This window comes from Salmo salar, chromosome ssa09, assembly GCF_905237065.1.
Source record: "Salmo salar chromosome ssa09, Ssal_v3.1, whole genome shotgun sequence".
In the NCBI taxonomy this organism is placed as follows: domain Eukaryota; kingdom Metazoa; phylum Chordata; class Actinopteri; order Salmoniformes; family Salmonidae; genus Salmo; species Salmo salar.
The window spans coordinates 55,354,297-55,498,475 of NC_059450.1; the positions used below are offsets into that span (position 1 = coordinate 55,354,297).

Consider the following 144,179-nt stretch of genomic DNA (forward strand, 5'->3'; position numbering starts at 1 on the left):
ACATCATGTCAGTGATTCTCGCGTTAACACAGGTGTGAGTGTTGACGAGGACAAGGCTGGAGATTACTCTGTCATGCTGATTGAGTTCGAATAACAGACTGGAAGCTTCAAAAGGAGAGTGGTGCTTGGAATCATTGTTCTTCCTCTGACAACCATGGTTACCTGCAAGGAAACACATGCCATCATCCTTGCTTTGCACAAAAAGGGCTTCACAGGCAAGGATATTGCTGCCAGTAAGACTGCACCTAAATCAACCATTTATTGGATCATCAAGAACTTCAAGGAGAGCGGTTCAATTGTTGTGAAGAAGGCTTCAGGGCGCCCAAGAAAGTCCAGCAAGTGCCAGGACTGTCTCCTAAAGTTGATTCAGGTACTGGATCAGGGCACCACCAGTACAGAGCTTGCTCAGGAATGGCAGCAGGCAGGTGTTGAGTGCATCTGCACGCACAGTGAGGCGAAGACTTTTGGAGGATGGCCTGGTGTCAAGAAGGGCAGCAAAGAAGCCACTTTTCTCCAGGAAAAACATCAAGGACAGACTGATATTCTGCAAAAGGTACAGGGATTGGACTGCTGAGGACTGGGGTAAAGTCATTTTCTCTGATGAATCCCCTTTCCGATTGTTTGGGGCATCCGGAAAAAAGCTTGTCTGGAGAAGACAAGGTGAGCGCTACCATCAGTCCTGTGTCATGCCAACAGTAAAGCATCCTGAGACCATTCATGTGTGGGGTTGCTTCTCAGCCAAGGGAGTGGGCTCACTCACAATTTTGCCTAAGAACACGAATAAAGAATGGTACCAACACATCCTCCGAGAGCAACTTCTCCAAACCATCCAGGAACAGTTTGGTGATGAACAATGCCTTTTCCAGCATGATGGAGCACCTTGCCATTTGGCAAAAGTGATAACTAAGTGGCTCGGGGAACAAAACATCGATATTTTGAGTCCATGGCCAGGAAACTCACCAGACCTTAATCCCATTGAGAACTTGTGGACAAACAAAAACCCACAAATTCTGACAAACTCCAAGCATTGATTATGCAAGAATGGGCTGCCATCCGTCAGAATGTGGCCCAGAAGTTAATTAACAGCATGCCAGGGCGGATTGCAGAGGTCTTGAACAAGAAAGGTCAACACTGCAACAATGGACTCTGCATCAACTTCATGTAATTGTCAATAAAAGCCTTTGACACACACTGAAATGCTTGTAATTATACTTCAGTATTCCATAGTGACATCTGACAAAAATATCTAAAGACACTGAAGCAGCAAACTTTGTGGAAATTAATATTTATATTTAATTAATATTCTCAAAACTTTTGGCCACAACTGTAAGTCAATTTGCATGCCAAACAACCCCAGACACTATCAGTAGCCTTGTCAAACTGTGCACTGTGCCCAGCTTTGTGTGCTGACAATCGCAAGTTAGGCGGCCTGTTCCTGATCTTGCACATCTACGCAGCACCTATAGCATTTAAATAATAATTTGGCTTGCGTGATATTAGGCTTTGTCATTGAACTAATAATCTATGTTGTTTGCTAGGTTATTGTTATCTATGCGCTGTAAGCTAGCGGAGACACTACTCTAATCTGCCTATATCTGTGGAACGGGACTTACAATAGATTGTATTTTGATTGTTCAGGTTCACCATTAGCAATAATTTTGGTAATTTTTCTTTGAACAGTAAGTGTATAAGGTATTTTTTTAGATATACAGGGTAAAGTTTATAATTTCATAACGAGGACAGCAGTCAATTTTGCGAGGCGCACTGCATGGCCGAAGCGAGTAGAGACGATCACTCCGTAAAAACCTTCAAACTATCAGGATAAGGTAAAACCCAGATGCAGACCATGTCAAAGTAACAATGTTTATTACAGCAACAGAGATAAAGGTACAGGACGGCAGGCAGGCTCAGGGTCAGGTCAGGGAGAGATCAGAATTCTAGATAGGGTCAAAGGTACAGGACGGCAGACAGGCTCAGGGTCAGGGGCAGGCTGAGTGGTCAGGCGGGCAGGTTAACCTCTTGGGGCTATGTGGGACGCTAGCGTGCCACCCGTGGTGCACCCTATCAACAGCAGGTGCATTTCAAGAGCGGCAAATTTGAAACCAAATAAATGTCAAAATTCAAATTTTTCAAACATACAACTATCTTACACCCTTTGAAAGATAAACATCTCCTTAATCTAACCACGTTGTCCGATTTCAAAAAGGTTTTACGGCGAAAGCATAAAGTTAGATTATGTTAGGAGAGTACATTGACAATAGCTGTGTGTAATGTTTTGTCAATTCAAAGACAGGCGTCACCAAAACCATAAAACCAGCTAAAATGATGCACTAACCTTTTACAATCTCCATCAGATGACACTCCTAGGACATTATGTTAGACAATGCATGCATTTTCAGTTCTATCATATTTATATCCAAAAACAGCGTTTTACTATGGCGTTGATGTTCAGGAAATCGTTTCCCTTCAATAACCGGCAGTCAAGTCAGCACCAGAAATTAAATAATTAAAATTAGAAAACATTGGTAAAATATTATATTGTCATTTAAGGGTCAGGACAGGCAAGGGTCAAATACCAGGAGGGCGAGAAAAAGAGTCTGGGAAAAACAGGAGCTGACAGGACAAACGCTGGTAAGCTTGACAAACAATACAAACTGGCACAGACAAACAGAGAACACAGGTATAAATACACAGGGGGTAATGGGGAAGATGGGTGACACCTGGAGGGGGGTGGAGTTAATCACAAGGACAGGTAAAACAGATCAGGCCGTGACAGTACCCCCCTCTCTAGGATCGCCACCTGGCGTCCTACCTGGGCACATACCTGGTTGACCAGGGTGCTGTCGGTGGAAGTCGGCGATGAGGGCTGGGTCAAGGATGTCTCTAGCGGGGACCCAGCACCTCTCCTCCGGGCCATAACCCTCCCAGTCAACCAGGTACTGGAAACCCCTTCCCTGTGGTCGAACCCTCAGGAGGTGTCTCACCATGTACGCCGGAAGTCCATCGACAACACAAGGAGTAGGGGTGGGCCTGGAAATGGAAGACAAAGGTCTGTGAGACACGGGATTGATACGGGATTGATACGGGACACATGAAAGGTGGCGTGTATACGAAGGGTATGGGGCAACAGAAGACGAATAGCAGAGGGGCTAATGACCTTGGAGATGGGGAAAGGGTCAATAAACCATTGGGACAGTTTGCGAGACTACACTCGGAGGGGCAGATCCCGGGTCTGATGGCGATCCGCTTGTCGTTGATACCTGGAGGTGGTCTTGAGGAGGGCCAACCGGGCTCTCCTCCAGGTACGGCGACAGCGGCAGACAAACATCAGGGCAGAAGGTATGCCAACCTCTTCCTGCTCAGGGACGAGTGGGGGCTGATACCCCAGGTAACACTCAAAGGGAGATAGGCCTGTGGCAGAGCAGAGAAGGGTGTTGCGGGCATATTCGACCCACACAAGATGCTGGCTGTAGGTGGTGGGGTTGGCGGAGACCAGGCAGCACAGGGTGGTCTCGAGGTCCTGGTTGGCTCGCTCCGACTGGCAGTTGGACTGGGGGTGGAACTCGGAGGACAGGCTGGCCGACGACCCAATGAGGTTGCAGAACACCTTCCTGAACTGGGGCGAGAACTGAGGACCCTGGTCAGAGACCATATCCACGGGCAGTCTATGGATCCGGAATACGTGCTGCACCATGGGCTGGGCCGTTTCTTTGGCAGAGGGTAGTTTGGGGAGAGGAATGAAGTGGGCAGCTTTGGAGAACCGATCCACCACGATCAGAATGGCGGTGTTGCCATCAGATGGGGGAAGACCTGTGACAAAGTCCAGGGACTGTGGGGGACAGGCAGAGGTTGGAGGAGACCAGCCGGAGCTTGCCGAGGAGTCTTGATCTGTGCACAAACTGTGCAAGTGGCGACGAATGCGGACACGTCCGGGACCACGGTATCACACAAAGGCCAGGGTCTGACGGGCACCCGGGTGGCAGGCCAGCCTGGAGGAGTGGGCCCACTCCAGGACAGCAGAGTGGACGGTGTCGGGAACAAACATCCGGTTATCAGGGCCCCCTGATAACCAAATGTTTGTTCCTGACACCGTCTGCTCTGCTGGGAACGTTGCGCCTCATGGACCTGCTTCCCTATTCCCCAACTGAGTGCCGTCGCCAGGCATGAGGTGGGAAGGATGGTCTCGGGTTCCGGGGTAGTAGTCTGGGGGCTATAGTGGCAAAACAGTGCATCCGGCTTGACATTCTTGGATCTCAGCCAGTATGAGAGGGAGAAGTTGAACTGTGTGAACAGCAGGGCCCATCTGGCTTGCCTGGAGTTGAGCCGCTTGGCGGTGCGGAGATTCTCCATGTTCTTGTGGTCAGTCCACACGATGAACGGATGTTGCGCCCCCTCCAGGCAGTGCCTCCATTCCTCCAACGCCATTTTCACCGCGAGAAGCCCCCGATTCCCTGCATCGTAGTTCTTTTCCGTGGCATTGAGGTGATGGGAGAAGAAGGTGCAGGGATGTAGCTTGAGGTCAAGGGCAGAACGCTGGGACAGGACATCCCCCACTCCGACGTCCGAAGCATCGGCCTCCACCAACTGATGAGATGGGTACGAATGAACCAGGATGAGAGCTGTGGTGAAGCAATGTTTGAGGTCCCGGAACGCGCAGTCAGCAGACTGGGACCATGTGAACGGAACCTTGGGCGAGGTGAGTGCTGACAGGGGGGAAGCCAGGGTGCTAAAACCCAAGATACAGCGGCGATAGAAATTGGCGAACCCCAGGAAGCATTGCAGCTGCACCCTGGACGTAGGCTGAGGCCAATCCATCACTGTTCTCACCCTTCCGGGATCCATCTGGACACTCCCAGCAGAGATTATGTAACCCAGAAAGGGGATGGTGGAGCGATGGAATTCGCACTTCTCCACCTTCACAAACAGCTGATTCTCCAGAAGGGGTTGAAGGACCTGCCGGACATGGAGCATGTGTTCTTGAGGGGAGTGGGAGAAAATGAGAATGTCATCAATTTAGACAAAGACGAACTGGTTCAATATGTCACGGAGAACATCATTCACCAGAGCCTGGCACAGCAAGGGTGTTGGGGAGGCCAAAGGGCATGACCAGATACTCGTAGTGGCCACTGGCCGTGTTGAAGGTGGTCTTCCACTCGTCCCCCTCTCGTAGGGTGTGGGGGAGGGTGTGGCTCAGTTGGTAGAACATGGTGTTCGCAACGTGTTTGCAACGCCAGGGTTGTGGGTTTGATTCCCATGGGGACCAGTACGGAAAAATGTTTTTATGAAATGTATGCATTCACTACTGTAAGTCGCTCTGGATAAGAGCGTCTGCTAAATGACTAAAATGTAAAATGTATCCGCACCAGGTTGTAGGCGTTCCGTAGATCCAGCTTGGAAAACACAGTGGCCTCCTGGAGCGGCTCAAAGGCCGAGGATATGAGTGGTAGCGGGTAACGGTTCTTAACCGTAATGTTGTTGAGTCCCCGGTAGTCAATGCACGGGCACAGGGTCTTGCCCTTTTTCTCAGCGAAGAAGAAGCCTGTGCCAGCGGGAGAGGAAGAGGGACGGATAAATCCAGCAGTTAGGGAGTCCCCAATGTAGGTATCCATAGCCTTGGTCTCCGGTCCCGACAGAGAGTACAGACATTTTATATTTCCATCATCACAGCATTAGAGTCTATAATAGTGATTTGTTCAAAACATCGCTGTTTCTTTTGCTGTAAATAATAGTTTATTTTATTTATTTTACATTTCAGAAAATAAAGCAATGTTAATTCTCTTCTTAATTTATTTTATTTTTTTCGTAAATAAAAGGGCAGGTCAGGAAGCCTCGGGTCCTCTCGGCAACGAGAACGTCAGGAGCTTCTGGGTTGACTCGGAGGCAAGGTGGGATCCCTGGGTGTGCGAGCAAAATCGAATTTCCTCTCTCTCCGTTGTTCCCGTAGTCGCCCATCGATTCGGATGGTCAAAGCGATGAGGGCAATCGAGATCCGTAGGTAACTCCCAAGCAGTAAGCTCGTCCTTGACCTCCTCCGAGACGCCGTGCAGGAACATATCGAACAGTTCTTCCTGGTTCCAAGCACTCTCTGCTGCCAACGTGCGGAAATCCACCGCATAGTCAGCCACACTGCAGAAGCCCTGCTGAAGCTGGATTAGCCTCCGGGCAGCTTCGTCCCCGGAGAACGGCCATAAAAAACCTTCTTCACCTCTTGTCACGAATTCCTCTAGACTAACGCATATGGCCGGCTGCTATTCCCATACAGCAGTAGCCCAGGTGAGAGCCCTCCCGGACGTCAGCGTGATGAGATGGATCATTCCAAGATAGCCTGAGGGGAAGGAGGAGGGCTGAAGCTCGAAAATGAGGGCACACTGAGCTAGAAACACCCGACAGGTGGCTGGGGGGGGGCAAACGGGGCTCCCGAGAAGGTGGAGTGGCCGATGAGACGGCGCTGCCAGCAGCTGTGTTACTGAGGGGCTATGGGGTTACCACCGTGGTAGGCTGTCTCCCAGACAACCCGCGGAATTGCTCCAGCAAACCGTCCAATGCCTGGTCATGGCATTCAACCAACGTTTGGACCCCCTCCATAAGGCCACGAAGCAGTTCCTCGTGTCTCCCGATGTTGGCTCCTTGGGAGGAGATGGCATTGCGCAGCTGGCCCGGATCTGCTGGGTCAGTCATAGCCAGTTCGTACCATCAGCATAAGGTAAGACCCAGTTGCAGACCGTGTCGAAGTAACACTGTTTATTACAGCAACAGAGGCAAAGGTACAGGACGGCATGCAGGCTCAGGGTCAGGCAGAGAGGTCAGGCGGGTGTGTTCAGGGTCAGGACAGGCAAGGGTCAAAAACCAGGAGGGCGAGAAAAAGATAGGCTGGGAAAACAGGAGCTGACAATCTTGATTGGCTCTATCTCAAACTCTTCCAGAATGTCTGAGATCTCCTTTGCCACTACTTCGCCAGTTTGCGATTTGTACACTGCCCTGGTGTGGAGGACCTTCTGTTTTACACTGCCCTAGCTTGTGTAGTGCACTGTAACAGTGAGATAGTGGTCCTGACAGAGGCTGGTCCACCCATTTGATGTGATGGCCAGCTTTGGCACGTCCTTCAGCTCAGTGATCACATTGGCCTTTTCTACACCATACCAGGTAGGAATTAATGTGCCACTGAGGTAACTCCTGGAGGAAGGGGTATATTTGGGGTTGAGTGCCTTGCTCATCTCCCGACAGTAAAAAAAATTATTGTTTTCATGTGTTGAATTATCATTATTGAATTGTTGTGTTTTGATCTCTATTCTGGATTGGGAATAGTGAAAAAATGCATCATAGATAAATGTGTTAATCCTATTGCAAATTAGAAACGGTTGGTGAGATAAAATGTGCAATATAATGTTTATGTAGCAACAATAAATAGTATTTTCTTAATTTCTCCAGTATCGAAAGCAGAACTGATAACATTGGAGCTTATCGATACTACGGTCTTTCATAATTTATCTCCTACCCTTCACAGTACCAGTCAAAAGTTTGGACACACCTACTCATTCAAGGATTTTTCTTTATTTTTACTATTATTTACATTGTAGAATAATAGTGAAGACATCAAAACTATGAAATAACACATGAAATCATGTAGTGGAATGGTGCAAAGCTTGCCGCCATTGGACTCTGGGCAGTGGAAACGCGTTCTCTAGAGGGATGAATCACATTTCACCAACTGGCAGTCCGATGGACAAATCTGAGTTTGGCGGATGCCAGGAGAACGCTACCTGCCCAAATGCATAGTGCCAAATGTGAAGTTTAGTGGAGGAGGAATAATGATCTGGGGCTGTTTTAGTTCCAGTGAAGGGAATTCTTAATGCTACAGCATACAATTACATTCTAGCTGATTCTGTCCTTTCCTGTTTCAGCATGACAATGCCACCATGCACAAAGCGAGCTCTGTACAGAAATGTTTTGTCGATATCGGTGTGCAAGAGCTTGACTGGCCTGCACAGAGCCCTGACATCAACCCCATTGAACACCTTTGGGATGAATTGGAACTCCATATTAATGCCCATGATTTTTGGAAATAGATGTTCGATGAGCAGGTGTCCACATATTTTTGGTCATGTAGTGTACCTTACTTAGATTAGATTACCACTAGACACTGAAATGTGTCCCCAAGCAGTGATCCATGGGAAATATGGTCATTATAGCATGCGTACGTACAGAGATGAATCATTGGAAGGAAGATAAATCAATTTGCAGAGGGCGTTGCTCTCTAGATTGGTGGTCTGTGTGTGTGTGTGTGTGTGTGTGTGTGTGTGTGTGTGTGTGTGTGTGTGTGTGTGTGTGTGTGTGTGTGTGTGTGTGTGTGTGTGTGTGTGTGTGTGTGTGTGTGTGTGTGTGTGTGTGTGTGCACTCATGTCTGCTTGCATAAGAATCTGGCATGTTAGACAGTGTTGGCTCTTCTCATTTTTATAATTGACTCTAGCTGGAGATTTCCCTACACGATGACAGCGGGAGCAAGGAGAGTGCTAATCAAGTCAATGTAAGTGGAAAAGGGCTGTGACACTTGCTCTACTTTTTCTCTTTCCCTCTCCCTCTTTCTCTATTCCCCTCTCTCTTTCTGTCTGTATCCTCCCTCTCTTTCTCCTCTCCTCTCTCTCCTCTTCCAGTGACATGACAAACCTTTACAGGCCAATCCAGTGCAGAAGGACTTTATTTGTTGCTGGATAAATCAACCCTACACAACTGGGTTAGGAAGTCAAGGGCTTGTCCAATCACACACACATAATAGCATAGTGAGGAGTATTCGCCCACCACGACTGGGTCAGACAGGGCAGCGCCCACACACACAAACAAACACATCAGTCATATGGACACAAACACCCTTCCATCCCCCCCTCTCTCTGCCAGCCTGTCAGAAACCCACAGTAACCAACAGCTTGATCATTAGTATTGCTAAGACTCTCAGCTCTGTCTCTCTCTCTCTCTCTCTCTCTCTCTCTCTTCCTCCCTCTCTCTCTCTGTTTCCTCCTCTCTCTCTGTTTCCTCCCTCTCTCTCTCTGTTTCCTCCCTCTCTGTTTCCTCCCTCTCTCTCTCTGTTTCCTCCCTCTGTTAGAACTATTGCTGTCGGCACCCTCTGTATTTTCACTCCTCTCTCTGCCTCCTTTGTCTCTCCCCCTCTGTGTGTGTGTGTGTGTGTGTGTGTGTGTGTGTGTGTGTGTGTGTGTGTGTGTGTGTGTGTGTGTGTGTGTGTGTGTGTGTGTGTGTGTGTGTGTGTGTGTGTGTGTGTGTGTGTGTGTGTGTGTGTGTGTGTGTTTGTCTATTTACATAAGAATCTGACATGTTAGACGGTGACGGCTTTTCTAATTTTCATAATTGACTCTAGCTGGAGATGTCCCTGCAAGAGGACAGAGCGAGTGAGGAGAGGGCTAATCAAGTCAATGTAAGTAGAAAAGGGCTTTAAATCTCTCTCTGTTCCTCTTTTTCTCTATTCCACTCTATTTCTCTTTCTATCCTCCCTCTTTCTCCTCTTTTCTCCTCTCCTCTCCTTAGATTATTACATGACAGATCATTACAGGCCAATCTTATGCAGTAGGACTTTATTTGTTGCAGGATAAATCACCCAACACAACTGGTTTAGGAAATCAAGGTCCTGTCCCATAACATAGTGGTTCCCAAACAGTGTGCCTTGAGGAATTAGATTAGATTAGATTATTTATATATTTTTACACTCACGTATAAATGTGACCTCTGAAATGCATATGGAATTTGGACTTGCGAGCACTAGTACCAGTCAGATAATACATTAAATGGCACATGGTTACATCTGTATCGTTGTTTCAAGTCCAGTACACGCAGGCTGTTCTTACATTTGCATCATTTGATGGGTGCGCATCACAAGCATTAATTTGGTAAATTACGCTTTGTCTGTAAAAACGTAGCACAGGCAAGTTTAATTAGGCTAAACCAGAGTACACGCATGGTGCCCAAATTTATGACATATGTCGCGCAGCAAGAGTCGAGGGGAGACGAACAGATTCGGTTCAGTCAGTTTAGTCAGTCGTCCTGGTGAGCCCTTCCCAGCTAGCTAATAATGCTTGTGCTAGAAACTTCAGCGAGATTTTGAAAGTTGTCTGAGTAATTTTTATCGGAGTAATTCTTTGTTTTTCAATAATAGTAGTTAACATTCTTTTTTAATGACTACCCCATCTCTGTACCCCACACATACAATTATCTGTAAGGTCCCTCAATTGAGTAGTGAATGTCAAGCACAGATACAACCAAAGACCAGGGAGGTTTTTCAATTGCTCGTAAAGAAGGGCACAGATTGATAGATGTGGTGTAAAAATGTTAAAAAGCAGATGCTGAATATCCCTTTGAGCATGGAAAAGTTATTAATTAGTCTTTGGATGGTGTATCAATATACCCAGTCACTACAAAATGCAGGCGTCCTTCCTTACTCAGTTGATGGAGAAGAAGGGAAACGCTCAGGGATTTGACCATGAGGCCAATGGTTGTGATATGACAGAACTGAGGAGGGATCAACAATGTTGTAGTTACTCCACAAAACTAACCTAAATGATAACCAGATAAAATTTTACAAAACATGCATCCTGTCTGCAACAATGCACTAAAGTAATACTGGAATGAAATGTGGCAGAGAAATGTACTTTTTGTCCTCAATACAAAGCGTTATGTTTGGAGCAAATCCAACACAACATATCACTGAGTACTAGGGGTTTGAGCATTTAAACTTTGAAACAAAGTTGGGATCCTTAACGTTATGAAAGATCCCTACCCGAAAAACAATGTTTTTTTTCTGTGTTTTTTTTTCACTTAATTAAAATCACAGTTCTGTTATGACAAAACATATTATTTTCTGTGTTATAGCCGATAGGCTACAAAGACCTGGGGAAGTTGTGTAATTAAAATAAAACCAGAGGAGGAGGCGAATTTTAGGCTACTTGGGGAATTTATAAGGCATGCAAGACAAGACTTTGCAAGATGCAAATTACCAAAACAAATGAGCATGCTTCTGCCTTCTTCTGCCTCTCTCTTCCTCGTGCTGGCCTGCCTGCCAGGTGTCTCTAATGATGCAAGTGCGTTCAGTCTTTGGTCTGTTGCGTGTAGAATATCCTAGTTTATTCATGGCACCAATGTCTTCGGGCTAGTCTTGCGTGCACAGGGTTGCCTACTCTTCATTTTTGCCTCATATGAAATTACAGTAGGCTACTGGTAACCTGTATTGATTACGCTTTTTAGGCATCATGGAATGTGGCCCCATGCATGTTTGATTGCCTGTCTGTTAGGGTAGGCTACACTACAGTTTTTTTAAATTCCAACATGATGCCGACACGAAACAGACATTTTACTTGACTATAAGGAATGTGGCTTCTGAAGCGGGATTTAAATCATCACTAGGCAACCAGAATTGTCAATCAAATAATATTGAGCTGCTGCGCACAGCTTGCTTGTCTGCTGCCTGTGCGCAGACCACTCTCTCCTAAAAAAGTACTTTAAAGTTTGTTAAATACAGTGACTTACGAAAACATTTAGTTTAAATAAAACACATTGCTACCCTACCATAAAACACTGCATAAAAAACTGTAGCAGCACATCAATCAGTGACGTGTATTGTTGTCAGGGAAAAAATACAGAACATTTTACAACGGAGCAGAATTCTACTGTCTGAAAAGGTACAGACTTGATGTGGCATTTTTTTATTTGTCTGAAAAGTTATCAATTTTCGCTATCGACATGTTACTGTAGCTGTGTTCTATGACTGTAAAGGGTTGTTGTAGATATAACGTAGCGGTCATACATGCGTAATAGGACAATTATTCTGCATTGTAAATTGACTTGGATAAAAAAAATGTGTTTTAATGGAAAAAAAACCCAAAACGATTCATGTCAGTTTAAAAGTTAAGCAAAATGGTTTATTTATCACATCCCTACTGAGTACTACTCTTCATATTTTCAATCATGGTTGTGGCTGCATCATGTTACGGGTATGCTTGTCATCAGCAAGGACTAGGGAGTTTTTTAGGATAAAAACATAATACAACTATAAGCACAGGTAAAATCCTATAGAAGAACTTGTTTTAGTCTGTTTTCCAACAGAAACTGGGAGATGAATTCACCTTTCAGCAGGACAATAACCTAAAACACAAGGTCAAATCTACACTGGATTTGCTTACCGAGACAACATTGATTGCTTCTGAGTGGCCTAGTTACAGTTTTGACTTAAATTGGCTTGAAAATCTATGGCAAGACTTGAAGATTGCTGTCTAGCAATGATCAACAATCAACAGAGCTTGAAGAATTTTTTAAAGAATAAAGGGCAAATATTGTACAATACAGGTGTGCAGCAAAGCTCTTACAAACTTATCCCTGCCAAAGGTGCTTCTACAAAGTATTTACTTAAGGGTGTGAATATTTATGTCAATTTGATATTTCTGTATTTATTTTCAATAAATTAGCAAAAAAAATGTAAAACATGTTTTTACTTTGCCGTTATCGGGTATTGTGTGTAGATGGGTGAGGGAAAAAAAATATTTAATTCATGTAACACCACAAAATGTGGAATAAGTCAAGGGGAATACTTTCTGAAGGCACTGTACATCAGTCACAAACACACATACCCGACCCTCCCTCTGCCAGCCTGTCAGAAGCCCACAGTAAACAAAAGCTTGATCATTAGCATCGCTAACACTCTCAGCTTTCTCTCTCTATCTCTGTTTCCACCCTCTGGTAGAACTATTGCTGTCGGCTCCCTCTCTGAATTATCTTCCTGCATTTGTCTCCCCTCTGATCTTCCACTGCATCTGTCTGATGTGAGTGAGTGTGGTGTGTTTTCAGGTGCTGCTGGGTACTGATTGTGTGTGTATGTATGTGCTGTCAAACAATTAAAATAAATAATCTCATAATTTTCTGTAGTTAATTGTGATTAATAGTAATTTTTGAATTTGTTCAAATTTGACCCTAAAGAAAGTTTTTTCAATTTAAAAAGCAGTGCATTGAGTTACAGGCATACTATGCTGTGATTGTAAGGGACGAAAACACACAAAAATCTGTATCAGATACAAAATGCTTCCAATATTTAAGTAGGCCTGTCTAGTCCCTCAATGTTCTTAAAGTTTAACACTTGCGCACTCACAAATACACATACACTCAAGTACTGTTAAAGCGACAGCCAGGCATTTTAAGTGAGTGTTCTCCCAATTTCAGATTGTATGGTTGACTACAGGAAAAAATAACTGGCTCTACAAAGAACAAAGAGCATTTAAACTTGCCCAACAGTGTTATGAATTCCACAGAAGACAATAACAACAGGTCAGCCCGGTCTGAATGATGTAGGCTAATACAACTATTAGATCTAGCCTAGGCGACTTCAACATGCACTAGTCCACAAGCTATTACAACTAGAATTGGGATAATTGCGATAAATCTTTTGACCTGAGACCTTTAACAAAAACAGTAGCTAAATGGAATGGATGTCCTGTTCTGATTAAAATTGTTGTGGGATGTTAGTTATATAAAGAGGCATTCAGCCAAATGGCATTGTAAATATTATTTTGGTTAGCTAGTGTGCTAACGTTATTATAATTAGCTAGCTATTCTGTACAAATGATCTTGTTGTTGTTATCGAAAGAAATGCCTGGGAATGTGTTTGATTGAACTTTCTGTAAGTCAAACCTGTGAGCAAAGGGGATTTTTCAGACAGACAGCGCTACATAACAGCAGCTGCCACCGAGTGCAGTGTCTGTGAGTTATAGGGTCCATGCGGAAACACGTACACTTAAAAAGGGTCCGTGCGGTGAAAAATGGAGATTCGATTAATGACATCAATAAAATAATTAACGGCATTAACTTTGTGTGTATGTCGAGGTTATTATAGTATAAAAACAACAATTGAAAAATCTATTTAGTAAACTGAAATTACACTAAAACTACTAAAACCATATATTTTTTTCTAATCTTTGGGTAAAAATCACAATAAATTATCAAGGTCACCCCCTCTCCTCGGGAGGGTGACATGTTCGATACCAATATATATATATATATTATATATATATATTTATTGTTGAAACGAGAGGCTGCCTGGATCTTTAATTTAAAGACCCTTGCTCCCTTCGGTCTCAACATAGACTTTGATCTGAAGCCATTCTTGTGATAATTGTGATTTTGCCATTGTAATTGTTTGTTAGATACATTTTAGACTACAAATGCTATGATCGTATGCTATCCATTTGTTTGTCTTTTTGTATGTTCTTTGTATGCCATTTTTTTTAAATATTTGAGTTAACCAATGATATTAGGCCATACTTGGCCATGATTACAAACACCTGTGTGTCTCTTGACACTATATAAATGACTCATCTCGCAGTGTTTGATGATACCCTGATGAAGACAGCTTCGCTGTCGAAACGTTGGTGATTAAATTTTTGCATCTGAGCTCTTAGAGTGTGCGGCTTTCCTTTATTTTCTATTGTTTCTAGGATTGCCATGAAGTTCCCTTTATTATCTGACTCCTGTAGACTCATCGTGTCCTCTTTGTGCAATGTTTTGTGTGGCTGTAATTAGTAGTACTTCTCCTATTGTTTAATTATAGTCCCGATTTTCTTGAACCTGTTTTTTGTGTTCCTTGTTTAGGGCATTACTTCTTACAGCTTTCTGATAGTTGCTCCATGTAATCATTGCTTGTTTGTGCCGCTCAGACCTTGCATGAATTGCAAATCCCCCCTCTTTGTAAGTTGCCTTATTCCAGTTGTTAAAACCCAATTGTGAATCAAATACATTCTCTGAGACTGCAGGCGTAACAAAACACAGAGTCAGATTTTTTTTGAATATTCAAGCCAGGGGTGGATATGGTACCAAGCCGCCTTGAAGCTCCTCCTCCGGTCCCCCATCAGAGTTCTTGGGTATATGTTCATCATTGTCTGCACCGGTGGTTCCTCCCGGGATTTGCTGATATCTGCCAAAGAAAAAAATATATAATTAAAAGTATCTATTTGGGTAATTTTAGATATACCATTGCCATCAGGCAACTTCTGAAATCGATCTGATATCTATATCACAAGCCCAATAGCATGTAAAATAAGAATTAATTTCAATCACAAACCGACTCATTTCTATACACCATATAAACTGACTAATTACAGTGCTTTACAAGTAACCACAGATTTATTCAACATCAAAAACCTGATGGTCCACTGCTTGTGGACGCACGAGGCTCCTCTGTTGGTGTCTCACTCTCAGCTTCTACCTCAGCCTCTCCATCTGTCTCACTTTCCTGCTCTACTATGCCTTCACTCTCAGTCTCTCCAATGGACAAGTCTTCCTGCTCTCTCTGCTCTCTCTTGCTCTCTCCACACCTGAACCATCTGGCTCTGTCTCGCTGTCTGCCTTGACATGATGTCCTTCTTTCTCTTAATTTTGGTGAAAACTAAAGAGCAAAAGCAATGGGGACCACGCTTATTAATTCATTTACTTAAAATAAGTGACTTGCTAGGTAACTACCCTTTATGTCTAACCATTTTCCGTTACAATGCGTTTACGAAGTGTGGTTTAAGTAAAAACACTCAGCACCATGAGTTTGTTGATCATATATTTGATCCTTTTTCATACTGCCACAAAGTAACAAACGGCCAGGTTAAGATAAGCTGATCTAACGTTACACTTCTGTAATACATTTAATACAAATACAACATATGAACAATTTTACTCACCTCTATATTTCCTTCTGTGTGCTTGAACTATAATATTAGTGCGGAATTTCTTACAACTTCTTCACACTGTTGTGTTCCGCAAAGCCGTCCCTCTAGAAAATGTGTGGGTTAAATTAGTGTTCCGCGTTGCCACTGTCTAATAACGGATGTAAAAAAAAAAGAACGATAGCAAAAATGAGTTATGTAAAAATTATTTCATACTCCACATTTAGGGGGGCCACAAGGGGGTCCAAAATTGTTGTCACAGAGGCACTGGCCAGATTCGTCACAGTGTGTGTTTGTGTGTCATCTACCAGTCTAACAGTGTTTTCAACTCCTTTCCTGTAGGAGGCAACAGCGTTAGAAGTGGTGTCCTGCAGTCAGGAGAAGGAGAGTCTGCCCCCGGAGAAGAGTCCCTCCAATCCTGTTCACTCTGAGAGAGAAGCCTTGCTAGTTGGTATGTTCACCTAACAACATTACTATAATGTTATATTAACCTAGTTTTGGAGGAGAAGATTCCCCCAATTCCTGTCCACTCAGAGAAGCCCTGCTACTTGACACATTCACCAAACATTATTGTAACCTTAGTCCGGTAAACTCTGAGGGAGAAGCCCTGCTTGTTGGTACGTTCAGACAACATTACTACAACCTTTTAACAACATTTGTACATACAGAGGAGAACATTCCCCTAGCGCTATCCACTCTAGGAAAAAGACCCTGCTTGTTCATACACTTTTTGTTAATTTAACTGGTTATTTTTAGAGAAACTATCCTCAATCATCAAAGCTGTTTTTTTGTGGAAAGCCTGGTTTTCCTCCCCTGGTTATTCCCAGTTCTCTGGGCTGGTTCACATGTTTTCATTGGCTGGTTTACTGAGGCCTTCAGCACCTCTACTTTCTAATCAGCATAGTTTTATGGCACATTCTCCATTTCAGTGGAGGGTTCTTTCCACAGGAAATGGTTGGTCCTGGATCAAATTGGTTTTACGAAAGTAAGGTCTTGCTGAGATACAAGGGAAAGGAATTGTGGCGTTACGATTAGGCCTATGCCAGATGGCAGGATGCGCACTATTGTGTGGTAGTGGGAGTTACCTGTCCTGTCCCATAGTGGTGTTATTCTAGAATGATCATATATTTGGCATAGTTGGTTAGGTAGTCAATGAGGCACTCCCTCCATGCCGGCCCACTTTGGCTGCTCAGTGAAGTAGATGGCTGCTGAGGATTCTGGGTGTTCTCTCTGTCAGAATCGCTCTAAATTGCATCTTGTTTGAAGATGAAGTGAGCACCGCAGAGAAAAAAGGACATTGGCTCAAAAGTGAACTCATCTTTAACTGCTTTGTCTGTCTATCTAGATGGCAAAATGAATAGCAATGAGATGAACACTTAAAGGAATGTTATATATCGTATATGTGCATCTCTGGGCAATGTATTATCGATTTCCGGGGTCATTTCATGTTTTTATGTGTATCTGACCTATTCGGCGTTCAAGCAGGCAGAAAAACAGCCAGAATGACGCATTTTGTGTGCAAAACATTGTCTTTAAAAAGAAGAGAAAACGGATGACTAAACTCTGATCAAAACAAAGACATAGGGAAGGAAAGAACAGATGCTAGGCCTTTTTCAAGACTTGAAGTTTGATAATAACAAAGCACTTTCTATTGAACTTCCATGTTTCTTGAAGAGTGGCTGAATATCTAGGCTAGGCTATAATTACACATTCAGTTAGAAAATGAAACTGTGGACTTCACCAAATACAAAGTTAGCATTGTCAATTAGCATCAATATGAAATTTAGATAACTAGGCTTTGGAACAGAGCAGCTACTGCTTTCTCCACAAGTCCCTTTACAACTAAACATAAAGTTCTGATTAATTTGCTATTAATGATTTGGACATTTGGAGGCTTTTGGACCCATTCAAAGTATATAGACTGATTTTAAGTTATGCTTTTCTGTATATCATTGGTTCAAGCACAGCCATTAAAACACACTTCTGATCAAAGAGTTGTTCTCCTCCAGTGTCTCACCTGGTGTGTTTGTTTTCTGAGCTGGCTCCTCAGTGGGCTCATGTTATTACACAGGGGTTTAGGACTATCAGTAGTGCATCATCACATCAATTAGCTGATAGCAGATGTTATTGTTGGGATGAGCGAAACCCCTTTGTGTGTGTGAGTGCATGGGGGCGTGAAGCCCCATGCTGCTCTGATCAGAGAAGCTTTAATGTAGAGAGCAGCATCAAAGTCTTCACTTCTCTTAATCTGGACGGTTAAAACACAAGTCTTCCACAGAGCTGGGAGTGTTTTGGGGAAGACAGACACACATGAAGAGAACAGATACATTTTCACTTCAGTCAGACAAGATGAGTTAAGTAGAGTGGTCTCTTGAATGCGAGGTTCTCGCTGGCTTTCATGTTGGACAGATAGGTGAATGAATCAACACTCAAACTTAATGTTGTTAGTTAGTTATAGATTAGCTATACGTTAACGGTCTACAGTTTGATACTTTGGATGGCATGTTCTCATTGGCTTTCATGTTGGACAAATGGGTTAATGAACACAGACTGAATGGAATTATACCATAGTATAACTTTAGAACTATAACTCAAACACTAAAGTAATAGCCTATACTACTGTATGATAAGATGGGTGAATCAATCATTATATATAATGGTTATAGAGTTATAGGTATAGAGTAATGCTATTGCCAGTTTGATTGACACTGTATTGAGGTATCTCTTTCTCCTTCCTCAGGGATCATCTCTACATTCCTCCATGTCCATCCGTTTGGAGCCAGCATCGAGTACATCTGCTCCTATCTACAGCGGCTGAACACCAAGGTACTGCTGGCACACGCTGACACTGACACACACACACTGACACTAACCAGGTTTCCATCCAACCATTTCATGTGGATGAATTTCCTGACACATGAAAAAAGTCACGCCTGGGCTGCAACAGGAAATGCCGGCACAATTGTATAAATGTCAACAGACGATGTGTTAGTTCGACGTCGTGGGATCTTTTTGTGTTGGTAAAATGTATTATGCGAGAAATGGTGAGATATTTTTGTGTTGGTAAAATGTATTATGCGAGAAATGGCAGTGGAAACGCCTTTATGCGCAAATATTGATATGATAACCATCATATGGAAGTAAACTTGGAGTGATGCGATGATATGTTGTGTGGTCCTCCCACTATGACTCGGGAAAGCATGCAGTTTATTAGGCTACAGATGAAATAAGTTATGATGAACTTTAAAGGGTGGTGAATGTGCAAGGGTGTATCAAGGGTCTTATTCTGGTGACATGATGATCAATGCTTGGCCGCCGTTTGAGAAATACAAATGATCTTATCCATAATAATCTTATCATGTAGGTAGCATACACGCTCTGCGAGCTGTTGGCTAGAGCACACGTGCCAAGACCAGAGTGGGCACATTTGCTATATTACATAACAGTTTTTGTGACAAAACCATGAGTAGAGTTGAAAATGCAATGGATATCCACTTAACTTGTGTTTTTTATTCAGTACATGGGAATTTAACCACACAAGTTGTCTTTATGTGCACTACGTCATCAATCACAACCTTTTATACGCAAAAAGTCTGTTTGATGCAAACACATCTCTGGTGGGAAAATGCAAAAAAAGAATATGCTGATTTTTGAACATTTGCAGGAAAATCTAGCTACTGACACACACACAGCATGTCATGATGAGCAGCAGGAGCCATCCTGGCGCACTATTCCAGCACACGCGCGCACAAACACACACATCCATCCTGGCACAACACACACACAGAGCACAAACTTGGAATAAACACCCCTACTGGGCTGTCATACAGTATTGTCCTGATGTATTCCAGGGCCACACGGTGCAGTTGGAGCACCCTGGTGCAGTCAGCCTCCCCCAAATGAAATGTGAATCATCCCCTTGTGACAGCAGAGCCCCATCGTACAGCAAGAGTTTCCTCATACAGCCAGATCCTTCTCCTCAAATTTGATCCCCCTGATGCTGATCCCCAGGTTAGCGTTGGGGTTGAAGCAAAGGCAAGTCCCACTGCCTCCAATCTCTATAGCTACCATAGACATGAATATAGTGTCTGAGTGTAATTTCCCAAGACACTGAGACCTGTTAGATCTGGATCATTCCTGTCTCTCCCTGACAAAGCTGAGCTGTTTCATTTATTCCGACGCTTCGCTTAAACACCCATCTCCACATGTCGGGCTCCTCAGGGGCCTTCCTTGGTTCTCACCTCTGCTGTCGTCTGCAAGAGAGATTCTTTTTCTCTCAACCACATACACTGAGTGTTCAAAACATTCCATGACATAGACCGACCAGGTGAAATGTTTTGATCCGTTATTGATGTCACTTGTTAAATCCACTTCAATCAATGTAGACGAAGGGGAGGAGACCGGTTAAACAAGGATTTTTAATCCTTGAGACATGGATTGTGTATGTGTGCCATTTAGAGGGTGACTGGGCAAGACAAAAGATTTAAGTGCCTTTGAACGGGGTATGGTAGTAGGTGCCAGGAGCACTGGTTTGAGTGTGTCAAGAACTGCAACGCTACTGGGTTTTTCATGCTTAGCAATTTCCTGTGTGTATTCAGAATGGTCCACCACCCAAAGGACATCCAGACAACTTGACACCACTGTGGAAAGCATTGGAGTCAACATGAGCCAGCATCCCTATTGAACCTTCGACACCTTGTAGAATCCATGCCCCAACAAATTTAGGTTGTTCTGAGTTCAAAAGGTGTTCCTAATGTTTTGTACACTCAGTGTATGAATAACATCTCTTTTCGATATATCGTGCCGACCCAAACCTCTATCCGATAACATGGCTGGTGGAAACCCAGAGGGGCATAGTAGCCATGCCTTGCCTAAACCAGGCTGGACAAAAGCATGTTTTGTACACTGTGTATATGACCACTACACTCACTGCCACCGAGGCAAGGAGGCCTTCAGATATAATATAAGGCCACTCTCACTCTACCTCGATGATGAGGCCGTCAGATAAAGGACTATGGGACCACCAGCCCACCTCCACTCTGAGGCCTTTAGACATGACTACTCTTACTGCTACCTCCATGAGGAGGCCCTTGTGAATATATTGTATGACCATTCCCCCCCGCCAACTCATTAAAACCTCTGCGCCTTCACCACACTGACTCATTCCTTCTCTCTCCCTTTGGCTTTTCCACTCTGTCTGAGGATGTTTTTGTTCCCACGCTACCTCTCTGTAACACTACACAACAAGCCCACAGGGCTTTGTCAACAGTACTGGCTGGATTCACCACTAACAACATTACTCTCTACTTATCTACTGTGTTCATGATGCACTGCTACGTTGTTAATGGTGATACACACATATCTACGCTAGTGCTTAATGCATACTGACAGGTTTAACCTTCTGGTTCTTACAAATGTGTTTTTTTCTCTGCATAAAATTATACAGTGCTTCCTGCTGTCATTGTTTTGTGTAATCTCACCTTTTTAAAGTGATGCTATATGCCAATGTGGTGCTATTGCATATGTAGGTGTGGGTTTGTGATGTATAGTGTGTGTGGGTGTGGGTATGGGTGTGGGTGGGTGCGTTTTATTGTTTGTCAATCAGATCTGTTTTTTAGAGATGTGTGGCTCTTTTTGAGCTTGTAGGAGTGTGTGTCATCTGTGTTTGTATTGTGTTTGTACATGTGGTTGTGTGGGAGTGTATTTATCAAATCTGTGTATTTACATTGAGTGTGTCTGTGTGTGTGTTTCAGATAAATACAGGGGAGGTGGATGCTCTACTGGGTCGGCTGCCCTGTACCTTCAAACAGGAGTTGACCGGGGTAGGCGCCAGCCTGGAGAAACGCTGGAAGTTCTGTGGTTTCGAGCGCATCATGATCACATAGAGCATTACGGGGACACGGAGGAGGACATCACAGGGACACAGAAGAAACAGCATTGAGCTCAGGCTGAATTATTAGGACACTGTATTATGGAGACCGGTACTGGTCCCTGAGATGTTGCTCACCGGTCCCTGCGATGGTTAACTGGCCTTGGTTTAGTCAGTTCTTAAGAGCTAGTTATAATGTAAACAGTTTGGTGGTCCCAGGCACAAATAAAGGTTGAGAAAAAATGGCATAGAGCTCTGGCTGTATTATTAGGACACAGAAGTAAAAACATAGAGCTCAGGCTGCAGAGCAGGCTGTGGTACTGAGGAAAAAGCTTCTCTGTATGGGTGACAGAGAGGGTGACTCATCTCCAGGGTGATGGAGATCTCTATAACACCACCAAAGCCACGATGCTTTTTTCTGTGCCCAATTTTGCAAAGCCTCATGGGATAGAACACCACATTGGGAGTCCCAAAGGAGTATCAGTCTGAAGGTGCCAGGGCAGTGGATGTTTCTCCTTCACATGGGCGGACCAGACTATTCCCAGAGCCTCTAATTGGTTAACTCTGCTGTCACTCAGCTAGGAATGCTACCCAAGGAGGTTATCAGGGTCTGCTGAACATTTTCCACCTCCCACCCCTCTGGCCTCTCTCACTCTCTCTTTTTTTGTTCCTTGTTTTTATAATTATATGAATAAAAATCGATATATTTCTTAATTTTCTGTAAATGCTGTTAACAGTTGCATAGATTGATTTGTTTTACTACTCTGTAAATGCTTGGATGATATTTTTAAATAAAAAATAAAAGCAATCTGAAGAATTGAGAATAGAGTTTTATTGAATAGATTTCTTCTCACTGGTGCTTAGGCTATATACCGGTAAGCTGCTTGTATATGCAATGTGTGTAGATGTGGTATGTAGCATGAATGTGAGTAAACTGCTAATCCAAGTCCCCAGCCACATGAGGAACCTTCAGCCTGCCAGCCTCTGGACATGAAGTCTCAGATGTACACACACTCTCTCTCTCTTGCTCGCTCTCTCCTTTTCTCACATACATACACACACAAACTCTCTCTATCACACGCGCACACACACAGAGCAAAACGCAACTGCTACACTCCATTATGCCTGTGGCCAGCCATAACTGGAGAGATGCCTGAGACCGTAAGTGACTTGAGGCCACCTTTTACGATGCTGGTTTTCTTCCCTCTTAGCTCTGCCCAAGGCCAAGGCAAAGCATCATCACACTTACAGAGATACACACTCTTGGGATCATCTTAATGAGGTATACAGACTTAATGAAGGCTGTATCACAACCAGCCGTGATTGGGAGTGCCATAGAGCAGCGCATAATTGGCCCAGCGTCGTCCGGGTTTGACCGGTGTAGGCCGTCATTGTAAATAAGAATTTGTTCTTAACTGGCTTGCCTAGTTAAATACAGGTTAAATAAAACAGTTTTTTTTTTACTAATTATCTAATTATATAGGCAGGTGTGTGTGTGTGTCTGCATGTGTGAGAATATGTGCTTGTCTGGGTGAGCATGCATACTTGTGTGTGTCTATAGAAGCCAGTTTTATAACAAAATAGAGGTTGCCCCTCCAGGTTGAATCCTGGCAGCCAGGACCAGTAGTTCTTCCCAAAAGCCAGCTAGAGCATTCCAAATGAAATTTGTCTGCACGCTCTCTTCCCATGTTTTGCTTGGGGAAACTGTTTATTACACATGATTTGCACTCATCAGCCTCCGCCTTCTCCTAAGGCCTTGTGTATAAAACATTAAGTCCACGAGCTTGTCAGATCACCATCCATCCTACTTGAATTAATAACAGGTATTGAGTTGGTTTTCCCCCTGCAAGACTCCCTTCTATACATATTAATTTGTCTTGGCATGTATTATTAACATGGGTCCAAAAGGGAAGAGCGCAGAGTGGAGTGAACACGCATATGGCAGAACCATAGAGCGGAGTGGAGATGTGTGTACTGTATTATATATGGATCTATATAGTATTCTTCTAATTCCTAGGTATATATGTATTTTTTCTACCCCTTTTTTTCTCCCCAATTTTGTGGTATCCAATTTATAGTAGTTACAGTCTTGTCTCATCGCTGCAACTCCTGAACGTACTCGGGAGAGGCGAAGGTTGAGAGCCATATGTCCTCCAAAACACAACCCAATCAAGCCGCACTGCTTCTTGACACAATGCCCATCCAACCCGGAAGCCAGCCGCACCAATGTGTCAGAGGAAACTTCAGAGGAAGCCCGCCACAGGAGTTGCTAGTGTGCGTTGAGACAAAGATATCCCTTTCGGCCAAACCCTCCCTAACTCGGACGACGCTGGGCCAATTGTGTGCCGCCACATGGGCCTCTGGGTCGCAGCCGGCTGCAACAGAGCCTGGGCTCGAACCCAGAATCTCTGGTGTCACAGCTAGCACTGCGATGCAGTGCCTTAGACCACTGCGCCACCCAGGAGGCCCTCATCCCCAGGTTTTGTGTTACAAAAAAAGAGCATGGTGGTTCTGCAACTGTATTAGTAATGAAGTTGGGCCCACACACACAATTGCTTCAACCTTTTTCAGGTTGGTTAAATGCACATTTATTTCCATGCTTGGAATGGATCATGTTTGCCATTCAGACACAGTGTTAGATACTTTGAGTCAGATTCTCTAATGAACTTTTTCTTTAGAAAGATCTTAGCGTCTGCTGATCCCACAGCTACAGTGAGGGAAAAAGTATTTGATCCCCTGCTGATTTTGTACTTTTGCCCACTGACAAAGAAATGATCAGTCTATCATTTTAATGGTAGGTTTATTTGAACAGTGAGAGACAGAATAACCACAAAAAAATCTAGAAAAACGCATGTCAAAAATATTATAAATTGATTAGCATTTTAATGAGCGAAATAAGTATTGTATGCAGTATGTGCCTATGAACCAGAGTTATACTGTTAGCACTGAGGCGGTGTGCCCTAGCAGGAAGTCCACTGTGTGCAGCTCACCCTGCACTAACATAAATAACCTGAGCATGTCTACCTCTGCTAAGCTTCCCAGTAAAGCAATAAAAACAATAAAGCATCCCAGAAAAGTGCTAAAAATAGCCCACATTAACATAAACTCAGCAAAAAAAAGAAACATCCCTTTTTCAGGACCCTGTCTTTCAAAGATAATTCGTAAAAATCCAAATAAGGTTTAAACACTGTTTCCCATGCTTGTTCAATGAACCATAAATAATTAATGAACAGGCACCTGTGGAACGGTCATTAAGACACTAACAACTTACAGACTGTAGGCAAATATGGTCACAGTTATGAAAACTTGGGACACTAAAGTGGCCTTTCTACTGACTCTGAAAAACACCAAAAGAAAGATGCCCAGGGTCCCTGCTCATCTGCTTGAGCGTGCCTTAGGAGGCACGCTGCCAGGAGGCATAAGGACTGGCATGCTGGCATGCTGCCAGGAGGCATAAGGACTGCAGATGTTGCCAGGGCAATAGATTGCAATGTCCGTACTGTGAGACGCCTAAGACAGCGCTACAGGGAGACAGGACAGACAGCTGATCATCCTCGCAGTGGCAGACCACGTGTAACAACACCTGCACAGGATCGGTACATCCGAACATCACACCTGCGGGACAGGTACAGGATGGCAACAACAACAGCCTGATTTACATCAGCAACGCACAATCCCTCCATCAGTGCTCAGACTGTCCGCAATAGGCTGAGAGAGGCTGGACTGAGGGCTTGTTGGCTTGTTGTAAGGCAGGTCCTTATCTTGTTATGTTCAAACAAATATTTACACATGTTAAGTTTGCTGAAAATAAACACAGTTGACAGTGAGAGGACGTTAATTTTTTTGCTGAGTTTATGTAGCTTAAGAAACAAGGTTCATGAAATAAATAATTTGCTAGTAACAGATGGCATTCATATTCTGACAATCTCTGAAACAAACTTAGATAATACCTTTGATGATACAGTGGTAGCAATATATGGTTATCAGATATACAGAAAACACAAATGCCTGAGGAGAAGGTGTGGCCATTTATATTCAGAACCACATTCCTGTAAAGCTTAGAGAGGATCTCATGTTAAATACTGTTGAAGTAATATGGCTACAGGTTCATCTGCCTCACCTAAAGCCCTTTCTGGTGGGAAGCTGCTATAGACCACCAAATGCTAACAGTCAGTATCTGGATAACGTGTGAAATGCTTGATAATGTATGTGATATCTACAGAGAAGTATATTTTCTGGATGATTTAAATATTAACTGGCTTTCATCAGGCTGCTCACTAAAGAGAAAGCTTCAAACTGTAACTAGTACTTGCAACCTGGTTCAGGTTATCAGTCAACCTACACATGGTAGTTACAAACAGCACAGGAATGAAATCAACATGTATTGATCACAACTTTACTAATGCTGCAGAAATTAACTGGAACGCAGTATCCAAATCAGTTGGATGTGGTGATCACAATATAGTAGCCGTATCTAGGAAAACCAAAGTTCCAAACGCTGGGCCTAATAGAGTGTATAAGAGGTGATTCCTATGTTGTTGATGTAAATACTATTTGTTGATCCGTGGTGTGTAATGAGAACCAACCAGCACTTGAGACATTTATGAAATTGCTTATCCCAGTTACTAATACATATGTACCAAATTAAAAAAATAACTGTAAAAACATTTAAATCCCTGTGGATTGATGAGGAATTGAAAAATGTTATGGTTGAGAGGGATGAGGCTAAAGAAATGGCAAATAAGTCTGGCTGCACAACCGATTGATAAACATACTGCAAATTGAGAAATCATGTGACTAAACTGAATAAAAAGAAGTAGAAACTACACTATGAAACAAAAATAAATGACAAAGAATGATAGTAAAAAGCTTTAGAGCAACTTAAATGAAATCTTGGGCAAAAACGTAAACTCCACTCCATCATTCAGTGAATCAGATGGCTCATTCATTACAAAACCTACAGATTTTTCCAACTACTTAAATTATTTTTTCATTTGCAAGATTAGCAAACTTAGGCATGACATGCCAGCAACAAACGCTGACACTACACATCCAAGTATATCTGACCAAATTATGAAAGACAAGCATTGTAATTTTGAATTCCGTAAAGAGTATGGAAGAGGTGAAACAATTATTGTTGTCTATCAACAATGACAAGTCTGACAACTTGGATGGAAAATTACTGAGGAGAACAGTGGACAATATTGCCACTCTTATTTGCCATCTCTTCAACTTGCTTTTTGAGTAAAGCCAGTTTGTCTATGTATGCTGATGACTCAACACTATACATGGAGTTTCAGAATGGGTAACAAGGAAAAAGTTAGTCCTAAATATTTCAAAAACTGAAAGCATTGTATTTGGGACTAAACCCTAAACCTCAACTAAATCTTGTAATGAATCATGTGGAAATTTAAAAAGTTGAGGTGACTAAACAGCTTGGAGTAACCCTGGATTGTAAACTGTCATGGTCAGAACATATTGATACAACAGTAGCTAAGATGAGAAGTCTGTCCATAATAAACCTTTAGGCACTGCATCTCAGTGCTGAAGGCGTCACCACAGACCCTGGTTCGATTCCAGGCTGCATCACAACTGGCCGTGATTGGGAGTCCCATAGAGCGGTGCACAATTGTCCAAGCGTCGTCCGGGTTAGGGTTTGGCCGGGGTAGGCCATCATTGTAAATAAGAAACTGTTCTTAACTGACTTGCCTGGTTAAATAAAGGTTAAATGAAAATAAATAGTTTTGTTGCACCTGGACTACTGTACAGTAGTGGTCAGGTGCCATAAGGCGGGACTTAGGAAAGTTGCAATTGGCTCAGAACAGGGCAGCACGGCTTGCCCTTAGATGTACACAGAGAGCTAACATTAATAATATGCATGTCAATCTCTCCTGGCTTAAAGTGGAGGAGAGATTGACTTCATCACTGCATGTATTTGTGAGAATGCACCGAGCTTTCTGTTTGAACTACTGGCACACAGCTCAGTCCTCAAATCCAGAACAGACTATGGGAGGAGCACAGTACTACATAGAGCCATGGAACTCCATTCCACATCAAGTAACTCATGCAAGCAGTAAAATTATATTAAAAAATGAGATAAAAACACATCTTATGGGACATCAGGGACTGTGAAGCAACACAAACATAGGCACAGACACATGCATACAAACACACAACATACGCACTACACAAACGTACACATTGATTTTGTCTTGTAGAGTAGGGGCCTGAGGGCACACCTTAATGTGTTGTGAAATCTGTTGTGAATGTATTGTAATGCTGGATGCCAGGAACGGAGTAGCTGCTGCCTTGGCAGCAGCTAATGGGATCCATAATAAATACAAATACAAATACCATACAAAACATACAGGAAGCATAGATTGTTTTGGAACCAAAGCATTAATTTCATTTCTATTTTGCAGGAGCTGAAGTTGCAGGCTCTCAGTGCCCTTTAGACAGAGAGATGCAGACAGACAGGCACTGATCTGTGCATCACTCCACTGGGCTTTCTGCTTCCCCTTCAAACACTATAAAGTATACATTACATGACCGAAAGTATGTGGACAACTGTTCATTGAACATCTCATTCCAAAATCATGGGTATTAATAAGGAGTTGGTCCCCCTTTGCTGCCATAACAGTCTCCACTCTTCTGGGAAGGCTTTCCACTAGATGTTTGAACATTGCTGTGGTGACATGCTTCCATTTAGCCACAAAAGCATTAGTGAGGTCGGGCACTGATGTTGGGCGATTAGTCTGCGTTTCAATTCATCCCAAAGGTGTTCGATAGGGTTGAGGTCAGGGCTCAGTGCAGGCCAGTCAAGTTCTTCCACACCGATCTCAACAAACCATTTCTGTATGGACCTCGCTTTGTGCACGGGGTCATTGTCATGCTGAAACAGGAAAGGGCCTTCCCTCAACTGTTTCCACAAAGTTGGAAGCACAGAATTATGTAGAATTATGTAGCTTTAAGATTTCCCTTCACTGTAACACTGCCCGAACCATGATAAACAGCCCCAGACCATTATTCCTTCTCCACCGTTATTGCTTCTAGACGTTTCCACTTCACAATAACAGCACTTACAGTTGATCGGGGCAGCTCTAGCATGGCAGAAATTTGACGAACTGACTTGTTGGAAAGATGGCATCCTATGACGGTGCCACGTTGAAAGTCACATTCTACTGCCAATGTTTTCTATGGAGATTGCATGACTGTGTGCTCAATTTTATACACCTGTCAGCAACGGTGTGGCTAAATAGCCAATTACACTCATTTGAATTGGTGTCCACATACCTTTGTGTAAATAGTGTATCTGTCATAGCAGGCCAGCCCATTTGACAAATGATGGTGCAGGTGACAGAGGCTTCACTACTTGCCTACAACAGGGTTTCCCAAACTCGGTCCTGGGGCCTCCCCTGGGATCAGGTTTGGTTTTTGCCCTAGCACTACATAGCTGATTCAAATATCCAACTCCTTATCAAGCTTTCATTATTTGAACAAATTTGTCTAGGGCAAAAAACTAAATGTGCACCCAGAGTGGGCCCCAGGACCGAGTTTAGGAAACCCTGTCCTACAACAACAGGCTCCGATGATAATACTGACAGTTTCTATTCTCACTGAAGTTGCAGTGTTCTGTCAAGCCCAATCTCCCTGTAGACTTGATGCCTCTGTGTTAGACAGGAGACATTAATAATTCGTATTTTCAGACTTCAGTGACGTTTTCGGGAACTCCACGCAAAGGAGGTCAACACAGCCGAATTAAGGGATCTATTCAATCAGATCCGCTTTAGCCGACAACGTTAGAGCTGTCAAATCCACAAGCGGTTCCTGGCATTATACCTAAAGCTGACATTTCCATTGGCACTAAGAGAAATCCTGCACCGAGAAATCCCATGCAGCCTTGTTTACAATTTCGAACACTGGAATTTGAGATGTAATCTACACCTCAATTAGGCTGATAGATTTTGTTAAATGATTTTCAATTTGAGTGTAATTATTTCTATATAGTCTACACTTTCTCGTTCTGAACTTCTAAAGCAATTAGGAGGGGTGTGGCTTTGTGAGGATGATCAAGAGCAGCTGCTCACCAATTTGACAGTTCCAACTCAGTTACATCTCCAGCACCGCCAAAACATCAGCTATGCGGGTGTTGGCTTTCACCGGTTATTGCTTTATCTGATTGAATCTAGGCCTAAATCCACTCGCGGTCACCGTCCAATGTGTTTTCCATTTGGTGTTGTCTTCTTATTACCGTACCAGAGAGAGTTCATCATTAATTAAATCCAAGGGGGATTCAAGATTCAAGCAAAAGCTATTCAAGGGTGCCAGCTAGCCTGGGCAGCCACTAGGGGACTTCATGGATCTCTATTATCGTCTGGTCTTGAGGTGCACAGCAGGTAATACACTCCTGTCCCCTGGCGACCGGTGCTTACATAAAACACACTTCCTGATGTTGCACCACACATTCAGTTGGGGGTAAACAACAGACTGCTGCAACCTGATTGGCTGAACATCAGGAAGTAGCATTCCTAGGCATTAACCACTCAAGCGTGGTGGTGGAAAATGGTGTTTAAAAAAGAAAGTATGCATATTTGCCCTGTTTTTTTCCCCACCTTCATGCCATTAAATGTAGTTAAGGAGGAAATTGAAGCCTTTGCTGCCTGAATGTTTTATGTACGAACTGGTCGCCGGGGGACACGAGTGTATTACAGGCTTCGAAAGCTGATGCGCATATTTCCCCTCTTTGGATGATGACTCTACAGAAGGTGATGTTCGGAAGATGTCCTTGAGCAGCTTCCCTCATTCTGCTCGAGTTGTTTTGAATAACAAATACAGGAGCCTTTATCTCAGAGGCTGTGGTGTCAAACAATGAATACCCCAGAGTGTCATAAAAGAGTTTAAATCCCTTTTAAGACATTCAAGTTATGTGTATGATAGGAGTTATTGGATGTGAGACGATAAGGTTATTTTGGGTGATGTGACATGATGCTTGAGATAATTCTAATTACTCCAGTCGTTATGTCACTTCCTCAAGCAATCGAGATCCAGTTAATTATAAACATGGTCTCCCCTGAGTACACGTGTGTGTATGTGTGTGTGTGTGTGTGTGTGTGTGTGTGTGTGTGTGTGTGTGTGTGTGTGTGTGTGTGTGCGCATATTTGTGGTCGCAGCTTATAATCCTATGTGTGTTTAGGGGTGTGAAACTTGAGGGTACTTCAGAAAAGTTGGAAAACTGTTCGAAGAGTATGGATCCATTCTTCCCCGTGACCCCTAACCTGACTTTCCAGGCGTAAAAGAAACGCCTGAGCAGGGTCGGCAGAAACAGAAAGCATCAAATTTTCAGGCTTTGCCTTTTCCCCTAAAAAGCGGATGTATCCGGGGTTTTTTACAACCCGCTGAGGGTGTGTGGCCCATCAAGGCCGCTACACACGGAGTGTTATTTTCTACATAGTTCTACATACTTTAGTGCGGCTCAAATTTTGGAACGGACCGTATACGACTCTCCGTCGGTCTGTTTGTGTAGGGTGTGTAGGGCCCTTAACAAAGCCCATCTGTAAACAACTCGGAGACGGAAGCTGCCAGTGACCCTACTGCACAGAAAATGCTATACAATATAGAATTCAGATAACCCACTGAAAAGCCTTCACATGAGGTAGAGTCAATAACGCCCCCTATAGGCCAGAAACGCATCTACATAACAATATAATATATTCCGCAGTTGTGATGGTGATTTGCTATGGCAGCTGGTACAGTGCCTTCAGAAACTATTCACCCCCCTCCATTTTGTTGTGTTACAGCATGAATTTAAAATGCATTAAATGTCGATTTTTTTTTTTTGGGGTCACTGGCCTACACGCAATACCCCATAATGTCAAAGTGGAATTATGTTTTTCAAAATGTTTACAAAAGAATTTAAAATGAAAAGCTGAAATGACTAGTCAATAAGTATTCAACCCCTTTGTTATGGCAAGCCTAAACAACTTCAGGAGTACACATGTTCTTAAAACCTGTTAGGGCTAGGGGGCAGTATTGACACGGCTGGATAAAAAACATACCCGATTTAATCTGGTTACCACTCCTACCCAGTAACTAGAATGTGCATATACTTATTACATATGGATAGAAAACACCCTAAAGTTTCTAAAACTGTTTGAATGGTGTCTGAGTATAACAGAACTCAAATGGCAGGTCAAAACCTGAGAGATTCCTTTACAGGAAGTGGCCTGTCTGACCATTTCTTGAACTTCTTTTCCATCTCTATCTTTTACTAAGGATCTCTGCTCTAACGTGACACTTCCCACGTCTTCCATAGGCTCTCAGAGCCCGGGAAAAAACAGAATGTCGTCATTCCAGCCCCAGGCTGAAACACATTATCGCCTTTCTCAAGTGGCCGATCAAGGGACTCTGGGCTTATGCGCGTGACCCGACCGCCCCCGCCTTTGTGATTTTTTTCCTCTGTTTGCCGAAAAGGAGATTCCCTGTCGGAATATTATCGCTTTTCTACGAGAAAAATGGCGTAAAAATTGATTTTAAACAGCGGTTGACATGCTTCGAAGTACGGTAATGGAATATTTCGAATTTTGTCACGAATTGCGCCATGCGCGCGACACTGATTTACCATTTCAGATAGTGTCTGGAACGCACGAACAAAACGCCGCTATTCGGATATAACGATGGATTATTTTGGACCAAACCAACATTTGTTATTGAAGTAGCAGTCCTGGGAGTGCATTCTGACGAAGACAACAAAAGGTAATCAAACTTTTATAATAGTAAATATGATTATGGTGAGTGCTAAACTTGCCGGGTGTCTAAATAGCGAGCCCGTGATGCCTGGGCTATGTACTTAGAATATTGCAAAATGTGCTTTCACCAAAAAGCTATTTTAAAATCGGACATATCGAGTGCATAGAGGAGGTCTGTATCTATAATTCTTAAAATAATTGTTATGCTTTTTGTGAACGTTTATCGTGAGTAATTTAGTAAAATGTTAGCGAATTCCCCGGAAGTTTGCGGGGGTATGCTAGTTCTGAACGTCACATGCTAATGTAAAAAGCTGGTTTTTGATATAAATATGAACTTGATTGAACAAAACATGCATGTATTGTATAACATAATGTCCTAGGGTTGTCATCTGATGAAGATCATCAAAGGTGAGTGCTGCATTTAGCTGTCTTCTGGGTTTTGGTGACATTATATGCTGGCTTGAAAAATGGGTGTCTGATTATTTCTGGCTTGGTACTCTGCTGACATAATCTAATGTTTTGCTTTCGTTGTAAAGCCTTTTTGAAATCGGACAGTGTGGTTAGATTAACGAGAGTCTTGTCTTTAAATAGCTGTAAAATAGTCATATGTTTGAGAAATTGAAGTAATAGGATTTTTAAGGTTTTGAAAATCGCGCCACAGGCTTAAAGTGGCTGTTGAGTAGGTGGGACGCAAGCGTCCCACCTAGCCCATAGAGGTTAACCAGTCACATAAGTTGCATGGACTCACTCTGTGTGCAGTAATAGTATTTACCATGATTTTTGAATGACTACCTCATCTCTGTATCCCACACATACAATTGTCTGTAAGGTCCCTCAGTCGAGCAGTGAATTTCAAACACAGATTCAACCACAAAGACCAGGGTTGACCAGGGTTTTCCAATACCTTGCAAAAAAGGTCACCTATTGGTAGATGGGTAAACATTTTAAAAAGGTAGACATTGAATATTACTTGCAGAAGTTATTTGATTTTGATTTATTAGGATACCCATTAGCCGATCCCAATGGTGACAGCTAGTCTTGCTGGGGTCCAACATATATTTAAAAAAAGACAGACAAGACTTTACAATTTACATACATTTAAAAACATGAACATGTAGTGTGCTTGCATGTGCATCTATCAGTTACACATACTGTACATATCAGTGTTTCTTTAGCTGTTTTTTGAAACCAGGTTTGATGTTCACTTGCGCTACATGAGATGGAAGGGAGTTCCATGCACTCATGGCTCTGTGTAATACTGTACATTTCCTTGAATTTGTTCTGGACCTGGGGATTGTGAAAAGACCCCTGGTGGCATGTCTAGTGGGGTCAGTGTGTGTGTCAGTGCTGTGTGTATGTTGACTATGCAAACAATTTGGTTTCTTCTAAAAACATGAAGTGATGCTGTTAGTCTTCCCTCCACTCTTAGCCAAAAGAGACTGGCATGCATAGTATTAATATTAGCACTCTGATTACAATGACGAGCAAGACGTGATGCTCTGTTCTGGGCCAGCTGTAGCTTAACTACGTCTTACTTTGCAGTACTTACTTTGCAGACCATTTGATTGGACATTAACCAATATAAGACAAAACTATAGCCTGCAGGACTTGCATTGTGGAGTGTGGTGTAAAAAAAAGCTCTGTACCAATTCATTTAGTCTCCTCGACTTGTTCAACAGCCACACCATTCATTACCATACTCAGTTGAGGTCTAGAACTTAGGGAATGATTTGTACCAAATACTATGCAGTTTATTACTGACCACCCATTCCAAAACTGACTTTAACTCTTTAAGGGCTTCAGTGACTTCATTAGCTATGGTGGCTGACATACAGTACCAGTCAAAAGTTTTGAAACACCGACTCATTCAAGGGTTTTTCTTTATTTTTACTATTTTCTACATTGTAGAATAATAGTGAAGACATCAAAACTTTGAAATAACACATGGAATCATGTAGTAACCACAAAATTGTTAAACAAATCAAAATATATTTTAGATTCTTCAAAGTAGCCACCCTTTAACTTGATGACAGCGTTGCACACTCTTGACAGACCGAGTGAAGGAAGAGCAATACCTTTTAATCAAACGGGTTTGGCAGCGCTTCGGGCTGCCCCACACACAGAGACAGAACCGACCTGGACACAACATAACACACAGCATAAAATAATGCACTGTTTACACAACTTATGGTAGCCAGGACCACTATCACACTATCACCAATAGCGACAACAACAGTGTCACATCAAAAGTGACAGGCCCACGGTGCTGAAAAGACAGCAACCGTAATACATGTGCATTCCATGGCACTGATTGAGCCAATTTTGGTCAAACATAGACATGGCTGATAGACAGGCAACAGCAGTCACACACAGCATCAAATATAGTTAAAGAGTAAGCAACCCATTCACTCCAGTAGGCCCCGTGAAATCATAATACAAAAGCACAACCATTTCATGTCCAAAATGAAATGAACAAACCAGCTATTACTTCCCATTGCAAATATATTTGATCACGCTCATCACACTACCTGGTGATCTACAGTTTAAAGTTTGAAAGTTCATCTTGAAAAGGGTGATGATAAAAACCAAAAATCAATTACATTGGTTTTTTGCACCCTTTTCACATTACAAACCTGCACAACATCAAATCACCTCCCAAGTTTAGATAAGAAGAATAACCTCATGCAATGCAATGAAAATTATTTTCACCTGAAGTGCTGGTACTGCTTGATCTGTAGCAGCAGCCTGAAGTACGGAATCAGGTGTTGTTGCCAGCCATAGCTTTCCACCAGCCCCGCACCATCCTCCAGTCCAACCAGCTGTGGGATGTTGACCCCTGTCACAGTGCTGTCCTTCACAACACCAGCAATCTCGGACAAAGTGTTCACTCTGGTCTTTCTGAAGCGCTGCTTGATGAGGCTGAAGCACCAGTCTGGGGCAAACTTGGTGTGGCCTGTGATCAGGAAGTGAAGGTCCAGACTGTGGTGGAGCTTGTGCATGGTCCGCCAGGCACAATACCAGAGCACAAACTTCGTCTTGTTTTGGCCACTGCAGTTACCACAATTCAGGTCCACACATGTTTCCCCAACTCCGTAGTTGGTGAAGAAATGGTGCACATAGTTGATGACTACGCTGCTGCCTTTACTTGCTTGGGAGAGCTCTCTTTTTGATGGGAGGCATTAGACCATTCTCCTTGTATGACTGGTGGAGGAGAGTCGGGCGTTTTCTACTGATGCTGAAAGACAAATTCCAGATACAAATATTTTAGCATTATTATACAATAGATGCGAAATGGCATTCTGAGATAACATCCCTACACACACTTCATACACAAAATGTCAGCTAACTAGCCAGCCATTTAACATCAGCTGGCTAGCTAACAGCAAGCTTTAACTAGCAATACAAACTGATTGTCATAGCTACCTAAAGTTAACCAAATAGGTTCAATGTTAGCTAGCTAAAATTAGGCTATAACTAGCAATGTGAAATGGCATTCTGAGAAAACATATCTGACGTTACACACATTTCATACACGTAAATGAATGTTACCTAGCCTCTCTAGGCTAGGCGGGACGAATTCGTCCCACCTACGTAACAGCCACTTGCAGCCTGTGGCGCGATTTTCAAAATCTTAAAAATCCTATTACTTCAATTTCTCAAACATATGACTATTTTACAGCCATTTAAAGATAAGACTCTCGTTAATCTAACCACACTGTCCGATTTCAAAAAGGCTTTACAACGAAAGCAAAACATTAGATTATGTCAGCAGAGTACCAAGCCAGAAATAATCAGACACCCATTTTTCAAGCCAGCATATAATGTCACCAAAACCCAGAAGACAGCTAAATGCAGCACTCACCTTTGATGATCTTCATCAGATGACAACCCTAGGACATTATGTTATACAATACATGCATGTTTTGTTCAATCAAGTTCATATTTATATCAAAAACCAGCTTTTTACATTAGCATGTGACGTTCAGAACTAGCATACCCCCGCAAACTTCCGGGGAATTCGCTAACATTTTACTAAATTACTCACGATAAACGTTCACAAAAAGCATAACAATTATTTTAAGAATTATAGATACAGACCTCCTCTATGCACTCGATATGTCCGATTTTAAAATAGCTTTTGGTGAAAGCACATTTTGCAATATTCTAAGTACATAGCCCAGGCATCACGGGCTCGCTATTTAGACACCCGGCAAGTTTAGCACTCACCATAATCATATTTACTATTATAAAAATGTCATTACCTTTTGTTGTCTTCGTCAGAATGCACACCCAGGACAGCTACTTCAATAACAAATGTTGGTTTGGTCCAAAATAATCCATCGTTATATCCGAATAGCGGCGTTTTGTTCGTGCGTTCCAGACACTATCCGAAATAGTAAAGAAGTGTCACGCGCTTGGCACAATTCCTGACAATAAAATTCAAAGTATTCCATTGCCGTACGTCGAAGCATGTCAACCGCTGTTTAAAATCAATTTTTACGTCATTTTTCTCGTAGAAAAGCGATAATATTCCGACAGGGAATCTCCTTTTCGGCAAACAGAGGAAAAAATCCCAAAGGCGGGGGCGGTCGGGGTCACGCGCATAAGCTAGTGTCTCTTGATCGGCCACTTGAGAAAGGCGATAATGTGTTTCAGCCTGGGGCTGGAATGACGACATTCTGTTTTTTCCCGGGCTCTGAGCGCCTATGGAAGACGTGGGAAGTGTCACGTTAGAGCAGAGATCCTTAGTAAATGATAGAGATGGCAAAGAAGTTCCAGAAATGGTCAGACAGGCCACTTCCTGTAAAGGAATCTCTCAGGTTTTGACCTGCCATTTGAGTTCTGTTATACTCACAGACACCATTCAAACAGTTTTAGAAAATTTAGGGTGTTTTCTATCCATATGTAATAAGTATATGCATATTCTAGTTACTGAGTAGGAGTGGTAACCAGATTAAATCGGGTATGTTTTTTATCCAGCCGTGTCAATGCTGCCCCCTAGCCCTAACAGGCTAGCAAGCCAGCCATCTAACCTCAGCTAATGTTAGCTAGCTGCAAGCTTTAACTTGGGGTCTTTTGTTAGACATGTCAAGTTAATGTTAGCTAGCTAAAAAATGTACTATAATCCCAATCCATAGAGTAACGTAACTAGCAATACAAACCGATTGTCATAGCTAAAGTTAAGCAAATAAGTTAGGTTCAATGTTAACGTTAGCTAGCAAACCAGCCATCTAACCTCAGCTAACTTTAGTTAGCTAACAGCAAGCTTTAACTTGGGGTCTTTTCTTCAGACATGTCACATTAACGTTAGCTAATTAGAATTGGAACTATAATCCCAATCCATAGAATAATGCTACTAGCAATAAAAAACGATTGTCATAGCTAAAGTTAATCAAATAATTTACATTCAATGTTAATCTTAGCTAGCAAGCCAGCCATTGAACTCCAGCTGGCTAGCTAACTAAAACAACTTTCTGACAAAATTAGAAACCTATAATATCTGAAACTCTAGCTAGATTCTTAACCGTATACATGGATGAACGCTTCATGGCAGACTGCAACCCCTTTCATTAAATAAGACATCCTGTGTCATTTCTGTTTAGTTTGCACAACTTGTTTGACCCATTGTGTTCCACTGATTTCAAAACTCGGTCAACTTCTTCTGTGACAACAACACTGTTGGTTGCTGTTTCTTCCCCATCACAGTCATCAGAAGACTACAATGTCTTCTTCAATGAAAATGTTTTTTCATAAATCAGGGATTTCCTCATTGTCTGATTCCTTTTCAGGGTCAGAGAGAGTCAGCATGGCACAATTGTCCTCCAGAAAGTAATCCATCACAACTTTTTCCCACTGACCTTTGTTGATAGCGCCTGATAAATTCAGGGCAGCAATGTTATCGAGAGCAGTTGCAACATATTTGTAGTTCTCCATGGCTAATGTTATATCTTTATAAAAAACTGCAGTAGAAAGGATTATCTACGCATAACAAGCAGCTCATTTTATAGACACAAGATGCTACACCGCAGAACAATCTGAAACTCGTCTTTCAGCATGTCCAGCCCACTCATTATCTCAGCCAATGGCTAGCGGGAAGGTTCCTTACTTTTTCTTTGGCTAAACCAACTAGGTTTTTAATTTAACAACTTTATTCGTATTTACAGATGGCATAAAAGTTTGTCATTAAAGGCACACGAAAGTTCACATGTTCGAGAAGGCATTTCTGCCCAAAAACACATTTTGATAAAAAAATGTTTTACGTTCAAATGGCTCTCCTGTGAAGTCGTGACTTGCGACATATACCTAGTTTCCTGAATCAGGTCACATTTATGCTTGCTCTGGAAATGCGATCCAGAGGCTCCGTACTGAGGGTGTGTCGCAATTGCGGAGCCTCCGGAGGCTTGCAGAGGCTAAATTGAGCTCTGTACCACATTGACCTTCTTTAAGGTTTTATGGCAGACTACAACCTATTTATGTATTGCCGCCACCTATTGTATTGGCTGTTTATCAGCCTACTATTCTGTATTATAAATTCAGTATCTCAGTAGTGATGTGTCTAAGCCGTCGAAGGAGAAAAAAAACCGTTCTACCCATTGCAAGTCAAAATGTGATTGGTTCATTTCCCACTTATCATCAGCATACATGGACACACATGCTTTGTTTAATGCCAGTGGAAAGTCATTGGTAAAAATACAAAAAGAGTAGAGGGCCTAGAGAGCTGGCCTGCGTAACACCACACTTTACATGTTTGACATTAGAGAAGCTTCCCCACAGAGCGATATGCACGATATATACCAAACATTTGGAACACCTTCCTATTATTGAGTAGCACTCCCCCCCTCTTTTGCCCTCAGAACAGCCTCAATTCGTTGGGGCATGGACTCTACAAAGTGTCGAAAGCATTCCACATGGATGCTGGACCATGTTGACTCCAATGCTTCCCACAGTTGTCAAGTTGGCAGGATGACCTTTGGGTGAATGTTGAGCGTGAAAACCCCAGCAGCGTTGCAGTTCTTGACACAAACCGGTGCGCCTGGCATCTACTACCATACCCCATTCAAATGCACTTATATTTTTTGTCTTGCCAATTCACCCTCTGAATGGCACACATACACAATCCATGTCTCAAGGCTTAGAAATCCTTTTTTAACCTGTTAGGGCTAGGGGGCAGTATTGACACGGCCGGATAAAAAACGATTTAATCTGGTTACTACTCCTGCCCTGTAACTAGAATATGCATATAATTATTGGCTTTGGATAGAAAACACCCTAAAGTTTCTAAAACTGTTTGAATGGTGTCTGTGAGTATAACAGAACTCAAATGGCAGGCCAAAACCTGAGAAGATTCCTTGCAGGAAGTGGCCTGTCTGACAAGTTGTGTTTCATCTTGGCTCTTTTTATTGAAGACTGAGGATCTTTGCTCTAACGTGACACTTCCTACGGCTCCCATAGGCTCTCAGAGCCCGGGAAAAAGCTGAACGATATCGAGGCAGGCTCTGGCTGAAACACATTATCACTTTTGGCAAGTGGCCGATCAGAGTACTATGGGCTTAGGCGCGTTCCCGAGTCGACCGAATGCTTTATTTTCTTTCGTCTGTTTACCTAAACGCAGATTCCCGGTCGGAATATTATCACTTTTTTATGAGAAAAATGGCATAAAAATTTATTTTAAACAGTGGTTGACATGCTTCGAAGTACGGTAATGGAATATTTAGAAGTTTTTTGTCACGAATTGCGCCATGCTCGTCACCCTTATTTACCCTTTCGGATAGTGTCTTGAACGCACGAACAAAACGCCGCTGTTTGGATATAACTATGGATTATTTTGAACCAAACCAACATTTGTTATTGAAGTAGAAGCCCTGGCAGTGCATTCTGACGAAGACAGCAAAGGTAATAACATTTTTCTTATAGTAAATCTGACTTTGGTGAGTGCTAAACTTGCTGGGTGTCTAAATAGCTAGCCCTGTGATGCCGGGCTATCTACTGAGAATATTGCAAAATGTGCTTTCACCGAAACGCTATTTTAAAATCGGACATATCGAGTGCATAGAGGAGTTCTGTATCTGTAATTCTTAAAATAATTGTTATGCTTTTTGTGAATGTTTATCGTGAGTAATTTAGTAAATTCACCGGCAGTGTTCGGTGGGAATGCTAGTTACATGCTAGTCACATGCTAATGTAAAAAGCTGGTTTTTGATATAAATATGAACTTGATTGAACAAAACATGCATGTATTGTATAACATAATGTCCTAGGGTTGTCATCTGATGAAGATCATCAAAGGTTAGTGCTGCATTTAGCTGTGGTTTGGGGTTATGTGACATTATATGCTAGCTTGAAAAATGGGTGTCTGATTATTTCTGGCTGGGTACTCTGCTGACATAATCTAATGTTGACATCTAGTTGAAGCCTTAGGAAGTGCTAAATGAATCCTAACTCACTGTGTGTTTCATAGCCAAAGGCTTGAAAGTGATTCCACACATCAGATTTCCACTTCCTGTTAGGATTTGAAAGTTGTAAATTCTTGGCTATCTTCACGAACCCTGGCTAACAAGTTGAATCAGCAATACAAAATTGGGTTTAATTATTTATTTACTAAATAACTAATCACACAGAATTACAAATACACAGAATACAAATGATGTCATACAGAAATCGTCCCGGTGGACGGAACCTGTATGATGGCTGGTTACACAAAGGAAAGGAGGTTGGGCTTGAAGGAAAGAGCGGGAAGATTTAGGAACAAAGAAACAGCAGCTATGCTATCGTAAATACATTATCTTATGCATTCTAAATTACCGCCCATTTGGAAAAGGAAAATGCTATAAATATTTACTCTGAGCTGCGCTTCGGTAGATTGGTCGTAGATGCTGGCCGGGTTGGCCAACAGATCTTCCTGTCCTCGGAAGAATGTCTCTGGTGGTAAATTGGAAACGTGGTGGTATCTTTGTCTGTCTGTTAGACTGGATCCGTCGTCCGTCCTTTCCTAGCCCCCGTCTACAGCGGCCGCTGCTAACTCAACGGCTAGGAAGTATCACTTCTGTAGTGAATAAGCTCAAAGTTCATACCATTCGCCACCAAAGCTCATGCCGAGGTTGGCTTAGTTCTGTACTTGACGTGTGTCCTTCTAACGTAGAGGCTGCAGACCTCATGTACTGGAACATGGTTATCTTTTCGTCAAAGGATTATATAGTGGAGAGAGGGAAGGATGTGTTTCATCGTTTATAACCCCTGTCTCTTCACAGGGGTGGGCCACTGATCAAGCAGGGCACTTTCCTTATGAAAACCCAATTCTCTCATTTGGAAGCTAAAATTACATTTAATCTCCTAACAAACAATTTCAATATCAAACATTTCAATTGCATAACAATTCCATGTTACTCTGATAACTAGAGGGTGTATACTTTCTCAGGTACAGTTTATGTCGTCCTGTCATCAGTCATAATGTCTCAGATGACAACCGAACTGACATCCATACTCATTACGTTCCCAAGCATATTTCCAACTGGTTTTATTAACAAAATACGTGGTACCTTTCCACATTTGTTTGATGTTCCCAGACTCTCTATATTTAACACAGGCTATTCAGGTCCTTCAGTAGATTCAGAGAGGGGAAGAGAGAAAGGTATTTATGGGGGGGGGCTCATAAACCTTACCCACAGGCCAACGTCATGACACTATGTATGATCTCCAATCAGAGACAACGATAGACAGCTGCCTCTTTTTGGGAACCATACTAGGCCAACAAAGAAAAAGAAAACATAGATATACAAAAACTAGAGTACCCACCCTAGTCACATCCTGACCTAACCAAAATATAGAAAATAAACAGGAATCTCTAAGGTCAGGGCGTGACAGTACCACCCTCCCAAAGGTGCGGACTCCGGCCGCAAACCTGAACCTATAGGGGAGGGTCCGGGTGGGCATCTACTCTCGGTGGCAGCTCCGGTTCGGGACGTAGCCCCCGCTCCCTACGCTGATCCCGACGTTTCTGTGGAACTGGACAGTGGATCATCGCCGGAGACTCTGGACCGTGAATCGTTGCTGGAGGAACCAGACCGTGAATCATCGCCGGAGGCTCTGAACTGTGAACCACCGCTGGAGGCTCCGGACTGCAGATCGTCGCCAGAGGCTCCGGACTGCAGACTGCCGCCGGAGACTCTGGACTGGGGGACGTCGCTGGAGGCTCCGGACTGGGGGACGTCGCTGGAGGCTCTGGACTGGGGGATGTCGCTGCAGGCTCTTTGCCATGGATCATCACTACAGGTTCTGGGCCATGGATCATCACTGGAGGCGTTGTGCCATGGATTATCACTGGAGGCTCCGGGCCATGGATTATCACTGGAGGCTTCGTGCCAAATAAACAGGAATCTCTAAAGTCAGGGCGTGACACAGGCAGAGAGTTGTATTGTCAGTTGTCTCTGTGTGTGCATGCAGTTGAGTACAATCGTGTTATTTTTCTTACCCATTAACCTCTTACATCTAGATGTTCCGCTAGCGGAACACCTGCTCCAATATCCAATGATGGGCGGGCGCGAAATACAAATTCCTCTAAAATCCGAAAACTTATTTTTCAAACATATGACTATTTTACAGCATTTTAAAGACAAGACTCTCGTTAATCTAACCACACTGTCCGATATCAAAAAGGCTTTACAGCGAAAGCAAAACATTAGATTATGTCAGCAGAGTACCCAGCCAGAAATAATCAGACTACCCATTTTTCAAGCTAGCATATAATGTCACAAAAAACAAAACCACAGCTAAATGCAGCACTAACCTTTGATGATCTTCATCAGATGACAACCCTAGGACATTATTTTATACAATGCATGCATGTTTTGTTCAATCAAGTTCATATTTATATCAAAAACCAGCTTTTTTACATTAGCATGTGACGTTCAGAACTAGCATACCCCCCGCAAACCTCCGGTGAATTTACTAAATTACTCACGATAAACGTTCACAAAAAACATAATTATTTTAAGAATTATAGATACAGAACTCCTCTATGCACTCGATATGTCCGATTTTAAAATATCTTTTCGGTGAAAGCACATTTTACAATATTCTCAGTAGATAGCCCGGCATCACAGGGCTAGCTATTTAGACACCCACCAAGTTTAGCATTCACCAAAATCAGATTTACTATTAGAAAAGTTTGATTACCTTTCCTGTTCTTCATCAGAATGCACTCCCAGGACTTCTACTTCAATAACAAATGTTGGTTTGGTCCAAAATAATCCATCGTTATATCCAAATCGCGGCGTTTTGTTTGTGCGTTCTAGACACTATCTGAATGGTAAATAAGGGTCGCGCACATGGCACATTTCGTGACAAAAGATTTCTAAATATTTCATTACCGCACTTCGAAGCATGTCAACCGCTGTTTAAAATCAATTTTTATACCATTTTTCTCGTAAAAAAGCGATAATATTCCGACCGGGAATCTGCGTTTCGGTAAACAGAGGAGAAAAAAGAAAGACGGGGGCTCAGAATTACTATTAGAAAAATTGGATTACCTTTGCTGTTCTTCGTCAGAATGCACTCCCAGGACTTCTCCTTCAACAACAAATGTTGTTTTGGTTCCAAATAATCCATAGTTATATCCAAATACCTCCGTTTTGTTTGTGCGTTCAGGTCACTATCCGAAGGGTAACGCGCAAGCGCATTTCGTGACAAAAAATTTCAAAATATTCCATTACCGTACTTAGAAGCATGTCAAACGCTGTTTAAAATCAATTTTTAGGCTTATTTTTCTCCTAAAATAGCGATAATATTCCAACCGGACAACGTTTTATTCATTCAAAGAGAGAAAGAAAAAAATGGCGAAGTCTCGTGAACGCGCATCTCCAGTGTCACTGTCCCCAGGCAGGCCACTTACAAACTCTGCTGCTGTACTTTGCACAGAGACAGGAGACACGTCATTCCGCTTTCTAAAGGCTTTAGAGAGCCAATGGAAGCCTTAGAAAGTGTCATGTGACAGCACAGATGCTGTCATTTCGAGAGGGATGCAACAGAAGGACAACAAATTGTCAGACAGGGCACTTCCTGCATGGAATCTTCTCAGGTTTTGGCCTGCCATATGAGTTCTGTTATACTCACAGACACCATTCAAACAGTTTTAGAAACTTTAGTGTGTTTTCTATCCAAATCTACTAATTATATGCATATTCTCGTTTCTGGGCAAGAGTAGTAACCAGTTTAAATCGGGTACGTTTTTTATCCGGCCGTGAAAATACTGCCCCCTATCCCTAACAGGATAAAGTCCTTCTTTATATCCTAAAAATGTGAGTTTATTTGGCACGTTTGATTCAGAAATCCACCTGTTCCAACTCGCCCAACATGTCTACAAAGGAATCTAAAAAGTTACCTGTATACTTCATCCAAACAATTCAAACAACATTTCTAATCCATCCTCAGGTACCCTAATATGTAAATAATCGATAAAATTTAAGACGGAATATACGGTGTTCAATACCTGAGAAAAAGAACGAGGAGCGCGCCAAAACTCATGTACGCGTGCCAAAAGACTAGAGTCCTTCTGAGGGATACTTCGAAAGAATATGAATACTTCTTCATTTTTCAAAAAACAAGCATGAAACAATTTCTAAAGACTGTTGACATCTAGTGAAAGCCATAGGAACTGCAATCTGGGTCCTAATTATTAGACTTTCCCATAGAAAAGCATTGAAAAGTCCAATGACCTAAAAGAAAAATGTCCTGGATGGATTGTCCTCGGGGTTTCGCATGCCAAACCAGTTCTGTTATATTTACAGACATTATGTTAACAGTTTTAGAAACTTTAGAGTGGTTTCTATCCAATACTACCATACATATGTATATCCTAGCTTCTGGGCCTGAGTAACAGGCAGTTTACATTGGGAACCTCAGTCATCCAAACTTCCGAATACTGCCACCTAGCCTTAAAAGTTAAGCATTCTGGTCAGAAAGGTGGTTCCATCATGTTGACACAAACTCTGAGCTCACTTGATCGTGGCTACTGAGTGGGCACAAGTTTGTATGAAACACAATTCTCATTTAGAAGGCTAAAATCAAATGTCTTTCTTTTCAAAAATAGTTTCATATTTAATCATATTATTTTTAAAACATTTAGATGTAAATCTGATATATACAGTGTGAAAGCTTTAAAAGTTACAATGTTATAACTTCTTTCTGATAATTTTAATAACATCACAAAATATACATTAATTTCCCATATTCCATCTCTCATCATTCCCAACATTCGGATGTTGAAATATATTGTCCCAGTTTCCAATGTTTGATGTTGAAGTTTTTGGTGGCAAGAGTCTCTCGGGAAAAATGCATTTTTACCTTTGTTAAGTCATAAAACCGGCCCAACTCCCCCCTTTGGTGGGAGAGGGGGTCTGGCTATCTGTCAGCCATGTACCGAGCTGATCTGGCACCTTTGATCCTCACCAAGGAGAGAGAGTCATGACAAGGTGCACCTGTGTAATATTCGTGCTGTTTAATCAGCTTCTTGATATGCTATACCTCTCTGATGGATGGATTATCTTGGCAAAGGAGAAATGCTCACCAACAGGGATGTAAACAAATTTGTGGTGAACATTTTTGAGAAATAAGCTTTTTGTACGTATTAAACATTTCTGGGATATTTTATTTCAGCTCATGAAACATGGCACCAACACTTTACATGTTGCGTTTATATTTTTGTTCAGTATAGAATATACAGTATATTACACAGGCTCCGACGCCAGCCGCATGTGGCAGGAGCTACAGTCCATTACGGATTACAATGGAAGACCCAGTCATGATCTGCCCAATGATGCCTCACTACCAGACGAACTCAACGCATTTTATCCATGTTTTGACAAAAACAACACCGAGGGTCCCCGCCGACCCAGGACTCTGGGTGATCTCACTCTCCGAGGCCCATGTGAGTAAGGTTTTTAAATCAGGTGTTCCAGGGCGAGTGTCACGTCCTGACCAGCAGATGGAGCTGTTGTAGTAGTTTTGGGGTCAGGACGTGGCAGTCTTGTGTGTGTGATTGTTCTGTGTTGGTCTTGTGACTCCTGATCAGGAACAGCTGGGGATTGTTGTTCCTGATTGGGAGTCATATATGTAGGAGTATGTTTGTCACTTGGTTTTGTGGGTAGTTGTTTTTGCACTGCGTTGGTGAGCCTGCAAAACTGTTTAGTGTTGTGGTTATCATTTATTGTTTTGTCAAGTGGATGCTTTACTCTTTTTTTGTTAATTAAAATATGAGTATCCACAACTCCGCTGCATTTTGGTCTTCCCTGCAACACAACAAAGGATTTTGTGACAGCGAGTTCTCAAAGCATGCGCAAACATGCGCAAAACAGCTGACAGGCATATTTGCAGTTATTTTCAACTTCTCCTTGTGCCAGTAAGTAATCCCCACACGTCTCAAGCTGACCACCATCATTCCTGTTCCCAAGAACTCTAATGCTACCTGACACATCTGTAATCATGAAATGTTACCCGGGCAGGCCCAGAGAGCAAATCAAGAGCATTTATTGGCCTACCGCTGGCCAGATCACCGTTAGCTCAGATCACCGTGTCTGCACAGTTTCCTCTGGTCATAGACACTAAAAAGAAGCGTCGAACACACAGCAAAGTTGAAACTGTGAGATTTCAAAACTTTTAAAACCATGACCAGAGACAGACTCAATGAATACAGCAAAGAGTTCATGTTTAAGTTGTTATTCAGTACTGTTCAACACTTTATAAACCATGAAATGCGCTTTCTCCCTACTTCCACTCCATCTTAACCACTATTATAAAATATTATGTTACCTTCTAACAGGATGGCAGCACACTCCCCGCCTGGTATAATGAAATTTTGCCACTATGAATTAAAACATGTATCAAATAACAAATAATGCTCCTTTTTAAAAAATATTTTTCTCTAGGTTGCTTAAGAAAGAAGACCAACAAGCTGTGAGTTTGGTCTCAGAAACACCTTAGCAGTCCCTTGCTTGACAATGTTTTGTTTTACTTTCCTGACCTTTGTCAGTACTGGGAAATGTTTTGACCACAAGCTCATCTGGCCAGTCATTTTTTTGCACCTGACTGTCTTTCAATAAGACAACATCTCCCACTTTTACATTAGGCTTTTCTGCTGTCCATTTTCTGCATCTCTGGAGTGTTGTCAGGTACTCCTGTCTCCACCTTTTCCTAAAGGTGTCAGCGAGACACTGGACTTGCTTCCACTGTTTTCCATGATGGTCATTCATGTGGAAATATCCAGAAGGGGCTAAGGTAGCTCTGGAGTGGAGCCCGTCTGAAACAGCATAGCATCTAAGGTACATCTGGCAACCCCAATGAGTCTCTCCCAAGAACCACCCATATGAGATGGGTGTGGGGGATTAAAAATCCAAGTACATCCCTTGTCTGAGAGGTATTTAGTCAGTTCTGAGTCCTTTGTGTCGATTCCCAGTTCCCTGCTGGCACCTATAAAGTTTGTACCTTGATCAGAGCGTAGCACTTTTGCTGAACCACGGAAGGGGAAAAAAACGCCTCAGCGTGTTGATGAAGCTGAATGTTGACATGGATTTGATGAGCTCAATATGGACTGCTCTAGTAGACATACATGTAAAGAGTACTGCCCAGTGCTTGGAGTCTGCACTACCTAACCTCTAGCGCGACAAGTTATGACATTCCATGGTCCAAACGCATCAAGTCCAACGCTGGTGAATAGTGGCTCAGATGTGAATCTGTCTGCAGGCAAGTCAGCCATATTTTGGTCAACTAAACTCCCTCTAACCTTGCGGCAGGCTCCCGATATTCCAGAAGCCTGGTGCTCAAATAGCTCCATCTGAAAAATGACAGCCCTGGTGAGCCACTTGCTCGTGATAATGTCATACCAGCAGAGTGGCGACATGGCCACTCATAAGTGGCTTTAAAATGTTCCCAAACAGATCAATGAATGAATGTAATGAACACGGATTCATCTGTAATGAAGTTTACAATGACAATGTAATTCATGTCTAGATAGGCTGTAGCTTTGCAAAAACAGTTTTTTTTTTGCTCCCACTCCCACCCTTTTGCTGAGGGTGGGAGGCCACTCATAAGCGGCCTCCCACCCTCAGCAACCCATCCTCATCAATCACTGGGTTCAGCTTGAGTGTACTTTGTTTTGGGAACTCTTTTCCTTCTTAAGGCATTTTAATTCCTCTTTGCAGGCTTCATGTTGCACACGGTGAATGATTGTTGTTTGGCTTGTGACAACTCACTTGTAATGCATTGGTTTATTACAGTGAAGCCAGCCTCTGCAGTTGGTGTCGTCCGCACCTTCATGGAAGGATCTGGCAACATGAATGAGTCGCACTGTGGCTCGATTGAGAGCTTTCCAGCTTGAGAACCTCTCAAAGGGATGGGAGCCGAGTTGAGCTCCAGAAACCTTAGTGGAAAAGGCAGTGACGTCTGTTTGAAACTCTGCGTCTGCGTCAGGCCCTACAAAGTCAAAATTGATGGTCTCAGGCTCACCTGAGTTTGCTTGGGCCAGGAAAGGTGGACCTGAGAACCAACTGGGGTGGTGCTTTTAGTATGGGCCTGGTTGCATGGTCTGCTGGATTGCTGTCAGTGTTGACATAACACCACTGGTCTGGATGGGTAGACTTCCTGATGCGAGTTACCCTATTGGCAACATACACATAGAATCTTTCGGTGACATTGTAACCGAGAACTATCTTACTGTCTGTGTAGAACTTGGCCTAATTTACATCAAGGTCTATTTCATCTCCGATCAGTTCATACATCTCAACAGCTAGCACAGCCGCACACAGTACTAGGAGGGGGATAGTGTGGGACGGTCGAGGAGCCAATTTAGATTTGACAAATCCAACATGGCATTGACCTTCCGAGTCAATAACTCTCAGGTAGGCTACAGCTCCTACGGCTACTGTAGAGGCATCCGAGAAGATGTCTACCACTCAAAGAGAGCTGCACAAGGCGACTGGGATGTAGTTCCGCTGAATATACATACACATGTTCCAACTCCATCAAAGATTCCTTCCACATTTTCCATTCCTCTTCTTTTTCTGTGGGAAGGGGGGCATCCCACTCACTCTGATCAGAAGAGAGTTCTCTGATTAAGGCTTTACCTTGCATTGTTATTGGAGCCACGAACCCAAGGGGGTCATAAAGACTATTCACTGTAGACAGGATGCTTCTCAGCGTAAAAGGCTTCTCTTTGTGGGACGCCTGGAATGTGAAGCTGTCTGTTTCCAGGTTCCAAGAAAGTCCCAGGCTCCATTGAAAAGGGGAGAAGTTCCACTCCGAGGTCCAGGTCATTTAAGTCTTTAGCACGGTCCTCCATGGGGAAGGCTTCCATAACGGTTTTGCTATTGGATGCAATCTGGTGTAATTTCATGTTGGACTCCATTAACATTGCTTGTGTTTTTCTCAGAATGTTGGCAGCTTCTTCTGGAGTAGCTACTGATGTCAGCCCATCATCGACATAAAAGTTCCTCACTACAAACTGCTTAGGTTCTGACCCGTGTTACTTCTCAACCTGTAGAGCTGGTTGTCTCATGCAGTACATGGCTACGACTGGTGAGGGACTGTTCCCAATTATATGGTCTATAATCCTGTTCTCAGTTATGTTTCTATGTGGGTTGTTGTCTTCATACCAGAGAAACCTTAAGCAATCTCTGTGATCATCATGTTCACCAAAACATTTGATGCACATCTGTTGTTGCGGAAGCCCATTAGGATGCCCAAGAGTGTGTTGTTTAAGTCTGGACCACTGAGCAGGACGTCGTTCAGTGACACGCCTTGACACTCGGCGCTGGAGTCAAACACCACTCTTATTTGTTCAGGCTTTTGTGGATGGTAAACCACAAATATTGGCAGACACCAGCGCTCTTTGTCTCCCTCTAGTGGTGGAGAAGGTTCGGCTTGGTCGTTATCCAGCATCGTTTGCATGAAGTCAATAAAATTACGTTTCATGTCAGGCTTTTTGTCTAAAGTCCTACGAAGTGATGTGAGATAATTCATGGCCTGCTCCCTGTTATTAGGAAGGCGACGTCTAGTGGGGCAAAAGGGTAGTGGAGCCACCCAGTTGTTTCCATCATCCTGGAAAACCTGTTTGTCCATAATGTCCAAGAAGGCTTTGTCCTCCAGAGATGGTGCTGGTTTATCATCGTCTTGTGTTTTGTCGAACACGGAACATCCCAGGCTGTCTGTGTTCGCTTGAATCTCAAGTGCACTGTAGAGAAAGGGATGTGTTGCTGAGCTATGCTGCTGTAGTTCTCTTTCACCTGGATGATGTTGGGGCAAGGGCTCAGATAGGATGTGCGACCATTATGAAGTATGTTTGTCCTGAACACATTAACACTGGCTGGTAAGTGAGCCATTCCCAGACAGACCTCACCCACAATGACCCACCCGAGGTCGAGTCGCTGTGCATAAGGAGTGTCGTGGGGCCCATTGATTTGCTCTCGTACCTTGTGTACCCTTAAGATGGCTTGTCCTAAAAGCAGGAGAATGGGAGAGTCTGGGTCCACAGCTGGAATTTTGTCTGCCACTGGTTGCAGATGGGGATGATGTTGCGCAATGATGGGGGAGGGAATCTCCATCCTATTGTCTGGCATAATGTCACACTCTATCAAAGTAGGGAGAGTGAGCTTCATGTGTCCGTCTTTAGACCGAGACCTTTCAGTCTTTAGCTCTGTGCTGAGTTGACCCACCACATCGGAAACAAATGACATTCTTTTTGAGATATGATTTGTGCTCATCTAGAGTTTTTTTTACATCTAAACCCACAACACTTTTTAAGAGGATGAGGCTTGTTATGTATTGGGCAGTGATGGTCAGGGCTTTCATCTTTTGTCTTACTGGGTTTGGTATGGTGGTCTGAGGGCTCATATGACACGTCTGTTTTGTGTACAGTCACAGGTGTCTTGCTGCTGTACCTGACAGGTTTCTCACTTTTTCGTAGACATCTGGGTAGTTGAGATGTAGAGGGTGAAACTGGTGCCATTTCTAGTTTTTGCCTGGTTCTTGATGAATCTCAAGAAGAACGAGAATGGTGGGAATGCTACCCGATAGTCCTTGTATTTGGATCCCTGTGCTATCCATTTCTCGTGTAAACTGAATGGAATTTTCTCTACTAAAGGGTTTACCCCCCGAGATGTCTCCAGATAAGCGAGACCTGGAAGGTGTACTTCTACATTAGCACACTCCAGTTCAAGAAGAATGTCACCCAGTTCTCTTAGTTTGTGATTGTCGTTGTTAGACAGTTTTGGAAAATTATACATTTTCTTCAACAGTTGTAACGATGGTCGTCTAAAGGGGACCAAGACGCGGCGTGTGAAGTGCTCATATTCACTTTTATTCAACTCTAAATCAACAAAACAACCGTAAACAGTCCTGTCATGTGCAACATACACAAAACAGGAAACAACCACCCACAAAACACAGGAAAAAACACCCCTACTAAATAGGACCTTCAATTAGAGGCAACGAGGAACAGCTGCCTCCAATTGAAGGTCAACCCAAGAAACTTAAACATAGAAATAGACACACTAGAATAAACATAGAAATATAATAACATAGAACATAAACCAAAAAACCCCGAAACACATAAAACAAACACCCCCTGCCACGCCCTGACCAAACTACAATAACAAATAACCCCCTTTACTGGTCAGGACGTGACAACAGTGCATTCTCGATCACTTCGGGTGTACCATAGCACTCTTCGAGTCATTGCCAGACCATGGTAAGCCCTGCTGTTGTGTTGAGAATATGGACAGATCTAATTCTCTTTGCTTGCTCAGATGACTCTGCCCCTAGCCACTTGGAAATTAGATCTGACTCTTCCCTGGCTGATAGGTTCAAGTCTCTGTTTGCATTGAGAAAATATGCTTTCCATGCCCAATAATTTTCAGGCCAATCATCAAACTTCAGGAGTCCGGGAACTCACCATCACATGGTCCAGGAGGTACTTGGTGAGATCTGATGCCCGGTGTGACTCAGGGAAGCTTTGTGTGGGTGACTGGAAGTGAGATTGTTTCCCATTTCTACCATGCTGCTGTTCATTTATTTTGAACGGAGAGTCTTTACTCATGCCCCGTTGTTTGCTACTTTCTGGATTGTGGCGTGTAGCTGGGTCAACATTAAGCTTGTGTGTCTCTACTTCAAATGGCACTTCAGCAAAGTAGGGCCTAGCATGTTGTTGCACATACTCACAAGTACGTTGGACTGGACTTAAGGGCTGTGTCCCTGTGTCTAGTTCTTTGCGGAGTTCTCTGCGTTGTGATTCTACAGTTTCTTCAAAGGCTGCAACTTCAGCCAAAGCAGCAGCAGCAGCTGCTCTCTCTCAACTTGGAGAACATATACACTTGCATCGAGGTCAGCTTTTTGCTTCAACAAGCTGGTCTCCAGTTCCGCCTTTTGTTTCATCACAGAAGCTTCCTTTTCAGATTAGGAGACTTGAGCACACACTGCGTCCTCCTTGGCATGTGCTTTGATGGCTGCAGAACTCGCCGTTGAGGATCTGCTTGACTGTTTTGATGACCTTGATCTTGTAGACTGAGACTTGGTCCCAATGTGCTGAAGAGGCTCCTCCGTCTCTTACTCGCTCTTCTTTCTGTCGAACACTTGGCTCTGGTTGCTGCATCGTAGACTGCTGGTCTTCCCTAGGATCAGAGGCTTTGTTGGCTGATGAACGTAGAATCATAACCATGTGCGATTATTCTTGTGCTTGAGCACGCCGTGATTATGTTTTTTCACTATTCTGCCCTGGAATTGCGTTCCCATGCAAAACTAGACAGATGGCTAACAACTGAGTCTTCAATAAAACTCCCAAGGCATGACATTTCTTGAACGAATATATTGAAAACATTTGTTGTGAAACTGCAAAATACATAAAATAATATACTTTAGTATTCAATTCACATTGACTGTATAGCTGTACATTATACAGTTCAAGTTGAAGTTGCATTAATACAAAGCAGGTGCCAAGGTACCATGTATCTGGCATCATGCCAAACCAGATAGATCGTTACCATATCAGTAACAACTAGCCAACTACTTTCATTATTCTAATAACGTGCAAACACCTCTGTACAATAACAAAGCATATTACACTAGAAACAGTAACAAAACTATAGTATAGTATGTTTTACAATTCGCTTACATGACGCACGAGCAAACTAATACAGCATACATGGAAGGCAAGGCAATTTGGTTAGTAAATGTAAGCAATTTTCAATATTATCATCACTAGCAATACAGTTGAATTGAACTTACAAACAAATATTTTCCGAGACTGAAGCGTGACAAGAAATAGCTGCACTGAAAGAACTGCACCGTAGCGTTGTTTTTAGCTGCTTGTCTGCTTGCGGAATGACTACTCTACTCTACTTCCTAGTCTTTCTAAATACCAGAAAGTTCCCCTAGGGTGCGATGAACACCATGGAACACAATGAAAGTCAATCTTAACCACCATAATAAAAGTATCTGTTACAACAGGATGGTACCACATGCAGTGATTATGTATTGGGCCTGTAGCCTACTGCACAAATCTCATTGCTACAGAACAGTTTTTAATTAGTTAATGTTTCATATGCTTACGTTTCTTAAGCCATGTTTTTTTTAAATCGGAGCTGTAGATCTTGGCTTGCATTTTGATTCAGAAAGTGATCTTGACTCGTGATTGGAAGTACCATAGGGCGGTGCACAATTGGCCCAGCGTCGTCCGGATTTGGCCGGGGTAGGCCGTCATTGTAAATAAGAATTTGTTCTTAACTGACTTGTATAGATAAATAAAAAAATTAAAAACATATCGAAAGATGATGCAATCTCAATTGCATTCCACACTGCCCTCACCCACCTAAATAAGAGGGATACCTATGTGAGAATACTGTTCATTGACTACAGCTCAAAGTTCAACACCATAGACCCCTCCAAGCTCGTCACCAAGCTTTGAACCCTGGGACTGAACATATCCCTCTGCAATTGGATCCTGGACTTCATGACGGGCCGACCCAAGATCGTGGACAACAGGAAACGGGGGGGGGAGGGGAGCACGCCCACATCCACATCAACGGGGCTGCAGTGGAGCGGGTCGAGAGTTCCTCTGTGTCCAAATCACTAAGGACTTAAAATGGTCCACAAACAGTTGTGAAGAAGGCATACCATTGAGAGCATCTTGACTGGCTGCATCACTGCTTGATATGGCAACTGCCCTGCCCTCAATCGCATTGCACTACAGAGGGTGGTGCAGACTGCCCAGTACATCACTAGGGACAAACTCCCTGCCGTCCAGGATCTCTATATCAGGCGGTGTGAAAGGACGGCCTGGAAAATGTATAAAGATTCTAGCCACCCAAGCCATAGACTGTTATCTCTGTTTGTGGTACCGGAGCAACAAGTCTGACACTAACAGGGCCCTGAACAGCTTCTATCCCCAAGCCATAAGACTGCTAAATGGCTAACAGAATGGCTACACAGACTATTTACCATTCTATTTTATAAAGAACATTGCATTGACTCTAGGCACACTCACACACTCACTCTATGCACCCTCTACACTCGCACACAATCACACTTCATTTGCTCACACGCACATAACAAACACACACATTCATACTGACTCTACACACACACACTCACACATAATCATATACGCTGCTGCTACTCTGTTTATCATATATCCTGATGCCTAGTCACCTTACCCCTATACATATCTACCCTTACCACTCCAGTATCCCTGCACATTGTAAATATGGTATTGGCACTGACCCTGGAACTGACCCAGTATTTAGCTTACTTATTTCTCGTGTTCTTCTTATTTCTATTTCAAGTGTGTTTTTGTTCTACTTTACTTTTTTTTTAATAGTACTACTGATATTGATTACTACATTGTTGGGAAAGAGCAAGCAAGACAGACATTTCCCTGTACTTGTGCACGTGACAATAAAACTTGCAGATCTGCAAATCTCTTGAAATTATTGGGGGAAAAATGTATTGTTAGTATTTTAAATATTAGTTTTATTATTCAAGTGTATCAAGGGGAGCACCCATACTTCCCGTGGCTATGTCTGTGCTTTTCTCACTAAGATTTTGGGCCCTATTCTAAATACTTTACAATGCATCCTTCCTTTCTCACTTCTTTAGTGGTACCTATCCAATGTTATGTCATGACTGGATTAGCCTATGTAGTGAACCCTTGATTTTCACCTATCCAACAGTGTTAACTTCAGTGGTTGCACTGCATGGGCTGGATAGGACAAAGAAACACCTGTGCTGCCTCACAAAACCTATATAGGTAATTGTAAAGCTGTTATGGTTTCTTAACATTGTTCATACTGTAACAACAATGTTTCTCTTGTCCTAAAGAGGCCTTTACAAGCTTGTTAGTACTGAGTGGATCACATCACTGACCAAGGTTAAGCAGCACTTGCAATGCAGAAGAGTTTGACATGCCAACAGGTGTCACTGTAGACTAATTCCGAGGTGAGACATTTACATTTTAGTCATTTAGCAGACACTCTTATCCAGAGCAACTTACACTAGGGAATGCATACATTTCATACATTTTTTTTTTCTTCCATACTGGTCCCCCTTGGGAATCGAACCCACAACCCTGGCGTTGCAAACACCATGCTCTACCAACTGAGCCACACGGCTAGTCATGGGTACATCCTGTTTTGAGTTTCTGCCTATAGGACGGTTGGAGCAAAATGGAGTCGTGGTCAGATTTGCCAAAAGGAGGGCGGAGGAGGGCCTTGTACGCATCGGGGAAGTTAAAGTAACAGTGATCCAGTGTATTGCCCATGCGAGTGCTACAGTCAATGTGTTGATAGAATTTAGGTAGCCTTGTTCTCAAATTAGCTTTGATAAAATCACCAGCTAAAATAAATACAGCCTCAGGATATATGGTTTCCAGTTTACATAGAGTCCAGTGAAGTTCCTTGAGGGCTGTTGTGTTATCTGCTTGGGGTGGGGGGGGGGGAATATACACGGCTGTGACTATAATCGAAGAGAATTCTCTCAGGAGATAATGTGGTCGGCATTTGATTGTAAGGAATTCTAGGTCAGGTGGACAAAAGGACTTGAGTTCATGTATGTTGTAATGATTACACCATGAGTCGTTAATCATGAAGCATACACCCCGCCCTTCTTCCCAGAGAGATGTTTATGTGGGTGTGATGCATGACGAAACCCGGTGGCTGTACCGACTCCGACAACATATCCCGAGAGAGCCATGTTTCCGTGAAACAGAGAATGTTAAAATCTCTGATGTCGCTCTGGAAGGCATCCCTTGTCCTAATTTCGTCCACCTTGTTGTCTAGAAACGGGACATTGGCGAGTAGGGTTGCACATTTTGGGGAATATTCAGAGATGGAAACTTCCCATGGGAATTAACGGGGAATATTTGAAAATGAATATTAATACCATTTAAAATGTTGATGTTTTTTGCACTGGATATATTTACCATATCATATAGAGACAGAAACATAAACCTTTTACCTTATCATAAGTAGACATAATTACAAATGATTAAATCCTTCCAATAAAAAACAATTAAGTTACAAATTGTACTTTAAATGAGTTGACTCCTCTTCACATGGGATGATTTCACTGAACAAAAGGGAATATTGCATGATCCCCAATGATCCATCCCATCTCCCAAAAACGTTTTCAACATATCTGTAAAATGATAGTCTAGAAACTAAAGCTTTGGTTGTCTTCCTCTCAGCCTTCCACGTCTTCTCCCTGGACCTCCTCAATGTCCACCTCTTGAACATCAGACTCTGAGGCCTCATGGAGTCTATTGGCCACCCTGTGGATCTCTCCAAGATCGGTTCATGTTCGTGTCGGCGCTATTTTACGCCGTGTATACTTTCTCCCCTGTGTTTGGGAATATTTCGTTTGATGAGTGAGTGTACATTAAATACGCCACTACCCTGTACTCGCTGCTTCCTGTGCCTCATTCCTTCACCACGACTGCCAATCCGTTACAGCTTTTTACAATTCAAATCATCCATTCTTGCCAGGGGCCGACTGACTACTGATTTGCAAAATATTGCTTTGTGTCCTCCACCCACTCTCCTGCCAGCTGGGTAAACAAAGCCTGTTCCAACATACTGTAGACATCCTTACTACCATCTATTGCCTGGCCATTAGCACTAACTGCAAGAATGCTAATGAACACCCTGGGCACCCGTTTACTTACACACACACACACAGCCTTGCTCATGCCCTTGAGCAAGGCAACTAACCCTAATTGCTCCAGGGTCACCGTTTATTAATTTCAGACCCTGGCTGTGGGCACACTCTCAGACTGTGTCTCAGGGAGAGTTGGGATTTGCAAAAAAAACACATTTCCAAATCCCACATGTGTATAAATACACAGTTGTACATGTGTGAAATAGGACAAATATAAGCACCCGCCAAATTATAATACAATAGTTTATTGAAATAAATGGTGCAAAAGAGATGGATTGCTTAAACCTACAGTATTTCATAACAAATTACTTTTCATAAGGAATCAAAGTGCCTCTAATCAACAACAGAGCTTTTTGCACAATATACCTTATTATTTACAAAGCTTTGGCAATACTTGCACCATTCATGATACAATGCAGGCATGCTTGAAGCCACCATGTTACTTTAGGTTATTATTCTGTCACTGTCCTTCCATGCAAATCACATGCTAACTGTGCACACAACTCAGCTCCCTGGCCTTGGCTGGACTGCTGTCTTGTTTACCTTTATAGCCAAATATACCGTAGCTCGGAGAAACCTAATCTGGCCGCACGTGCTGTCAGAGTTCACCATGTGCCTTTCTTGTCGCAACCATTCACGTTGCTACGGCGACGGAGCAAGCAAGGCTACGGTTGGTTAAGCAGTCATGACGTCAGGTGAATATAGGGAATTCCGTATGCACGAAGTGGAAGAACAGCGGAGTTGAGACCTCATCAGCGAGGTACGGGCGAATTTGTAACAAAACTTGCAAGAAGCGTTATTTGGGACCTGGCTTTAAATTATTTTACAGTTGACGGTATATAAGTGTTGCTTATGTACTTTATCAAGCGTTGCGCAAAAGATAAGTCCATATGTGCACTAAAATAACATTTGATGCAACCTTCGAAAGTTGTATGTATCAAATCCAATGAGCCACACCTCAACCATTATTCATAAACATCAGATTTGAGAGCTGCACCGCAGGGGAACAACTCAAACAGAGACTGCAGACTTTCACATGTAAGTTTCTTACAGCCTGTAATGTAGATGTTGAAAACGTTTTATAATGTTTAACTGGAGATGATTGTGATGGATGGTGATTGTGGTTTGTTAGGATTGAACTGGCTATTTGTTTGCATAGCCTATATAATATAACGGAGAAGCTGTGCTACAATATTAAGTATATAAACTATGGATAAGTCAACTGCTGAAGACAAGAACTACACCCGGCAACAGGAAGTGCGTCACGAGGCTAGGACCAGCCTGCACGCCAACGATAGGATGAGTAAGTTTATACATGCTCATCCTCCCTCTGACAGGCCAGCATTGAGCCGGACCTATCTCTGTCAGAGTATTTAAGGATGAACAAAGGATGTGTCGTTCTCTTCTCTGTCTGCCCTGCGTGGGGTTACAGTGAGACCGTATATACGAACATCATATTTTCCATTTGTACTATCATTCTATTTACTTAAAGATGAATTAAATAATCATTGCAAAACTAAGTTGCATGGTTTGTTTATATCCTAATACCAGATTCGATTGACGCAACCCGACAGGTTGTTAAAAATTATATCCACTTTCAGAAAATTATATCAATACTGTAACGACCCTGGGTTTATATGCGCGGATATCAACTCTGCCGCATGCGCATGTTTTTGCGGCACAATCGATAGCGCGCTGGACTTCGGGCTAGAACATCGAGGGTTTGAGAACTGCTCCCTGCCTATTTCATTACAATACATTATACATTTTTCAGACAAAATAGCTTTTGACCTGCCATTTATTTGGACTTGACATTATCAGCAAACAAAGATGTCAGAATGTAGGGTAAACAAACATTTATGTCTGCTTATTCTCAGGTCACCCTCTTAACCTCCTTTGGTCATTTGAAAGTCATCTTAAATTAATATTAACCAGTTTTGGCCTAATTCCATATCTATTTTGTTGCACTTTTGTCTTTTGTTGAGTTCATACATTTACCCATCCCACAGTTAGCCCTGCAGCAGAAAGTCAGGACTGACCAACCTGGTCTCAGACTTTTCGTATTATTCTGTATGTAAATCCGAGACACCGTTTAGTACGATATGTTAAGTTTCGTATGGTTTCTATTAATTTGTGGATGTCCATCACCCATTACGTATGATGTTACAAGTTATATATTATATGTTACGAATTTCCTAGATGTATGATATGTTATGAATTTTAACAAGGTCGGCTAACGTTAGCTAGCTAACATTGAACCAGGTTGGTTAGCTCCCAGCAAGTTGATCAACTTTAAAAGCAGAATTACTTTCTCATTGTTCCTCAATGCACTGTATGATAATACATTTTGTAGCTCTGAGTCTCTACTTTTGTCCAATGTAAAAAACACAATTTCAAATTTTGATACATAATACCAAATCCAGGTGGTGTCACATATCATACTAATACATTTACTATGTTACGTCTAGTGTATGAGACCAGGCTGAATTGACATACTGTAAGGAAATCATTGATTTCAACAAGTTTGGGCAGTGCAGTCCAGGGGATGTTTCCTTGGCAGGGCCTTTATTTTGGAATTGTTTAGGCTTGGACTTTGCTATAGCACTTGGTTCTGCAAAGTTATCGGCCTGGTGGCCTGGTGACAAACTACACATGATAAAGGTAGAAGTGAATCTTTCTTGTGTATGTGAAGTGAAACATCTCACTTCATTGCAGTTCTCACAATACTGACTCTTGAACAGTGCTAAGTTTTCAGCACATGTATTGTTATCTTTCTGATTTACATGTCAAGCTTAACTTTACCTTGGTTCCCATATCACTGGAACTGACTCTTGCAATGTGCTACTTTGCGTGTGTGTGTGTGTGTGTGTGTGTGTGTGTGTGTGTGTGTGTGTGTCCACCGGTGAGTCAGCAAAACAAAGAGGCTTCTCTAATGGGGCTCAGAGGGAGGTGGTAAGGTAATAGACAGAGATAAACAGACAGTTACATTTAGAGAGTGAACTGAAATTCATGAATTTGAGGACTTCAACTCTAAAGTGCTTGAAACCATTGCACTCAAACTTGTTGTTAGGCCATCAAGTGTCTCTGCACATATAAAAAAAAAAACGTGACTTCAACTGAACAGCAGCAAAACCGAGGCCCTACTTTTTGGCACCCCCCCACCAGGTCCAGCACTCATCAATAACACACCTCACCATTGCAGGACAGAACATCCCTCTCTCCCCCTCAGTTTCCAATCTAGGTGTAAAGCTTGATTCCCCCCTGACTTTTGACAGCCACATAAAACAACTGTGTAAAGCGTCATTCTATCACCTCAAGAACATTGGCAAACTCTGTCCCACCCTCACTCAGTCTGATGCAGAGAAGCTCGTCCATGCCTTTATCTCCTCAAGGCTGGAATACTGCAATGCACTCTTCATCGGGATCCCTGGAAGGAGTCTCCAGAAGCTCCAATACATCCTGAACAGCGCTGCCAGGATCCTGAATGCGAGTTAGGAAACACCATCATATCACCAGGAGCGGAGGACCAACGGAAAGGAGCGGAGGACCAATCTCCGCTCCTTTCAGCTCGACCGCCCCATCCTCTGGAATGCCCTCCCGGACCACCTGAAAGCAGCACAGACTATGGGCTCCTTTAAAATGGGCCTAATGACCTTTCTCGTCAGGAAGGCTTTCTGTTGATAGCTATGCTCCTTGGTGTCCTTGTCCCTTGTAGCGTCAGCTGTGTTCTTTGTGTCAGTTGCCCTGTCTACTTGTCAATTCTTAATAAAAAAAAATATATATTATGAGATTATTCTGTAAAATGAAAAGCGCTTTACAAATGTAATAAATTATTATTATTACCATAATTCAACTCCAACCCTCATTCCCCACAGAAAGGTCCAGTTCGAACACTTTTACATGTCAACTAACCTTTGTGTTTGCCTTTCCCCTCTACAGAAGGGCAGCCATGTTCCCTGATGCCCTAGAGGCAGCTGGCCGGGTGGAAGGCTTGCCCCTGACCTCCCCCGCAACCCCAACCTTACCTGACCCTGATGAAGAGAAAGGCCAAAGGGAGGTGGTGGCGTGGACCAGTCCCAGGCGGAGATCTGGCCGCTACAGTCACAGCCTGCAGATAATGAAGCCCTTCAGGATAACACACAAGTAAGCACCCTCTTTTTAGGGCCTTTACTCAGTCCCTAATCTGAAATACTGCAATGTTGAGACTAAAGAGACAGTGTGCCCTGCTGAGTTGTGAGTGTATAGGTGCAACATTTGCTTTGCGACACAAATGGCACCTTATTCCCTTCATAGTACACTACTTTTGACCAGAGCCCTATTAGTCCTGGTCAAAATTAGTGCACTGTGAAGGGAATAGGATGCCATTTAAGGGAATCGCTAACAGAGGGCACTGCATTTGAATGCAACTTTTTTCCGCTGCTTCCCAAGATTTCTATGAAGTGCCTGCAAACTGCTGTTCAAACAACGGTTGTTCATGATTCATTTTTCCGAGTAGGTGAAGGTTCAGGGCCTCTTTCTTATTTTCTTGCTGTCTCTCTTTCTTGCGCTCTCTGTCTCTCTCTCTCTAACACCCAAATGATGCCTCGATTTTTACTGTCTTTCTCACAGGCACCAGCACCTAGTCGACAATGCTGGCCTCTTCTCCTTCATGACTCTGCACTGGCTCACCCCGCTCGCTCTGAGGGCCCACAAGACGTCCAGCCTCTCCATAGACGATGTATGGGGCCTGTCCTGCCACGAGAGCTCTGAATACAACTGCCACAGGTGAGGCTACTGTCAAACATCAATCCCTAAGCACCCTACTGTCCATTGACTCTACATAGGTTCAACAGGGTTATTGTTTTCCTCTTCAACAAACATTCAAGGAACCCAATGTTTTCCCCTTCAACAAACATTCAATTAATCCCTTTTCCTGTCCCTTTGCAAGTTAAACCAACCAATGTTCAAATAACATTGGACAAACACAGACGGTAGGCCTAGAAAACAGAAGTGCGGTGGAGGTTTACCAGCCAGGTGCATTGTGGGTAATTGCTGAGTGGACCTTTGCAGTTGCCTAATGTGGTATTCCCTTGATTTCCAAGAGTCACCCTCCACGGGGGTTGATTGACTGAATGATGAACATCCTGTCTCCATAGAGATCTGGCGGTAGGGAAGATTGTATTAATAGCCTGGGATTAGGGTGTTTTTAGAGTTAGCAGGGACTAGCTCTGCTCAGTCCTGCCTACAGAGAGAGTGGTTATGTCATTAACCCTCGTCCTCGCCTCGGCCTCCATGTCTCTCTTTGACTGGAAACACAACTTTTATTTGTTAGCTGCCAAAATCACCTCAAGCAATCCTTCCTGCTCATGTCTTGTGTCCTCACCCTTATGGAGGTGAATCTGTTATTATTCATGAGTAGATTGATGGATGGAATGAATGAACAAAAGATGGACATATTAACTGGTGGAGCATTTGTGGCTAATTTTTCACATGACTTCTACATCTTGATCAAAAGCAGAAATTCCTTTCAGCTAGGCGTATAACATGCTATAGGGGAGGGACACATAAGAAGTGTGTCCCTAGCCTGGGGCCAAACGTGCCCCTGAAAACGGCCACATGCATTGTATGTGTGTGCTGCGTCTGAAAAGAAGAGGTAGAGTGGAGGGTTTAACTTCGTGTTTACATGGCTAGAACACTTATGCAACTCCCACAGATAGGGGGACGGGAGAGGAGCCAGAGAGCCCCCTGGGAGAGTTGACAGGTGCTATCAATGAAACACCAGCAGGCTATCCACTAGCTGCATTCAGTCACCACATTTGTTTTCTTAGGCACGTTTTTTGTTAGGCTAGCCGGTATAAAATGTGGCAATTAGGCCTACATCTTGCAGCACTACGTTTAAACATTTTTTGTTGGTATTATTAAGTTAGCGTTTTTGTAGTTTAATAGTTGCTTTATGTGCAATTACACTCCATAGTGCATTACTACTAGACAACTCTTTTCAAAATTACAGACAGTGAACTGGATTTCATTTGCTTGTAGACTCACTATCTTTTGGGGCCTTTTACAGGATTGAAAACTCCAAAAGGCTTCTCTCGAAATTAAACTGCTTGGTGTATAGACCATTGATATCACTTCAAACCAAAAACTCCGAAAGGAGATGTATTATTTATACTAAACTTTGAATGTTTCATTTCCTGCAAAACTCGCTCTGCAGAGACTGCTTAATTGTGTTAATTGTAACTTCTCACTCAGGTTGCAGGTAATGTGAATTAAAGTAGTAATTATCAGCCTGCGGGAGCACGTGCTCGGGTTAATGCACTTTATATCTCTGATACGTTTTTAATAAACCCATTAAGACATAAATTAGATGCGGCAGCTGCTCCTTCTCTCTCTTTTTCAAGCCATTTAGTCATTAAGGCCTTTTCCCTCTTCATGGGGATTTACACGGTGGTAAAAGAGTGCATTAGCACATATTTAGCATGTTGGCGTGTATTGCTCACACTGCAATTATCCTACGCGCCATCCATTCTCACCTCCCATTGGGCTCGTTGCCTGTTGCTGTAATTAAGCTGAACCACAACGTTTAATAATAATGGATTTATTTTATGTAGTGCTTTTCATTAGAAGTAAAATCTTTAAGTCGCTTTAAAATACAAAACAAATTAAGTGAAATGCAGTTCTTTGGCGATGGTTTTCCACATAATGAGTCTAATTTAGTGTGAAATACTGGTTTGAAATGTGCGTTTGTGGAAAGATTATAATTTGTCCTCCAAAAATGCTAATTTCAATCACCAACTTAATATTAGCTGATCTATCACCTCACCTACTTTATGTCTGCGTAGTGCATACTAATTTGGAAAGATATACTGTAGGTCTACCATTGACTTTCTTCATCATGCCTATCTTGGTTTACAGTATGCTTACATGGATTGTTTCAAGAAGCTAATGTAAATGTATTATGATTATGCAGAGTAGGCATAAGTTTTCCGTAACCATTGATACAGGGTCAGGTGTTTTTGTCATCCCTCGAATAGGAAAAGGCTAGGACTGGGTGAAGGCTAATCTGATTCTAGATCTGTGATCAAGAGCAGCTATTGCTGAGTCAGTGGTCTCAAATTTCCTAATCTTAATCTCTTAATATCTCTCTCTCTCACTCTCACGCTCACTCTCACTCTCACTCATACTCTCACTCATACTCTCACTCATACTCTCACTCATACTCTCACTCATACTCTCACCCTACGGTCAGACTGGAGAGCCTGTGGCATGATGAGCTGAAACAGAAGGGGAAAGAAGAGGCATCCCTGTCCCGTGTCTTCTGGAGGTTCTGCCAGACCCGCATGCTGGTTGCCATCTTCGCCCTCCTCATCACCATGGTCACCGGCTTTGTGGGGCCTGTAAATACACTTAAAATCTGCTTTCTTTCTTTATTTTCTGCTGATTCAGCTAACATTGGCAGTCCTCATTCGGCCTGCATGCTGGCTCAGAAACTGGGGATGCGTTCCAAATAATTCCCTATTCCCAATGTAGTGCACTACTTTTGTCCAGGGCCCGTAGGAATTTGGTAAAAAGTAGTGCGCTCTGCAGGGAATAGGGTGCCATTTGGGAAGTACTCTGGGAAGCACTATCCCATTTCACACTAGTCTGAAAGTGTTTATGAAAACATAGCAGAAGATTACAAAGCTTTCGATGGTGAAACCCATATTAATCCTCCAGATTAGCCAGTGTGTACCATGGTCGCACTTTGGCCCAGAAATATGCAGTTATTTTCCAACTGCCCCACTTTGGGCTTAATTTCCCACCTCCTCCTACCTAAAATACCCCAAATTAGCATCGAACGGCAGTGAAACGCAAAAGTGCTGATAGTGCAGTACAATGCGGGCGCTTATTACAGCCATATTAAATTACATTTGTTACGAACCGGCTCTGAGTTCGCAACAAAAGGGAGACAACGTGGAGACAAGGAGTATCAAAATATATATTCATTAACTAAAGTAACTAAATAATTAACAACGGCGTGTGTAATCAGTAATCAGTAGTGTAAGTGAGTGTTTTGCATACCTGAATGTAATAATGCAGGGTGTTGAAAGGTGCCAAAGCAAATAACCAAAAAGCCACAAAACTACACAACAAAGTGTCTGCATGGAGAGAGTTTCCTTAATGACTGTGGAAGAGGTCTATTTATCCTGGGACCCAGCCGGGCCCAGGTGCTTCCCATTTAGCTGACGACCCTTCCAACTCCGCCCACCGGCATCCTAATAAGGAAACAAGAACAAAGAGAGAGAATACGGCAGACAGTGGGAGGGTCGTCACACACCCCCCCCATAAAACCGGGGACCAACAAGGGCCCCGGAACAACGTACCAGCCTCTGCGTCCCAAATTGACACAGGCCTCTGCGTCCCAAATTTATGAGGGGTTACATGTTCACCTTCCACTTGCCCCAGCCAACCTCCTTCTCCCCAGACCTCAGCAACCTTTGTGCACAGGAAGCAACATTTAAGAGGAAAGGCGAACACAAGACCAGGAGGGAACAGACAGGAAAGTTAGAACATGACAAAACCAAACAATGGTCAGTCACATAACACTCAGGAACAGGGCGCACAAGAGACCACATCAGCTACAAACGCAAACAACATCTCCCAACGGTTCATAGTCACTTCTCAACGGTTGTCATTTCCCAACGATTCATAGTCACTAAACTCATCGAATACGAGTACGAGTACAGACCAGAGGGTGTAATAAAGGCAAAAATGTCATGTGCCCTACTCGTCAGTGGCACCTGCCAATAGCACAATAACAGGTCAAATTTGCTCACAAACTTAGCTGCGCCCGACTTGATCAACGCAGTCCTCCCTCCGAGGAAGAGGAAATTAATCTGGCTTAGTGACTCCGTTTACCTTACGGTGGTCCGTTCCATCCGGTTTACTGACCAAGATACAGGGAGAAGCCCAACTGGAGAAAGAAGGCTCTGCTATCTTACTCTCCAGCATGTACCTGACCTCAGCATCCAGACAACGCAGTTTCTCTACAGAAACTCTATAGAACCGCTGACGAATGTGGTCAGCATCTCCAATGTCAATATCATGCTCTATCAAGTTTGTACGTGTAGGTGTCACAGAATACAAACCTGGAATTTTCCGAATCAGACCAACCAGCTCTTTCCGCCCGTCAACAGGTAGCTGAGTAAAAGGGCTATCCAAAATATCCAGTGTCTCTGAATTTTTCAATCTACCCTGCAGTATACAATCATCGGGACCAGGAACATTTGTCCTCATGCACAGACCTAGCATTGAAAGAACCAAGGGAAGTAACGGTATCAGCCAAACGAACAGGTTTACCATCCTCTGTAGACTTTCACTTTCGCATCAGAACATCCTCTTGGAGAAAATAACCATGTGCGACATCTCCCAAGTGTTCCACAGGCACAATTTGGTCACGCAACTCTTCTAATGTGGGGTCAGTCCGTGGCGCATTGATTAGATCGGAGCGGAATACAGATAACGGGATAACAGGGAAAACAGTGATAGACTTCTTTGTGGTATTCTCATTTACCGGAGCAGGGACCAAGTCACCATGGCTCATAGACCGCGTCACTGCACCCGCAGAGAACACCGCTGGGAAACTCTGCGCACTCTCATCAGGAATCCCTACAATTGACGGTTTAGTGGAAACCACTAGAGATGGAAACACGACAGGCCACACACGCTCACCAGCCAAGTTATTCCCAAGGATAACGTCGATACCCTCAATAGGCAACGAAGGACGCACCCCCACAACAACCTCACCTTTCACCAGTCCACAATCCAATATCAGTTCATGCAATGGAACTGACAGATTGTTCAAACCTATTCCCCTAATTAGAACACTATTCCCAGAATCAGTCGCAGCAGAGAAAGGTAACACAGATTCCAACACAAACGATTCCGAGGCACCTGTGTCTCGTAGGATCTTCACTGGCACTAGGTTCTTACTTCCTAACATAGACACAAAACCCTCCGTAATGAAAGGTAAATAGCCTGGGTCAATATGGACTTTCACATGCCCATGGGCCTGAGACAATGTGTCAGGAGTAAACTGATGTGGAACAGACGCAGCTAACGCCGTAGGCCTACACTTAACGTTAACACACGTACTGAATTTACCCCTAGACCTGAGAACCGGACATTCGTTTTTCCAATGACCTGAGCCTTGACAGTAGTGACACTCTTGACCAAAGTCAGTTTTACCACGGGAGTCAGGCTCAACCCTAGTTGAATAAAACTCTGCCCGTGAACCAGAGTATCTCGGTGAGCGAGGCCCAAATCTCTCCGAACGCCCCCACTCACTCCAAGTACGGGGTTCTACAAAAACACTTTTGTGAGTCAAAACATATTCGTCCGCCAAAACCGCAGCTTCAGCGACAGTCTTTACTTTTCGTTCGTTAATATACGTCGCTATATGACCAGGGATTGTGTCCTTAAATTGCTCTAGCATAATCAGATCACACAGCCCTTGAAAAGTCATAACCGCAGAGGCGGAACACCAGCGATTAAACTGTGAAGATAATTTTCGCGCAAACTCAACATGAGTCTGCCTATCATCCCTTTCTAAAGTTCTAAATCGTTGGCGGTAAGCCTCAGGAACCAATTCGTAAATCTGTAACACCGCCATTTTAACCTTATCATAACTGACACTGTCGGCTACACTAAGAGCTGAATATGCTTCCTGCGCTTTACCAGTCAGCACACACTGCAACATCAAAGTTCGGTCAGAATCAGGCCAACTCCTAACGTCAGCAACACGCTCAAACAACGAGAAGAACGTCTCAGGGTCCTTTTCATTAAACTGAGGCAACAACCGTAAATTCCCAACAATGTCAAATGTGTCCGGGGCACGACCAAAAGAGGAACGACCCCTAGGTAAATCTGCGTCACCTTCCCAGAGCAAACTCTCCCCTGAGAGCTTTCCTTCCCTAACCAACTCTAGTCGCTCTTGTTGCAGCTTGATTTTAGCACGCTCCATATCCTGTTTAAATTCCAATTCCTTTTCATATTTTAACCGATCAGCACGCTCCATATCCTGTTTAAATTCCAATTCCTTTTCATATTTTAACCGATCAGCACGCTCCATATCCTGTTTAAATTCCAATTCCTTCTCATATTTTACACGATCATGCTCTAGCTTCTCACAATCGTGCTCTAGCTGTAACAGAAGCAGCTCTTTCTGCTGTTCAAAAAGAAGACTACTAGGACTAACCGATGGAGCGGTAATTGTAACATATCGGGGAGACGGCGAGTCCTCAGCAGAGGCTGCCCCAGTGGTATCTTCAAGAATACCACTCTCCATCAGATTGGCTTTCAATATTAACCTAACATAATTTTTTTTACGTTTATCACTAATTTCAACCTTATAGTGTTCAGCAACCTTCAACAGCTGTTCTTTAGTACATACATCTAACAGTTCCTTTGATGGAAAGCGAATGAACTCGTCTACTTTAGACGCCATAGTAAAAAAAAAAATTCTCACTCAACCCCTCTACTGAGCACACCAGCCCACAAAAAAAATAAAATACAATCACACCGGGCACCACAGAAAAGAGATGAGAAATGGAGCTTCCCCAAAATCTACAATAACTCAACCCTAGTCTTCATGCAGATTTGCGGTGGGTAATTATGCACTGTTGCCCGCTGGCAAGGAAGTAACCCCCCAGCATGCTGGTAGATTTCACCAAGCCACGGATGTGCCCCCGAGACAACTGCTCAGTCCACAGACACCACACAAAAATAACAAACATTAACAATGCCCAACATATTCCAAAATGAAACACGTTGCTAAGCCTATCAGGGGAAAAAGGTTATAGCCCCGGGTAGTAAGTTTCACTACCCTATCCAAATCTCCCACCAAGGTACACAGCTGATTGTACTCACCTCCTCAGACCAACGTCCCAACAGCAAGTAGAACAAGCGTTTCCAGGCTAGGCAGGGGCCTGGAAACTAACCAATGTATTCTCTCCAACACAGCACACAAACCAAACAAACAAAGGCAACCAATACTAAGCACCAAACTCAAACTAACAAACAAAGCACCTCAATTTAACATACCTCCACGTTTTCTCCCAAACACAAGTTCAAGATCTCGGATGAGCCCCCACTTGTTACGAACCGGCTCTGAGTTCGCAACAAAAGGGAGACAACGTGGAGACAAGGAGTATCAAAATATATATTTATTAACTAAAGTAACTAAATAATTAACAATGGCGTGTGTAATCAGTAATCAGTAGTGTAAGTGAGTGTTTTGCATACCTGAATGTAATAATGCAGGGTGTTGAAAGGTGCCAAAGCAAATAACCAAAAAGCCACAAAACTACACAACCAAAATCAACAAAGTGTCTGCATGGAGAGAGTTTCCTTAATGACTGTGGAAGAGGTCTATTTATCCTGGGACCCAGCCGGGCCCAGGTGCTTCCCATTTAGCTGACGACCCTTCCAACTCCGCCCACCGGCATCCTAATAAGGAAACAAGAACAAAGAGAGAGAATACGGCAGACAGTGGGAGGGTCGTCACACATTTCAGATGAAAGCAATTAAGTTTTGAGTTCCCCAAATGCGATATTATTGAGTGGCTGTATTGTTTCCACCAGCTCTAGCTGTTTATTTGAATGTCATGCTAGGGCTACGTGTGGCGTGATACGTGCTAGCAGCTTTCCTCATCCCCTAATAGCGTTAACTGGATTTACTAGTTACACAATGACTCGTTTGTCTCACATTTCTGTCTGGGTGCTATGTAGGCCTACTGTATAGATTTATTTGGCATAGATTGGACTATACTACGCACTGGTAATCTTACTGTCAATATTTTAGACTGTGCCTATCTTTTCCATTCAGTCATAATAAAGTCTCCAGTTCACTCAACCTCTGTCCTCCAACATTTTTGTCTTCTGCCTCAAAATGCTAACTCTTTTGCTCACTCTTTCTCTCATCCACCCTCTCCTCCTCCTTTCTTACCTCCCCCCTTTCCCACCTTCACCGGTATTCCCATTCCCAGGCACTCCTGGTCCATGCCCTGCTGGAGTATTCTCAGAGTGTGGAGGGCTGGCTTCCCTACAGCCTCTCCCTGGTGGCGGGGATCTTCTTGATGGAGCTGATGCGCTCCTGGTCCCTGGCACTCATGTGGGCCGTCAATTACTGCACCGCCGCTCCCCTCTAAGGTGCAGCGCTCACATTCGCCTTTCACAAGATCCTCTGCCTTCGCAGCACCAAAGACATCAGTGCCGGAGGGGTGAGTGTTTTTTAGCCTGGTCCCAGATCCCAGATCAGTTTGGCTGTATAGCCAACTTCTCGGTTCATTGTCATGCCTGGTCCCAAACAGATCTGGGAACAGGGTATTTGTGTGATGGCGGACCAAATCAAGATGGCGCCGACAGATGGTCACCTCGCTTCAAGTCCTTAGGAATCTATGCAGTAATTAATTTTTTTATATATTAATACGACGTTCCCGAATCGTATCCTTTGTTCGGACCTCTACCCTGGACATTGGGACTAATCCCAGAGGCCGACCGAAAACAACATTTTAAGTCATTTAGCAGATGCTCTTATCCAGAGCGACTTACAGTAGTGAATGCATACATTTCATTAATTTTTTCCATACTGGTCCAACGTTGTCGTCGCAGGAGAGGCAGACCATCTACCACTTCCGAGCATATTACTCGCCAATGTCCAGTCTCTAGACAACAAGGTGGACGAAATTACGGCACGAGTTGCCTTCCAGAGAGACATCAGAGATTGTAACATTCTCTGTTTCATGGAAACATGGCTCGCTCGGGATATGTTGTCAGAGTCGATGCAGCCACCGGGTTTCTTCATGCGTCGCGCTGACAGAAACAAACATCTCTCTGGTAAGAAGAAGGGCGGGGGTGTATGCCTCATGATTTGCGACTCATGGTGTAATCATAACAACATACAGGAACTTAAAATAGCTTTACGGAGAAAGCACATTTTTACATATTCTGAGTACATAGCTCAGCCATCACGGCGAGCTATTCAGACACCCGCCAAGTTCAGGGCAACCTAAACTCAGAATTAGTATTAGAAATATTCTCTTACCTTTGCTGATCTTTGTCAGAATGCACTCCCAGGACTGCTACTTCCACAAGAAATGATGTTTTTGTTCGAAATAATCCATATATATGTACAAATACCGCCGTTTTGTTTGTGCGTACAGATCACTTATCCAAAGGCATAATACGCGAGCGTGAAACGAGAGACAAAAAGTCAAAATGTTCCATTACCGTACTTAGAAGCATGTCAAACGCTGTTTAAAATCAATCTTTATGGTATTTTTTACGTAAAATTGTGATAATATTCCAACCGCACAATAGCATATTCATTCAAGAAGAAAAAGAAGGACCGAGCATACGCTCACGGGACCGAGCATATCCAATCCCTTTGTTGCCAGGCAGACCACTCAGAAACTGAGCTCCTATTATCTGCCCAGTGACAGGAAAATGCTCAAACCACTTTCTGAAGGCTTTTGACAGCCAATGGAAGCCTTAGGAAGTGCAACGTCCCCCACAGACAATGTAGTTTCGATAGAGAATCAAAAGAAGAACTACAATTCTCAGACTTTCCACTTCCTGCTTGGAATTTTCTCAGGTTTTTGCGTGCCATATGAGTTCTGTTATACTCACAGACATCATTCAAACAGTTTTAGAAACTTCAGAGTGTTTTCTATCCAAATCCGCTAATACTATGCATATTCTAGTTTCTGGGCCAGAGTAGTAACCTGTTTAAATTGGGTACGTTTTTCATCCGGCCGTGAAAATACTGCACCCTAGCCCAGACAGGTTAAGTCCTTTTGTTCACCTGACCTAGAATTCCTTACAATCAAATGCCGACTGCATTATCTCCCAAGATAATTCTCTTCGATTATAGTCACAGCCGTGTATATCCCTCCCCAAGCAGATACCTCGACGGCCCTGAAAGAACTTCACTGGACTCTATGTAAACTGGAGACCATATATCCTGAGGCTGCATTTTTTGTAGCTGGGGATTTTAACAAAGCCAATTTGAGAACAAGGCCACGTAAATTCTACCAGCACGTTGATTGTAGTACCCGATCAAGCAAAACACTGGACCACTGCTACTCTAACTTCCGCAATGCATACAAGGCCCTCCCCCGTCCTCTCTTTGGCAAATATGACCATGACTCCATCTTGTTGCTCCCCTCCTATAGGCAGAAACTAAAACAGGAAGCGCCTGTGCTTAGTTCTATCCAACGCTGGTCTGACCAATCGAATTCCACGCTTCAAGATTGCTTCGATCACGTGGACTGGGATATGTTCCGGGTAGCTTCAGACAATAACACGACGTATACGCTGACTCAGTGAGTGAGTTTATTAGGAAGTGCATTGGAGATGTTGTACCCACTGTGACTATAAAAACCTTCCCTAACCAGAAACCGTGGATTGATGGCAGAACCACAGAATTTAATCATGGCAAAGTGACTGGAAACATGACCGAATACAAACAGTGTAGTTATTCCCTTCGCAAGGCAATCAAACAAGCAAAGCGTCAGTATAGAGACAAAGTAGAGTCGCAATTCAATGGCTCAAACACGAGACGTATGTGGCATGGTCTACAGACAATCACGGATTACAAAAAGAAAACCAGCTCCATCGCGGACCTAGACCCACTCCAATTTGCTTAGCGCCCCAACAGGTCCACAGAAGATGCAATCGCCATTACACTGCACAATGCCCTATCCCATCTGGACAAGAGGAATACCTATGTAAGAATGCTGTTCATTGACTCAGCATTCAACACCATAGTACCCTCCAAACTCATCATTAAGCTTGAGACCCTGGGTCTCGACCCCACCCTGTGCAACTGGGTCCTGGACTTTCTGAGGGGCCGCCCCAAGGTGGGGAAGGTAGGAAACAACATCTCCACCCCGCTGATTCTGAACACTGGGGCCCCACAAGGGTGCGTTCTAAGCCCTCTCCTGTACTCCCTGTTCACCCATGACTGCGTGGTCATGCACGCCTCTAACTCAATCATCAAGTTTGCAGACGACACCACAGCGGTAGGCTTGATTACCAACAACGAAGAGACAGCCTACAGGGAGGAGGTGAGGGCCCTCGGAGTGTGGTGTCAGAAAAATAACATCTCACTTAACGTCAACAAAACAAAGGAGATGATCGTGGACTTCAGGAAACAGCAGAGGGAGCACCCCCCTATCCACATCGACGGGACAGTAGTGGAGAAGGTGGAAAGTTTTAAGTTCCTTGGCGTACAAACCACGGACAAACTGGTAATTGGTCCACCCACATAGACAGCCTGGTGAAGAAGGCGCAACAGTGCCTCTTCAACCTCCGGATGTTGAAGAAATTTGGCTTGTCACCTAAAACCCTCATTAACTTTTACAGATGCACAATCGAGAGCATCCCATCGGGCTGTATCATCGCCTGGTATGGCAACTGTCACTCCCTCAACTGCAAGGCTCTCCAGAGGGTAGTGTGGTCTGCACAACGCATCACCGGGGGCAAACCACCTGCCCTCCAGGACACCTACAGCACCCGATGTCACAGGAAGGCCAAAAAGATAATCAAGGACAACCCACCTGAGCCACTGCCTGTTCACCCCGCTGTCATCCAGAAGGGGAGGTCAGTACAGGTGCATCAAAGCTGAGACCGTGAGACTGAAAAACAGCTTCTATCTCAAGGCCATCAGACTGTCCCCTCTCTCCACTGGGATTCTCTGCCTCTAACCCTATTACAGGGGCTGAGTCACTGGCTTACTGGTGTTCTTCCATGCCGTCCATGGGAGGGGTGCGTCACATGAGTAGGTTGAGTCACTGACGTGGTCTTCCTGTCTGGGTTGGCGCCCCCCCCTTGAGTTGTGCCGTGGCGGAGATCTTTGTGGGCTATACTCGGCCTTGTCTTAGGACGGTAAGTTGGTGGTTGGAGAGATCCCTCTAGTGGTGTGGGGGCTGTGCTTTGGCAAAGTGGGCGGGGTTATATCCTGCCTGTTTGGCCCTGTCCGGGGGTATCATCGGATGGGGCCACAGTGTCTTCTGATCCCTCCTGTCTCAGCCTCCAATATTTATGCTGCAGTAGTTTGTGTCGGGGGGCTAGGGTCAGTCTGTTACATCTGGAGTATTTCTTTTGTCTTATCCGGTGTCCTGTGTGAATTTAAATATGCTCTCTCTAATTCTCTCTTTCTCTCTTTCTTTCTTTCTCTCGGAGGACCTGAGCCCTAGGACCATGCCTCAGGACTACCTGGCATGATGACTCCTTGCTGTCCCCAGTCCACCTGGCCGTGCTGCTGCTCCAGTTTCAACTGTTCTGCCTGCGGCTATGGAACCCTGACCTGTTCACCGGACGTGCTTGTTGCACCCTCGACAACTACTATGATTATTATTATTTGACCATGCTGGTCATTTATGAACATTTTAATATCTTGACCGTGTTCTGTTATAATATCCACCCGGCACAGCCAGAAGAGGACTGGCCACCCCTCATAGCCTGGTTCCTCTCTAGGTTTCTTCCTAGGTTTTGGCCTTTCTAGGGAGTTTTTCCTAGGGAGTTTTTCCTAGCCACCGTGCTTCTTTCACATGCATTGCTTGCTGTTTGGGGTTTTAGGCTGGGTTTCTGTACAGCACTTTGAGATATCAGCTGATGTACGAAGGGCTATATAAATACATTTGATTTGATTTGTCAAACAGCCATCACTAACATAGAGAGGCTGCTGCCAACATACAGACTCGTATCACTGGCCACTTTATTAAATTGATTTAATAATGGTATCACTAGTCACTTTAAATAATGCCACTTTAATGTTTACTTATCCTACATTACTCTTCTCATATGTAACTACTGTATTTTATACCATCTATTGCATCTTGCCTGTACCGCACGGCCATCGCGCAACCATATATTTATATGTACATATTCTTATTCCATCCCCTTACATTAGTGTGTATAAGGTAGTCGTTGTGAATTTGATTACTTGTTAGATATTACTGCACTGTCGGAACAAGAAGCACAAGCATTTCGCTACACTCACATTAACATCTGCTAACCATGTGTATGTGACCAATAAAATTTGATTTGATTGATTTGACCCCACAGACAATGCCTTCAGTTCTGAAAGTGAAATGCACTTGCACTTCTAGTGGTTAAATTGCAGGTGTGTCTCAGATAACAAATAGTTTCATTGTATCAGTTTCATGAAACAAAAGTAAAAAAAACTTCTGCACTCTTGCAAAGTATAATTTTGAATTGTGCCAACGTCTCAGCCTTTTGTCTTTTTTCAAAGCCATGCACTACTATTGAAATAGTTTGGGTTCAAATCAAATGTCAGCTTATTCTCATTGCAGCATTTCCACTTTCTGTGAGTTAATTTAGTTCTCTTCTTTGACTGACTATGTCTTTGTCAAGTAAATGGTCTGTTTCAATGTGTTCTCCTATTATTCTGCGTCAATGTCCCTCCCTACAGCTGATCAACATCTGCTCCAGCGATGGCCAGCGGGTATACGAGGCAGTCTCAGTAGGCTGTCTGCTAGCCGGGGGTCCACTTGTGGGTATCCTTGGTCTGTCATACACCGCTTACTTCCTGGGACCCACTGCACTGGTTGGATCAGCCATCTTCATCTTCTTCTACCCTACTATGGTAGGAAGTTATCCACATGCTAACAAAGGAATGCACACCCTATGAAAGTACTGACTAATAAAATAAATCTGAACTGATATTGAAAGGAAAGTTACACACACCACTCTCCTCTGACACTGGTTATTTAACTCAGAGGCATCTTAGTGCTACCTTAGCTTCATACAGTTGTAGCTTATGTATAAGGTTCAGTTACTGAAAATATTGTCCACTGAAAAGGTAAACACCATTATTTTGCCAGCAGTTACCCCAGAAATGTTACTTGGAGCATGATTACTCTGAAATTCTCACACTCAGCACTTAGTAATTCATGAATTGTCTTTCCTGTTTATGGTATTAGTCATAAACATATTTTCCAATAACTGTAAAAACTCAAGTGAAAGTTCTTCACTTCAGACTGTTATTCTTTACAACACAACCTGTTTGTTCCCCTTAACTTTCCAAAACTACTCCCCCAAAACTCTCCTCGTGCCAGTCTGCCAATCTCCTGTTGACTTTATTGTTGGCCCTCTTAGAAATTCATGAGCTTCAGTCTGAAGACTGCCTGTTGGGGGCCTTTGTATTGATGTGGAAGCTGTTTATAGTCTGTTCCCTGCAGTAACCCTGCCGTACAGCTGATTCCCATGTGGCTCTGGTCAAAAGTAGTGCACTAGGGAATAGGGTGCTATTTGGGATATCGACTGTGTCTGCTTTCATTTCCCCCAACTGTCACTCAAATTTTCCTCTGTTCCTTCTTCATTCCATCCATGAAAGATGCTGGCGTCGTGTCTCACAGCGTATTTCCTTAAGAAGTGTGTGGTAGTGACTGACCGGCGCGTGAGGCTCACGAACAAGATCCTAGTCTGTATCAAGTTCATCAAGATGTACTGCTGGGAAAACGCATTCGCTCAGAACATCCACAGAGAATGACTGGTTGCACATGCACGCACACACACACACACACACACACACACACACACACACACACACACACACACAGAAATTCCACAAATTAACTTTTAACAAGGCACACCTGTTAATTGAAATGCATTCCAGGTGACTACCTCATGAAAGTGGTTGAGAGAATGCCAAGAGTGTGCAAAGCTGTCATCGTGGCAAAGGGTGACTACTTTGAAGTATACCAAATATAAAATATATTTTGATTTGTTTAACACTTTTTTGGTTACTACATGATTCCATTTGTGTTATTTCATAGTTTTGATGTCTTCACTATTATTCTGCAATGTAGAAAATACTAAAAATAAAGAAAAACCCTTGAATGAGTAGATGTGTCCAAACTTTACTGTACATTTGGGAGATGTACACATACATGAACACAAGAAGGGCAAGACGGGCACTTGACTTGGACAGCTGCAAATGGACCACAATTTTAAAAGCACATTTTATACCATTTATGGCTGCGAGGCCCAACTTGTCTCTTTTATTTCTATCCATGTCTGTAAGTGTGTCTCTAATGTTTTTTGAGGATGAATACAAAATGTACAGTGCCACACTAAGTTCCTGAAAGACTGTAGTGGTAATACAAGATGAGCTCACTGTCTTCTTTCTGTTCTCTCTCTCTCTCTTGTTCAGAGGAGAGGGGGATATTGGAGAGGGCTGGTTATGTTCAGAGCCTCACAGTGAGCATGGCTCCCATAGTCGTGGTGATTCCCAGTATCTGCACATTCACTCTACACATGGCCTTGGGTTATGACCTCACTGCAGCCCAGGTAAGCCCCTCTGTCAATAGCTTTTAAAGAATAAAGTGCTTTTTCAGGAACTGAGTGCTCTTTTCATAGCCTTGAATAGCTACCGGTAGCGTTTGTTGATGTTTGTATAAAATTCATAGAATGCTCCCAGTAGCTTTTAAAGAGGAGGAATTTCACTAAATTAACTATACTGGACCCCTCCTCCCTCTGTTGCTCCTTTCAGGCCTTCACCGTTGTCGCAGTCTTCAACTCAATGACCTTTGCCCTCAAGGTCACGCCCTTGGCTGTACAAGCTTTATCAGTGGGTTCTGTGGCAGTCAACCGATTTCAGGTAGAAAAAAGACAGACGAGATCGTTGTACAAAAATTGGGAATGATTGTCGCACTAAGTCAGCTAGCGTTCAGTCAGCATGGACTGTTGTCAGCACTTCAAAATGGACATATTAATTAATCAGCTCCTCATGCAAATATTCAATGTCCATCTGTGTCCATCTATCATATCTGTGTCAACAGAGACTCTTTTTGATGGAGGACCAAGAGGTTGTGATGGCCAAAACGGACAACCCTATGAATTCCGTGGAGTTCCGTGATGCCACGTTGGCTTGGGAGAAGGCCAAAGCTCCTGCTAAAGTCATCACTGTCCACAAGAAGAAAAGAGGCGGGATGCGACGTGTGCTGCGCAAGGAGAAACTGAGCCTGTATATCATTGCAGAGAAGGTGAAGGGGAACAACGAGAGTCCCAACGGACAAAATCTCCTCACCCACATGGAACAGGAGAGCCCCCAGAGCACCATCTCCTCCACCCAGAGCTCCACCATCCGCCCGCCACTGCACAAGACCCTGCATCGCATCGATCTGTGCGTCAAGAAGGTAAACGGCTCATTTACAAATATACACATGCACAAACACACTCTAAAGCATCGAGTCACTGGCACTGGACAGATAAATGGATTTAGCCTGCAGGCACTTTCAAATATAGTAGTTCAACTCATGAAAAAAAGAGAACGGCTGAAAGAATAGACAGTTAGAGGGAGTCAAGGTTGTACCACAACTTTGCACTTCTTTCCTTTGAAATGGACTGAGTGCATTTCAAGTACAAATCCAAACTATTACATCACTGGTATCATTCTAATCTACAGGGGACGCTGGTAGGAATCTGGAGGTGTCGGGAATGGAAAGAGCTCGCTTCTGTCTGCTCTACTGGGACAGGTGAGGATCTAGATCATTGGCCTTCAAATATCACCATCTTACTGGGGGTTTCCCCTACAAACCAGACTTGAAAGCATTTGAGGTATGTTTGATTAAGCCTGAAATTCACACTTTTGGGACTATTCCATTGGTTCCATTGTATTGGGCAAATGAAGTCAAATGCTGCTCAAGAATTTCCCTCTGGTGAAAGTATTTGCCTTTTGGCCCAGGTCAGCTTTACCTCTAGTATGTATTAACATGAGTCTTATCCCTGGTGTTCAACAGATGACCTTGCTGGAGGGCAACCTGGCGGCCAGTGGCGGCTTTGCCTATGTCGCTCAACAGGCCTGGATCCAGGCCTGGATCCTCAAAGATCCTGTTTGGAAAAGAATATGATGAAGACAAGTAAGATTGATTGATTGATTTTGTGTATTTAAAATCAACAACTCATTTTCTGTAGTCCATGACCAAACCACATTTGGATGTCATAGTTTGATAGTTTCACATTGACAAGGGCCAAAGACATTTCTAACTCAGGCTTACTCATTTCTCTCGACAATGACTGTGTTTCCCTCTCATGTTAACTCATGTCCTTGGCTGTGTTTCCTTATTAGGTATAATTCTGTGCTCGATGCCTGCTGCCTGATCCCTGATCTGACAGAGCTGCCCTATGGGGATATGACTGAGGTATGTATCAGACCTCTATTACATCTCTCTGTTGGATATCCTCTCAATATGAACTATGGCCACACTGTACAATACATTGACCTTACAGTATACCAAAGTAGCAGAAAGTGGAATAACTATGTACAAGGCTAGTAAGTAGTACATGCGTTTATAGATGGAATGTTTTGGGGTGCACTGTAGTATTTTATGAGAAAACACAAGTGTTATGTAACTATCTTTATGTCCTTATCTGTTCTGGCCTATGATGCCCATGTATTGAGAAATAATCCTTGATACATTTTGTCAACATTGTCTCAATGTTCTCACTCTAGATAGGGGAGAGGGGTGCCAACCTGAGTGGCGGGCAGCGCCAGCAGGTAAGCCTGGCACGTGCCCTGTACAGCGAGCGACCCATCCTACTCCTAGATGATCCTCTCAGTGCCGTGGACGCCCACGTGGGCTCTCAGCTCTTCCACAACGCCATCCGCACAGTGTCCAAGGGCAAGACCATCATCTTTGTCACACATCAGCTTCAGGTAAAATGAGCTTCTGATCATCTGAATGATGTGAGATACAGAATGATTTGCAGCAAATAAGTGACTTGTGTAATATGGCGACATGATCGGAAATGGTTTTCTTACTCCTGTATAATGCATTTATGATCTGAAAGGGCTTTCTTAGCTAGTCTCTTTTGTATATCTTTGGGATGCTTAATCTGAAAGGACTACTAGTGAAAGGAAATGAGAAAAACCCAATCTAGACTTTGCATTTTCCTATGTAGATACAGTAGCTCAGTGATCATTGTGCAACTTGAGCTTTCACACAAATCTCTCATTGACATTTATGTATTATGGCTAAGTTAAGGATCACAAGAATTTGGCCCGAATAGAGAAAGCTGAGGAAAGGGAGCCATATAGAAATATAGAGGAGCATACTATATCCCAGGATTCTGCAACAGGAGAATCACATATATCACTGGTGTTGACTCTCTCTCAGTACCTGGCAGAGTGTGACGACGTGATTCTGATGAAGGAAGGGCAGATTGCAGAGCATGGCACCCAGCTCATGGGAAGAGACCGTTACTACGCCACCCTCTTAAACAGTGTACAGCAGAAGGTAATGCCAACCCCGCAGCGCACCTCCAACTAGCCTGGTCACATATCTGTTTGTGCTGTTTTACTAACAGATCTGTGACTAGGCTAGTCTTGCCAACTTCTATGGTCATTGTCATGCATTGGCATGAGTTGGCAAGACAGCACAAACTGTAGCTCAGTTGGTAGAGCATGGTGCTTGAAATGCCAGGGTTGTGGGTTCGATTCCCACGGGGGGGCCAGTATGTAAAAATTTTATAAAAATGTATGCACTCTACTGTAAGTCGCTCTGGATAAGAGCGTCTGCTAAATGACTAAAATGTAAAAATGTCTGATCTGGGACCAGGCAAGTCCAGCTCTCCTTTATGTAAAAACACCTTTGTCATCCCTCTTTACACAATGACATCGTACATCCATCCTGCATAATTCATGAGACAGGAGAAGCCAAGCGGGTGGCTGGGAAATGTTAGCTCATACAAGGCCTTTCATTATTTATGCGTGCATTGATTTACCGGTGTTGCACCGCTAAAGACCCTGTCACCGAATCTGTTTAAATTACTTACTGGCCATTGTTATGGCTTCGCTGTGATTTGTGGGGTCTTATGCTGTAGCTCTCTCTGGCTTTCTTTCCTAGAACCTGGTGAAAAATAACCTGAAAAATAAGGAGAAGGAGGGAGAGGAAAAGGTTGAGTCCACCGCAACTGTCGCTAAAGTCGCCAGACCTCCGATGGAGAAAAAGAAAGGTGAGACTCGGCCGCTATGGATAGAATGTGTTAATGTGTTCCCTCCAAAACAGTTGGCTTGAAATAAGGAAATGACTCACATGGGTCTCTTTTTTTATTCCTTTCTTTTTCTTTCTTTCTTTCTTTCTTTCTTTCTTTCTTTCTTTCTTTCTTTCTTTCTTTCTTTCTTTCTTTCTTACCTCCCTCCCTTCCTTCTTTCCTTCTTCCCTCCTTCCCTCCTTCCTTCTTCCCTCCTTCCTTCTTCCCTCCTTCCCTCCCTTCTGCCCTTCTTTCCTTCTCTTTACTCTCCAGACCAGCTCATGAAAAGGAGGAGAATGGCTCTGGCGCAATGGCCTGGGATGTGTACAAGGCCAAAGCAGCTGGAGGCCCTTGTGCCTTCATTATCAACCTCTTCCTCTTCACCACCGGCTGCATCTCCTTCAGTAACTGGTGGCTGAGCTACTGGATCCACCAGGGCAGCGGGGTGAGTTTTATTTTTTTTATTTCGTATTTTTTTGCACTGGATCCAAATGATCATCCACTGGATTCAAATGATGATCCACTCGATCAAAATGATGGCCTTACACACAACTAGGATCAGATTACCATACCCCCAATCCTTATTAGAAACATTAGAATTAAAAAAAAGTGGCAAAGGGCAACTTCTGCCTACCTTGAGAGGGATGTCGCAGTATACTGTAGAGGCTTTGTCTACAACAAGAAAAACGACTTCTGCGCATTACTGAGTTGTATTGGGGAAAGTGAGAGCATTAATCTTAACACGTGTAATTAAAAAAGAAACGCGGTAAACATAATTAAAACAAGGGACGAGCCACCAAAAAACAGATGTGCTGCAAAGCTGTCGTCCATGTCAGATTTGAAGAATGCGTTTGGAATAGCGGCATCATTCGAAAGGCTGCTTCTTTCATGGATTCTGTCTTGGATTCAGCACTCAGCTGACTTTGTTTTATTTATCTCATTCATTAGATATAAAGTCTGTTTTTTCCGAGGCGGCCCTGTGTGTGTTTCCTTCATGGGGATTTGTTGCTCCATCTGCTATCAGAACACATCATTAATCCTGGACAACAAAACCAATGAAACGGTGGCAGCGTTGGCAAACGATAGCATGAGGCTCAACCCTCATGTTCAATACTACTTAAGAGTTTATGTGCTGACCATGGGAGCCGCTCTCTTCCTGAAGACAATGAGGGGGCTAGTGTTCGTCAAGGTAAGCATCTTGCTCAAATGTCTTTTAGAGTTATTCTTGTGGATTGTTCTCCCATCTCGATGTCCTGACCATTCATTGGCCTGTCAAAGGAGAGTGCATCACTGGGTGCTTCCCAAATGGCACCCTATTCCCTGTATAGTGCACTACTTTTGACAAGAGCTCATAGGGTACCATTTGGGACGTAATCAGGTTTTCATTGATTTACACTCAGGCCCTTACAAAGGAAAAAGGTGCAAAGTGTTTGTGGTAGAACCTTGACTCCCTCTAATTGTCTTATTCTTTCAGCCGTTTTCATGAGTTGCTCTGCTATAATTTGTGTGTGTGTGTGTGTGTGTGTGTGTGTGTGTGTGTGTGTGTGTGTGTGTGTGTGTGTGTGTGTGTGTGTGTGTGTGTGTGTGTGTGTGTGTGTGTGTGTTTGTGTCCCAGTCCATTTGGATATATGTCCCCTTTTCTTTGCTAAACTTTTCTGACAGCCTATTACAGAGGTCAAGTCCCCACGTAATTGTGTGCCACTAACTTTCCAAAGATGGCTAATCTTTTTTTTTTTTACCCCTAGCTGTGACGTGAATGTGTGGATGTTGGATATTCCATTAATAGATTTACTGTGTTTTTTCCTGCCGAAAGTAATTTCTGTACAATTGGCCAGACGTTTTTCATTGAGTTAACTTAGACTTAGGGTCATAACCTTTCTGTGTCAGCCTGCCAGACATTCATTTATGTATGAGTATTTGACAGATCGGCTGACACAAGAAACATTCCACTTGCTTAACAGCACAGTGACCAGGCCCGGCGCCAGGGGGCAGTTGAAATCGACAATGGGGAAACATTTAGAAAGCTAAGGTAACTGAGCTAAATGACTACCGCCCTGTAGCACTCACTTCCGTCATCATGAAGTGCTTTGAGAGACTAGTCAAGGACCATATCACCTCCACCCTACCTGACCCCCTAGACCCACTCCAATTTGCTTACCGCCCCAATAGGTCCACAGACGACGCACTCGCCATCACACTGCACACTGCCCTAACCCATCTGGACAAGAGGTATAGCTATGTAAGAATGCTGTTCATCGACTACAGCTCAGCATTTAACACCATAGTACCCTCCAAACTCGTCATTAAGCTCAAGACCCTGGGTTTCAACCTCGCCCTGTGCAACTGGGTCCTGGACTTCCTAACGGGCCGCCCCCAGGTGGTGAGGGTAGGTAACAACATCTCCACCCTGCTGATCCTCAACACTGGGTCCCCACAAGGGTGCGTTCTCAGCCCTCTCCTGTACTCCCTGTTCACCCATGACTGCGTGGCTATGCACGCATCCAACTCAATCATCAAGTTTGCAGACGACACTACAGTGGTAGGCTTGATTGCCAACAACGACGAGACGGCGTACAGGGAGGTGGTGAGGGCCCTCGGAGTGTGGTGTCAGGAAAATAACCTTGCACTCAATGTCAACAAAATAAAAGAGATGATCGTGGACTTCAGGAAACAGCAGAGGGAGCAGCCCCCTATCTACATTGACGGGACAGTAGTGGAGAGGGAGGAGAGTTTTAAGTTTCTCTGCGTACACATCACGGACAAACTGAAATGGTCCACCCACACAGACAGCATGGTGAAGAAGGCCTCAGGAGGCTGAAGAAATTAGTCTTGTCACCAAAAACACTCACAAACTTTTACAGATGCACAATCGAGAGCATCCTGTCGGGCTGTATCACTGCCTGGTACGGCAGCTGCTCCGCCCATAACCGGAAGGCTCTCCAGAGGATATTGAGGTCTGCACAACGCATCACCGGGTGAAAACTACCTGCCCTCCAGGACACCTACACCACCCGATGTCACAGGAAGGCCAAAAAGATCATCAAGGACAGCAACCCCACCCGAGCCACTGCCTGTTCACCCCGCTAACATCCAGAAGGCGAGGTCAGTACAGGTGCATCAAAGCTGGAACCAAGAGACTGAAAAACAGCTTCTATCTCAAGGCCATCAGACTGTTAAACAGCCATCACTAACACTGAGTGGCTGCTGCCAACATACTGACTCAACTCAAGCCACTTTAATAATGGGAAAAATGATGTAATCAATTTATCACTTGCCACTTTATATTATTTATATTAGATCATGTTTACATAAGCTACATTATTCATCTCATATGTATATACTGTACGCCATACCATCTACTGCATCGTGCCATCTTGATGAAATTAGATGTATCACTAACCACTTTATATAATGTTTTCATAACTTACATTACTCATCTCATATGTATATTCTGTACTCTATACCATCTACTGCGTCTTGCCATCCTGATGTAATGTATCACTAGCCACCTTAAACAATGCTGCTTTATATGTTTTCATACCCTACAATACTCATCTCATATGTATATACTGTACTCCATACCATCTGTTACATCTTGCCTATGCCGTTCGGCCATCACTCATTTATATATTTGTATGTACATATTCGTATTCATTCCTTTACACTTGTGTGTACAAGGTAGTTGTTGTGGAATTGGTAGATTACTTGTTAGATATTACTGCATGGTCGGAACTAGAAGCACAAGCATTTGGCTACACTTGCATTAACACCTGCTAACCATGTGTATGTGACAAATAAATTTGATTTCATTTGATTTTCCGGGGTTCTTGCATTTTAATTAAATTGAATTGTGCTTATATCATGCTATACCACTGTCACGCCCTGACCTGAGAGAGACGTTTTTCTCTGTTTAGTTAGGTCAGGGTGTGATATGGGGTGGGCATTCTAGGTATTTATATTTCTATGTTTTGGCCAGGTATGGTTTCCAATCAGAGGCAGCTGTCTATCGTTGTCTCTGATTGGGAACCATACTTAGGCAGCCTTTTTTCCACCTGTGTTTTGTGGGTAGTTGTTTTGTGTTTTACCTGACAGAACTGTGCGCTTTCGTTTCCATTGTTTATTATTTTGTTTAAGTGTTCTGAGTAAAAATAAATATCAAGATGAACACGCTGCACCTTGGTCCCCTCATTGCGACGGTCGTTACAACCACAATAAACAAAGTTCAAATGAAGAGACTCCAAGACCATTGAGTGCTTTTGAAGTGACAGGTTGGCGTGAAATCTGTAGGCTAATCTAATTCACCCATTACAAACAGCCTATGTGAATGCAGCCCTACACGCAGCCCTACATGCAGCCCTACACAGCCGTTTTACCAAAATAATGCAAACTAAATGCTGAAAGTAGTAGCCTAGTTGTTCATGCATGCAAACAAAAATACTAATAGCAGTTTGGCTTAGAATACTGCGAATGCGAACAAATGATTGCCAACTGAAGAAAACAGAGGTACCAATTTAAGCCTAGCAAACAAAATATCAGATTGATAAAGGCATGACACAATCTATATTTAGGCTAGTTACATTAACAGTAAACAAACACAGTGAACAAAAGGCGAATGGAGATCCAAATAACCAAAGCATAGCCTGCAGCCTACTATAGTGAGACGTAGCCATGCACTGCTGTCTTACCAAATAAATAGGCCTATAGGACTGCCTCAAACATGTAAAATCATGGCGCTCATGAGTTCAGCAGCATGTTGTGATATGGCACAATACACTTCTGTGGATCAAATTCCACCCACGTAATCAATTAAGCAATGCCAGCCTACCATAAACACGTTTCCAACACGTACAGTTCCACGAAAACCAACTAAGAGAACCATAATGATGAAACGCACCATTGTATAACGCACCATGCAGTTATACCCAGGGGTGTCATTTGGGTCCTTGCATTTGAGTTATATTAAATTATGCTTATCACGATATACTAGAGCTGTTCCGGTGACCGCCACACTGGCAGTCATGAGTCATGACCGCAGTAAAATTCCACGTGATCGTTGAGTCATGGTAATCTCCTGTAATGCACTCTGGACATGCTTTAGTAGTACCCAACTCACTTAGGACCATCAGGTCCTAATGGCCTGGTACTCAGGGCTCTATTGTCCCTCTAACCACTATGACATCAATGCAAATTCAATTCATATGCGCACTCTCTCCGGAATGGGAAAAATATCCTTTCTGTTTTATTCAGTGAAGTTCAATTATATTCTTCTAACTATAAAATTATATAATATAAAATGTAATGGGACTTATAAGTATATCTTGTCAGCTAATTGAACACGCCTACAGGCTATGGCATGGAGCATTGACATCCATGTAGGCCAACTCATATTCTGTTTTTCTGAAATATTTTTTTTCATATCCTAATGTGTCTTTAGACCTGACTAAAATAAATAATGGATTTATTGTGATGTTAATTGCAGTCAACTACCGTGAGACTCGGCAGTCTTGTGTATGACAATAACCGTCTGACAAAATGTCATGACTGCCACAGCTCTACGCTATACCACAATAAGTTCAAATTCCTAGAACATTGAGTGTGAAGTGACATGTAGGCACAAAATTGCTGTTGCGCTCTATCAGTACCATGGACGGTGCCCTATACACTAAAGCAAGGCCACTGAAAACCTGTAGGCCTATAGACTGGCTAAGGATGTCATTTTGCCATCCCATACCCTAGGTTTTTGCTGAAATAATGCCACTGGCTATACCACCAAGATTTGGATACAAACCAACCAGCTCGATTTTCTTACCTTTTCAAAAGAGTTCCAGCCTCCTTGATGCTCTGTGGAACTTCCTGGGTAATCGATCATAACGTTCTCCCTGAAATCTTCTTGTAAGATCCCCCTCAAATGCCAGCTGGATTAGTTGAGCATTCCTCAGGTGTATCATGCTTCTCCTGTCATGACTGAACACGTTTGTCAAAGTGGGAAATATATTCTCGCATGTAGCTGTGTACGCCCCAAAAGTCAATCCATGTAAAATGCGGTCAGCACGGTTGGCATAGTGGAAAAATGCCCAGAGTATCGTTGCAGGATATCAAGTGAAGTCCATTTGTCCCATTGGAGCCGGAGTGGGCGATTTCAGTCTACAAAAACTGCTGAGCGACACTAAACTCAGCTTCCGTCAAATCTGTTTTGTTTCTTTCACCTTTTCCACATCTAGAAAGTCATGGCACTCTGGGTCAAATGCTCACAGGGCCTCCACAAGTTGGCTGTTGTGTTCACTGAATTGTTCTGACATTTCACCAATGTTTGCATCCAAGAACAAGCTAGCTAGCATTAGCAACATAGCATATGTGTCATATGGCTGTTAGTATGTGTACATAGCTGTGTATGCTGGCAACGATTCTCTAATCTCTACTGCTATTATGTTTTGCATTTGTTTCGTCTGGGTGTTTGATAAAGCTTTCCTGAGTGCCGACAATCTGTTTACCAGAGTTATGACTGTTTCGATGTATTTGTTATGTTTATGTTGTGTCTGGCTCCTTGTTGGAACACATCTGTGTTTCTGTCTGACAGTGCACTGTTCGGGCTGCCTCGGTGCTCCACGACAAGCTATTCCACCGCCTCATTCTGAGCCCCATGCGCTTCTTTGACACAACACCTCTGGGCCGCATCCTCACCCGCTTCTCCCGTGACATGGACGAGGGTGAGGCACCCAATGATTTGCCTTGACTTCATACTCAGCGCACTGAGTATGGTCAGGGCGTGACATTACCCCCCGAAGGTGCGAACTCCGGCCGACAAAACCTGAAACCAAATGGGGAGGGTAGGGGGGGATGACTAGTGTCGGCCATGGAGCTGGGTTGAACGCCGCGCCTGGACTGGGCACCGGCGCTGGGGAAGGCTCCGGCCATGGAGCTGGGTTGGACGCCGCGCCCGGACTGGGCACCGGCGCATGGAGCTGGGTTGGACGCCATGCCTGGACTGGGCACCGGCGCAGAGGAAGGCTCCGGCCATGGAGCTGGGTTGGACGCCGTGCCTGGACTGGGCACCGGCGCCGAGGAAGGCTCCGGCCATGGAGCTGGGTTGAAGGCCGCGCCCGGACTGGGCACTCACGCATCTGGCCTCCAGTGCCGCGCCCGGACTGGGCACTCACGCATCTGGCCTCCAGAGCTGGACTGGACACTGTGCCTGGACTAGGCACCGGCACAGAGGAACGCTCCGGCCTTGGAGTGGGACTGGGGAGGCGCACTGGAGGCCTGGTGCGTGGAGCCGGCACAGGTGGCACCGGACTGGTGACACGCACTTCAGGGCGGGTGCGGGGAGCTGGCACAGGTGGAACCGGACTGGTGACACGCACTTCAGGGCAAGTGCGGGGAGCCGGCACAGGACGTACCGGGCTGGGGAGGCACACTGGGGGCCTGGTGCGTGGAGCCGGCACAGGTGGCATCGGATTGGTGACACGCACTTCAGGGCGAGTGCGGGGAGCTGGCACAGGACGTACCGGACTGGGAAGGCGCACTGGAGGCCAGATGCGTGAAGCCGGCACAGACTTCACCAGACTGCTGACAAGCTTTTCAGGTCGAATGTTGAGCAGAACACACTTGACCAACATCTCTCTCATCTCTCTCTCCCAACTTCTCTATCGCCTCCCTGACAGTCTGGCTCTTTAGGGTGTCTACGGGGAGCTGGCACAGATGGCACCGGTCTGATGACCCGCTCTTCCTCTCTCCGCTGCTCCGCCGACCACCCCCCGTGCCCCCCCCAAAACAATCTTGGGTTTTCTGTGGCCACCGTCCCCTTCCTTGGTGTCTCCTTCCAAGGAAGGGTCTCACATCCGGACATGATTTCCTCCCATGTCCAAAACTCCTTAACCTCCATAACACGTTGCTTGGTCCTGCATTGGTGGGATATTCTGTCAAGGTTGTGAGGAGAGAGGCGCAGCATGATTGGAGTTCCACATCTTTATTTTTGTGAAACTTAAACAAACCAAGAAACAAACAATGACCGTGAAGTACCGTAGTGCTACATGCACTCACTCAAAACACTAACACAATATCCCAACAAAGCAGGTGGCACCAATGATCCACTTAAATATGATCTCCAACTAGAGACAATGATATTCAGCTGCCTCTAATTGGGAACCATACAACCCAGCCACATAGAAAATCAGTGACTAGAACACCCCCCTAGTCATGCTCTGACCTAAACACCATAGAGAATAGAGGGCTCTCTATGGTCAGGGCGTGACATAGTTGTTGTTTTCTCTCTCCCTCTCTGTATCTCTTTCTATCTCCCTTTTTCTCTCGATCTCTTTGTCTATCTCTCTCTCCCTCTCCATCCACAGTGGACGTCCGTCTGGCCATGCGTGCTGAGATGCTGCTCCAGAACTTGACCATGGTGCTTTTATGCCTGGCCATGGTGTGCATCATATTCCCCTGGTTCCTGCTCTCCCTCTTGCCCCTGGAAGCTTTCCTCCTCATTGTCAACCGCGTCTCCAGGTCAGGCTCCAACCAATCAATTTAGACGAGCGGGATTATGTTGGCTGTATGTGTGTGAGTGTGCATGCCTACGTGTGTTGATTAAAATATAAGAAGTGTAGAGATGGATTAGGGTTCTGTAGGTCTTTTGGGTAATATACAAAATCAGTGGGAAAAGAATCATGTTTGATTCACAAGATAGAAAAATTGCAGCTTTTGGGGAAACACCCAAACAAAAAGGTCGTTTTTCCCCTGTATGGGTCACATCTAGCGTGATGAAATAAATGCGAAAAAGTAAATGTGATGAAATGGCGTGCAGTCACAACTCAACAACTTCTTTGATTTGATATTCAATATTTGATATTCAACGTGACTCATCTGAATCTCATCAAACCGGTTACCTCGTTTAAAAGCAAACCCAAAAAGCACCCTATTCCCTATATAGTGCACTACCTATGACCAAGGCCCACACTATATAGGGAATAGTGTGCCATTTGGGACACGAATCCTTTGTTGATGTGGTTTACTTTGCCAGTTGGTATCGATAGATGAAGGTACCATCTGCATAAACATGTTTGTGTAGGAAACCTCAGAACAAGGACAAGTGTCATGTTGTTTCATGCTCTGTCCTATTCCTGCACTTTATGAGAAAAAGGGATGATTCATTTATGGACAGATTTGTTATTCACATGTGCAGCCAATCCTATCTATGGACCTAAAAGTAGAACTCCACCTCTCCTTTGTCAATAAACCCCTCTCTCGCGCGTCGTGGTAGTGTGGGTGTGCGGCTCATAAAATCAGAAATGATTCTAGCGGAGCCCAGAAATGGCCCGAGCTGTGCCAGGAAATGGTTGTCCTGGGCAGAATTATACTCTGACTCCCTGTGTCCTCTCATCATATCATAGTCCACTAACCTGTCAGATAACTACACCGTCATTGGAGTTACAGTTGAAGTCGGAGGTTTACATGCACTTCGGTTGGAGTCATTAAAACTCGTTTTTCAACCCCCCCAATTTCAAGGCCTACCTTCAAACTCAGTGCCTCTTTGCTTGACATCATGGGAAAATCAAAAGATATCAGCCAAGACCTCAGAAAAAGAATTGTAGATCTCCACAAGTCTGGTTAATCCTTGGGAGCAATTTCCAAACGCCTGAAGCTACCACGTTCCTCTGTACAAACAATTGTACGCAAGTATAAACACCATGGGACCATGCAGCCGTCATACTGCTCAGGAAGGAGACGCGTTCTGTCTCCTAGAGATGAACGTACTTTGGTGCGTTAAGTGCAAATCAATCCCAGGACAGGAGCAAAGGACCTTGTGAAGATGCTGGAGGAAACAGGAACAAATGTATCTATATCCACAGTAAAACGAGTCCTATATCGACATAACCTGAAAGACTGCTCAGCAAGGAAGAAGCCACTGCTCCAAAACTGCCATACAAAAGCCAGACTATGGTTTGCAACTGCACATGGGACAAAGATCGTACTTTTTGGAGAAATGTCCTCTGGTCTGATGAAACAAAAATAGAACTGTTTGGCCATAATGACCATCATTATGTTTGCAGGGAAAAGGGGGAGGCTTGCAAGCCGAAGAACACCATCCCAACCGGTAAGCACGGGGGTGGCAGCATCATGTTGTGGGGGTGCTTTGCTGCAGGAGGGACTGATGCACTTCACAAAATATATGGCATCATGAGGGGGGACAATTATGTAGATATATTGAAGCAACATCTCAAGACATCAGTCAGGAAGTTAAAGCCTGGTCGCAAATGGGTCTTCCAAATGGACAATGACCCCAAGCATACTCCAAAGTTGTGGAAAAATGGCTTAAGGACAACAAAGTCAAGGTATTGGAGTGGCCATCACAAAGCCTTGACGTCAATGCTATAGAACATTTGTGGGCAGAACTGAAAAAGCGTGTGCGAGCAAGGAGGCCTACAAACCTGACTCAGTTACACCAGCTCTGTCAGGAGGAATGGGCCAAAATTCACCCAACTTATTGTGGGAAGCTTGTGGAAGGCTACCCAAATGTTTGACCCAAGTTAAACAATTTAAAGGCAATGCTACCAAATACTAATTGAGTGTATGTAAACTTCTGACCCACTGGGAATGTGATGAAAGAAATAAAAGCTGAAATAAATCATTCTCTCGACTGTTATTCTGACATTTCACATTCTTAAAATAAAGTGGTGATCCTGACTGACCTAAGAAAGGGCATTTTTACTAGGATTAAATATCAGGAATTGTGAAAAACTGAGTTTAAATGTATTTGGCTAAGGTGTATGTAAACTTCCGACTTCAACTGTATAATGCAGTGTTTCTCAATCCTTTCCTTGATCCCCATCCCTAGATACTTCACAAGGCTGTTGTAGAAAAAAGTGTGTTTTGTGCTCAAACATTGTTGGCTGGGAGTCACAGTGTAGAGATTCGAGAAATGCTGAGTGAATGTACTTTTTTTTACCATCCTTAAAGTGGTGCTCTGTTATGTTTATATGTAATAGACTTGACGTTCCACTTCCTGTTTGTCTGACTAGGGTTCTGATTCGTGAACTGAAGGTCTAAAGAACATCAGCCAATCACCTTTCACCTCGCACATCACCAGCAGTCTCCAGGGGCTGTCCACCACTCACGCCTATGGCAGAGGAGATTACTTTTTGAACAGGTGAGAACAGAATTGGCAAGACAAAAGATTTATGTGCCTTTGAACGGGGTATGGTAGTAGGTGCCAGGCACACCGGTGGGTGTCAAGAACTACGACGCTGCTGGGGTTTTCACAATCAATAGTTTCCTTAGTGTATCAAAAATGTTTCCACCACCAGAAGAACATCCAGCCAACTTGAAACAACTGTAGGAAGAATTGGAGTCAACATGGGCCATCATCCCTGTGGAACACTTTCGACACTTTGTAGAGTCCATGCTCTGACTAATTAAAGCTGTTCTGAGGGCAACTCAATATTAGGAAGGTGTTCCTAATGTTTTGTATACTCAGTGTATAGTGTTCATAGGAAGACATGTCCTTTATCTGTCATTAGAGGTAAACTAATATATAACGTTTAAAGTTAGACACTTAATTTATCTCTCACTAACAGTACACTAATATATAGCGTTGCTAGGAAGACACTTCCTTTGTCTGTCATGGGACGTGTGTTCAAACACTGTTGAGACATTTGTTTTGACAGTTCATTTCCAATGAGCTTAGCCCACCAGAAGTCTACCAAATGGCACAATTAATAATGAGTTAACGTCCCTAAGTAACATTTCCTGGAGTTTGAGTTAAGTAGCATTTAATTTCTGCTGAGCTAATGTGGGTACTGGGCAGCCTCTATCATACAAGTTGGTTAGGGAAGCCAGCCTCCCATTGAAACCCATGTGTGCCAGGCAGGCTTATAGGTGAGGAGAGTAGAAGCCTGGCTAGCACAGCACATATGTCCAGGTTACCAGCCCCTTAAAGGGATACATCGGAATTTTGGCAATGGGGCCCTTTATCTACTCCTCCAAAGTCAGATGAACGCGTGGATACAATTTTTTTGAAGGAATTTCCTCGCAATGATGCTAGTTAGAATTGGCTCGCGAAACTACCTCTAACTTCCTTCATACTAGACACAGAGACATAAAAATGATCTTTGCCAAAATCCCGAAGTATCCCTTTAATGCATGTGTTCTTGGTTCAACATGTTTGGCCTGGCCTCCCTCGACTCTCACCAAGTCCCTTGTTATTGGCCCTTTGACTCTCACCAAGTCTGCTATTTGCCCGTTGACTGACTAAGTCTGTTATTGGTCTGTTGACTTCCACGAAGTCTGTTATTAGTCTGTTGACTGTCACTAACCGTTCTTAGTGGTTTAACGCTGTGTATCTCAGGTACCAGGCTTTACTGGACACCAACCAGGCCTCCCACTACCTGTTTAGCTGTGCTATGCGCTGGCTGGCTGTACGACTGGACCTGATCAGCATGACTCTCATCACCACCGTAGCCCTGCTCATCGTTTTCATGCACAATCAGAACCCCTCCAGCCTACGCAGGCTTGGCTATATTCTACGCCGTGCAGGTACACATACACACGCATGGACGTACACACACGCAAATGCACACACATGTAAACATGCACACACAATGTTAGAGTTTATCTTTGCTATGGTTTAATTATTTTGACTGCCCCTTTAATGGAAAGGTTTTTATGAAGGCTTTTTGATGTCTAATTTATAATTTCACTGTGGGATTACTACAGGCGTGGGAAGGAGCTCCCTCTTAGGGAACTATGAATTGAAATTGATTGAGCTGAATGGAGAAGTATAGCCTTATCAGCATATCTGTCTATAGGGGTCGTAAAGGTTTATGGTTTGTGCTGCTCATTCATTCATAGGGTATCATTGCAAACTGGGATGAACACGAGTGTTGACGTGGGTCTAGGTTGATTAATCATTGACTTATCGCTTCTCTTGCTTTCATCTCTATCTCCCTCTCTGTCTCTCTCCTTCAGCTGACTGGTCTTTTTCAGTTCACTGTGAGGCTGCTGTCAGAGACTGAGGCTCACTTCACATCAGTGGAGAGGATCTATCATTATATAAAGGTAGGTAGGTAGGTAGGTAGGTAGGTAGGTAGGTAGGTAGGTAGGCCTAATGACACCAGGGAGTGCTGCCAACAGTCGGGGGAAGGTTGTTGATTGGCTGAATCGAAAGTACACACATGCTGAGTCTGACACAAACACACGCCTATAGATTTAAGGCAGGACACAAGCACAGATGAAGCAACAACACACACACTTACACAGAGACAGCATACTCGCAAGCAGGCACACACGCACAATACACATTCCTGCGCACGGTGCACCAACACAACATCCCAATAACACAATGACATCCCAGCAGGAAGCAGGTATAGAACCCAGTGTGTGGTCCTTCACACATCACAGCACATGACAGGACCTGTTTCACACCACCCATCAAACCATAAACCTTTTCTTAAAGCGCCAACAAGCTTTTGGAGATCTATAAATATTTTCTGTTAAAAAGGAGGTGGCTTCGCTTCTTGGGATTGGAGCTGCAGAGATCAACACTCAAGCACCAGTGATTTGGTAAATAAAAAAGTGGTCAGATGAAGCAGATGCTAAACTACAGGACTGTTTTGCTAGCACAGACTGGAATATGTTCTGGGATTCTTCCGATGGCATTGAGGAGTACACCACATCAGTCACTGGCCTCATCAATAAGTGCATCGATGACATCGTCCCCACAGTGACTCTACGTACATACCCCAACCAGAAGTCATGGATTACAGGCAACATCCGCACTGAGCTAAAGGGTAGAGCTGCCGCTTTCAAGAAGCGGGACTCTAACCCGGAAGCTTATAAGAAGTCCCACTATGCCCTCCGACGAACCATCAAACAGGCAAAGCGTCAATACAGGACCTAGATTGAATTGTACTACACCGGCTCTGACGCTCAACGGATGTGGCAGAGCTTGGAAAATATTTCAGACTACAAAGGGAAGCACAGCTAAATTACTTCTATGCTCGCTTCGAGGCAAGTAACACTGAAACATGCATGAGAGCATCAGCTGTTCCGGATGACTGTGATCACGCTCTCCGTAGCCGATGTGAGTAAGACCTTTGAACAGGTCAACATTCAGGGCCAGACAGATTACCAGGCTGTGTACACCGAGCATGCGCTGACCAACTGGCAAGTGTCTTCACTGACATTTTCAAACTGTCTCTGACTGAGTCTGTAATACCAACATGTTTCAAGCAGACCACCATAGTCCCTGTGCGCAAGAACACTAAGGCAACCTGCCAAAATGACTACCAACCCGTAGCACTCACGTCTGTATCCATGAAGTGCTTTGAAAGACTGGTTATGGCTCACATCAACACCATTATCCCAGAAACCCTTGACCCACTCCAATTTGCATACCGTCTCAGCAGATCCACAGAAGATGCAATCTCTATTGCACTCCACACTGCCCTTTCCCACCTGGACAAAAGGAACTCCTATGTGAGAATGCTATTAATTGACTACAGCTCAGTGTTCAACACCACAATGCCCTCAAAGCTCATCACTAAGCTAAGGACCCTGGGACTAAACACCTCCCTCTGCAACTGGATCCTGGACTTCCTGACGGGCCGCCCCCAGGTGGTAAGGGTAGGTAACAACACATCCGCCACGCTGATCCTCGACATGGGGGCCCCTCAGTGGTGCGTGCTCAGTTCCCTAATGTACTCCCTGTTCACTCATGACTGCATGGCCAGGCATAACTCCAACACCATCATCAAGTTTGCAGGTTGACACAACAGTGGTAGGCCTGATCACCGACAACGATGAGACAGCCTATAGGGAGGAGGTCAGAGACCTGGCCGTGTGGTGCCAGGACAAAAACCTCTCCCTCAACGTGATCAAGACAAAGGAGATGATTGTGGACTACAGGAAATGGAGGACCGAGCATGCCCCCATTCTCATCGACTGGGCTGTAGTGGAGCAGGTTGAGAGCTTCAAGTTCCTTGGTGTCCACATCACCAACAACTATCATGGTCCAAACACCCTAAGACAGTTGTGAAGAAGGCATGACAAAGCCTATTCCCCCTCAGGAGACTGAAAAGATTTGGCCTGGATTCTCACCTCCTCAAAAGGTTCTACAGCTGCACCGTCAAGAGCATCTTGATTGGTTGCATCACTGCCTGGTATGGCAACTGCTCGGCCTCCGACCGCAAGGCACTACAGAGGGTAGTGTGTACGTCCCAGTACATCACTGGGGCCAAGCTTCCTGCCATCCAGGACCTCTATACCAGGCGGTGTCAGAGGAAGGCCCTAAAAATTGTCAAAGACTCCAGCCACCCTAGTCATAGACTGTTCTCTCTGCTATCGCACGCCAAGTGGTACTGCAGCGCCAAGTCTAGGTCCAAAAGGCTTCTTAACAGCTTCTACCACTGAACAGCTAATCAAAGGGGTCCCCAGACTCCTCTTTTACGCTGCTGATACCCTCTATTTATTATCTATGCATAGTCACTTTAACTCTACCTACATGTACATATTACCTCGACTAACCGGTTCCACCGCACATTGACTCTGTCCTGCTGCCCCTGCATATAGCCTCGCTATTGTTATTTTACTGCTGCTGTTTGATTATTTGTTACTTTTATTTTCTATTTTTTACTGAACACTTGTTTTTCTTAACTTCTTAAAGCATTGTTGGTTAAGGGCTTGTAAGTAAGCATTTCACTGTAAGGTCTACACCTGTTGTATTCGGCGCATGTGACAAATAAAATGTTGTTTGATATTGGATTTAAAGAATTCTGTCAGACCTTGGAGGGCGAGGCACCGAGACAGATCAGTGGGCTATCCTCTCCTGCTCCCTGCTGGCCAGATAAGGGACAGATCTCCTTCCAGGATGTGGAGATGTGTTACCAGGACAACCTGCCACTGGAGCTCAAGAAGCTCTCCTTTAACATCCTGCCAGAGGAGACCATCGGCATTGTGGGTTGCACAGGCTCAGGTACTTACCAGGTACTCAGGTACTCAGGTACTTACCTTTATTCCCATGTATCATTTTACATCAGTAATGTTTCATTTTATAGTCCTATTTCCACTGGTGTTTACCTGGTATTTACTAAGAAATAATGTAATAACGATGGTGTCGAATTGATTGTATTGGTGTTTATTTTTGAATGATTCTCATAGAAACAAAGAAGTAATCATTATCCAGTTAACCACATCAACATGTGAAGATTACAGTTATCATGTATCTGAACTAATCATAGGTATGCTGAGTAGTTCACTCACAACCCTGTTACTATCTATCCAGGGAAGTCCTCACTGGGCGTATCTCTCTTCAGACTGGTGGAGCTGACTGGGGGCTCAATCACCATCGACTGCATCAACATTGCCCAGATAGGATTGGATGACCTGAGAAGCAAGCTGTCAATCATTCCCCAGGAGCCCGTTCTCTTCATTGGCACAATCAGGTATGTATGATTTACCAAAATTTCCCCTAGGTACAGATCTAGGATCAGCTTCCCCTCACCCAATCCTAACCTTAACCATTAGTGGGAAAATGTACTGACCCCAGATCAGTGTCTGATTCTTTATTCTTATTTTGTCTTACAAAATAGGTCCAATCTGGACTCATGGAATCAATACTCAGATGCCCAGATCTGGGATACACATATAACAGGGATGGTAAGTAGGGATAGATGGTCAATGGAAACATAAATAGAGTGATTCAGTTTGACCCCAAATATAATGATAAATGTCTGTTTAAAAATTTAAAGTAGTCTTTGTTTAGTTTTTTTAAGTTTTTTTTATTATTTATTACAAAAAACACAAGGAAGAGGTAACATTAAAGTATTAGAACATGAAGGACAAACAATACAGCATCAAGACACTATCAAACATGTATCAGTCTTTCCACAACAGAGCCATCCTTATGATTGAAGGTGCATGTGCATGATAGTGATATAAAATATATGTCATAGTTTCCTTTTTCATGATCACAACCTTGTAAAACCCGAACCCTCCAAGATCCCCCCACAGTTCCCCAATAGCTGTCCCTCAAGCAATTCAAGAACCCTCCCACAGTCCCCCCTCGGAAGAAAAAAATAATAATAATAAAATGAATTCCATTCCCCACCCCCAAGAACCCCCCAATGCACCAACAACCATGAGAATGAATTCAAGAGAAAAAAAGGAAAAGACAGAAGAAAACAGCAACCAACAATGCAATTTTTTTTTTACAAAATAATAAATTTAAAACAAAGGCCATCAAGGGCAACTGAAATCATAACAGCAATGCCTACTTTATATGTTTGTGTGCATGTCTGGCACTATTACATGTATGTGTGTGTTCTTGTATGTGTTTATTTGAATGAGAGTGTGTGTAAATGCATGTGTACAAACACCTGCACGGCATCAGCCTCAGGCAAACCGGCATTAGTTGTAAAAACACTGCCACTTAGTGTCATTCAAATGTACTTTTATTATGTTTTATTTTGACTTTTTTTCTCCTTTATCTTTTGACCATCATTCTCTCTCTCACACAGCAACTCCACTCCCACTTGTCTCCAATTCCACATACCAACCCTCAGCTTCCCTCAGCCCATCCCATCTATATCTGCTGGCCGCCCACTTTGTGTTTCTACGCAACACATATCTTTCAACTATGCTATGATGTTTAACGTACAATTTCAATCTATCTAATCGAATAGAATCTACAGATTGCGTGTTGAAGATAAATACTTTTACTAAGAGTATTAGTATATTAGTAATTGACTGACCCGGTCTCTCCAGATCTCCTAACAGTACTATTTCTAGGGTTAATTTTAGATCAATGCTATGCATTTTCAGCCATTCCTGAACCTGAGACCAGAAACAGGCTACCTGAGGGCAATACCAAAATAAATGGTCTATTGATTCTGTCTCCTCACAACAAAATCTGCAGAGCTTCGATGATTTTATGCGCCAAATATTCAACATTTTGTTGGTGGCAAGAATTCTATATAATAATTTTAGCTGAAAAGCACAAAGTCTTGAATCTTGCGTTGTTTTATATATCAACTCGTACACCCTGTACCATGGAATCGGTACATCAAAAATCTCTTCCCAACTATTTTGCAATCTGTATGGCACAGTTGTCAACATCCTGGTCCTCAAATGAAACTGGTATACTTTCCTATTTCTGCTATTTTTATTCCTCCGCCAGTTTTGATCCTTTATATTGGGCAGACAGACCAGTTCCCTACCTCCTCCCGATGCCACCCGCCTCCTCCATTTTTGGGGCAATGCTGTAATCAATTGGTTGTACTCTTGGATTGAGCAGACCTTCCCGTACAATTCTGATAACTCCTTGAAGGACATAACTCTACCATTACAATTTACAATATCATTTAAGAACAAAATACCCTTTTCAAACATCTTTCCCATAAATACAGGTATTTTATCAACCAGCACATTTGAGTTCAGCCATAATATTTGTTGTAATATTTGTTCTATCTTTTCAGGGGGATGAAATTAAAATTGTAGCCAGCTCTGCAATGTTTGTTTGAAAAAGACAGATACTTTGAAAAAAGTATCATTTTCAATTAATCGAAAATGAGACATGGCAATCCTAACAAAGGCAAAAAGGCCATTTTTAAACAATGGATGAGCTTTTGTTATTAATCTAGTAGTCTTTATGTTGGCATCATAGTATATATGCATTGCCTTATACATCTTCAGATAAAGTGTTTTTACTGCTGAGAGTAATTGATAACAAATCCTAGACCTGTTTAAGATTAAATATCCCCTCTAGAGATGTTTGAACAGTTGAAAAACGATATCAGTGGATTGTGTTTTGACTCCATTTTGTCTACCATCATATTCAGATCAGCCAACTGCACCATTCCCTCCAGTCTGAGGTGACAGAAAACGGAGCTAACTTCTCAGTAGGAGAGGGACAACTACTGTGTGTGGCAAGAGCACTGCTTAGACACAGCAAGGTAAACGCACGCACACACACTAGTGTCACGTCTCTTTCTCTCCACACCACACACACACACACAGTACAATAGATGAGGGCAGTTAGATTTATTTTATTTTATGTTACCACATAGGAAAGCTTGTGTGCCTCACATCCTACTTTTTGAGGTTGTCACATAAGAACATTGAGAATGTAAGGCAGCAACTTCCCAAAGGCGTAACATTGCCACCACATGGCTTCTATTGTTATTTCACTTTGATTCTGTAGAATGCAGTTGGAAATACAAACAACTGAGGATGACAAGACATAGCATTTAGGGACTAGTCTTAAATTAGTTATAACACTCCTTAAGATTATAATATTTATGTCCATATTCAAAGAACCAACACTGTTTTTCCATTCTTTACAATATTACAACTTCCTTATTCTACCAACCTTAGTGATTGAACCATTTTCTGCAAAGTGTGCTTAAATGTGACATGTGTTGGGGGTTGCCAGATCTTGCTGTTGGACGAGGCGATGGCAGCCATTGACACAGAGACAGGCCTGCTGATTCAGGAGACCATCCATGAGTCATTCAGCAGCTGAACCACGCTGATCATCGCCCATCGCCTCAATACTGTGAGGAACTGTAACAGGATCATGGTGTTGGACCAGGGACAGGTGGGTCTTCTGCACCATAGAAATATACAATGTCTTAAATGGCACCCTATTCCCTATGTAGTGCACTACTTTTGACCAGGGCCTATAGGGTTCTGGTCAAAAGTAGCTCAAATCTATTGAATCATATGAAAGGTGGGCTAATATACTAAACAAAATATTTGATATACTACAGTATACTTAAGGGCACATTTCTGTTGTGAGTCAAAGTACTTGTTGGTCATAAAATACTTTATTTATTTTCTTAATTCCATAACAGATGTTGGAGTTCGACACCCCTGCTGCCCTGCTGGCAGACGTCAACTCCAGATTCCGGGCCATGTTCGAGGCATTTGACGGCAAGCTCAGTAACCCCAGTCAAATGGGTACAAAGGAGCTCTTATAAAACAGGCAATGCAGCAGAGGACCTCACTTGCACAAACTTTGAAGATGAACATCTCAATCTTTCCATGAAGCGAGGAAGATGTTATTTTAAAGGGCAATAGTAGAGGTTCTTACAATTGCTGCTAAATCTAGAGAAGTCTGTTGATATCAAAAATCAATGATGGCTTCATGACAAATATGACAATGTTCCAAAAGATGCATCAAAGATGTGGATCTAAGGAAAGTTGGGAGTGTCATACCTGCTGACCTTTGCTGCTGTGTGGAAAGAGAAAATTTCTCTGAGGCCAAAAAAGCAAGTGCAAACAAAGGGGAACATAGCCATGACACTACAGTGACACTTTAAATTCCATGATAATGTTGCTTCACCCTCTCTCTACAGGGCTATCAATGAGACTCGGAAGATAACATTCTATATGTGTTTTACTGATATAATTAGAAGGAAACCTACAGGTAAGTGCCAAAATAAAGGAAACACTAACTTTAAGTGTCTAGGGCCACCACAAGCCGGCAGAACAGCTTCAGTGCACCTTGGCATAGATTTTAAGTGTTGGAACTCTATCGGAGGGATGCGACACCATGCTTCCTCAAGAAATTCCATCATTTGGAGTTTTGTTGATGGTGGTGGAAAATGCTGTCTCACGCGCCGCACCAGAATCTCCAATAAGTGTTCAATTGCTCGACTTTGCTTTTTTTATGGGTATTTTTATGTTACTTATTACTTTGTTTGCTCTGAATGTTTGTGCAATTTCCTATTACCAACAATTACTTCTGGATCATGAATCAGAAGCTACACACTTCAACCTCCCAGATATGGCTTACTACATTCGCTCCTTTGTTCCCCACACAGCAGGCTTACCTGTTGCTGCTGACCAAGATGACCGAAGGCAATGCCGGTGAGGAAGTAAAGGGCGACTCCAAGGGGTATGCTTCCTCGTTAAGAATTCCTGGTGTAACGAAGTTGAAAACTTCTCGAGCTCCTTTTACCCCGACCTGGAGTTTCCGATGCTAAAATACTGACCCCGCTATATGCTGAGGGAATTCACTTGTGTCATTAACACTGCTGCGTATGTCCTGCCATAAGCAAATACCAAGGCGGTACTCAGCGAACTGTAGAAGAACATTAGCCAGCAAGAATCCTCTCATCCGGGAAGCAGTCTTTATTGTCGCGGGTGATTTTAACCAATTACGTATAAAACAAATATTTTTCTTCTGACATCTTCAACCTGTTCCAGGCCGTAGTCCCCACCTGCTTCAAGGATACCACCATCGTCCCAGTGCCCAAGAAAAACAAAGTGATTTGCCCAAATTACTATCGCCCGTCGCACTCACCCCAGTCAACATAAAGTGCTTTGAGGCTAGTCATGGCCCACATCTTGGCCAGCATGCCAGGCACACTTGACCCACTCCAATTTGCCTACTGCTCCAACAGATCCACAGAAGATGCCATCCAGGACATCTACTTGAAATGGTGCCTGAGGAAGGCTCGCAGCATCATCAAGTACCCCACACACCCCAGCCACTCCCTTACCAGATGATATCAGAGCAACATATCAGAGACAGTTTCTATCTACAGTGCCTTCAGAAAGTATTTATTCCCTTTGACTTATTCCACATTTTGCTGTGTAACAACCTGAATTCCAAATTGATTCAAAATATTTATTTTCTCAGCAATCTACAACAACGACAAAGTGAAAACACGTTTTTAGAAATGTTTGCAAATGTATTGAAAATAAAATACAGCAATATCTCATTTACATATGTATTCACACCTCTTGGTCAATACTTTGTATAAGCACCTTTGGCAGCGATTAGAGCTTTGAGTCTTTCTGGGTAATTCTCTTAAGAGCTTTCCACACCTGGATTGTGCAACATTTTTATATTATTATTTTCAAAATTCTTCAAGCTCTGTCGGATTGGTTGTACACAACCATTTTCAGGCCTTGCCATAGATTTTCAAGTAGATTTAAGTCAAAACTGTTACTCGGTCACTCAGGAACGTTTACTGTCTTCTTGGTAAGCAACTCCAGTGTAGATTTGGCAATGTTTTAGGTTATTGTCCTGCTGAAAGGTGAATAATCTCTCAGTTTCTGGTGGAAAGTGGACTGAACCAGGTTTTCCTTTAGTATTTTCCCTGCTCAGCACCATTCCGTTTCTTTTTTATCCTGAAAAACTCCCCAGTCCTTAACAATTACAAGCATACTCATAACATGATGCAGCCACCACTATGCTTGAAAATATGGGCAGTGGTACTCCGTAATGTATTGGATTTGACCCAAACATAACACTTTGACAAAGAAATTCACTTTTATGTCCTGAACACACATTTTTTTGCAGAATTACTTTACTGCCTTGTTGTAAACAGGATGCATGTGTTGGAATATTTTTATTCTGTACAGGGTTCCTTATTTTCACTCAGTCAATTAGATTAGTATTGTGGAGTAACTATAATGTTGTTGATCCATCCTCAGTTTTCTACTGTAACTGTTTTAAAGTCACCATTGGCCTCATGGTGAAATCCCAGAGCGGTTTCCTTCCTCTCCGGCAACTAAGGAATTAAACCATCCAAAGTGTAATTAATAACTTCACCATGCTTAAAGGGATATTCAATGTCTGCTTTTTGTAACATTATCCCATCTACTAATAGGTCCCCTTCTTTGCGAGGCATTGGAAAACCTCCTTGGTCTTTGTCGTTGAATCGGTTTTTAAATTTCACTGCTTGACTGAGGGACCTTACAATCATCTTTAAGTGTGGGCTACAGAGATCAGGTAGTCATTCAAAAATCATGTTAAACACTATTATTGCACACAGAGTGAGTCCATGCAACCTTTTAAGCACATTTTTACTCCTGAACTTATTTAGGCTTACCATAACAATGGGGTTGAATCCTTATTGACTCAAGACATTTCAGCTTTTCATTTTGTTATTCATTTGTAAACATTTCTAAAAACATTATTCCACTTTGACATTATGGGATGTTGTGTGTAGGCCAGTGACACAAAAAATCTAATGTAATCCATTCAAAATTCTGGCTATAACACAGCAAAACGTGGAAAAAGTCAAGGGGTGTGAATAATTTCTGAAGGCACTGTACAAGCCAACTGCTGCTACCAGACTTTTATTATGATGGCTAGATAATGCAACATTTAAAAACTTTCCCCCGAATCTCCCCTTGCCAAAACACGTGTAAATATTTCACTATAAATTGTGCCTTCCTGTATTATACATATAATAATGCTAAAATGTTTCTTATATTCTACATTTACATTGTTTGTATTTTGATATTTTATTATTTCTTATTTTTTGTTGCATTGTTGAAGGAACCTGAAAGTAAGCATTTAGTTGGACGGTGTATACCAGGGATAGGCAACTCCACTCCTCGGGGGCCTGATTGGTGTCACACTTTTGCCCCAGCCCCAGCTAACACACCTTACACCAATAATCAACTAATCATGATCTTCAGTTTTGAACGCAATTCATTTCAATCAGCTGTGTTTTCTGGGGATGGGGGAAAAGTGACACCACTCTGACCCCCGAGGACTGGAGTTTCCCATCCCTGGTGTACAATGTCTTTGGAAATATTCAGACCCCTTGACTTTTTCCACATTTTGATACATTAGACTTATTCTAAAATGTATTAAATAAATAAAAAATCCTCAGCAATCTACACACAATACCCTATAATAACAAAGCAAAAAAAGAAATACAGTGGGGCAAAAAAGTATTTAGTCAGCCACCAATTGTGCAAGTTCTCCCACTTAAAAAGATGAGAAGCCTGTAATTTTCTTCATAGGTACACTTCAGCTATGACAGACAAAATGCGAGAGAAAAAAATCCAGAAAATCACATTGTAGGATTTTTTTATGAATTTATTTGCAAATTATGGTGGAAAATAAGTATTTGATCAATAACAAAAGTTTATCTCAATACTTTGTTATATACCCTTTGTTGGCAATGACACAGGTCAAAAGTCTTCACAAGATTTTCACACACTGTTGCTGGTATTTTGGCCAATTCCTCTATGCAGATCTCCTCTAGAGCAGTGATGTTTTGGGGCTGTCTCTGGGCAACACGGACTTTCAACTCCCTCCAAAGATTTTCTATGGGGTTGAGATCTGGAGACTGGCTAGGCCACTCCAAGCCCTTGAAATGCTTCTTACGAAGCCACTCCTTCATTGCACGGGCGGTCTGTTTGGGATCATTGTCATGCTGAAAGACCCAGCCACGTTTCATCTTCAATGCCCTTGCTGATGGAAGGAGGTTTTCACTCAAAATCTCACGATACATGGCCCCATTAATTCTTTCCTTTACACGGATCAGTCGTCCTGGTCCCTTTGCAGAAAAACAGCCCCAAAGCATGATGTTATCACCCCCATGCTTCACAGTAGGTATGGTGTTCTTTGGATGCAACTCAGCATTCTTTGTCCTCCAAACACGACGAGTTGAGTTTTTACCAAAAGGTTCTATATTGGTTTCATCTGACCATATGACATTCTCCCAAACCTCTTCTGGATCATCCAAATGCTCTCTAGCAAACTTCAGACGGGCCTGGACATGTACTGGCTTAAGCAGGGGGACACGTCTGGCACTGCAGGATTTGAGTCCCTGGCGGCGTAGTGTGTTACTGATGGTAGGCTTTGTTACTTTGGTCCCAGCTCTCTGCAGGTCATTCACTAGGTCCCCCCGTGTGCTTCTGGGATTTTTGCTCACCATTCTTGTGATCATTTTGACCCCACGGGGTGAGATCTTGCGTGGAGCCCCAGATCGAGGGAGATTATCAGTGGTCTTGTATGTCTTCCATTTCCTAATAATTGCTCCCACAGTTGATTTCTTCAAACCAAGCTGCTTACCTATTGCAGATTCAGTCTTCCCAGCCTGGTGCAGGTCTACAATTTTGTTTCTGGTGTCCTTTAACAGCTCTTTGGTCTTGGCCATAGTGGAGTTTGAAGTGTGACTGTTTGAGGTTGTGGACAGGTGTCTTTTATACTGATAACAAGTTCAAACAGGTGCCATTAATACAGGTAACGAGTGGAGGACAGAGGAGCCTCTTAAAGAAGAAGTTACAGGTCTGTGAGAGCCAGAAATCTTGCTTGTTTGTTGGTGACCAAATACTTATTTTCCACCATAATTTGCAAATAAATTCATTAAAAAAATCCTACAATGTGAAAATTACAGGCCTCTCTCATCTTTTTAAGTGGGAGAACTTGCACAATTGGTGGCTGACTAAATACTTTTTTGCCCCACTGTACCTTATTTTACATAACAATTCAGACCCTTTGGTATGAGACTCGAAATTGAGCTCTGGTGCATCCTGTTTCCATTGGTCATCCTTGAGGTGTTTATACAACTTGATTGGAGTCCACCTGTGGAAAATTCAATTGATTGGACCTGATTTGGGAAAGGCACACACAGGTCTATATAATGTCCCACAGTTGACAGTGCATGTCAGAGCAAAAACCAAGCCATGAGGTCGAAGGAATTGTCCGTAGAGCGCCGAGACAGGATTGTGTCGAGGCACAGATCTGGGGCATCGAAGGTCCCCAAGAACACAGTAGCCTCTATCATTCTTAAATGGAAGAAGTTTAGAACCACCAACACTTCCTGGAGCTGGCTGCCTGGCCAAAATGAGCCATCAGGGGAGAAGGGCTTTGGTCACTCTGACAGAGCTCTAGAGTTCCACTGTGGAGATTGGAGAACCTTCCAGAAGGACAACCATCTCTGCAGATCTCCACCAATTAGGCCTTTATGGTAGAGTGGCCAGACGTAAGCCAGTCCTCAGTAAAAGGCACGACAGCCCGCTTGGATTTTGCCAAAAGGCACCTTAAGGACTCTGACCACGAGAAACAAGATTCTCTGGTCTGATGAAACCAAGATTGAACTCTTTGGCCTGAATGCCAAGCATCACATCTGGAGGAAACCTGGCACTATCCCTACGGTGAAGCATGGTGGTGGCAGCATCATGCTGTGGGGGTGGTTTTCAGCGGCAGGGACTGGGAGACTACTCCTGATCGAGACAAAGTATAGAGAGATCCTTGATGAAAACCTGCTCCAGAGCAAAGGTTCACCTTCCAACAGTGCAACGGCCCTAAGCACAGAGCCAAGGTAACGCAGGAGTGGCTTCGGGACAAGTCTCTGAATGTCCTTGAGTGGCCCAGCCAGAGCCTGGACTTGAACCCGATAGAAAATCTCTGGAGAGATCTGAAAATACCTGTGCAGCAACTCTCCTCATCCAACCTGACAGAGATTGATAGGATCTGCAGAGAAGAGGAGAAACTCCCCAAATACAAGTGTGCCAAGCTTGTAGCATCATACCCAAGAAGACTCAAGGCTGTTATTGCTGCCAAAGGTGATTCAACAAAGTACTGAGTAGATGGTCTGAATACTTATGTAAATATGATCTGTTTTTTATTTTTAATAAATTAGAAAACATTTCTAAAAACCTGTTTTTGCTTTGTCATTATGGGGTATTGTGTGTAGATTGATGAGGTAAACATTTATTTTAAATCAATTTAAGAATAAGGCTGTAATCTAATAAAATGTAGTAAAAGTCAAGGGGTCTGAATACTTTCTGAAGGCACTGTATACCAGAGCTGTGTTCGAATACTCATGCTAACTGCACTAACCATACTATTTGCTACGTGAATTGAGTATATACAGTCGTGGCCAAAAGTTTTGAGAATGACACAAATATTAGTTTTCACAAAGTCTGCTGCCTCAGTGTCTTTAGATATTTTTGTCAGATGTTACTATGGAATACTGAAGTATGATTACAAGCATTTTGTAAGTGTCAAAGGATTTTATTGACAATTACATGAAGTTGATGCAAAGAGTGTTGCAGTGTTGACCCTTCTTTTTCAAGACCTCTGCAATCCGCCCTGGCATGGTGTCAATTAACTTCTGGGCCACATCCTGACTGATGGCAGCCCATTCTTGCATAATCAATGCTTGGAGTTTGTCAGAATTTGTGGGATGTTGTTTGTCCACCTGCCTCTTGAGGATTGACCACAAGTTCTTAATGGGATTAAGGTCTGGGGGGTTTCCTGGCCATGGACCCAAATATCGATGTTTTGTTCCCCAAGCCACTTAATTATCACTTTTGCCTTATGGCAAGGTGCTCAATCATGCTGGAAAAGGCATTGATTGTCACCAAACTGTTCCTGGATGGTTTGGAGAAGTTGCTCTCGGAGGATGTGTTGGTACCATTCTTTATTCATGGCTGTGTTCTTAGGCAAAATAGTGAGTGAGCCCACTCCCTTGCCTGAGAAGCAACCCCATACATGAATGGTCTCAGGATGCTTTACTGTTGGCATGACACAGGACTGATGGTAGCACTCACCTTGTCTACTCTGGACAAGCTTTTTTCCGGATGCCCCAAACAATCGGAAAGGGGATTCATCAAAGAAAATGACTTTACCCCAGTCCTCAGCAGTCGAATCCCTGTACCTTTTTGCAGAATATCAGTCTGTCCCTGATGTTTTTCCTGGAGAAAAGTGGCTTCTTTGCTGCCCTTCTTGACACCAGGCCATCCTCCAAAAGTCTTCGCCTCACTGTGCGTGCAGATGCACTCACACCTGCCTGCTGCCATTCCTGAGCAAGATCTGTACTGGTGGTGCCCCGAAACCGCACCTGAATCAACTTTAGGAGACGGTCCTGGTGCTTGCTGGACTTTCTTGGGTGCCCTGAAGCCTTCTTCACAACAATTGAACCACTCTCCTTGAAGTTCTTGATGATCTGATAAATGGTTGATTTTGGTGCAATCTTACTGGCAGCAATACCCTTGCCTGTGAAGCCCTTTCTTGTGCAAAACAATGATGATGACACGTGTTTCCTTGCAGGTGTCATGACGTTGGCCTGTGGGTAAGGTTTATGACCCCCCCATAAATACCTTTCTCCCTTCCCCTCTCTTTCTGACCCTACTGAAGGACTTGAATAGCCTGTGTTAAATATAGAGAGTCTGGGAACATCAAACAAATGGGGAAAAGGAACCATATTTTGGTAATAAAACCAGTTGGAAATATGCTTGGGAACGTAATGAGTATGGATGTCAGTTCGGTTGTCATCTGAGACATTATGACTGATGACAGGACGACAAACTGTACCTGAGAAAGTATACACCCTCTAGTTATCAGAGTAACATGGAATTGTTATGCAATTGAAATGTTTGATATTGAAATTGTTTGTTAGGAGATTAAATGTAATTTTAGCTTCCAAATGAGAGAATTGGGTTTTCATAAAGAAAGTGCCCTGCTTGATCAGTGGCCCACCCCTGTGAAGAGACAGGGGTTATAAACGATGAAACGCATCCTTCCCCCTCTCCACTATATAAGCCTTTGACGAAAAGATACCCATGGTTCCAGTACGTGAGGTCTGCAGCCTCTACGTTAGAAGGACACACGTCAAGTACAGAACTAAGCCAACCTCGGCGTGAGCTTTGGTGGCGAATGGTATGAACTTTGAGCTTATTCACTACAGAAGTGATACTTCCTAGCCGTTGAGTTAGCAGCGGCCGCTGTAGACGGGGGCTAGGAAAGGACGGACGACGGATCCAGTCTAACAGACAGACAAAGATACCACCACGTATCCAATTTACCACCAGAGACATTCTTCCGAGGACAGGAAGATCTGTTGGCCAACCCGGCCAGCATCTACGACCAATCTACCGAGCGCAGCTCAGGTAAATATTTATTGCATTTTCCTTTTCCAAATGGGCGGTAATTTAGAATGCATAAGATAATGTATTTACGATAGCATAGCTGCTGTTTCTTTGTTCCTAAGTCTTCCCGCTCTTTCATTCAAGCCCAACCCCCTTTCCTTTGTGGAACCAGCTATCATGTATGACATCATTTGTATTCGGTGTATTTGTAATTCTGTGTGATTAGTTGAGGTATTTAGTAAATAAATAATTAAACCCAATTTTGTATTGCTGATTCAACTTGTTAGCCAGGGTTCGTGAAGATAGCCAAGAATTTACAACTTTCATTATGAGACTGAAAATAAAATAATGGTTAATATTGACTGCTATCGATGTAAAAGATTACTAAGTATTTTAAGAGTTTATTCGGAAGATAACGGCTCTATAAACGTTCTTTCGTGGTGCCCCGACTTTCTAGTTAATTAAATTTACATGATTAGCTTAATCAGGTAATATTAATTACAGAGAAAGGATTTTATAGGTTAGCATGTCATATCACTTAATCCGGTGTCGTGTCTTTGGCTATGCCGGATTAAGTGATATGACATGCTAACTTATAAAATGATTTCTCTGTAATTAATATTACCTGATTAAGCTAATCATGTAAATGTAATTAACTAGAAAGTCGGGGCACCACGGAAGAACGTTTATAGAGCTGTTATCTTCCGAATAAACTCTTAAAATACTTTGCAATATTTTACAACGATAGCAGTCAATCTTAACCCTTGTCTTATTTTCAGTCTCATAATGAAAGTTGTAAATTCTTGGCTATCTTCACGAACCCTGGCTAACAAGTTGAATCAGCAACACAACATTGGGTTTAATTATTTATTTACTAAATACCTAACTAATCACACAGAATTACAAATACACAGAATACAATGATGTCATACAGAAAACGTCCTGGTGGACGGAACCTGTATGAAAGCTAGTTACACAAAGGAAAGGGGTTGGGCTTGAATGAAAGAGCGGGAAGATTTAGGAACACAGAAACAGCAGCTATGCTATCGTAAATACATTATCTTATGCATTCTAAATTACCGCCCATTTGGAAAAGGAAAATGCAAGAAATATTTACTCTGAGCTGCGCTTCGGTAGATTGGTCGTAGATGCTGGCCGGGTTGGCCAACAGATCTCCCTGTTTTCGGAAGAATGTCAATGGTGGTCCATTGGATACGTGGTGGTATCTTCGTCTGGTTGTTAGACTGGATCCGTCGTCCGTCCTTTCCTAACCCACGTTAGCAGCGGCCGCTGCTAACTCAACGGCTAGGAAGTAGCACTTCTGTAGTGAATAAGCTCAAAGTTCATACCAGTTCATACCAGAGCTCACGCCGAGGTTGGCTTAGTTCTGTACTTGACATGTGTGTCCTTCTAACGTAGAGGCTGCAGACCTCCCGTACTGGAACTCACTGGTTATCTTTTCGTCAAAGGATTATATAGTGGAGAGGGGGAGGGAGGTTTTTCATCATTTATAACCCCTGTCTCTTCACAGGGTTGGCCACTGATCGAGCAGGGCACTTTCCTTATGAAAACCCAAATCTCTCATTCGGAAGCTAAAATTACATTTCATCTCCTAACAAACATTTTCAATATCAAACATTTCAATTGCATAACAATTCCATGTGACTCTGATAACTAGAGGGTGTATACTTTCTCAGATACAGTTTATGTCTTCCTGTCATCAGTCATAATGTCTCAGATGACAACCGAACTGACATACATACTCATTACGTTCCCAAGCATATTTCCAACTGGTTTTATTAACAAAATATGTGGTACCTTTCCCCATTTGTTTGATGTTCCCAGACTCTCTATATTTAACACAGGCTATTCAAGTCCTTCAGTAGACTCAGAGAGGGGAAGTGGTAAAAGGTATTTATGGGGGGGGTCATAAACCTTACCCACAGGCCAACGTCATGACACCGGCATAGCCAAAGACACAACACAGGTAACCATGATTGACAGAGGAAGAACAATGATTCCAAGCACCACCCTCCTTTTGAAGCCTCCTGTCTGTTATTCAAACTCAATCTTCATGACAGAGTGATCTCCAGCCTTGTCCTCGTCAATACTCACACCTGTGTTAATGAGAGAATCACTGACATGATGTCAGCTGGTCCTTTTGTGGCAGGGTTGAAATGCAGTGGACATGTTTTTTGGGGATTCAGTTCATTTGCATGGCAAAGAGGGACTTTGCAATTAATAGCAATTCATCTGATCACTCTTCATAACATTCTTGAGTAAATGCAAATTGCCATCATACAAACTGAGGCGGCAGACTTTGTGAAAATTAATATTTCTGTCATTCTCAAAACTTTTGGCCACGACTATATGTAAAATATATATATATATATATATATAGTTAGTAAGCCTAAGTTTTCGGATGTCTCAATGGACATTCGGGTGCTTTCGTAAATTCACTCTGGCTATCTACTCGGATTTCAGAGCACTCTCGTCTGAGTGTACCAGAGCACAGAATAATGAATTTATGAGTGCTCAACACCCGTTGAATATGGCCAGTGTCAGTAAACGTCAGCAAAAAAGCATAATTAAATTGTTGCCAGCATAACAGTGTCATGACGTTGGCCTCTTTTGGTACAGGGAGGACAGTTGACCCCCTCCCTTTTGCACCACCACCCAACCTACCTTCCCCCAATCCACCCTGTGTGTAAAGGGTTGTAAAAACTCAAAAATTCCAGGAGAGTCTCTGGCCACATGGCCCATAGAGAGACAAAAGAAATTCTTCCAACTCATAGAATTGGAGAACCGAGCGACATGTGTGTGCTGGAGAAGGTATGGAAGATTGGTGAAGAATCCAGCTACGAACTGATCCGCTTGGTACAATTTTGTGATACTCAGAAGAGACAATATAGCCATATTACCATAAAACTGTTTATATAATAGCATCAGCTTGAGACTTGCATCATAATGGTTGTATAGAATGTATTAATAAGGATAAAGCTTTTGTAAGACATTGAGATGCTATGTACTGATGTAATGTGATAGAATTGTATTTCTGTAACCAAGTCTAGCTCAGTCATAGGCACGCCCCAGGGACACATACAGGACCAGGCGTCATTTGACAAGCCTGTTCGATGGGCACTATAAAACACCCCCTGATTTACATTTCTTCAGACCAGGCCTCCACTCGATGGCCAATAGGTTTTACCATCCAATTCCTCTACTGAAAGTGAACCATACCACGTGGTTAACTTTTAGACTATTGATACCGACAGAATAAGAACAAGTCTTTGATATTAATTATTAGTCTGCAGCTAAGTAAATTATACCATCGAACGCGAAGACCAACGAAACAACCATTCGATGATGACATTAATGAATGTCGCTTTGAAAGATCCATTCTAACCGAGAGAGAGACTCTCCATCAGAACGCCTCTCCAACAAGAATCAGAACGACACACTGAGCGTAAATATATATTGATTGCAATTGTTCCCGAATGAGCGAGCCTTCAATTGTCAATTGTTAATATTAATGAACTCTGTGTGCCACAGCTGACCTTTTATGATCCATTGTTCAACAGGCCGACCTGCCTGTTTAGCCCACAAGGGCACATTCCTCTACCAATCCTTTGTGACGATAATTACTGTTTGTATGTTTTCTGTTAATTACTTAGTGTAGTAAATAAATGATTTTAAGACAATTGATGTATGGATGATTTTAGTAAAGACTGGGTTCGTGCAGATACAACAATTTACGACGTTTGGAATGAGACTGGACTCGAGGTAAAATACACCATTTAAACCAGAAGATAATCGGCCTATACTATAATAGAATATAATATTATAGTACAGGAAAGTTATATTAGGAAAATTATAGCTTTGTAATCTGAATATTCTCCTTGGTGCCCCGATCTCCTAGTTAATTACAATTAAACGATTAATCAGTTTAATCGCGTGATAATAATTACAGGGAGCTAATTGATAAACATATCTTCAGTTTAATGGTACCCCCAAAGACACGACAACAGTTACAGTCACCAATGCTCTGGATAACATGAAAACTGCATAACCAGCTCTGCTAGAGCGAGTAAAATGGTCAGTGGTCTCATTTGTGTCTGGAAGTAGCTAGCAAACGAGCCAACGTTAGCTTGGGTGCTTCAATGCCGTTGTAAGGTCAGAACGCTCAAATCAACCCTACTCCTTGGCACGAGCTTCCATTGTGCTCTCCGAGAGCGAAACGCTCTGAATTTACAAATGGACATTCTGACAACGCTCTGAATTTACGAGTGTGCTCTGGCACTCCATATTGAATTTAAGAACACACCCGAAGTCGTAAAATGTCTAACTAGTAATTTGTTATGCTAACTAGCTAGCAAGAGGTTGCATAGCAACAGCATCAACTTCCGGTAGACAGGCAAAGAGCAAGTACGCTAATCTGAAAGGGTACTGTTCCGTTTACAGTATACTAAAATGAACTAATAGTATGTAGTATATACTCATTATGTAGTATACAGTACGTTAGTATGGGTATTCAAACACAGCTCGTGTATCCAGTACATACGACTGATACAACTTGAAACTTTAACTTGAAACACACACGCACACACTTTTAAACCCCTCTTTCAAAGTCAGTAGCTATGTTTCCATTAACTTGTCCAGTGATATTTTTTTTTTTGGTCGACTTTTAGAAAGTTTGCATTGAAAATAGATGCAACGATTGCCTGCTAGGGTGCCTTGCCATTTAACTATCTTGTCGATTTAAAAACAGCTGGGCGTAATGATGTCACACCAAAAAAATAAAACTGTTCCTGCAAAAACCTACAGTGTGGAATAAAAATGTCGTGGTTGAATTTTTTCATTACCCATTTAGGCAAATTGCACATTAATAAATTAATAAATAAAGTTTGACTGAAGAAAAATTCACCTCTGTCGAACGGATAAAAATGTTGATCTTCAGAAAATGTCTCCTATGTCTGCCGTTTCCATTACACATTTTATTTATTTTGCGACATTGCTTTTGTCAATGGAAACTTGCATACTGATATCTTTCCTTCTAGCCATGGTAGCTAAAATAATGGGCAACTGGGCATTTTTATACATGACCCTAAGAATGATAGGATGTTAATTGCTTAATTAACTCAGGAACCACACCTGTGTGGAAGCACCTGCGTTAAATATACTTTGTATCCTTATTTACTCAAGGGTTTCCTTTATTTTTCAGTTACATGTATATCACTTGCAGGGATGCAACTTTTGGTTTTAGAAGTGGGGGGGACAATTACATTTTTTTGATCAAGTCGGATAAACACTCCAAACCTCCTAACATGGACGCATGGTCCTAAATCACAGCGTTGCCTCGTTTTTATATTACTTTCCAATGAAAACTGGAGGGGACAAAAATGCAACTTCAGAATGTCCGTCCGTCCCCAGTGAAAGTTGTGCCCCTGATCACTTGAATAAACCACAATGCTGGTTGGCGAAATATATACTTTTTAACGATATATTTAGTTAAAATTACATGACAGGCAGCACATTAATCAGTCAAATCACTGGACAACCGATACCAAAGTAACCATTCCACATAAGCACTGTCAGGAATATATTCACAGATTTATGTGTCAAGTAATAATAATAAATGTGTCAATAATAAATCAGAATTTATTATAGTGTAATCATTTTGGTGAATCCTAACAGATGCAGTGTATTTATGTGCCTCTACAGTTATCAGTCATTGTGTAGTGATGTTGTAGCTTATGCCTTTTGTTATGGCACAAGATTAGCATTTTTGATGCGCTAGCCTTCTGTTTATGGTATTTTATCCTTATGTTGAAACTGTATCGGCATATAGTCTCTTGTATTGTTGCAGGAATGTAGTATATCAATGTGTAATCATTCTATTGTGTATTGGAATAAAGCACAGTTATATTCATGAGTTTGCAGAACAGCAGTTGTGGAATAAATAATGAAAGGTACAGTATTGTTTTAGTTCTAAACAACCACAGACCATGACTGCAACTGTTTTTGGACAAAGTTTAGGATTGTAAACATCTAGATGCCTTAAAAACTAAAAATGTTCATATACTGAGCAAACATAGTGTGCAATAAGCAATATGTTGCTAGATAAATTGTAAAGATTGCCTTGAAATATTGTATATTCTGAAATGTTTTTTGTCATAGAAATGCTTTACCAATAAAAATGTTATTTTTTTTATACATGAAATATTGTCCTTGCATACATTGTTCTTGCATATGGTGCTTCCTTGGTTTGCATGGTGCTCTGATAATGAATTACCCATCATCAGGAAAAATTGGAGACATTGCCTGCCCTAGGACTATTTATTTCAATTTATTATATACCCCGAGGTCCACATTGTATTATTGAAAGTATTCATTAAAATGCTTGTTTCCAAAGTGGTCCTCTGGTTAAAACAATAACACATATAATGATTAAAAGGCAAGACAAAATTACAAACAACAATAAATACATTCATTTATATTGACATCCTAAAAAGTGGCACTATTCACTGCACTTCTCCCTAACCTTAGAAATCAACCATATTAATTTCACTTTAAAACAATCTATTAATTCCACATCATACCGATCCTTCAGATAAATACACCTGACCAGCAGTAGGGGGCACAAGGGGCAATGGAGTGGTTTCTCTTACTGAGACAAACTTGTCCAAATGAAAACCTTTGCCTGCTTTTTAAAGCTAATTTTACATTTACTTTGCTTGCTCTCCAAGGGAAGGCTATTCCTTAGACAAATGCCTCTATGGAAAAACATGCCCCTCGCAGTACTGTTTACTCTTGGGATTTTACAAGACATAACACTAGCTCTGGTATTGTGACTGTGTTGGTTATAGACCATATCAATGTGTTTTTTCATGTAACCTGAGGCACAATCATTTAAGATGCCAAATATATGATTAAGTTTAAGTTGGTCCACTCTGAACTCCAAAGGCAACAAGCCCACCGGGAACTCCTGTACCCCTATGTGGGTCCTAGGGGGGACATTCAGCATATACCTGATAACATTATTTTGCATGACCTGCATTATCTTTTTCAGCTTTTTTGATAGCCTACTATACCAAGCAGAGCAGGCATAATCAAAATTACACTGAATCAAGGTTGAGACAAGCAGTTTCTTAACTCTAATGTTAAAATATCTAGTGTTACGATAAAAACATGTCAATTTGTTCAACATTTTAGAAAGAATTTTAGCAGCAATCAGGTCTCCAGGGATACAGCAAGATAAGATACACTTGTTTTAGATTCAACATTGGCCATGCTGTCAATGAAGCATGATTTGTGCTGCGCTCAAAACAACTGTTAACTCGGAACTGTGAAAACTTGACTACAGTGAGTTCAAGACAACTGGGAATTCCTGGAAAAAAAACAAGCTCAGTTTTTCACAATTCCTGACATTTAATAAAATCCCTGTTTTAGGTCACTTAGGATCACTACTTTATTTTAAGAATGTGAAATGTCACAATAATAGTAGAGAGAATTATTTATTTCAGATTTTATTTCTTTCATCACATTCCCAGTGGGTCAGAAGTTTACATACACTCAATTAGTATTTGGTAGCATTGCCCTTTAAATTGTTTAACTTGGGTCAAAAATTTGGGTAGCCTTCCGCAAGCTTCCCACAATAAGGTGGGTGAATTTTGGCCCATTCCCGACAGAGCTGGTGCAACTGAGTCAGGTTTGTATGCTTCCTTGCTCGCACAAATATTCTATAGGATTGAGGTCAGGGCTTTGTGATGGCCACTCCAATAACTTGACTTTATTGTCCTTAAGCCATTTTGCCACAACTTTGGAAGTATGCTTGGGGTCATTGTCCATTTGGAAGACCCATTTGCGACCAAGCTTTAACTTCCTGACTGATGTCTTGAGATGTTGCTTCAATATATCCATATAATATTCCGACCGCATGATGCCATCTATTTTGTGAAGTGCACCAGTCCCTCCTGCAGCAAAGCACCCCCACAACATGATGTTGCCACCCCCGTGCTTCACGGTTGGGATGGTGTTCTTTGGCTTGCAATCATCCCCCTTTTTCCTCCAAACATAACGATTATGGCCAAACAGTTATATTTTTGTTTCATCAGACCCGTGGACATTTCTCCAGAAAGTACGATCTTTGTCCCCATGTGCAGTTGCAAACCGTAGTCTACCTTTTTTATGTCAGTTTTGGAGCAGTGGCTTCTTCCTTGCTGAGCGGCCTTTCAGGTTATGTCGATATAGGACTCGTTTTACTGTGGATATAGATACTTTTGTACCTGTTTCCTCCAGCATCTTCACAAGGTCCTTTGCTGTTGTTCTGGGATTGATTTGCACTTTTCGCACCAAAGTATGTTCATCTCTAGGAGACAGAACACGTCTCCTTCCTGAGCGGTATGACGGCTGTGTGGTCCCATGGTGTTCATACTTGTTTACCCATCTTAATTTCGCCTACTGTTCTGACTTGGTGGTGCTGTCACACCCTGATCTGGTTCACCTGTCTTTGTGCTTGTCTCCACCCCCCTCCAGGTGTCGCCCATCTTCCCATTATCCCTTGTGTATTTATACTTGTGTTCTCTGTTTGTCTGTTGCCAGTTCGTCTCACCAGCGTTATTTCCCGCCTTCCTGTTTCTCTAGTTCTGTTTCCTAGTTTTTCCCGGTTCTGACCATTTTGCCTGCCCTGACCCCAAGCCTGCCTGCCGTCCTGTACCTGCCTGACTCTGACCTGCCATTTACCTTCACCGTGTTTGTAATAAATAAGCTGAGAACTGTACTTTCCGCCTCCCATGTCTGCATCTGGGTCATATCCTGAGTCGTGATAGTACAAACTGGCCATGACTGACCCAGCAGACTCAGACCAGCTTTGTAACTCTGTCTACTCCCAGAGAGCCACCATTGGAAGACTCAAGGAGTTACTTCAAAGTCTTATGGAAGGATTCCAGACCTTGGCGGAATGCCAGGACCATGCCTTCAACATATTGCTGGAGCAATTCTGTGGATTGTCTGTGAGGCAGCCCGCCACTACAGTAACCTCCCAGACTGTCAATTACCCCGCTACCAGTGGTGTTTCTCCCCAATCTACCCTGGCTTTCCAAGAACCCCGCTTACCTCCTCCAGAGCGCTACGCTGGAGATCCCGGATCCTGCCGGGCATTTCTCTCCCAGTCTTCTCTCATCTTTGAGTTGCAGCCCTCTTAATTTCCCTCAGATCACTTGAGGATAGTGTACGTGATAACGCTGATGTCCGGGAGGGCTCTTGCCTGGGCGACGGCGGTGTGGGAGCAACAATATACCACCAGCCTCAGATTGTAGGAGTTTGTGGCGGAGGTAGGGAAAGTGTTTGATTCTCCGTTGTCTGGGAGAGAGGCGGCTCGTAAGCTGCTCCAACTACGTCAGGATTCCCGTAGTGTGGCAGACTACGCAATGGATTTTCACGCGTTGGCGGCTAAGGGTGCCTGGAACCCGGAAGCCCTGTTCGACGCGTTCCTTCAAGGGTTGTCAGAGGTGATCAAAGATGAGCTCGCAGCCCGGGAGCTGCCCATAGACTTCAAATCCCTCATAGTCTTGACCATCCGGATCGATGGGCAGCTATGGGAAAATAGGAGGTAGAGGGAGTCTGTTCCCTGTCGCCGGCGCTCGTCCTCAATTTCCACCTCGCCTCAGAGGAATCCCGGAAATCCCCGAAGCTCACATTTCTGAGTGGATCCGTCCGCCGAAGTCTCTCGGAGGTCACAGAAGGCTGTCGAGTCGTCTCCTCCTCCGGAGCTCATGCAACTGGGCAGGGCTATATTGTCTCCTGCTGAGCGCTTACACAGACTTAACACCCAGAGCCGTCTGTATTGTGGAGCTACGTGACATTTCTGATCTACCTGCCCATTAAAGAACCAGGCTCATCAAGGAGGTACTAGTACACTGGTGAGCCGTACTGGGAGTTTCCCATCTTCCATTGCTCGTACCCCTCTCCATGTTACACTGTTGTGGGGTGACCGGTCCAAATCTCTCCGGGTGCTCATAGACTCTGGGGCCGACAAGAGCTTTATGGACGCTACCCTGGTGTTAGAGCTGGGAATCCCCACACAACCCCTCTCCATTCCCATGGACGTCAGAGCATTGGATGGGCGCTCGATTGTTAGTCACCCATACCACGTGTCCCATTAACCTGAGAGTGTCGGGTAATCACAGTGAGTTTATGCAGTTCCTGCCCATCCAACACCCATTCATAGTATGCACTGATGACAAGAACCTGGAATATCTCCGCACTGCCAAGTGCCTCAACTCCAGGCAATCTCGCCTGATTTAACTTCACCATCTCCTACCGCCCGGGGTCCAAGAATGTGAAGCCGGATGCCCTGTCAAGCCTCTATTGCACCACTGCTACACCATCGGAACCCGAGACCATCCTCCCTACTTCTTGTCTCGCGGCTGCACTCATCTCCAGTATAGAGAACCGGGTCCATGGGGAGCCCGGCTAACCGGATGTTTTGTCCTGGACTCTGTCCGTTCCTCAGTTCTGGAATGGGCTCATTCCTCCCGACTGGCCTGCCATCCTGGCTCCTGTTGGACCCTGGCCTTTGTACGACAAAAATGTTTGTGGCCCACCTTGATCCCTGATGTCTCCGCGTTCGTCGCCGCCTGCACCGTGTGTGCCCAGAATAAGACTCCGGCTTGCCTACTTCAAACTCTTCCTGTCCCTCATGGTCCCTGGTCACATATATCCCTGGACTTTGTCACTGGTCTCCCCCCGTCTGATGGCAACACGGTTATCCTTACCGTGGTGGACCGGTTTTCCAAAGCCGCCCACTTCATTCCTCTCCCCAAGCTACCCTCAGCCAAGGAGACGGCCTAGCTTATGGTGCAGCATGTCTTCCGGATCCATGGACTTCCAGGTGGACATGGTCTCCGACCGAGGTCCTCAGTTCTCGTCCCAGTTCTGGAAGGAGTTATGCACGCTCATTGGGTCGTCGGCTAGCCTGTCCTCCGGGTTCCACCCCGAGTCTAATGGCCAGTCGGAGCGAGCCAATCAGGACCTGGAGACGACTCTTCGCTGCCTGGTTTCCGCCAATCCCACCACCTGGAACCAGCAGCTCGTATAGTTAGAGTACGCCCGCAACACCCTGCCTTGCTTAGCCATTGGTCTCTCGCCTTTTGAATGCTCCCTGAGATGTCAGTCCCCGCTCTTTCCGGGGCAAGAGGAAAAGGTCAACATACCCTCGGCCCAGATGTTCGTCCGCCGCTGTCGCCATACCTGGAAGGGAGCCCGGTCGGCTCTTCTCAAGACCACCTCCAGGTATTGATGACAGGCGGACTGCCACCGGACCCCAGCTCCCCGTTATCGTCTCAGGCACTCGGGACAGCCATACCCCCCGCAAACTGTCCACCCGTTTTATTGGCCCTTTCCCCATCTCCAAGATCCTTAGCCCCTCTGCTCTTCGTCTTCTGTTGCCCCGTATCCTGAGTTGTGATAGGTGCACATGTAGCCTATAACCTGTTTTAGAGAAATGTAATCATTGAATTTTGTAAGAGCTTTCATTGTTTGCTTATATCCTACGGTTCTCACTTGGTGTACAGAGAGAACACTGTAAGAACGGCCCATGTTCTGAATACTGTCCCTGTACATTTCAAAAGTGCTAAACAAATAGTTATATTGACTACATCTGTCCTAGCTCGCTCGTTAATGTCTTAATTGAAATTACGGATTGCCTCTTATCCACTAGTCATCTCCTTATGCCATAGTTTATACATCTCAATTGTCATTTGAAACCACATATGTTTAACCTCTTACATCTAGATGTTCCGCTAGCGGAACACCTGCTCCAATATCCAATGATAGGCGTGGCGCGAATTACAAATTCCTCAAAAATACAAAAACTTCAATTTTTCAAACATATGACTATTTCACAGCATTTTAAAGACAAGACTCTCCTTTATCTAACCACACTGTCCGATTTCAAAAAGGCTTTACAGCAAAAGCAAAACATTAGATTATGTCAGCAGAGTACCAAGCCAGAAATAATCAGACACCCATTTTTCAAGCTAGCATATAATGTCACATAAACCCAGAAGACAGCTAAATGCAGCACTAACCTTTGATGATCTTCATCAGATGACACACCTAGGACATTATGTTATACAATACATGCATGTTTTGTTCAATCAAGTTCATATTTATATCAAAAACCAGCTTTTTACATTAGCATGTGACGTTCAGAACTAGCATACCCCCTGCAAACTTCCGGGGAATTTACTAACAATTTACTAAATTACTCACGATAAACGTTCACAAAAAGCATAACAATTATTTTAAGAATTATAGATACAGAACTCCTCTATGCACTCGATATGTCCGATTTTAAAATAGCTTTTTGGTGAAAGCACATTTTGCAATATTCTAAGTACATAGCCCAGCCATCACGGGCTAGCTATTTAGACACCCGGCAAGTTTAGCCTTCACCAAAATCAGATTTACTATTATAAAAGTTTGATTACCTTTTGTTGTCTTCGTCAGAATGCACTCCTAGGACTGCTACTTCAATAACAAATGTTGGTTTGGTCCAAAATAATCCATCGTTATATCCGAATAGCGGTGTTTTGTTCGTGCGTCCCAGACACTATCCGAAATGGTAAATCAGGGTCGTGCGCATGGCGCAATTCGTGACAAAAAATGTCTAAATATTCCAATACCGTACCTCAAAGCATGTCAACCGCTGTTTAAAATCAATTTTTATGCAATTTATCTCGAAAAAAAGCGATAATATTCCGACCGGGAATCTCCTTTTCGGCAAACAGAGGAAAAATCACAAAGACGGGGGCAGCCAGGTCACGCGCCTAAGCCCACAGTCCCTTGATCGGCCACTTGAGAAAGGCGATAATGTGTTTCAGCCTGGGGCTGGGATGACGACATTCAGGTTTTTCCCGGGCTCTGAGCGCCCATGGAAGACGTAGGAAGTGTCACGTTAGAGCAGAGATCCTTTGTAAAAGATAGAGATGGCAAAGAAGTTCAAGAAATGGTCAGACAGGCCACTTCCTGTAAAGGAATCTCTCAGGTTTTGACCTGCCATTTGAGTTCTGTTATACTCACAGACACCATTCAAACAGTTTTAGAAACTTTGGAGTGTTTTCTATCCAAAGCCAATAATTATATGCATATTGTAGTTACTGGGCAGGAGTAGTAACCAGATTAAATCGGGTACGTTTTTTATCCAGCCGTGAAAATACTGCCCCCTAGCCATAACAGGTTAAGCAAGTCAGCCATATCAGCTATGTTTTTTTTAAAAGGCAGTAAATGAGGCTGAATTAACTGTTTCGCTGACAAGACAAGGCTCGACTGATAGCCAGGTGTAGCAGTGGTAAGATGTTGGGACTGCTGTTAGGACTGCTTTACGTATGCCCTAACAGTTTGTGGGCACCATTTGTCACCGTTATAGAGCAATTCATGTCTTGTTTAGTGTTGTGTGGTGGCTTTGCTGGCATGAATCCCATTTTCTTAATTTTTTTTGCCCCATCAAGATTTACATGCTGAAATCGCCACTGCATATCATTAACATATTTAAGAAATAAGAGGCCCTAAAATGTATCCTACCCATGCAACCTCAAGACCATCCAATTTCAGATCTTAACGAGGGTTAAAATGCACATAATTCCTAGTAAAAACACACACATTGCCACCGTTTCAGTTTTGGTCAATTCTATGAATGCTATTTCTTGGTAGCTCAACCTCATCATCCTCAATTGACCCATCAAGCCATGTCTCAGTCACAGCAGCTACTGCAGCCCGTGTGTTAGAAGCAAGGAGTTTTAATTCCTCTAATTTCGGCAGCAGGCTCTGTGCGTTCTCATGGATAAAATGAAGTCCTCTCCGATTGAAACAGTCAAACATGTAATTTTCTGTGCCCACTGCTGATACATCGACTATCTCATCTAGATTGTACTCATCATCCCTGCTTGTGTCCAGCATCCCAATGTTTAGCACTGCATTTAAACAGCATACATTGCAAACAAGCAAAATGTTACTTTGAGACTTTACAGCTTCATCATATGACAAGGGGTTGATAGCTCCACACTTTATGTGAACAAACAAATCACAAATGTCACCGCTTTTGAATTCTTCCTTACAGTTTTACAGTGAGGGAAAAAAGTATTTGATCCCCTGCTGATTTTGTACGTTTGCCCACTGACAAAGAAATGATCAGTCTATAATTTTAATGGTAGGTTTATTTGAACAGTGAGAGACAGAATAACAACAAAAAAATCCAGAAAAACGCATGTCAAAAATGTTATAAATTGATTTGCATTTAAATGGTTCCAATTATTTTTTTTCACCATTCATTTTTCCCATAGGGGAATTTTAGAAATACACTGAACAAAAATATAAATGTAAAATGCAACAATTTCAAAATGTTTATGGAGTTACAGTTAAAACTTCTTTGGAATAGGGGGAAGTATTTTCACGGCCGGATAAAAAACATAGCCGATTTAATCTGGTTACTACTCCTGCCCAGAAACTACAATATGCATATAATTAGTAGAGTTGGATAGAACACCCTCTAAAGTTTCTAAAACCGTTTGAGTGGTGTCTGAGTATAGCAGAACTCATATGGCAGGCAAAGACCTGAGAAGATTCCATACAGGAAGCCCTGTCTGACAATTTGTTGTCATTCTGTTGCATCTCTATCGATATTACAGCATCTGTGCTGTAACGTGACACTTTCTAAGGCTTCCATTGGCTCTCTAAAGCCGCCAGAAAGTGGAATGGGGTGTTTGCTGTCTCTGGGCAAAGTATAGGAGCAGAGTTTGTAAGTGGTCAGCCTGGGGACAGTGAGACTGGAGATGCGCGGTCACGAGAACTCGCCATGTTTTTCTTTCAGTCTTTGAATGAATACAACGTTGCCCGGTTGGAATATTATCGCTATTTTACGAGAAAAATAGCATAAAAATGTATTTTAAACAGCGTTTGACATGCTTCTAAGTACGGTAATGGAATATTTTGAAATTTGTTGTCACGAAATGTGCTCGCGCATTACCCTTCGGATAGTGACCTGAACGCACGAACAAAACGGAGGTATTTGGATATAACTATGGATTATTTGGAACCAAAACAACATTTGTTGTTGAAGTAGAAGTCCTGGGAGTGCATTCTGACGAAGAACAGCAAAGGAAATCCAATTTTTCTAATTGTAATTCTGAGTTTAGGTAACCCCGAAGTTGGCGGATGTCAAAATAGCTAGCCGTGATGGCTGAGCTATGTACTCAGAATATTGCAAAATGTGCTTTCACCGAAAAGCTATTTTAAAATCGGACATAGCGATTGCATAAAGGAGTTCTGTATCTATAATTCTTAAAATAATTGTTTTGTATTTTGTCAACGTTTATCATGAGTAATTTAGTAAATTCACCGGAAGTTTTCGGTGGGTATGCTATTTCTAAACATCACATGCTAATGTAAAAAGCTGTTTTTGGATATAAATATGAACTTGATTGAACAAAACATGCATGTATTGTATAACATAATGTCCTAGGAGTGTCATCTGATGAAGATCATCAAAGGTTAGTGCTGCATTTAGCTGTGGTTTGGGTTTATGTGACATATATGCTTGCTTGGAAAATGGCTGTGTGATTATTTGTGTCTATGTACTCTCCTAACATAATCTAATGTTTTGCTTTCGCTGTAAAGCCTTTTTGAAATCAGACAATGTGGTTAGATTAACGAGAGTCTTATCTTTAAAATGGTGTAAAATAGTTGATTGTTTGAGAAAATTGAATTGTGGTATTTTAGTTGGTTTTGTATTTCACGCCGTGCGATGCCATTGGCTGTTGGCTAGGGGTTCACGTCTGTCCTCAACAGGTTAAGTCAATTTAAATGAATTAGTCCACAATCTATGGATTTCACAACTGGGTATACAGATATGCATCTGTTGGTCACAGATACCTTTTTTAAAAAGGTAGGGCCACGGATCAGAAAACCAGTCAGTATCTGGTGTGAGCACCATTTGCCTCATACAGTGTGACACATCTCCTTCGCATAGAATTGATCAGGCTGTTGATTGTGGCCTGTGGAATACTGTCCCACTCCTCTTCAATGGCTGGGCAAAGTTTCTGGATATTGGCAGGAACTGAAACATGCTGTCGTACATGTCAATCCAGAGCATCCCAAACATGCTCAATGGTCAATGGGTGACATGTCTGATGAGTATGCAAGCCATGGAAGAACTGGGATATTTTCAGCTTCCAGGAATTGTGTACAGATCCTTGCAACATGGGGCCGTGCATTATTATGCTGAAACGAGGTGATGGCGGCGGATTTTTTATTTTTATTTTTTTATTTCACCTTTATTTAACCAGGTAGGCTAGTTGAGAACAAGTTCTCATTTACAACTGCGACCTGGCCAAGATAAAGCAAAGCAGTGTGACACAGACAACAACACAGAGTTACACATGGACTAAACAATAAACAAGCCAATAACACAATAAACAAGTCAATGACACAGTAGGAAAAAAATAAAGTCTATATACAGTGTGTGCAAAAGGCATGAGGAGGTAGGCAATAAATAGGCCATAGGAGCGAATAATTACAATTTAGCAGATTAACACTGGAGTGATAAATGAGCATATGATGATGTGCAAGTAGAAATACCGGTGTGCAAAAGAGCAGAAAAGTAACTAAAATAAAAACAGTATGGGGATGAGGTAGGTAGATTGGGTGGGCAATTTACAGATGGACTATGTACAGCTGCAGCGATCGGTTAGCAGCTCTGGTAGCTGATGTTTAAAGTTGGTGATAGAAATAAAAGTCTTCAACTTCAGCGATTTTTGCAATTCGTTCCAGTCACTGGCAGCAGAGAACTGGAAGGAAAGGCGGCCAAATGGGGTGTTGGCTGAGATAAGGTGGAGCTTTACCTAGTATAGACTTATAGATGACCTGAAGCCAGTGGGTCTGGCGACAAATATGTAGCGAGGGCCAGCCGACTAGAGCATACAGGTCGCAGTGGTGGGTGGTATAAGGTGATTTGGTAACAAAACGGATGGCACTGTGATAGACTGCATCCAGTTTGCTGAGTAGAGTAATGGAAACTATTTTGTAGATGACATTGCTGAAGTTGAGGCTCGGTAGGATAGTCAGTTTTACGAGGGTAAGTTTGGTGGCGTGAGTGAAGGAGGCTTTGTTGCGAAATAGAAATCCGATTCTAGATTTGATTTTAGATTGGAGATGTTTAATATGCATCTGGAAGGAGAGTTTACAGTCTAACCAGACACCTAGGTATTTATAGTTGTCCACATATTCTAGGTCGGAACCGTCCAGGGTGGTGATGCTAGCCGGGCGGGCAGGTGCGGGCAGCGAACGGTTGAAAAGCATGCATTTGGTTTTAGTAGCGTTTAAGAGCAGTTGGAGGCCACGGAAGGAGTGTTGAATGGCATTGAAGCTCATTTGGAGGTTTGTTAGCACAGTGTCCAAGGAAGGGCCAGAAGTATACAGAATGGTGTCGTCTGCGTAGAGGTGGATCAGGGAATCGCCCGCAGCAAGAGCGACATCATTGATATATACAGAGAAAAGAGTCGGCCCGAGAATTGAACCCTGTGGTACTCCCATAGAGACTGCCAGAGATCCGGACAACATGCCCTCCGATTTGACACATTGAACTCTGTCTGCAAAGTAGTTGGTGAACCAGGTGAGGCAGTCATTAGAAAAACCAAGGCTATTGAGTCTGCCGATAAGAATACGGTGATTGACAGAGTCGAAAGCCTTGGTCAGGTCGATGAAGACGGCGACACAGTACTGTCTTTTATCGATGGCGGTTATGATATCGTTTAGTACCTTGAGTGTGGCTGAGGTGCACCCGTGACCGGCACGGAAACCGGATTGCACAGCGGAGAAGGTACGGTGGGATTCGAAATGGTCAGTAATCTGTTTATTAACTTGGCTTTTGAAGACTTTAGATAGGCAGGGCAGGATGGAAATAGGTCTGTAACAGTTTGGGTCTAGGGTGTCACCCCCTTTGAAGAGGGGGATGACCGCGGCAGCTTTCCAATCTTTAGGGATCTCGGACGATACGAAAGAGAGATTGAACAGGCTTGTAATAATCAAATTTATTTATATAGCCCTTCTTACATCAGCTGATATCTCAAAGTGCTGTACAGAAACCCAGCCTAAAACCCCAAACAGCAAGCAATGCAGGGGTAGAAGCACGGTGGCTAGGAAAAACTCCCTAGAAAGGGCAAAACCTAGGAAAAAACCTAGAGAGGAACCAGGCTATGAGGGGTGGCCAGTCCTCTTCTGGCTGTGCCGGGTGGAGATTATAACAGCACATGGCCTAGATGTTCAAATGTTCATAAATGACCAGCATGGTCAAATAATAATAATCATAGTAGTTGTCGAGGGTGCAACAAGTCAGTAACACAAGAGTAAGTGTCAGTTGGCTTTTTCATAGCCGATCTTTGAGAGTAACTCTACCGCTCCTGCTGTCTCTAGAGAGTTGAAAACAGCAGGTCTGGGACAGGTAGCACGTCCGGTGAATAGGTCAGGGTTCCAGCAGGTCTGGGACAGCAGGTCTGGGACAGGTAGCACGTCCGGTGAACAGGTCAGGGTTCCATAGCTGCAGGCAGAACAGTTGGAACTGGAGCAGCAGCACGGCCAGGTGAACTGGGGACAGCAAGGAGTCATCAAGCCACGTAGTCCTGAGGCATGGTCCTAGGTCTCAGGTCCTCCGAGAGAGAGAAAGAAAGAAAGAAAGAGAAAGAGAGAATTAGAGAGAGCATATTTAAATTCACACAGGACACCGGAAAAGACAAGAGAAATACTCCAGATGTGACAGACTGACCCTAGCCCCCCCGACACATAAACTACTGCAGCATAAATACTGGAGGCTGAGACAGGAGGGATCAGAAGACACTGTGGCCCCATCCGATGATACCCCCGGACAGGGCCAAACAGGCAGGATATAACCCCACCCACTTTGCCAAAGCACAGCCCCCACACCATCCGGTGTCCTGTCTCCCTTGATCCTAGGTCCTGGCAGGGTTGTGCAGACTCAGAACAACGGAGCTTTGGAGGAATATGCAGATTTAAAAGGAGTCTGTAATTTGCTTTCTAATGATCATGATCTTTTCCTCAAAGAAGTTCATGAATTTATCACTGCTGAAGTGAGAGCCATCCTCTCTTGGGGAATGCTGCTTTTTAGTTAACTTTGCGACAGTATCAAAAAGAAATTTCGGATTGTTCTTATTTTCCTCAATTAAGTTGGAAAAATAGGATGATCGAGCAGCAGTGAGGGCTCTTCGATACTGCACGGTACTGTCTTTCCAAGCTAGTCGGAAGACTTCCAATTTGGTGTGGCGCCATTTCCGTTCCAATTTTCTGGAAGCTTGCTTCAGAGCTCGTGTATTTTCTGTATACCAGGGAGCTAGTTTCTTATGACAAATGTTTTTCGTTTTTAGGGGTGCAAATGCATCTAGGGTATTGCGCAAGGTTAAATTGAGTTCCTCGGTTAGGTGGTTAACTGATTTTTGTCCTCTGACGTATGGGTAGGCAGAGGGAGTCTGGAAGGGCATCAAGGAATCTTTGGGTTGTCTGAGAATTTAGAGCACGACTTTTAATGTTTCTTGGTTGGGTTCTGAGCAGATTATTTGTTGCGATTGCGAACGTAATAAAATGGTGGTCCGATAGTCCAGGATTATAAGGAAAAACATTAAGATCCACTACATTTATTCCATGGGACAAAACTAGGTCCAGAGTATGACTGTGGCAGTGAGTAGGTCCAGAGACATGTTGGACAAAACCCATTGAGTCGATGATGGCTCCGAAAGCCTTTTGGAGTGGGTCTGTGGACTTTTCCATGTGAATATTAAAGTCACCAATAATTAGAATATTATCTGCGATGACTACAAGGTCCGATAGGAATTCAGGGAACTCAGTGAGGAACGCTGCATATGGCCCAGGAGTCCTGTAAACAGTAGCTATAAAAAGTGATTGAGTAGGCTGCATAGATTTCATGACTAGAAGCTCAAAAGACGAAAACGTCGTTGTTGTTTTTTTGGGGGTAAATTTAAATTTGCTATCATAAATGTTAGCAACACCTCCGCCTTTGCGGGATGCGCAGGGGATATGGTCACTAGTGTAACCAGGGGGTGAGGCCTCATTTAACACAGTAAATTCATCAGGCTTAAGCCATGTTTCAGTCAGGCCAATCACATCAAGATTATGATCAGTGATTATTTCATTGACTATAACTGCCTTTGAAGTGAGGGATCTAACATTAAGTAGTCCTATTTTGAGATGTGAGGTATCACAATCTCTTTCAATAATGGCAGGGATGGAGGAGGTCTTTATACTAGTGAGATTGCTAAAGCGAACACCGCCATCTTTAATCTTGCCCAACCTAGATCGAGGCACAGACACGGTCTCAATGGGGATAGCTGAGCTGACTACACTGACTGTGCTAGTGGTAGACTCCACTAAGCTGGCAGGCTGGCTAACAGCCTGCTGCCTGGCCTGCACCCTATTTCATTGTGGAGCTAGAGGAGTTAGAGCCCTGTCTATGTTCGTAGATAAGATGAGAGCACTCCTCCAGCTAGGATGGAGTCCGTCACTCCTCAACTGGCCAGGCTTGGTCCTGTTTGTGGGTGAGTCCCAGAAAGAGGGCCAATTATCTACAAATTCTATCTTTTGGGAGGGGCAGAAAACAGTTTTCAACCAGCGATTGAGTTGTGAGACTCTGCTGTAGAGCTCATCACTCCCCCTAACTGGGAGGGGGCCAGAGACAATTAATCGATGCCGACACATCTTTCTAGCTGATTTACACGCTGAAGCTATGTTGCGCTTGGTGACCTCTGACTGTTTCATCCTAACATCGTTGGTGCCTACGTGGATAACAATATCTCTATACTCTCTACACTCGCCAGTTTTAGATTTAGCCAGCACCATCTTTAGATTAGCCTTAACGTCGGTAGCCCTGCCCCCTGGTAAACAGTGTATGATCGCTGGATGATTAGTTTTTAGTCTAATACTGAGGGTAATGGAGTCGCCAATGACTAGGGTTTTCAATTTGTCAGAGCTAATGGTGAGAGGCTTCGGCGTCTCAGACCCCACAACGGGAGGAGCAGAGACCAGAGAAGTTTCGGCCTCCGACTCGCTTAATGGGGAGAACCGGTTGAAAGTTTATGTCGGCTAAATAAGCGACACCGGTTGAGCATTCCTACAGCGTTTCCCTCCAGAAGCCATGAGAAAGTTGTCCGGCTGCGGGGACCGTGCGAGGGGGTTTATACTAACGTTACTATCTGTACTTACTGGTGGCACAGACGCTGTTTCATCCTTTCCCTACACTGAAATTGCCCTTGCCTAACGATTGCGTCTGAAGCTGGGCTTGCAGCACAGCTATCCTCGCCGTGAGGCCATCGTTCTCCTGTATATTATAAGTACAACGACTGCAATTAGAAGGCATCATGTTAATGTTACTTAGCTTCGGCTGTTTGAAGTCCTGACGAACCATGTCCAGATAAAACTTCCGGGGTGAAAAGGTTGAACTGTTGGCCGGGGTTGGAGTAGCCAGGAGGAAGGCATGGCCAGCCGTTGAGAAATGCTTATTGAAATGTTCAATTATCATGGATTTATCAGTGGTGACCGTGTTACCTAGCCTCAGTGCAGTGGGCAGCTGGGAGGAGGTGCTCTTGTTCTCCATGGACTTTACAGTGTCCCAAAACTTTTTGGAGTTAGAGCTACAGGATGCACATTTCTGCTTGAAAAAGCTAGCTTTTGCTTTCCTGACTGACTGCGTGTATTGGTTCCTGACTTCCCTGAACTGTTGCATATCACGGGGAATTTTCAATGCTATTGCAGTCTGCCACAGGATGTTTTTGTGCTGGTCAAGAGCAGTCAGGTCTGGAGTGAACCAAGGGCTATATCTGTTCTTAGTTCTGCATTTTTTGAACGGGGCATGCTTATCTAAGATGGTGAGGAAATTACTTTTGAAGAATGACCAGGCATCCTCGACTGACGGGATGAGGTCAATATCCTTCCAGGACACCCGGGCCAGGTCGATTAGAAAGTTGAGGTCGACCGATTATGATTTTTCAACGCCGATACCAATTATTGGCGGGCCAAAAAAGCCGATACCGATTCATCTGCCGATTTTTTCCCCTTATTTGTAATAATGACAATAACAACAATACTGAATGAACACTTATCCTGTTGGGGCTAGGGGGCAGTATTTTCACGGCTGGATAAAAAAACGTACCCGATTTAATCTGGTTACTAATCCTACCCAGTAACTAGAATATGCATATACTTATTATATATGGATAGAAAACACCCTAAAGTTTCTAAAACTGTTTGAATGGTGTCTGTGAGTATAAAAGAACTCATTTGGCAGGCAAAACCCTGAGACATTTTCTGACAGGAAGTGGATACCTGATGTGTTGAATTACCTTTAAGCCTATGCCATTGAAACACACAGGGGTTGATTAATGTTTTGGCACTTCCTATTGCTTCCACTAGATGTCACCAGCCTTTACTAAGTGTTTTGAGTCTTTTACTGTGAGATCTGACCGAACAAGAGCCATGGAACGGTGATGGCCGATTAGACTCTGGCGCGCGAGTTCATGTTGGGTACCCTCGTTCCAATACGTTATAAAAGAGAATGCATTCGTCCACCTTGAATATTATTCATGTTCTGGTTAAAAAAGGCCCTAATGATTTATGCTATACAACGTTTGACATGTTTGAACGAACGTAAATATATTTTTTCCCCTCGTTCATGAAGTGAAGTCCGGCGGGCTTAGATCATGTGCTAACAAGACGGAGATTTTTGGACATAAATGATGAGCTTTTTTGAACAAAACTACATTCGTTATGGACCTGTGATACCTGGAAGTGACATCTGATGAAGAGAATCAAAGGTAATGGATTATTTACATAGTATTTTCGATTTTAGATCTCCCCAACATGGCGGCTAGTCTGTATCGCAACGCGTATTTTTCTGGGCGCAGTGCTCAGATTATTGCAAAGTGTGATTTCCCAGTAAGGTTATTTTTAAATCTGGCAAGTTGATTGCGTTCAAGAGATGTAAATCTATAATTCTTTAAATGACAATATAATATTTTACCAATGTTTTCTAATTTTAATTATTTAACTTGTGGTGCTGACTTGAATGCCGGTTATTGGAGGGAAACGATTTCCTGAACATCAACGCCACAGTAAAACGCTGTTTTTGGATATAAATATGAACTTGATAGAACTAAAAATGCATGCATTCTCTAACATAATGTCCTAGGAGTGTCATCTGATGGAGATTGTAAAAGGTTAGTGCATCATTTTAGCTGGTTTTATGGTTTTGGTGACCCTGTCTTTGAATTGACAAAACATTACACACAGCTATTGTCAATGTACTCTCCTAACATAATCTAACTTTATGCTTTCGCCGTAAAACCTTTTTGAAATCGGACAACGTGGTTAGATTAAGGAGATGTTTATCTTTCAAAGGGTGTAAGATAGTTGTATGTTTGAAAAATTTGAATTTTGACATTTATTTGGTTTCAAATTTGCCGCTCTTGAAATGCACCTGCTGTTGATGGAGTGCACCACGGGGGGGACGCTAGCGTCCCACCTAGCCCATAGAGGTTATTTTAACTTAATATAATACATAAATACTATCAATTTAGCCTCAAATAAATAATGAAACATGTTCAATTTGGTTTAAATAATGCAAAAACAAAGTGCTGGAGAAGAAAGTAAAAGTGCATTATGTGCCATGTAAGAAAGCTAATGTTTAAGTTCCTTGCTCAGAACATGAGAACATATGAAAGCTGGTGGTCTTCAATATTCCCAGGTAAGAAGTTTTAGGTTGTAGTTACTATAGGAATTATAGGACTATTTCTCTCTATACGATTTGTATTTCATATACCTTTGACTACTGGATGTTCTTATAGGCACTTTAGAATTGCCAGTGTAACAGTATAGCTTCCGTCCCTCTCCTCGCTCCTACCTGGGCTCAAACCAGGAACACATCGACAACAGCCACCCTCGAAGCAGCGTTACCCATGCAGAGCAAGGGGAACAACTACTCCAAGTCTCAGAGTGAGTGACGTTTGAAACGCTATTAGCGCGCACCCGCTAACTAGCTAGCCATTTCACATCGGTTACACCAGCCTAATCTTGGGAGTTGACAGGCAGAAGGGTTGCTGGCAAAACGCACGAAAGTGCTGTTTGAATGAATGCTTACGAGCCTGCTGGTGCCTACCACCGCTCAGTCAGATTGCTCTATCAAATATCAAATCATAGACTTAATTATAATATAATAAACACACAGAAATATGAGCCTTAGGTCATTAATATGGTCGAATCCGGAAACTATCATCTGGAAAACAAAACGTTTATTTTTTTTTTTGTGAAATACGGAACTGTTCCGCATTTTATCTAACGGGTGGCATCTCTAAGTCTAAATATTCCTGTTACATTGCACAACCTTCAATGTTATGTCATAATTACGTTAAATTCAGGCAAATTAGTTCGCAACAAGCCAGGTGGCCCAAACTGTTGCATATACCCTGACTCTGCGTGCAATGAACGCAAGAGAAGTGACACAATCTCACCTGGTTAATATTGCCTGCAAACCTCGATTTCTTTTAGCTAAATATGCAGGTTTAAAAATATATACTTCTGTGTATTGATTTTAAGAAAGGCATTGATGTTTATGGTTAGGTACAGTCCTGCAACGATTGTGCTTTTTTCGCAAATGCGCTTTTGTTAAATCATCCCCCGTTTGGTGAAGTTGGCTGTCTTTGTTAGGAAGAAATAGTATTCACACAGTTCGCAACGAGCCAGGCGGCCCAAACTGCTGCATATACCATGCATATATTTTCCCTAGTTAAAAGAAATTCATGTTAGCAGGCAATATTAACTAAATATGCAGGTTTAAAAATATATACTTGTGTATTGACTTTAAGAAAGACATTGATGTTTATGGTTAGGTACACGTTGGAGCAACGACAGTCCTTTTTCGCGAAGGCGCACCGCATCGATTATATGCAACGCAGGACAGGCTAGATAAACTAGTAATATCATCAACCATAGATGAGTTAATTAGTGATTATGATTGATTGATTGTTTTTCTAAGATAAGTTTAATGCTAGCTAGCAATTTACCTTGGCTTCTTACTGCATTCGCGTAACAGGCAGGCTTCTCGTGGAGTGCAATGTAAAGCAGGTGGTTAGAGCGTTGGACTAGTTAACCTTATGGTTGCAAGATTGAATCCCCAAGCTGACAAGGTAAAAATCGGTCATTCTGCCCCTGAACAAGGCAGTTAACCCACCGTTTCTAGGCCGTCATTGGAAATAAGAATGTGTTCTTAACTGACTTGTCTAGTTAAAAAATATAATTAAAAAAAGAAAGAAATCGGCAAATCGGTGGCCAAAAATACCGATTACCGATTGTTACGAAAACTTGAAATCGGCCCTAATTAATCGGCCATTCCGATTAATCGGTCGAGCTCTACTAGAAAGGCCTGCTCGCAGATGTCACGTCCTGACCAGTAAAGGGGTTATTTGTTATTGTAGTTTGGTCAGGACGTTGCAGGGGTGTGTTTCGGGGTTTGTTGGGTTATGTTCTGTTTTAAGAGGGGTATTTGTTTAGAGTGTTTCTGGGTTTGTTGGGCTATGTTCCATGTTAGTATATTTCTATGTTTATCTAGTATGTCTAGTTCTATGTTTAGTTAATGGGGTTGACCTTCAATTGGAAGCAGCTGCTCCTAGTAGCTTCTAATTGAAGGTCCTATTTAAGAGGAGTGTTTTTCTGTGGAATTTTGTGGGTAGTTGTTCTTTGTTTAGTGTTTGTGCACCTGACAGGACTGTTTCGTTTTGATCTTTTTTTTGTATACGTATTATTTTGTTTCTCCTTCTTCAAAATAAAAAGAAGATGAGTATACATATTCCCGCTGCATGTTGGTCCAATCCTTACGACAACCGTGACAGAACTACCCACCAACAATGGACCAAGCAGCGGGGTAAGGAGAACGATGAAGAAGGATGGACATGGGCGGAGATGAGGATGAGCATATCCAGGGCTATGGAGGAGTTAAGGGAGCCTGAGAGGCAGCCCCCCAAAAACATTTTGGGGGGGGGCACACGGGTAGTTTGGCTAGGCCAGGGTTGAGCCCTAAGCCAACTCCCCGTGCTTACCGGAGGCAGCATGGTACTGGTCAGGCACCGTGCTATGGGGTGATGCGCACGGCGTCGAGACCGAGCATCCACAGGCCGGTGTGCTCGGTGCCAGCGTCCCGCATTTGCTGGGGGGAAGCGGGCACCCAGCCAGTACGGGTGGTGCCAGTCCTGTGCTCGAAACCGCCAGTGCGCCTCCACGGCCCAGTGTATCCTGTTCCTGCTCCTCGCACTAGCCCTGTGGTGCGTGTCCCTAGTCTGGCGCTTCCTAAGCCAGCCCCACGCATCAGGCCTTCAGTGCGCAGTCCAGAGCTTCCGGCAACAGTGCCCTGTTCAGAGTGTCCGGCAGCAGTGCCTCGTCCAGAGTGTCCGGCAGCAGTGCCTCGTCCAGAGTGTCCGGCAGCAGTGCCTCGTCCAGAGTGTCCGGCAGCAGTGCCTCGTCCAGAGTGTCCGGCAGCAGTGCCTCGTCCAGAGTGTCCGGCAGCAGTGCCTCGTCCAGAGTGTCCGGCGACAGTGCCTCGTCCAGCGTGTCCGGCGACAGTGCCTCGTCCAGAGCGTCCGGCAACAGTGCCCCGTCCAGAGCTTCCGGCGACAGTGCCCCGTAGAGAGACGGCCCACAGTCCGGAGCCAGCAGAGACGGCCCACAGTCCGGAACCGAGAGAGACGGCCCACAGTCCGGAACCGAGAGAGACGGCCCACAGTCCGGAACCGAGAGAGACGGCCCACAGTCCGGAACCGAGAGAAACGGCCCACAGTCCGGAACCGAGAGAGACGGCCCACAGTCCGGAATGGAGAGAGTAGCCCTACAGTCCGGAATCGGCGCAGCCAGAGTCGCCCTCCAGTCCGGAATCGGCGCAGCCAGAGTCGCCCTCCAGTCTGGAGCTCCCAGAGTCGCCCTTCAGCCCGAGGTCTCCAGCAACGCGCATCAGCCCGAGGTCTCAAGCGACGCATATCAGCCCGAGGTCTTCAGCGATGCGCCATAGCCCAGAGACTTCAGGAGGGGTAAAATGTAATAAGTATTTAGCGGGGGTGGACAGGTTAGGTTGGGAAGTAAGGCCGGAGCCTGAGCCACCTCCGCTGTAGGAGGTTGGGGAGGGGGGGGGTGTAGCACAAGAACTGTCGGTGACGGTGGCCACCCTCCCTTCCTTCCCTTTAGTTAGGATAATTTTTTTATTGTTTTGTTGGGGTTTCTTTTTTTTGTGTTTATTTTTTGTGTGAGGTGCATCCGGGGTCTGCACCTTTGGGGGGGGTACTGTCAAGTCCTGACCAGTAAAGGTGTTATTTGTTATTGTAGTTTGATCAGGACGTGGCAGGGGTGTGTTTGTTTAGAGTGTTTCGGGGTTTGTTGGGCTATGTTCTGTTTTAAGAGGGGTATTTATTTAGAGTGTTTCAGGGTTTGTTGGGCTATGTACTATGTTAGTATATTTCTATGTTTATCTAGTATGTCTAGTTCTATGTTTAGTTAATGGGGTTGACCTTCAGTTGGAAGCAGCTGCTCCTAGTTCCTTCTAATTGAAGGTCCTATTTAAGAGGAGTGTTTTTCTATGGGATTTGTGGGTAGTTGTTCCTTGTTTAGTGTTTGTGCACCTGACAGGACTGTTTCGTTTTGTTCTATTTTTGTATACGTATTAATTTGTTTCTCCTTCTTCAAAATAAAAAGAAGATGAGTATACATATTCCCGCTGCATTTTGGTCCTTACGACAACCGTGACAACAGAAGTGTTTTAGGGAGCGTTTGACAGTGATGATGGGTGGTCGTTTGACGGCAGACCCATAGCGGATACAGGCAATGAGGCAGTGATCGCTGAGATCCTGATTGAAAACAGCGGAGGTGTATTTGTAGGGCAAGTTGGCCAGAATGGAACGACATTGGGCCTCGTATCTCATCACAGTATTTCTGTGCATTCAAATTGCCATCGATAAAAAGCAATTGTGTTCATTGTCCGTTACTTATGCCTGCCCATACCATAACCCTACTGCCACCATGGGGCACTGTTCACAACGCTGACATCAGCAAACCGCGCGCCCACACAACGCCAAACATGCTGTCTGCCATCTGCCTGGTAAAGTAGATTTATCATCCCATAGCAATCACTTCTGTCATCATGAAGTGCTTTGAGAGACTAGTCAAGGATCATATCACCTCTACCTTACCTGACATCATAGACCCACTTCAATTTGCTTACAGCCCCAATAGATCCAGAGATGATGCAATCGCCATCACACTTCACACACTGCCCTATCCCATCTGGACAAGAGGAATATCTCTGTAACAATGCTGTTCATTGAGTATAGCTCAGCATTCAACACCATAGTACCCTCCAAGCTCATCATTAAGCTCGAGGCCCTGGGTCTGAACCCCGTCCTGTGCAACTGGGTCCTGGACTTCCTGACGGGCCGCCCCCACGTGGTGAAGGTAGGAAACAAGACCTCCACTTCGCTGATCCTCAACACTGGGGCCCCACAAGGATGCGTGCTCAGCCCCCTACTATACACCCATGACTGCGTGGCCACGCACGCCTCCAACTCAAGTGTGTGGTTCCAGGAAAATAACCTCACCCAACACCAACCAAACAAATGAGCTTCAGGAAACAGCCGAGAAAGCACTCCCCTATCCACATCGACGGGACCGCAGTGGAGAAGGTGGAAAGTTCCTCTGCGTACACATCAGTGACAAACTGAAATGGTCCACCCACACAGATCGTGTGGTGAAGAAGGTGCAGCAGCGCCTATTCAACCTCTGCAGGCTGAAGAAATATGGCTTGGCACCTAAAAGCCTCACAAACTTTTACAGATGCACAATCCTGTCGGGCTGTATCACCACCTGGTACGGCAACTGCACCGCCCGCAACCGCAGGGCTCTCCAGAGGGTGGTGCAGTCTGCCCAACGCATCACCAGAGGCAAACTACCTGCCCTTTAGGACACCTACAGCACCCGAGGAAGGCCAAAAAGATCATCAAGGACAACAACCACCCGAGCCACTGCCTGTTCACCCGCTATCATCCAGAAGGCAAGGTCAGTACAGGTATATCAAAGCTGGGACCGAGAGACTGAAGAACAGCTTCTATCTCAAGGTCATCAGACTGTTAAATAGCCATCACTAGCCGGCTACCACCCAGCTACTCGACCCTGCACCTTTGAGGCTACTGCCCTATATACATAGACTTGAAATCACTGGCCACTTTAATAATGGAACACTGGTCACTTAAATAATGTTTACATATTTTGCATTACTCATCTCATATGTATATACTGTATTCTATCCTTTTCAATTGTATCTTAGTCTAAGCTGCTCTGACACTGCTCGCCCATATATTTACATATTCTCCCATTCCTTTACTTTAGATTTGTCTGTATTGTTGTGAAATTGTTAGTTATTACTTGTTAGATATTACTGCACTGTTGGAGCTAGAAACACAAGCATTTCGCTACACCCACAATAACATCTGCTAAACACGTGTATGTGACAAATGAAACTTGATTCGTTAAGTAATTCCAGTTGGCTTGTATTCCAGGGACGTAGGTTTATACTTAATGCCATTGTTTTGCTTTTGCGTCATTGCACTTCCTCCGACTCCCACCAATCCAAACATGTTCCTTGTACAGAGTGACATATGTACCAAATTTCATGACTAGGTCACACAGGGTGAGGGGCGTGACCTTTCAAAGTTTTACATCTTCAATCGCTTGTTATAGCGCCACCATGTGACCAATTGGCATAGCATTGCATTAGAGGGTGTGGCCTTTGGGCCTTTACCATCATGCATGGTTTCACCACAAAGTTTCTAAACCCAGTGGCGCAACATTGCAAGACTTTTGGGAACGCTTGCGAAACAGACCAAGCAGATCATGGCTGGGGTTTGAGAAGTCAATGAGAAGCCAGGTTTCCATCCAGTTTGTGACAGATTTTCATGTGAATATTCTAAAATCTAGATAAAACAATGTTTATTTTCCCACCAGAGATGTTTCCATTAAACTGACTTTTTGCGGATAAAGGGCTGTCCATGATGACGTAGTGCAAATGAAAATAACTTTTCCATGAAAAATCTTTTAGATGTAGTCCCCTGTTTAGGGGACCTGTGTGGTTCTGGTTCTGGTTCCGGTTCCGATTGACGTTTTCACTTATAAATCGATCTGTGGAGAATGTAGATTAAAATGGCTTGCATTGAGTGATAGAGCTGGTTCCCACAAACACAGCAGTATATTTCCGGAGCCTATGGGAAGTAGGATGTGAAATCTGAAACCACTTGAAGCTGGGATGTCCCTCCTACCATTTAATTCACTCTTCTGACTTTCCATCAACTCCTGGCTGAACCCTATGCCACAGCCACTGACAAAGCACATGCCTGCAATCGGTACATTGTAGGGCAGCAGGACAAAGGGGTTTCATCATGTAGCACATTCAGATATTGATTTATAGCATTAATCTAAAAGAATTCATAGTGTGTATGTATGTATGTATGTATGTATGTATGTATGTATGTATGTATGTATGTATGTATGTATGTATGTACAGTTGAAGTCGGAAGTTTATATACACCTTAGCCAAATAATACATTTAAACTCGGTTTTTCACAATTCCTGACATTTACTCCTGATAAAAATGCCCTGTCTTAGGTCAGTTAGGATCACAAATTTATTTTAAGAATGTGAAATTTGATATTTCCTCAAATTTGCTTTGTGAAATTTCCCAGGTACAATAAATGCAGTTTCTGGATATGTGGTTTCCAGTTTGCATAAAGTCCAGTGTAGTTCCTTGAGGGCCATTGTGGTATTGGCTTGAGGAGGAATATACACGGCTGTGACTGTAACCGAAGATAATTTTCTTGGGAGGTCATAACGTCGGCATATGATTGAAATGTGACCCGTTTTAAATTGAATCAAAAACAACTTCATATTGAAGGAGTGCCTTTGATTTGACAACCTGCACATGTGCAGTTCGGCGCAAAACCCAATTACGTGTTTCTGCACAAGTTTAATAATTGATTGGATATATATATAGCACTTTTCTAGCAACTGAGGTACTCAAAGCACTTTAAATGGTTGGGGGAAACTCACCTCATCAATGTGTAGCACCCACCTGATGAGGTGGTCATGATGGAATGGGGCCAGGTTGGGAATTTAGGCGTGACACCAGGGTTAACACTCTTAAACTATGAGCCATGGGATTTTTAATGACCACAGAGAGTCAGGACACCTGTTTAACCTCCCTTCTGAAAGACAGCACCCTATAAAGGGCAATGTCCCCTTCACTGCCCTGGGGATATCCTTAGACCGATGGGAAATGTCCCTACTGGCTCTCCAACACCACTTCCAGCAGTGTCTGGTCTCCCATTGAGGGACTGACCAGGACCAACCCTGCTTAGCTTCAGAGAGGCAATCCAGCAGTGGGTTGCAGGGTGGTATGCAGCTGGTGCTACATTGCTATGACATGGTCTACAAGTGTTTATCGAGGATTTCTATTGGAGAAGCAGTTTTTGCCTATCTTCATACTGTCTTTAGTTGCACCTTCCAAGGCCTCACCATTTCATGGGAATTTGCATTTTAATTTTGCCTTATGGGGAAGAAGAGGAATACTAATAATAATAATTAACGCCAACAAGTACAATTAGGTTTCAGCCAATCAACATCCAGGATCTAAACTACCCGGTTTATAAACAAACCTATCGCATGAATAAAAATGGGTGGAAAGAAGAAAGAATATTATTAGCTATTTTGTAGAATGTGAATGAATGTATATTCGGCACATTACAAATTACATGTAATTACCACAGGTACAAAGTAAAAAAAAAAAAAAGAACGATATCGTAAAAATTTATAAAAACCAACATTTGCTTTTTGGCCTTAATGTATGGTTAGGGTTGGGTATAAAATTAGCAGTAAGGGGGTTAGGGTTAGGTTTAAAATAAGATTTTAAGAAGATACATGTTAGAAATAGGCGGGGTGTATGACTTTGTGGCTATGGTAACTAGTGACGAGCGTATTTTGAGTTTTCTTGTCTACATCAGCGTCCTTCCGGCTTCCAAGACTCCACAAAGTCAAAATTGCCTATATCGTAAAAAATAATGGGGGGGAAATCGTTTATTGGCCTTCATTTAAGGTGAGGTTGACAGTGTGGTTAAGTTTAAAATCAGACTATGAGAAGAGAAATTGGAGAAATAGGCGGGATTTAGCCATAATATAGACTTTGTGGCTGTGGTAACTAGTGAGCCCAACGGAAAGAGAAAAGCCTTGGCTGTGATGCCGCTGAATGATGGCTGCTTTTGGGATCCTGAGTTACGAACACCGGCCACTGAAGCGGCCACGACTCGGACCTCCGGACGTTTATCCTCAAGACCCAAAGCAAAAAGAGGTCAGAAACTTAAATCGTTTCTAAAACCAACGTTGCAAAGACAAATTGACACAAAGAGCCTAGCTACTGTTATTTGGAAAGGAGTCCCCTTAGCTAACTAACTATGGTTGCTAGCTAGTCCCAGACGGCTATCACAGGCCCAAGCCAGTCTCTCTAGCAATAATAATGAACCGCTAACGTTACTTGGCTTTTCAGTTTGCTAAACATCAACCAGGTAATGTTAGCTTGATAACAGTAGCATTCTAGCTCGTAGTTAGCTAGCCAACCTTTTCTAACGTAAACAAAATGTTAACTTTACGAGAGATAATTTGTCAATATTTCAAGTTATCAAATTAGTGCACGAACCATTCACGTTACTTGCATGGTTGCAGATTAGGTAAACTTGCTTGCATTTAATGTAACGTTAGTTAACTAGATACACAACTCGGATTCATTTTGGAGCAGCTTGATAACAAGCTACTTAGCTAGCATATTTAGCAGCTACGTTAGCTAGCTAAATGCCTTCATTTTCACAAATTGGCAAACGGTTAACGTTACCATTGAGGGTTCTCCCCAGGATTTAACAAGGTGGTGCTGCTGAGTTCAGCCAGAGGACTCAGATATTTTTGCGTTTTTTAACACCTGTAACTGCCAAAAAATTGCCAGAAGGTGGCGCATCGCCTCTTACATTCTTTGGGGAGAACCCTTGCATGTTGTGCTAACATAGCTAATGTTAGCATGGATGTGTGTCTAGCAATTATAATCTACAATGTTTGTCTAGCTAACTATATAGTTTAACAAACGTGAACTACTAGTTTAGCTACCAATACCATAGTTAATTAGCTAGATAACGTTAGCCATTTAATTTTAGCAAGCTAGCACTGTCTGGAGCTCTCATTTACTGTGCCAGGAGACTACTTTTGTACAAATTGCTGTGGGAAACTATTGGTCATGATGTAGAGCTTCTGCTGATTACAGTGACATGTCAGTTCACTTTCCAGGCATAGGATCCTTAGACTTAGTAAAAATAATTGCCACCTCTGGTCTCTTGGCAGTCCCACCCATATGGGAGGTCAACTCCCGCTCAGCAGTTAGTGCTCTTCTCTGTCTTGGCACCCCAATGGTGTAACTAGCTTCCCCCTGATGCAATAACAGCAGAGTCCTTGCCCATCTTCCAAAAACATCTGAAACCCTAGCTCTTCTTCGGTTTTGTCTAGAGGGGATACAGCTTTTGTCAATTGACTTTTCGTAGCAGGTCTAGAAGAACTTACGCAGCAATTTGACAAAAGTTGTATCCCATATAGACATGACCAGCTTCGGTGGGGTTTTAGGGTGGACTACATCACAAAAGTTGTATTGCCGCCCACTACTGGATTCAAAGTAAAAAAGAAAACCGTACTTGATTGGGAATCTAACTCACTCCTCACAACTAAAATAGTCAACAAAACAAAACAAAGCAAAACAAACTCCCACTTCATCCATTCTTCAAATTTCCATTTCTCTGCACTCAGGCTATGGGGCCTGATAGGGCAGTACGGCTCGTCACAGCCTATTGTGTAACTCATTCGCCGA

General features: G+C 43.3%; 2 protein-coding genes and 1 pseudogene across 4 annotated transcripts in view; all 3 read left to right on the forward strand.

Moving 5' to 3' along the window:
- Window positions 1-22,335, forward strand: part of LOC106611501 (ecto-NOX disulfide-thiol exchanger 2) — a 273,741-nt gene extending 251,406 nt beyond the window's left edge. For both annotated transcript variants that reach the window (XM_014211765.2, XM_014211767.2), the window contains exons 12-16: window positions 8,468-8,524; window positions 9,368-9,424; window positions 16,038-16,146; window positions 18,436-18,521; window positions 21,449-22,335. In XM_014211765.2, the coding sequence (XP_014067240.1) occupies window positions 8,468-8,524; window positions 9,368-9,424; window positions 16,038-16,146; window positions 18,436-18,521; window positions 21,449-21,580 (441 nt within the window). In that variant the 3' untranslated portion in view covers window positions 21,581-22,335. The remainder of the gene's footprint in view (window positions 1-8,467; window positions 8,525-9,367; window positions 9,425-16,037; window positions 16,147-18,435; window positions 18,522-21,448) is intronic.
- Window positions 22,336-58,203: 35,868 nt separating this feature from the next.
- LOC106611494 (ATP-binding cassette sub-family C member 5-like) lies at window positions 58,204-103,188 on the forward strand (annotated as a pseudogene).
- A 39,064-nt stretch (window positions 103,189-142,252) lies between these two features.
- The window catches only part of LOC106611503 (mediator of RNA polymerase II transcription subunit 12), a 105,745-nt gene continuing 103,818 nt past the window's right edge, over window positions 142,253-144,179 (forward strand). The window contains exon 1 of one of the 2 annotated variants that reach the window (XM_045723825.1): window positions 142,253-142,628. In XM_045723825.1, coding sequence (XP_045579781.1) covers window positions 142,527-142,628 — 102 coding nt within the window. In that variant the 5' untranslated portion in view covers window positions 142,253-142,526. The remainder of the gene's footprint in view (window positions 142,629-144,179) is intronic. The other variant, XM_014211769.2, reaches the window with a different exon arrangement.